Raw genomic sequence first — 144,179 nt, forward strand, 5'->3', positions numbered from 1 at the left:
GAAAGGTAGGATTCGAGAGCTGTGGATAACCAATGAAATTGTGGGTCTAATCAAAAAGAAAAAAGAGGCATACATGAGGTCCAGGCAGCTAAAAACAAATGGAGCACTGGAGGATTACAGAGAAAGCAGAAAATAACTCAAACAGGGAGTTAGAAGGGCAAAAAGGGGTCACGAAATGTCCTTGGCAGACAGGATTAAGGAGAATCCTAAGGCATTTTATACATACGTTAGGAACAAGAGGGTTGTTAGGGAAAGAATCGGGCCTCTCGGGGACAAAGGAGGGGAATTATGCTTAGAACGAAAGGAAGTAGGTGAGATCCTAAACGAATACTTTGCATCAGTATTCACAAAGGAGAGGGACATGTTGACTGGTAGTGTCTCAGAGAGATGTGTTGACCCATTAGAAAAAATCTCAATTACAAGGGAGGAAGTGTCAGGTTTTTTAGGAAACATTAAGACAGACAAATCCCCAGGGCCGGATAGCATCTATCCTAAACTCCTCAGGGAGGCAAGAGATGAAATTGCTGGGCTTCTAACAGAAATCTTTGTCTCTTCACTGGACACAGGTGAGGTCCCAGAGGATTGGAGGATAGCAAATGTGGCCCCATTATTTAAGAAGGGTAGCAAGGATAACCCGGGTAATTATGGCCGGTGAACTTGACGTCCGTGGTCGGGAAATTGTTGGAGAACATTCTTAGAGATAGGATATATGCGCATTCAGAACTGAATAATCTCATTAGCGATAGACAGCATGGTTTTGTACGAGGGAGTTCATGCCTCACAATTTTGGTTGAGTTTTTTGAGGAGGTGACAAAAATGATTGACGAGGGAAGGGCCGTGGATGTCGTCTATATGGATTTTAGTAAAGCGTTTGACAAGGTCCCTCATGGCAGGCTGATGCAAAAGGTTAAATCTCACGGGATAAAAGGTGAGCTAGCTAGATGGGTGGAGAACTGGCTTAGCCATAGAAGTCATGATGTGGAGATGCCGGCGTTGGACTGGGGTAAGCACAGTAAGAAGTCTCACAACACCAGGTTAAAGTCCAACAGGTTTATTTGGTAGCAAATACCATAAGCTTTCGGAGCAATGCTCCTTCGTCAGATGGAGTGGTCTCTGTTCTCAAACAGGGCACAGACACAGAAATCAAATTACAGAATACTGATTAGAATGCAAATCTCTACAGCCAGCCAGGTCTTAAATGCACAGACAATGTGGGTGGAGGGAGCATTCAACACAGGTTAAAGAGATATGTATTGTCTCCAGACAGTACAGCTTGTGAAATTGTGCAAGTCCAGGAGTCAAGCTGTGGGGGTTACTGATAATGTGACATAAATCCAACATCCCGGTTTAGACCGTCCTCATGTGTGCGAAACTTGGCTATCAGTTTCTGCTCAGCGACTCTGCGCTGTCGTGTGTTGTGAAGGCCGCCTTGGAGAACGCTTACCTGAAGATCCAAGGCTGAATGCCCGTGACTGCTGAAGTGCTCTCCCACAGGAAGAGAACAGTCTTGCCTGGTGATTGTCGAGCGGTGTTCATTCATCCGTTGTCGTAGCGTCTGCATGGTTTCCCCAATGTACCATGCCTCGGGACATCCTTTCTTGCAGCGTATCAGGTAGACAACGTTGGCCGAGTTGCAAGAGTAGGTACCATGTACCTGGTAGATGGTGTTCTCACGTGAGATGATGGCATCCGTGTTGATGATCCGGCACGTCTTGCAGAGGTTGCTGTGGCAGGGTTGTGTGGTGTCGTGGTCACTGTTCTCCTGAAGGCTGGGTAGTTTGCTGCGGACAATGGTCTGTTTGAGGTTGCGTGGTTGTTTGAAGGCAAGAAGTGGGGGTGTGGGGATGGCCTTGGCGAGATGTTCGTCTTCATCAATGACATGTTGAAGGCTCCGGAGGAGATGCCATAGCTTCTCCGCTCCGGGGAAGTACTGGACGACGAAGGGTACTCTGTCCACCGTGTCCCGTGTTTGTCTTCTGAGGAGGTCGGTGCGGTTTTTCGCTGCCGACGTGCCACAGCGAAAAACCGCACCGACCTCCTCAGAAGACAAACACGGGACACGGTGGACAGAGTACCCTTCGTCGTCCAGTACTTCCCTGGAGCAGAGAAGCTACGGCATCTCCTCTGGAGCCTTCAACATGTCATTGATGAAGACGAACATCTCGCCAAGGCCATCCCCACACCCCCACTTCTTGCCTTCAAACAACCACGCAACCTCAAACAGACCATTGTCCGCAGCAAACTACCCAGCCTTCAGGAGAACAGTGACCATGACACCACACAACCCTGCCACAGCAACCTCTGCAAGACGTGCCGGATCATCAACACGGATGCCATCATCTCACGTGAGAACACCATCTACCAGGTACATGGTACCTACTCTTGCAACTCGGCCAACGTTGTCTACCTGATACGCTGCAAGAAAGGATGTCCCGAGGCATGGTACATTGGGGAAACCATGCAGACGCTACGACAACGGATGAATGAACACCGCTCGACAATCACCAGGCAAGACTGTTCTCTTCCTGTGGGAGAGCACTTCAGCAGTCACGGGCATTCAGCCTTGGATCTTCAGGTAAGCGTTCTCCAAGGCGGCCTTCACAACACACGACAGCGCAGAGTCGCTGAGCAGAAACTGATAGCCAAGTTTCGCACACATGAGGACGGTCTAAACCGGGATGTTGGATTTATGTCACATTATCAGTAACCCCCACAGCTTGACTCCTGGACTTGCACAATTTCACAAGCTGTACTGTCTGGAGACAATACACATCTCTTTAACCTGTGTTGAATGCTCCCTCCACCCACATTGTCTGTGCATTTAAGACCTGGCTGGCTGTAGAGATTTGCATTCTAATCAGTATTCTGTAATTTGATTTCTGTGTCTGTGCCCTGTTTGAGAACAGAGACCACTCCATCTGACGAAGGAGCATTGCTCCGAAAGCTTATGGTATTTGCTACCAAATAAACCTGTTGGACTTTAACCTGGTGTTGTGAGACTTCTTACTGTGCTTAGCCATAGAAGACAGAGGGTAGCAGTGGAGGGGTCTTTTTCTGGTTGGAGGTCTGTGACTAGTGGAGTTCCGCAGGGCTCTGTACTGGGACCTCTGCTGTTTGTGATATATATAAATGATTTGGAGGAAGATGTAGCTGGTGTGATCAGTAAGTTTGCGGACGACACAAAGATTGCTGGAGTTGCGGATAGTGATAAACATTGTCAGAGAATAGGTTCGTAGGTCTTATGAGGAAAGGTTGAGGGAACTTGGGCTTTTCTCTTTGGAGCGGAGGAGGTTGAGAGGAGACTTGATAGAGTTTTATAAGATGATGAGGGGGCTAGATAGAGTGAACGTTCAAAGACTATTTCCTCGGGTGAATGGAGCGGTAATTAGGGGACATAACTATAGGGTTCATGGTGGGAGATATAGGAAGGATGTCTGAGGTAGGTTTTTTACTCAGAGAGTGGTTGGGGTGTGGAATGGACTGCCTGCAGGGATAGTGGAGTCAGAAACTTTAGGAACATTTAAGAAGCTATTGGATAGGCACATGGAGTACTTCGGGATGATAGGGAGGAAATAACTTGATCTGGGTTTCAGACAAAGCTCGGCACAACATCGTGGGCTGAAGGGCCTGTTCTGTGCTGTACTGTTCTATGTTCTATGTTCTATTTCTAGAATACAGCAGGATATAGATAGGCTGGAACATTGGGCGGAGAAATGGCAGATGGAATTTAATCCAGATAAATGCGAAGAGATGCACTTCGGTAGATCTAATGTGAGGGGGAGCTATACAATAAATGGCAGAACCATCAGGAGTATAGACACACAGAGGGATTTGGGTGTACAAGTCCACAGGTCCTTAAAGGTGGCAGCACAGGTGGAGAGGGTGATCAAGAAGGCATATGGCATGCTTGCCTTCATTGGACGGGGCATAGAATATAAAAGTTGGCATATGATGTTGCGGCTGTATAGAACATTGGTTCGGCCACATTTGGAATACTGCGTCCAGATCTGGTCGCCACACTAACAGAAGGATGTGGAGGCTTCGGAGAGAGTGCAGAAAAGGTTTACCAGGATGTTGCCTGGTATGGAGGGTCTTAGCTATGCGGAGAGATTGGGTAAACTGGAGATGTTCTCCCTGGAAAGACGGAGGATGAGGGGCGACCTAATAGAGTTGTATAAATTTATGAAGGGCATAGATAGGGTGAACAGTGGGAAGCTTTTTCCCAGGTCGGAGATGACGAACACAAGGGGTCACAGGTTCAAGGTGAGGGAGGCAAGGTTCAACACAGATGTCAGGGGGACGTATTTTACACAGAGGGTGGTGGGGGCCCGGAATGCACTCCCAAGTAAGGTGATTGAGGCGGACACGCTGGGATCATTTAAGACTTATCTAGATAACCACATGAACAGACTGGGAATAGAGGGATACAAATGAATGGTCTAGTTGGGCACATGAGCGGTGCAGGCTTGGAGGGCCGAAGGGCCTGTTCCTGTGCTGTAATGTTCTTTGATCTTTTGAAAGCCCATGTACACTGCAGCAACAATATTACTCTCCTCAGCCCTTTCTGTTACCTCTTCAAAAAATGGCTCCTTGTATCAATCAGTGTCACATTTTGTTTTATAATACACCAGTGAAATACCTTGAAATGTTTAATTATGTAAAAGCTGCCATTCAAGTAAATGTTATTGCGACAACTGGTGTCTTGCAGGCAACAAGAATCAACTGCGTAATCGAGACTAGAAAAGTTGTGCCTTTGCCAGGAATGTGAAAGGAGTGGTTAGCATGCCCGGAATGGCAACAATAGTATAAAGGCATGCAATAGATCCAACTGTAAAAGTTGATGTACATGTTTAACACTTTAACACCCAGTAATGCTCTGAAATATCAGCCTGGATTATGTGCTCAAGTGTCTTGAGGGGACTTGAACTCCCAGTTTTATTCCCAGAGATGAATGTGCCATTAGTGAGTCAATGTTGACATCATGTTAAAAAGCGTTGAATTTACTTCTCCACCTTGGCGCCATCGAGATCCTAATATTCAAGATTTTTACCTGATCTTCCAGCAGCCCCAAAGGCCAGCAGGCTACTTCTCAGAAATGAGACCAGCACAACATTCTGGCACCCAGTTTTGGCTTCTATATTGTGTCAGCGGACAGTCCCTGGTCTCAATGGTAGCTAGCTGGTTGAATTTAAATAAAGGCTGGCTACTAAAATTAGTCAACACTCGTTTTGCTACACGTGAGCAAGAAGCCATCTCACGAGTATACCCGGAATGCTTTGTGAGTTAAAATCTACATTACGGGTTGTGTTTGTGTGGAAGAGCGCAAACTCAAAATTCAAGAAATCAGAGAAGAGAGCGCATAAAACAAAGATTTCATCTGCATTTCTATCACAAAGAAATGTTGGCATAAATATGGCACTGAAACTGTAGCACAATAGAGGTGACCAATTTCAGATTAAATGGAATAACAATTGGGTGCAACCTACAAAAGGCAATTGGACAGATTATCACCTCAGCGATGAAGACAAATATCTATCCAAATATTTCTTAGTGATACATTAATTCTCTCATGACGTTGAGCTTTAAGTCATGAGTTGCATGTCTAAGAAGGCTACTTCTCAAAGATGAGACTCAAACATATTTTTTAATGATGTTTCCTCATGATTCAGCACGGTTCCACAAAAATAGATAAGCCTCCAGCACTTCACTAAAATGACTACTCATTATGTGTGAGCTGTCCTGACATGTTGTAACATCCGGTGAAGATCAGTCAGTTTAACTGCAGTGGTGAAGAAGTTCCTAGAAATAATTATTCAGGATAGAATTATTAATCACATGAAAAAGTGTGGGTAGATTAGGGAGAGCCAGCATGGATTTCTTGAGGGGAAATTGTCTTTAACTAACCTGCTATCTATCTATCTCTGTTTTATGCATGCTCTTCTCTGATTTCTTGAATTTTGAGTTTGCGCTCTTCCACACAAACACAACCTGTATTGTAGATTTTAACTCACAAAGCATTCCGGGTATACTAGTGAGATGGCTTCTTGCTCACGTGTAGCAAAACGAGTGTTGACTAATTTTAGTAGCCAGCCTTCATTTAAATTCAACCAGCTAGCTACCAGCTAGCTTCTTGAATTTTGAGTTTGCGCTCTTCCACACAAACACAACCTGTATTGTAGATTTTAACTCACAAAGCATTCCGGGTATACTAGTGAGATGGCTTCTTGCTCACGTGTAGCAAAACGAGTGTTGACTAATTTTAGTAGCCAGCCTTCATTTAAATTCAACCAGCTAGCTACCATTGAGACCAGGGACTGTCCGCTGACACAATATAAAAGCCGAAACTGGGTGCCAGAATGTTGTGCTGGTCTCATTTTTGAGAAGTAGCCTGCTGGCCTTTGGGGCTGCTGGAAGATCAGGTAAAAATCTTGAATATTAGGATCTCGATGGCGCCAAGGTGGAGAAGTAAATTCAACGCTTTTTAACATGATGTCAACATTGACTCACTAATGGCACACTCATCTCTGGGAATAAAACTGAGGGTTCAAGTCCCCTCAGGACACTTGAACACATAATCCAGGCTGATATTTCAGAGCATTACTGGGTTTAAAGTATTAAACATGTTCATCAACTTATACAGTTATTGTATGCCTTTATACTATTGTTGCCATTCCGGGCATGCTAACCACTCCTTTCATATTCCTGGCAAAGGCACAGCTTTTCTAGTCTTGACAACACAGTTGATTCTTGTTACCTACAAGACACCAGTTGTCGCAATAACATTTACTTAAATGGCACCTTTTACATAATTAAACATCTCAAGGCGTTTTACAGGAATATTATAAAACAAAATGTGACACTGATTGATATAAGGAAACATAAAGGCTTGGTTGAGGAAATAGGTTGAAGAAGTGTCTTTATGGAGGAAAAAGAGGTGGAGAGGTTTAGGGAGCCATTTCCAAAGCTTAGGGTCCAGACACCTGAAGGTACAGTCACCAATGGTGCAGCAATTAAAATCCGGGATGCTCAGGAAGCCAGAACTAAGTAATTGCCGATATCTTGGATTGTTGTAAGACTGGAGGAAGTTACAGAGATAGGGATGGAACTTAAAAACAAGGAAGAACATTTTAAAGTGGCTGCATTGCTTGACCAGGAATCAATATAGGTCAGCACACAGATGAGTGATGGGTGAATGGCACCTGGTGCAAGCAAGCACATGGGCAGCAACATTTTGGTTGACCGAAAGGGTAGAAAATGGGAGGCCACTTGAGGATTCATAGGAATAGTCAAGTCCAAAGTCCAAAGATAACAGAGACATGAATGGAGGTTTCAGTAATAGATGAGATGAGACGGGGTGAAGTTGGGTGATGTTAATGCGCTGGAAATGGGCTTTCTTTATGATGGTGTGGATATGTGATTGGAAGCTTATCTCTAGGTTAAGAGTAGCAGCAAAGTTGTGAATGGTCTAGTGAAGTCTCATACAGTTTCCAGGGTAAAGGATGGAGTTGGTAGCAAGAGAATGAAGTTTGTTCCGGGGACCGAAAACAGTGTCTTCAGTCGTTCAGTTGGAGGAAATTTCTGATCATCCAGTACTAGATGTTGGATAAGTAGCCGGATAATTTAGCAACAGTTGAAGAGTCAAGAAGGGTGGAGGTGAAGTAGAGCTTGTTGTTGTCAACGTACATGTGAAATCTAATGCTGTGCTTTTGAGTGAAGGCACTGGGACATGAAAGGGCAATGCAGGTGGAGAGTGATATAAATAATGACCCTGTTACGGGACTGTCACGATGTTTTCTTGTTGTATTTAACACTATCATTCCCCTCAAGTAGCCAGACAAAGTTGCGAAGTGATTTCAAGATAATGTATTAACAAACGGCAGTGTTACAGCACTCCCAACTAAGTCATTCAGACCAGTCAGAGTACAGAATTCAGAAATACACAAGCAACTATAGTTTCAACTTCAATTACAAGTAATTAACATATACCAATAAAAGTACAGGAGTTATCTCTATCCAATCACAATTATTGATTAAGGTTGCATCATGCAGACATAAGGGTATATGCTGGAATTTTACTGCCTTGCCCCCGCCCAAGGCTCGTAAGATCCCGCCCGAGACCAATGGAGAATGCCGTTCTGCAAGCCTCGCCCACCCCCATTCTGGGATGGGCGTGCCGGTAATATTCCGGCAATAGTGTCCAATTAAAATCTGTGCATGTTCTATTGCCAAGCAATCATAGCTATATCTCTGACCAATGGTATGTCAACCTCTCTTTCCATTGTTCCTTGTTCTAACGGACAAATATAAGCTGCAGCTGCACATCGTTCAATTTAATGGTCCCTGCTTTCATCAAGACTTGTGGTTTTCATATATTTTCCCTGTGTGACTGAGATATAGCCTGTAGCTTATATGATTTTTAAACTTGTGTGATTTTTAACCCTTTCAGACCCTATCTACGTTTGATACAATGGATGCACTGTCCTAGGCCCAAACATCTTCAGTTGCTTCATCAATGACCTTCCCTTCATCATTAGGTCAGAAGTGGGGGTATTCACTGATGATTGCACAAAGTTCAGCACCACTGGCAATTCCTGAGATACTGAAGCAGTCCATGTCCAAATGTAGCAAACCTGAACAATGTCTCAGCTTGGGCTGACAAGTGACAAGTAACATTCGTGGCTCACAAGTGCCAGGCAATGACCATCTCCAACAAGAGAGAATCTAACCATCACAATTTGACATTCAACGGCATTACCATCACCGAATGCCCTACTACCAACATCTTGGGGGTTACCATTGACCAGAAACTGAACAGGACTAACCACACAACTACTGTGGCTACAAGAGCAGGTCAGACGCTAGTAATGCTAGTAACACACCTCCTGACACCCCAAAGTGGTAGAACATGCCTCAAAGAACAGTGGATGCCAGAGGAATAGGGTGTAAAGATAAGCTGTAATTTGTTGCTGAGTGCCATACTGCCAATCCTATTGGAAGGTCACGCGATGAAAGATACATCCAGATGGGGAGTCTTTTTGGTCGGAAATGTCATCACCTCTCACGCAGATTTTTGTCGGGGCAATGGTGTTGAAGCAAACATCCACAATAAGTTATGGATGGCAAAAGCCTTGTTCACAAACGAACAGACCTACTGGAGGGAAATGTGGAGACGTACGGTGAGAATTGATCCACTGGCAAAGTCCACAGAATCAGCAGTAGGAGGAGTGAGTCGGACGGGAAGATAATTAATAAGATGAACAATTGACTTGGGATGGGTGCCCACCGGGATGGGTGCCCACCCTATTTCACATGCCACATTCCCCCCTCCCTTGCGAGAAACACCCCCCCTCCCCCCTCCCCAACCCGGCGCCCCACCCGGGCCACATACAATTCAACCCCGTTTTTGGAACTGATTTGACATGCATGAGCTAACATATTAAAGTGGACCCCAAAATTGTATGCCCTTACAGAGTCAACTTTCCACCTTCCATTTTGAAAGGAATGCCAGCCTGATTCAGCTGACTGTGTTCTGACATGGTTAAGTGGATTTCTGTATAGAATGGGTGCGCTGCCAGCTTTCTACTTTCCCCCTCCCTTTCCAGTCAACACATTTTAAATTGATTACATATTACATCAGGACTATGATAAATTGTGAAAATAGAAGGTTGTTGTTAATACGACAATTGTTCTGTATTATATCCCATATAATGTGTCAGCGCTGGCTTTCTCGGTAGGATTTTTGCCTTTGAATTACAAGGTTGTGCGTTCAAGTCCTATTTCAAGTCAGAATGTATTGGTTCCCCCAAGTAGGGCTGTAAAATTCCGCCTGTGTCCTTTCTGCTGTCCGCTCATGATTTTAAGGTGAACGGATGAGGTCTAAGGCAGTCCATCTTTCCTCACCCTAATCAATGGCTGCTTCCTGCACAGCTGCAATTTTCAGCCTGGCTGGAGAAGGTCAGGGATGGGATGTTAGTGTGCCTCAGGCCTGGGTGGGAAAAGGGCTGCACCTCCCTCTTGGGTCCCCTTTCCCAATCTGGCCCCTTCCCGCAACAAAGTCTGCCCCCCCTTCCTTGGTTTCCCTTCCACCCCAGCCCTTTGCAATCCACTCCTCTCGACTACTTCCCCCCTGACCCCCAACCCTACCCCTTCAACGGGCCTTCACTTTGGCCCCTGTATCTTGAGTCCCTGGCTGTTACTTGTTCTGTAGGACTTGGGGTAGTCCCAGCAGTGGTCACCACACCCATTGCTGGGATTAGAAACTGCCAGCTCACCATATTGGCCAGCAGCTCTCTGCCTTCCCCAGATTTCTTTTTCATTTGTGCGCAGGATGTAGGTCTCACTGGCAAGACCAGCATTTGTTTCCCATTCCAAATTGCCCTTTGACAGCAGTTCAGAGTTGCTGGGGGTCATGAGTCACATGTAGGCCAGACTGGTTATCAATGACTGATTTCCTTCTGTCATGTCGATAAGACATGAAAAAGATCATAAACTCTTTAAATCAAACCTTTCTTTCTGATTATTTAAAAATGGACCAAAATCATGGCTGCTATAGGTCACATTTTAAAGTTGGCTACATTTCTGGAAACTTCCCATGGTAATTACAGGACAAAGCATAACACCCATCCTTCAGGAGTTTCACACCTATCTCCATGGGGAACCATGATAATTAACAAAACAAGGGAGCAGTAGGTTTTCCTTCTTTCCAGCCTGGACTTACAACGAAGAGAGAGCCAATGAAATGTGTTATACCCGTGGAGGCACTAATCGCCACCATCTTTCTCCTAAGGTGAACAATTAACCTTGACTGAGACTTAGAGACCTATTGTTCACCTGAAACTGTCTCATCAATGGACAACTCCACATGACCTAAGCTTCCTTGGCTTTTGGAAAGTTTTAATGTTACATTTCTGGACTCCCAAGTCAGTCTGCTGTTTAATATCCAGTCTCTCAACAGCAAGGCAGGATTCCAGGCAGACAACAAAGACAGCCTCCTTGAAGCCTGGTTCTCTGGATGATTCCTGTCAACGCCTGTAGACTGGAACAAGCATCTGAATGCAAACCTCACTTGTTCATCATCAACAACTTTAAAGGAATTCTGCAACTCCTGCTGTCAGCTAGCTAAACCCACCTGAACTTTAGTTCTTTTGTGAGGGGACCCTCACTGGACTCTGACATTAATATCCATATCTTGTCTTTGTATGTTAAGTTATTCCTGGTTGTAAAATTATTTTCTTTCCTGTCTCCTTCTTGTGTGCTTGAATGTGTATATGGAAACATAGAAGATAGGAGCAGGAGGAGAGCATTTGGCCCTTTGAGCCTGCTCCGCCATTCATTACGATCATGGCTGATCATCCAATTCAATAGCCTAATCCTGCTTTTTCCCATAACCTTTGATCCCATTCGCCCCAAATGCTATATCCAGACGCCTCTTGAATACATTCAGTGTTTTGGCATCAACTGCTTCCTGTGGTAATGAATTCCACAGGTTCACCACTCTTTGGGTGAAGAAATGTCTCCTCACCTCTGTCCTACATGGTCTAACCTGAATCCTCAGATTGTGACCCCTGGTTCTGGACTCCCACACCATTGGGTATATCCTCGCTGCATCTACCCTGTCCAGTCCTGTTAGAATTTTATAATCTCTATGACATCCCCCCTCATTCGTCTGAACTTCAGTATGTAATTGTGACAACAATCCCCCAGGTTTGAATTTATGAATAAATAACACTTGATTTAACTCTAAAGAGAGTTTGTTGCGAGTCACCTTTAAAATTAATGTTACAGACAGAAGATTTGTGTAAACAAGGCTCGATTTTAACAATTATAATACCTCTGCTTATGGACAGACAGTGAGAAGAGTAGAAGAATTTGGTTTGCTTCCTTCCCCTGTCTGCAATACTTCCCCCGCAGGCATTAGTGAACCCGATAGTTTTTTTTTCACAACAATCAAAGATAGTTTCATGGTCACCATTAGAGAATCACTTCAGTCTCAGGTTTATCAATTAATTTAATTCAAATTCCACCAGCTACCATGGTGGGATTTGAACACATGTCCCCAGAGGATTCAGCTCTGGATTACTAATCCAGCAACATTACTACTTCACCACTGCCTTCCCCTCCATAGTGGAAAAAGCCATGAGCCAGAGCACTATATGTCCACAGGGCAACTGCCAGGAAGGGGGTGTGTTCTCCACCAACTTTTTCAATAGTGGGAAGGAAGCCCAGCCATCCGACAAATCATTACATCAAGATATCCCACCCGCATCACAGAGTTTTGGGACTGTTTAGAAAAACGATAGATACCAGGACATGTAAGGTATGAACTCAATAGGACAGTTTCATATGCTAATTACAGTCCTATCAGTAATATAACAGGAACAAATGGCTGGATTGAGGGTGGGCTCCCTGCACCCCAGCAAAAATGCCAAGGGCGAGCATGCCTTCGGTTGGCTTCCACTTTTCAGGCTGGCGCGAGGGCGTTGGAGAGGAGGGGTGGATGTCGTGTTGGTCAGGGATAGGTGGGAATGGGGGATGTAGGGAGGGAAAACTGTGTGTGGAGGGGGACTTCCAATTAGTTGTAGGGGTCCTCAAAAAGTAGGAATTCCCCTTTCTCCCTTTGACAGGCTGTCATCCTGCAGGGTCAAATCTACTGGGCTATATATTAGGCCCGGGCCTCTCCAATATAACAAGTGGCTCCATTTTAATAGGTGGCAGTATGAAGTTGTTAAGTAAGCATTAATTGATCCTTTAATGACCTCAAGTGGCCCAAGGTGGGTGGCCCTCCCACACCTCTCCTGCCGCTCTTGAAATTACGGTGGGGTGGGCTGAATGAGTAAGCGGCGGGTACGTTGCTGTTGGCAAGATGCCCAATTTCACAGGGCCCAACCATCCGTTTCCCTGCCCATAGGTTACTTACAAACCCCAGCTCAAACAGCACAATCCTCGAAACTGAGCCGGGGGTGCAGTTTGAATAGATTGGTGCCTTAGGATGTAAGTTGTTCTGCAAAATAAGCATGGCTTCACCACAATGAGTCCAAAGTTTATTTCTCCTTATACAACTTGCAACCATTGGATGATGGCCTGAGATCTGTAAACTTCTGTCTTATGAGGGAAATAGACAGATTTAATTTGACAATGCCGATCATTGTTGGGAAACAGAGAGGTGTAAAACGGATTATTTGGCATATCAACGTTTGTTTATGTTGTGCCCTCCTTTCTCTGATGACTGTCCTGCTCCCCATCCTCTTCCTGTGCGGCTTTCTCATGTGCCGGTAATGATGGCCTTTCACCCTAACCCATCCCATCTTCATTATCATCCCCTACGGCTTCCAGTAATAGCAAGCTTTTCTTTATTGCAATATAACACATGACAAAGATTCTGGAAACTTGAACTCCACACCCAAAACAGATCAGAATGCCAAAGTCTGTTCTTTGACGAGCCCTATGTGTCTGTTATCTTCCTGTTAATGGAATCAAAAACTTTGGGTGATAGCTGTGATCACCAAACAACCATCTGAGCTGCAGAGCTGGTTTGGTAGGTTGTTGCACGATGGACGTATTACCATTCTGGACAAATGGCATTCACATTCACAGCAAGGAGATTAGCATTGCACCCATTCGCTATACAGCAGTTGAATAAAGTCTCTCCTGTTCATGAAATGGAGTGATTTGTCCCATGTGCTTTGAGTGTCGCAGATGTTCAGTCAATTGCTCCTTCTTGTGTGGGAATCTTGCCAATCCCTAGGACTGAATAGGTGTTCCTCGCTGTTTTGTTTCTGTGATTCCGTTGGGAAGAAAATGAAATCCACAGCTCATCAAAGAGTATCAGTGAACTTCTTCAACAGATGCTAACTGACTGATGTGGCAATTCACTGTTCTGACTCCCAAAGGATAGGATTTGGCTGTATTGTTGGCGGAGGACGCAATATGCCTCCATTTTACACAACTAGCTGCCATAGGGTACGTTTACGAACATGTGAATTCGGAGCAGGAGTCGGCTACTTGGTCCTTCGAGCCTGCCCCGCTGTTCAATAAGATCATGGCTGATCTGATTGTAGCTTCAACTCCACATTCCCACCTATCCCTTGCTTATCAAGAATCTATCTACTTCTGGCTTAAAGATATGCTAAGACCTCACCTCAAATATCATTTGAGGAGAAGAGTTCCAAAGACTCACGACACTCTGATAGAGAATAATTCTCCTCATTTCTGACTTAAACAGGCAACTCCTTTATTTATACAATGACCCTTAGTTCTAGATTCTCCCACAAGAGAATCATCATTTCCATATCCACTCTGTCCAGTCCCCTCAAGATCTTATGTTTCAGTCAAGTCGGCTCTTACTCTTCCCAGCTCCAGTGGGTACAAGACTAGCCTGTCCAAACTTTCCTCATTGGAGGGGGGAGGTTTAACACAGATATCAGAAGGACATATTTTACACAGAGGGTCGTGGGGGCCTGGAATGTGTTGCCGGGCAAGGTGGTGGAGGCGGACACACTGGGAACGTTTAAGACTTATCTAGACAGCTATATGAACGGAGTGGGAATGGAGGGATACAAAAGAGTGGTCTAGTTTGGACCAGGGAGCGGCGCGGGCTAATTGTTCTTTGTTTCTCGTTTCAAGGCTTCATTCTATGATCATCTTGCTGGTGCCAGTACAGAGCGAGACTGCGGATAGTTGGGAACCTGTCTCGGGGGCAGGGAATTCAGATGGTGTTCGTAAAGCAGAAGTGGAAATGAATAGGGTTGGGAAGCATTTTCTGATCAGGGCCAGTGTGATCTCCTGGACTCGTTTCGATCGCCTCAGGGGGTCGGAGAGGAATTTCCCAGAGTTTTTTTTCCCCATATTGGCCCTGGGGTTTTCACTCTGGGTTTTCGCCTCTCCCTGGAGATCACATGGTCTGGAATGGGGGGGGTGGGGGTGAGTTAATAGGTTGTGATGAACAAAGCATCGTAGCTGTGAGGGACAGCTCGGTGGATAGGATATTAGGATGTAGATAGGCTGGAAAATTGGGCGGGGATCCTGGATTCAGGATTCAATCCTGGACCGGGGAGCGGCGCGGGCTTGGAGGGCCGAAGGGCCTGTTCCTGTGCTGTATTGTTCTTTGTTCTTTTGTTCTTTGAGGTATTAGTCTGGCAAACCTTCTCTTAGTTTAACGGTCAAGTGTGAATATTGGTGAATGAAGGAATGAGAATGGTAATAGGTGGGTGATGTGGGTACATAGATAGGGTGGTAGAAAGAGTGGCCAATAGGTGAGTGGTAGATAGATAGGATGGCAAGTGGGTGAGCTGGTGGGTGAGTGAGATTGTAGCTGGTCGGGTGGTAGGTAGGTGGTTGCTCATCAGGTCAATTAAGTGGTGGGGGAATAGTCACGTCTGATCAGTGGGGTAGCTGAGTTGTTGAGGTAGTGTGGTTGAAATGGGTAGTTGGATCGGGTTGGGCCGCACAATGGCACAGCGGTTAGCACAACTGCCTCACAGCTCCAGGAACCTGGGTTCGCCTCCCAGCTTGGGTCACTGTCTGTGTGGAGTTTGCACGTTCTCCCCGTGTCTGCGTGGGTTTCCTCCGGGTGCTCCAGCTTCCTCCCACAGTCCAAAGATGTGGGGATTAGGTGCATCGGCCATGCTAAAGTGCCCCTTAGTGTCCCAGGATGCATAGGTTAGAGGGATTAGCAGAGTAAACATGTGGGGTTATGGGGATCGAGCCAAGGTGGGATTGTTGTCGGTACAGACTCGATGGGACAAATGACCATCTTCTCCACTGTAGTGATTCTATAATCAGGTTGAATTGGGGGAGGTCGTCGAAGGGGGAGGGGGGGACGGTGAGAGAGGGCAGTTGGATGTTTGGTAGGGTAGTTAGGGTGTCAGGGAAGTAGTTATATATTTAAAAAGGTTGCAGGTTGCTTTAAGAGCTGATCACATGATTTGATGGTGATGTCATTAGAGTGTTAGTTTGACTCTACATGTGCAAACCACATCTTTTCTTTTTGTGTAAAACCCACAACCTCTAATGTAGTTCAAACATTACTCTGTGTTAGCTTAGGTTTTAATCTGTCTACCATTTCTGGGTTAGTATGCAAGTCATTCCCATGGAATTGTCTGAAGTTTCTGATTCTAGCTTGGAGTCAGAGACATTCATGGAGTGTTTATATGTGTGTAAGTCAACCTTATTCAGTTTTTGCTTCCGACAATCAGCATTCCTTCCTGAAACATGCAGAAGTCTCATTAAAATATTAAATTGAGATCTTATAGCATTTTTAGGACCCCATTGCAATATTTGGAGTATGAATGGACAGAGGGCAAGCTCCCTCTCATTGAGATGTGTGTTCAGTAGCCAGAAGAATGGCGATTAACAGAAATAAGCAAAATACCACAGCTGCTGGAGATCTGAAATAAAAATGCAGCATCTGGCAGCGTCTGTGGAGAAAAAAACTAAGTTAACATTTCGAATCCAAGACCATTGACCAAAATCTGAACTGGACTAGGCATATAAATACTGTGGTCACAAGAACAGGTCAAAAGCTAGGATTTCTGTGGCGAATAACTCACCTCCTGATTCCCCAAAACTTGTTCACAATCTACAATGCACAAGTCAGGATTGTAATGGCATACTCTCACTTGCCTGGATAAGTGTAGCTCCAACAATATTCAAGAAGCTGAACACCATCCAGGACAAAGCAGCTTGATGACTGGTACCCCTTCCTGACTGATAGCCCTTCATCAAATACTCCCTCCCTCCATTACCAATGAACAGTGACAGCAATGTGTACCATCTCCAAGATACACTAAGGCTCCTTCGGCAGCACCTTCCAAACCCACAACCACTACCATTTAGAAGGACAAGGGCAATAGATACCTGGAAACACCATCACTCGGAGATTCCCCTCCAAGTCACTCACCATCCTGACTTGGAAATATATCACCGTTCCTTCAATATAGCTGGGTCAAAATTCTGGAACTCCCTCCTTATAGGTGTGCCTAAACCACATGGACTGCAGTGGTTTATGAAGGCAACTCACCACCACCTTCTCAAGGCAACTAGGGATTGCAATAAATGCTGACCTAGCCAGTGACGCACCCATCCTGAAAGTGAACTTTTAAAAATGACTCTTCATTGGAACTAGGTGATTAACAGATGCTCGTCCTTTGTATTTTAATTTCCCATCGGTTCCTCCGTGGACCCCTCCCTGCGGAATATTTTATCCAGCTCTTTAACAACCTACTTACACCTTGTCTACATGGAAGAGATTTGAGATATGCTAATTCCCTAGTCAGCGAGCTCCCTTTTGGTACTGATCCAATAGTAGAACTCAGAGATATAGGCCTGAATTCTCTGATCTCACTTGCCGCTGGAAGTCTTCAGTCCCGCTGCTCTGAATGGAGATTTGGCTGAGTGCCAAGTGCTCCGTTCTTGCTGGCAGCAGCAGCAGGACGTACGGGACTGGAGAATTCTGGCCATAATCTCAATGAGGCCCAACCAAGAAAATGTATCAGGTATTTGGTGAGTTTCATTAGGCAGATGTTACAATTGAATACTGAATGCCGAGAACGAAAATCATCTCTTATCTGTAAGTTTGCTGGAAACGTGTAAGTATGCCATTGTAGTACTTTGAAGAGTATGGGAGTTCTCTCCATTGCCTGGTCACTATTCGTCCTTCAGTATATGGCTCCTGCTCTGACCAAGACCGCAATAAACTACAAAGGGTTGTGAATGTAGCCCAATCCATCAGTCCAGCCAGCCTCCCACCTATTGACTCCATCTACACTTCCCACTGCCTCGGAAAAGTCGCCAGCATAATCAAGGACTTCACGCGCTCTGGGCATACTCTTTTCCACCTTCTTCCGTTGGAAAAAATATACAAAAGTCTGAAATCACGTACCAACCAACTCAAGAATAGCTCCTTCCCTGCTGCCATCAGACTTTTGAATGGACCTACCTCGCACTAAGTTGATCTTTCTCTACACCCTAGCTACGACTGTAACATTCTGCACTCTCTCCTTTCCTTCTCTATGTACTTTGTATGCTTTATCTGTATAGGGCACAAGAAACTATATATTAAGTTGGTGTTTCTCTACACCCTTGCCATGACTGTAACATTACATTGTACACCCTCTCCTTTCCTTCTCCCCTATGTACACTTTCAACAGTATGCTTTGTCTGTAAAGCGCAACAGAAACAATATTTTTCACAGTATATCAATACAAGTGAGAATAACAAATCAAATCAAAAATCAAAATCAACACGATAAAAACAGATTACATGTTTATTCATTTCACTGCTGTTTGTGAGTCCTGTTTAATGCAAACTGGTATTTGTCTACACAGCAATAGTAAATGCACTTCAAAGATTATTCACTGATTTGAAGGAATGAAAGGCACTACAGAAATGTTTTTTCTTTATTTCTTTGACAATTTATTCGGACCCAATCTACATGTATAGTAAACACACCATATAGAGAATACATAAATCTTTCCTAAATACTGGGAGAATCCTTGCTACAATCAGATTCTGAAATAAAAATTAATCAAATATCAAACTTCATTCGGTTATGTAGTTCAAAATAAACCTGTTGTGAAGTTCTCTAAACTCAATTAATGCACAGTGCACACAATGTAATTACATTTTCAGCCAATGTGAACCCTATATCAATGCAATGATGATGCACAACACTTTTCAGTGTTTTGGACAATGAGCTGCATGATGGCATGTGGCATCCTTGGGGATTAAAGAGTTAGTTAACATTCAACAAAGTTTGAGGTCGATCATATGTCCAATCCTTCCCAGCATATTTCAGGTTGACGGTGAGTGATTCAGTGACCTCTGGTTTTGAAATGGGTTTTGCCACTTCCTCAAAAAAATGATCACATTCAACAGGAATCACTTCCTCATATTTGATCACGACAGATACAGCATCCTCTTCCATCTTCATGTCCACATATGGGTTTATAGCCTTAACAATAAGCATCTGGGAAATAGAAGTTGTAATTTTAATTCATATTTAAAGCATGACTAAACTCCATGCCAATATACAAATCAATTAAGATCCATTAAATTAATAATCGTTAATGCTGCTGAGGTTTACCCTCAATTGTTTAATGACTACACGTATACATTTTAATTGTTACGCTGGGAATTCCAATGTTTTGGGAGTTGGAAATTGGTTAAATCACCCATGGTAGTAACCTCACAATTTGGGATGGAATCCCGATTTGAAATTCTACAAGTTCTGTTGTTAGCTCAGTGGAAAGAATGCCAGTTTAGCAGGACTGAGTTCCATTGTCAGCCCAGTAAAGGCCCCAAAAATCAGCATAAAGCTGGTAGCGTGAATGGCGCCAGTTTTTGCGACCGACGCGATTTTAGGACACCTGGATTTCCGGCACGGTCAGCCTCTTGCAGGAAATGGGTCAGAGGCTGATTAATTTATTTAAATTCATGGAAATAGTCATCTACATGTGTTCAGCGAGCTCAGCACTCAATCATCTGGCCTCGCTTGCCTTTATGGCCTTGCTGGGAGATGTTCTCTCCGCTGAGTAAAGCACCTGCTCCCCATGAATGGGGTACAGCCATGTTGGCCTTGCTGGTGGAACCGGAGGCCATTGAGGCCCCCCACAGCGGGGCCGAGTGCAAGGCGGTGTGCCCCTTGGGCAATGCCAGACTGGCAATGTCACCCTGGCATTGCCAGTGCCAGGGGTGGTGCCAATGGAGGCAGGACTTGTGGGGTGGGGCCAATGGGGCGGCCAGTGGGGAGGGGCCAATGGGGCGGAGCCTGTGGGTCTCTGAGCTTCCGACACAGGTCCAAACCCCTGGCCCTATATGTCATCTTTTAAGACTACATTAGAATGGCGGTTGAAAAATAGGTGACTTAAGGGCCATGGGAATAAGCTTTCGGGGAATTAGCAGCGTAAATATGTGAGGTTACGGGGATAAGACCTGGGTATGATACTCTATCGGAGAGTCGTTGCAGACTCGATGGGCTAAATGGCCTCCTTGTGCACTGTAGTGATTCTACGATTAAGACTGCTGCACATATGGACATTATCATCCAACATGGACTCGTTAAACTGAATGGCCAGATTCCATATTGTAATTTTAATGAAATACTGCAGGTACTACATAGATCTTGTGCCGTTTTCAATTTCTATCTTCTGTAGAGATACATGCAAGATGGATATTTTTGAAACATTTGCCACATGCTGAAGAAATCCTCTTCTGAGATTTTAGGATAAGACCACAGCGTTGAAATCTTACATGAGCCATTGTGCAAAATACTGCAAATGTGTAGTAAAAGTAATATTTTTCTAATATTGCGTTTATAAGACTGAGGAAGGGGAACATGTCTGGAGAATGGGACGTTGGGCACCCAGTTTTTGTGTCAAGCACCTAGAAGTTATGTAACACAATCAGATGTGATGTCGTTACCTAATAGCCGTGAACACAAGGGAGCATCCCTCCAAATCATACCTTTCTTAATACTGTTGGTTAAATTATCAATCAATTTCCCCCTATCATCAACTAGGATTTGGATTGGAACTACTCAGGCTCATTTTCCTGAGGATTTCCAGAGCTAACAGAAATCGGAAATATTCATTCATTCAGTGTGCGTTTGGCTAATTCCTTTGTAACCTCTACTTGTATGATACATAATAACTCACCAAGGATTTTGGCAAGACTAATTCCTTCTTTAGAAGTTTCCAGATCATGCTGGCAACAACGAGCCCCAAAGAAAATGTGATCACAACTAGAAGAATAATTAGAGTTTCTAGAAGACAAAAGAAGAAACAAAATTAAAACATTAACTCAGGCATAATAAACCCCTGAAAGGTGAGATTGGAATTGTACTATTGTTGTGCACAAAATGTGACGCAAAATGCTGCAGCACTCCTGAGAACAATGATATTACTTCAACCTATACCACAGGGCAGAATGCAGTATATCTTCCCTTATGAGCATGGTCAAGAAATTCAGAAATGAACTCCTGAACCTCTACCTAATCTTAGGGTCAAGGGCTTTCTACATATAAAACATTAATTTAATATAAAATATAAAAAGCATCATAAATTGGTACAATTCAAGCATACCAAATCATGTGAAATAAATAACAAAGTGCATTGAGGAGCCGATACAAACGGCAATGTTAGTGGATTCATGCACCTTTATAGCATCAGTAAAATCATTGTTACAGTGGGGTGGCTACAAACTCGCACAAATAAAATTCTGTCCATTGTCTGTGGCATCCAACACAAAGTTCATTGAATTTATTCTGACTCACTTTGGCCATGGCATCGTCTTCAGAGTCTCACTCTAGATCAGATGAGGTGCTTGTAGGTTAGGTGGATTGGCCATAGTAAATGTGTGGGGTTACAACAACTTGCTGTTACTCTGAAATCTTTGCTGGACTCGGGGTTTGATTTGACCCACTTAAGTGTGTATGTATATATTATATTTATATACACACAGATCGCATTTCTGGTGACGATTGCATGATACATGCTTCTCAAAATCAGGTCAGTGGCTGGTCCCTGCTCTCATGGCGTACTTGGTCTTGAGCAACATCTGCAGGAAGGATTCTTCCTTCTTCTATTTTCACACCAGTTTTTTTTCAATACTGATGGCGGGGTTTTCTGGCTGCACTCACCCCGGAACTGGAAAATCCCACCCAAAGTTAATGGACCTTTCCATGGTCCGCCCCTCATCCATTCCGATTCCCATGGCGGGTGGAATGGGAAAATTCACCCCTGAATTCCTCTCTGCAGCTCAGTTATTTGATGGATGAGCAAATGTTACAAATTTTAATTTGAAAGCAGCTTTGTACTTCATTCTTTTTGCTGGAGGACCCATTTCTGTTGGTGACTCGCCATGCCATGTTCTGTTCTGTGTGGGTCTGCCTCACAACCTCTTCACAATGCAGCCCGTGTGACTAAGATACTAAGGTGAGTATAGCATTTCATAGCTGAAAAGGAGATTGAATTATACAGCAAGTATTTGTAAATGCATGATTTTGGTGACAAAGCATTCTTTCTGGTTGTACCACAACTTGGTGTGGCTCCTGCTCTGCCCAAGACTGCAAGGAACTACAAAAGGTCGTGAATGTAGCCCAATCCATCACGTCCCATCCATTGACTCTAAGTCTACATTTCCCGCTGCCTCGGCAAAGCAGCCAACATAATCAAGGACCCCACACAGCCCGGACGTTCTCTCTTCCACCTTCTTCCTTCAGGAAAAAGATACAAAGGTCTGAGGTCACATACCAACCGACTCAAGAACAACTTCTTCCCTGCTGCAGTCAGACTTTTGAATGGACTTACCTTGCATTAAGTTGATCTTTCTCTACACCCTAGCTATGACTGTAGCACTACATTCTGCACTTTCTCATTTCCTTCTCTATGAACGGTATGTTTTGTCTGTATAGCGCGCAAGAAACAATACTTTTCACTGTATGTTAATATATGTGACAATAATGACTCAAATCAAATCAAATCAAATAAATGGGGTATCTTATACACTGGGTTCACTTATACCCTGTGATCTATGATATGTCATCAATTTTATTTTCAGGTCATAATAAAAGTCAGGAGCGTGCATGTGAGATGCAAAAGCTCAAAAACTCAATCGGCGGAATTCTACCGCCTTGTCTACCACGGGAGATGGAGTGGACGAGGTGTGGACAATAGGAAGGTCCGTTGATCTCGGGCGGGATTTTACGGTTTTGGGATGAATGACGCCGTAAAATCCCACCCAATAAGGTGAAGCCTTAAATGAGAGTAGTCACTTTTATCATGAACACTGAGATTCGAGATTAACATGGAAATGGGGCTAGATTTTCCCACAGGCTTTGGGATTCTGACTTTGGGACCAAGTGGGTTTCCTGAGCCTGCATTTACCAGCAGTATGCTGATGTCCCAATCTTCCCAGAGCCAGCCTCCTAATTGGTCACTTTTGTGCTCACAATGCTATTAAGGACGGTGGGTGGCCTCTCAATAGTTCTGATCCAATCAGAGGGCAGGAGCCCCAGCAGCTCAATGTTGAGCGACTGTAGAATCATACAGTCCCTACAGTGCAGAAGGAGGTCATTCGGCCCATCAAGCCTGCACCAACAACAGTCTCACCCAGACCCTATACTCATAACCTCACGTATTTGCCCTACTAACCCCCTTGACACTAAGAGGCAATTTAACATGGCCAATCAACCTAACCTGCACATCTTTGGAGTGTGGGAGGAAAGCGGAACAGCCGGAGGAAACCCACACTTACATGGGGAGAACATGCAGGCTCCACATAGACCCAAGGCTGGAATTGAACCCGGCTCCCTGGCGCTGTGAGGCAGCAGTGCTAACCACTGTGCCAATGTGCCACCCATTAATGGGTGATGCTGAGACAAGTTGGCATTTTTGACATGGAGGTGCCTGTGGAAGTATGTTTTAACACTCGAATCATTAGGGGCGAAGCCATTAGGCCCCTCAACCTACCAAGGTGCATTGTTTATGCCATAGGTATAATCTTCCCTACCTGTGGCTCCATCTTTAGGGTGTGGAGTATCTGGCTCCACCAGCCCCTCCAGCATGTAACAGGGAGACTGCCTCTATAGTGATGGTAGCATGCAGCTACCCTGTCAACAGCAACATGCCAGTGCACCCAACAAATTGTACTTCATTGAGTATGAGATCAGCTTACATGACTACATGCCTCCGTGATGTGTTCAGCCATTCCAGATCTCTGCCTGCCCACTGGAAACTTCCAGAGTGGCGTAATTCATCCTGACACAGCTCTCCCATACTTTCCCAGGAGCCTCTTTCCCCAGCTCCAAGCCCGCTATCAGGGGGCAGGAAAACAATTCAACCTTAAGTCTTTGTCTGATGTCTTTAGCCATTTATACAGACATTTGAATAGCAGCAATTTACTATGCAAGTCTGGATATAATTCCAGTTGTGTTTTATATATCACTGCATTACCTTGCAAATTTAAGGACTGAACCTGGAAACATTTTGTTGTTGACCATTCTGCTTCCATCTTCCATTTCTTTGAACTCACTTGAGCAGTCACACATAAAGTAATTCTTGACTGTGTTATATTAAGCTTCAAGTTTGATTTCCTATTTGAACAAATTTTCTTTGGCTGGAAAATAGTTTAATAAAAGAGTAAGATTACAAAGTATCTTATTTTTATTGATATATATAATTTATAATATGTCTGGGATTAGTTTGACCTTTAGTAGTTGCCACCAAAGGTCAGAATGATCTGCTTCCTTGAGGTATCAGTGTATAGTGGAGAATAATGGCCTCATCCGCTTTGCTCAGTGGTAGAGGTTGTGGGATGAAGATCATGGCCTCATTGAGAGAGTGGCCACTGTGGGGGAGAGAAAAACAAGATAAGGAAGAAGGACAGATAAAGTGTAGGAAAGATAGATGAGAGAAAAAAAAGGCAAACAATAGATCAGAAGGAGAATGGATTAAAATGGGGAAGAATAAACAGGAACAGGTTGTGAATAAAATGTGTGAGCTAAAGGCACAATTTCAACAGGACATAATGGGCAGAAATTATATATGATTAGCAAGGACATGACTTGTGTTAGGCAGGTTGATCAGAAAAGCAAGGAGGCAGTCTTTGTGATGGATAGGATACTGTGTCAAAATGTTCATTTATGGTCGTACAGTAAGGTTGCAAATGGTCTGGTTTCAGCTTCAGACAGTGGTCAGGGAGAGAAATGGACCTTGCTGGTCAACCAGTGACTTCGGTTTTCCCAATATTTATGGTGAAGAAATTAATTTCTGCTCATTCAATACTTGATGTTGAACAAACAGCATGTGCAATTAGAGGCAGTGGAAGAGATAGGAGAGATGGTGGTGAGGTAGAGCTGGATATCATCAGTGAGCATGTAGAAACTAATTATGTACTTCTGGGTGATGTTACTGAGGGGCAACATGTAGATGACAAATGGGTGGCTGTGGAAAGGGTAAATCCTTAGGGAACATTAGACCTACAAATAATTTGTTAAGTCACAATTAGAGTGCTAAGTCCAGTTTTACATGTATTATTTTAGGAATAATACCAAAATTATGAAAAGGGTGCAAGAGAGATTCACCAAGGTGGCAACATTGGCATTAATTATGAAGAGTGACCAGAGAAACTGTCTCCTTACTCATTCAATCTTCTCATAGTCGAAACATTTCATTTGTGCTATGATTCTAATAAATATCTTCTGCACAATTTCTGTGGAATTGACATAATTCTTAAAGAAAACTAAAAATATTTAAGATATTCCAAATTCTGAAATAAACTGGAGAGATATTTCCACTGTTTCATGAGCCTGTAACCAACAGGACATAAATTTCGGTTAATCAACAATAAGGTTAAGTGCAAGGTTGAGAGTTTTAAAAAATGCAATTTAAGAACATGGAATACTCAAGAGCACTGGCAGCAGAATAAGGTTTTTAAAAGGATGAGGATAAGTATTTGAATAACATTTTTGAAAGAAGATTGGGAAAGGGTGGGAGTAAGGGACTTAATGAATAGCTTCAGAACAACCCATTCTAAACTGTAAAGTTTTATAATTCCTTGGAACAAAATAAGAAGCACAACTAAATAAGGATGAATTGTTTGTACATGATCAGTGAAGTTACGTCAGCAAGTATTAATAGCAGTTAATTGTTCGAGTGTACATACCAATTCATGAGGTCCTTTCTGCTCAACACAAATATTACATCTAAAGTCACGGTCTACTTTCCGGCCAGTCACTGTAATCAGGTTCGGAACAACAGGGTATATACATCTCAAAAATATTTGTTGTCCACGGACCTTAATGTCGACAGTGGGAGCACCTAATGTGGCTGTGAAAACATAGAAACAATACGCAATTAAATTACATTAAATTCATATAGGAAAGAAGTTATTTTTCACAATAATTAGCAGATCAATGCTTCATGTGTTTGTGTGACGCATTTTGTATCTTATCTAAAGTTGGCATTGACTTTCTAAAAATAATGGGATTAATGCCTCAGTTAAATTAGTGAGTTCACCAGGGTGCCATGCTGCCCAATGTGTCACAGTAAGAGTTTTAACAACACCAGGTTAAAGTCCAACAGGTTTATTTGGTAGCAAATACCATTAGCTTTCGGAGCGCTGATCCTTCGTCAGATGGAGTGGAAATCTGCTCTCAAACAGGGCACAGAGACACAAAATCAAGTTACAGAATACTGATTAGAATGCGAATATCGACAGCCAACCAGGTCTTAAAGATACAGACAATGTGGGGAGGCCTTCCTTGTCGAGCCTGAGGGAGATGCACCACTCACTGACCCATAAGGAACTCAACCTGAAGCAAATTGTCTGTATCCACTGTCTGGATCTTTAAGATCTGGTTGGCTGTCGATATTCGCATTCTAATCAGTATTCTGTAACTTGATTTTGTGTCTCTGTGCCCTGTTTGAGAGCAGATTTCCACTCCATCTGACGAAGGATCAGCGCTCCGAAAGCTAATGGTATTTGCCACCAAATAAACCTGTTGGACTTTAACCTGGTGTTGTTAAAACTCTTACTGTGTTTACCCCAGTCCAACGCCGGCATCTCCACATCATGCCCAATGTGTCAGGCAGATTTTTCTACAACTTAGATATTTGCAGTTGAGCAACAAATTCTTAAAACTATATTCCATAGAATCCCTGCAGTGCAGAAAGAGGCCATTCAGCCTATTGAGTCTGCACCAACTCTCTGAAAGAGCATCCAACCCAAGCATATCCCCTCCTCCCTATCCCCGTGACCCCCTGCATTTACCATGGCTAATCCTAACCTACACATTCCTGGACATTAAGGGACAATTTACCATGGCCAATCCACCTAACCTGCACATCTTTGGAGTGCGGGAGGAAATGAGAGCACCCGGAGGAAACCCATGCAGACATGAGGAGAATGTGCAAACTCCACACAGTCACCTGAGGCCGGAATTGAACCCGGGTCCCTGGCGCTGTGAGACAGCAGCGCTAACCACTGTCCCACTGTGCCAATCCAATATTGATCTTAATGATGCAGTCTCACTTAAATAAATGTTCTTGACTAGACACTCAGCCACAACAGACCAGTGAATGAGTTTGAGAACTTGGCTGGGAAAGACACTGTTGTGGATTTGTGGGAGTAGGCCCCAGCAGTCAAATCCTGGAACTCATTCGCTAACTTCACTGTGGATGTCCAAGAGCTCAAGAAGGCAGCTCACCACCACTCAATCAATGGTAATAAAGGGATGGTTAATAAATCCTGGCCTTGCTGGTGATGCCCACGTTCTGTGAATGGATGAAAAAAGTCAGAAGTGGATGCAATCAGGGCAAATCTGGGTTGGGAGGCCTTCCATGTCGAGCCTGAGGGAGATGCACCATTCACTGAACCGTAAGGAACTCAACCTGAAGCAAATCTTTTAAACTTATTTTACTTCAGTTAGCAATCAGGCTAGTCAGCTGCTCACCTTGTGCTTCTGCTTCTGAGCTGCAGGCTGTGTGGTTCTCTCCCCAAGGGAAGTTAACGCTGTTGTTCTGATGATGTCATTTGACCTTGACCTCTGTGTATTGACTAGGCCTCAATCTGTCTTTAGTGGAAGCCTTACCAATGGTTTGACTTGCTGTCATAAAAATGACGCCGGCTGGGAATGAGATGGGTTAGAGCCGGGAGATAGAGTTTTTGGGTGGGTTGGGGAGTGTATAAAGTGTGATGCCATGGTATCACAATTCTATGACATAGATTGAATGGGCCAGAGAGTCTTTTGTTGTCTGTCATTGTAGAATGGAATGACAAGAGCAATTCAGCTAGTCCCACACCTCTGCCTTTTTGTATGTTTGTAGATTTATTTGAAAGTAGCTTTATCTTAGAATCATAGAATCCCTACAGTGCAGAAGGAGGCCATTTGGCCCATCGAGTCTGCACCACCAACAACCCCACCCAGCTCCTAACCCTGTAACCCCACGTATTTACCCTGCTAATCCCCCTGACACTAGTGTCAATTTAGCATGGCCAATGCACCTAACCAGCTCATCTTTGGACTGTGGGAGGAAACCGGAGAACCCGGAGGAAACCCACGCAGACACGGGGAGAACGTGCAAACTCCACACAGACAGTGACCTGAGGCTAGAATTGAACCCGGGTCCCTGGCGCTGTGAGGCAGCAGTGCTAACCACTGTGTCACCGTGCCGCCCTTGTTACAATTCATAGCAATGCCATCCATATTTTCTTACACATATTTATAAATCTCAATCTCCGACAGACAAAATCAACTTACCATTCTGTTTAAAACTGAATCTCTCTGTGAAAGTGAATTGCGACTGATGAAGCTGTGTAATTGCTTTGATTTTTGTATAATAGGAATTTGATGCAGTAAGGTTCACGCTGAAAGCTTTGGTAACATCACAATGATGCAAAGCAATGTTTGAACATGGTGGGAACAGCTGCCAATGCCCAGTTCTATCAATTAAAAAACAGGAATAGAAATCCAGTTCAGCTTATGGTGTTCCAAATTATTTGAAATGATTTTAATCAGTTAAAAATCAAAATATATACACACAGGTAATCCTTGAAATAGACAGTAAAGTTTGCTTTTTCAGGTGTCTCATTTACATAAGCCCATGTTAAGATAGTCTTAAAGTTGTGAGATATCAAAGAGAGGTTCACCGGACAAGGAAGTTGATAACCTGCAAAATAAATAATATTTAAATGTAAGAACAATGGAGGAATCCAGATTCACAAGAAACACTGCAAGCTTTCCTTTAGTGTTACAGATTCATTACCGTCTACCAGGACGTGTTGACATTCTGTTGATTCATTCAAAGGAAGAAATATGTGACTTGGTTTAAGCAAATTTGAGACCAATATGTCTGAATAATTTCCCAGTCATGGTGCTTTTTATTTCACAAACAGTTAAATTGCTCTCAAGTCCAAACAAGAACATTGGCGGAATTGTCCCCAAAAAACACTGTCGTAGCAGCGGTAATACCAGAGCAATCCGCACTGGTCCATCAGGCGTGCTCTGGACTGCAATCGTCCCACAACTTTTTGAAGAGTGGTGAGTTGCATACTGGTACATGGGACGGGGGCTAAACAGGCCAGTGAGACCGGCTGTAGGGCACCCGGGTGCCGTTTCACAAGGGCGCCCCAATCTCACAGTGCACTGGGAGATCCCGTCCCTCCCCCCATGGACACTGGGACCCACCACCATTAGCTGCATTTTATCCCACTCCCTCCCCAACATGGGCCGCTGGCATTGGAGCCCTCCCAATGTGTGTCCCCCACCTGACTCCTGACATGCCCCCATCATGACCCCTGACATGCCCTCATCATGACCCCCAACATGCCCACGTCATGATCCCTGACATGCCCCCATCATGACCCCTGAAATTCCCTCCCATCATGGCCCCCGACATGCCCTCATCATGACCCCCAACATGCCCCCATCATGACCCCTGAAATTCCCTCCCATCATGACCCCCAACATGCCCCCATCATGACCCCTGACATTCCTTCCCATCATGACCATCACATGGCACCATGAGGAAGCACGAGAATAAATTTTATAAAAGGGATATGTAGCACCTGGTGAAAAATTGTGTTATTTAAAAGAAGCTTGGTATAAAGAACATAATATAAAATCATGTCTAAATAAAACAATGGAAATGCCTTCATCAGTTGTGATGTAAGGTCATCAACCTGAAATGTTAACTCTGTTCTCTCTCCACAGATCCTGCTTGAACCACTGAGTATTTCCAGCATTTTCTGTTTTTATTTCAAATTTCTAGCATCCACAGTAGTTTGCTTTGGAATGAAATTTAATTTCCTTTTTCTCTTTTTCTCGTAATGTGTGCACTGAAGCACTTTATTACTAATTATGATAACGCCAAAACTCTATAATTACATATTGCTAACATTTTCACTCAGTGCTTGACATGGTCAAGTTGGCGTTAATATGTCTGCAATTTATTGTTTAAAATTCTACTTGAGAATTGCCTCAGGAATTTTTCCAATTAGCAACCATGATTTCAGAGGAACCTTGACAGAATATCTCTTCACACATCGACCTAGAGGTCCCCCCAATCCTGTCATTATTCCATGGTAGTAAATCAGACAAATTCCTGAATAAGTTCCCAGTGACTCTCTTTGATAAGTTGTGATACTCCTCTCACTATAAAACAAGGTATGTCACCATCAGCAATGCAACTGGAGCTCCATTAGAGTCATAGAGTAATATAGCATGGAAACAGGCCCTTCAGCCAAACCAATCCATGCTGCCCTCCCAGCTAGTCCCAATTGCCCATGTTTGGCCCATATCCCTCTAATTGTTTCCCATCCACGTACTTATCCAAATGCTTTTTAAATGTCGCTATTGCATCTGCCTCAATCACTTTCTCTGGCAGCTCATTCCATATACAACCACCCTCTGCATGAAGAAGTTGCCCCTCAGGTCCCTTTTAATTCTTTCCATTCTCACCTTAAACCTATGCTCTCTAGTTTTCAATTCCCCTTCCCTGGCAAAAAGAATATGGTAAGAAGTTTAACAACACCAGGTTAAAGTCCAACAGGTTTATTTGGTAGCAAAAGCCACACAAGCTTTCGAGGCTCTGAGCCCCTTCTTCAGGTGAGTGGGAATTCTGTTCACAAACAGAACTTATAAAGACACAGACTCAATTTACATGAATAATGGTTGGAATGCGAATACTTACAACTAATCTGATATTCGGGTAAGCGTTCTCCAAGGCGGCCTTCGCGACACACGACAGCGCAGAGTCGCTGAGCAGAAACTGATAGCCAAGTTCCGCACACACAAGGACGGCCTCAACCGGGATATTGGGTTTATGTCACACTATTTGTAACTCCCACAGTTGCGTGGACCTGCAGAGTTTCACTGGCTGTCTTGTCTGGAGAGAATACACATCTTTTTAGCCTGTCTTGATGCTCTCTCCACTCCCATTGTTTTGTTTCTTAAAGACTGGATTAGTTGTAAGTATTCGCATTCCAACCATTATTCATGTAAATTGAGTCTGTGTCTTTATAAGTTCTGTTTGTGAACAGAATTCCCACTCACCTGAAGAAGGGGCTCAGAGCCTCGAAAGCTTGTGTGGCTTTTGCTACCAAATAAACCTGTTGGACTTTAACCTGGTGTTGTTAAACTTCTTACTGTGTTTACCCCAGTCCAACGCCGGCATCTCCACAAAAAGAATATGGGCAGGTTTTTACGGCCTCGCTTGTCCCAAGACCGTAAAGTCCCCACTCCCCCCCCCCCCCCCCCCCCGAGGTCAATGGACCTTTCCATGCTCCGCCCCTCACCGGCTTCAATTCCCGTGGTGGGCGGGACAGTAAAATTCCAGCCTATGTGCGTTCATCCTATCTATGCCCCTCATAATTTTATTCACCTCAACAAGGTCACCCCTCATTCTCCCATATTCCAAGGAATAAAGTCCTAGCCTGGCCAATTCCTCCCTATAACTCAGGCCCACTAGTCCTGGCAACATCCTCGTAAATCTTCTTTGCACTCTCTCCAGTATATCAATGTCGTTCGTATAACAGGGTGACCAAAACTGTACACAATACTCCAAGTGCGGCCTCGCCAACGACTAATACAACTGTAACATAAGTAATGTAAAAACACACAGCAAAAACAAAACAGCCTGGGTCTGTGGCGGGAGGAACTTAAAAACAATTACAATCATCAGGGAAGGGGTACTGAGAAAACTATTAAAGACTAGAAGTTGACAAGTCCCCAGGACCTGGTGCCTTGCATACTGGGGTCTTAAAAGAAGTGGCTGAAAGATGGTGGAGGTGTAGGTTATAATCTTCCATAATAGATGATCTGGAGGAGGGGACTGAATCTAGGGTATTCAAGTTTGCTGATGACATGAAGGTGAGTGGGAAAGCGAATTGCGTGGAGGACGCGGAAAGTCTGCAGAGAGATTTGGATAGGCTGAGCGAGTGGGCGAGGTTCTGGCAGATGGAATATAACGTTAGCAAATGTGAGGTTATCCACTTTGGAAGAAATAATAGTAAATTGGAATATTATTTAAATGGAGAAAAATTACATCGTGCGACTGTGCAGAGGGACCTGGGGGTCCTTGTGCACGAATCGCAAAAACTCAGTCTGCAGGTGCAGCAGGTGATCAAGAAGGCGAATGGAATGTTGGCCTTTATCGCGAGGGGGATAGAATATAAAAGCAGGGAGGTCTTGCTGCAACTGTACAAGGCACTGGTGAGGCCGCAACTGGAGTAGTGTGTGCAGTTTTGGTCCCCTTATCTGCGAAAGGATATATTGGCCTTGGAGGGAGTGCAGAGAAGGTTCACCAGGTTGATACCGGAGATGAGGGGTGTAGTTTATGAGGAGAGATTAAACAGATTGGGTCTGTACTCGTTGGAGTTTAGAAGGATGAGGGGTGATCTTATAGAGACATATAAGATAATGAAGGGGCTGGATAGGGTAGAGGTGGAGAGATTCTTTCCACTTAGAAGGGAAACCAGAACTAGAGGGCACAGCCTCAAAATAAGTGGGGGCCGGTTCAGAACAGAGTTGAGGGGGATCTTCTTCTCTCAGAGGGTGGTGAATCTCTGGAATTCTCTGCCCATTGAAGTGGTGAAGGCTTCCTCGTTGAATATGTTTAAATCACGGGTAGATAGTTTTCTGATCGATAAGGGAATTAGGGGTTATGGGGAGCAGGCGGGTAAGTGGAACAGATTCGCTTCAGATCAGCCATGATCTTGTTGAATGGCGGGGCAGGCTCGAAGGGCCAGATGGCCTACTCCTGCTCCTATTTCTTATGTTCTTATGTTCTTATAATTGCTTAGATTTTGGAAAGCTCCCAGCAGATTGGAAAATAGCAAATGTAACAGCTTTATTCAAAACAGTAGGGAGACAGAAAGCAGGAGGCTATAGGTCTGTTAACTTCACATCCGTTATAGGAAAATTGTTATAATTAAGGAGATTACAGTGGGATACTTAGAAAATCCTAAGGGATCAGACAGCATCAATATGGTTTTGTGAAAGGGAAATCATGTTTAACACTAATTTATCAGAGATTTTAGGACGTAACAAGCAAAGTGGATGAAGGGGAACCTTTAGATGTGGTGTACTTGGATTTCCAAAAGGCACTTGATAAGGTGCTGCATCAAAGATTACTTCATACAATATGTAGGGGATGAAGGATTGGTTAGCTAACAGAAAATAGTGGGATAAATGGATAATTTTCGGGTTGGCAAGCTGTACCCACTGGAGCACCACAGGGATCAGTGCTGGGGCTTCAGCTATTTATAATCTATATCAATCATTTGAATGAGGGGCCAAATGTCTGATAGCAAAATTTGCTGATGAAACAAAGATGGCTAGTGGGTTATGAAGAGGACAGAAATCTGAAATGGGATTTTAAAAAATTTGTTTATGGGATAGGGGTGTCACTGGCTACGCCAGCATTTTTTGCCCATCCCTAATTGCCCTTGAGAAGGTTGTGGTAAGCTGCAGTCACTGTGGTGTTCTGGGTGTACAGTTCATGAATCTCAAAAAGACGGTATGCAGGAACAGCATGTGATTAGGCAAATGGACTTGGTGTATATTGCAAGGAGAATCCAGTTTTTAAGTAGGGATGTTTTGTTACAGTCGTACAGGGTTTGGTTAAGCCACATCTGGAGTACTGTGTACAGTTTTGGCCTCTTTACTTAAGAAAGGATATACTTGCAACTGAGTCCTGGGATGAAAGAGTGAACTTATGAGAAAAGTTTGAACAGGCCGGGCCTGTATCCATCAGAGCTTAGAAGAATGAGAGGTGATCCTATTGAAACATATAAAATACTGAGGGGACTTGACAGGGTGGATGTCGAGAAGATGATTCCCATTGTGGGAGAGACTGGAACTAGGGGGACAAAGTTTAAAAATTGTGAGGGTCTCCCATTTAAGATGGAGATGAGAAGAATTCTTTACTCTCAGTGGCTTGTTAGTATGTGGGATTCTCTTCCCTAGGGAATACTGGAGGCTGGGACACTGAATTAAGGCTGAGTTGGATAGATCCTTGACTGACAAGGACGTCCAAGGTTAGACAGGTGGACAGGAAAGTAGAGTCAAGCCAACAATCGGATCATTCATGATCTTATCAAATGGCAGAACAGGCTCAAGGAAAGAACAGCCTACTCCTGCTCTTAATTCATATGATTGTATGAATGATCGTTTGAGTTCAAATAGTTAGGTTTGCAAGGAAGGCGCCGTATATTCAGGAGAAACATTCGTATTAATCATTTTATCCTTCTTTGCACTGCACAGTACAGCACCCTTATCTGTAAGAAATTTTCCAGAATCAGATTTGGAACCAAAACAAAAGAAAGATATTTTGCTTTTGTGTTTGTTTTGTTTGATAACATATTGACTTAAGAATTTGGATTTCACAAAGAGCTAATTGAGCAACAGTGCTCCTAATCTCTGCCAAATACTAGTTAAGACAGATCTTATGGTTGGAAATTCCCACTCTTTTGAGTTTAAACAAGTAAACTAAATTAAATAAACAGAGGGACAAAGCAAGAAGGGCAGCCCCTTAAAGGGAAACTGCCCAAAATAGAAACAGATTACAAATGTAACTTCAAACATTAAGCCAAAAGGTGATTAAAGGGGTTGTTAAGGCACCCTGCCCTTGTAGTGCCCAACAAGTACGGAAGGCCTTGATGGTGCCCATGGACACTGCATGCTCCCTCTCCAGGAACATCCAGCCATGAATATAGCCGCAGTAGAGGGGCAGACAGTCAGGTTGGATGACCCCCTCTATCACCCATTGCTTGGACCTGTTGATAGCAAGTTTGGCCAGGCCCAGAAGCAGGTTCACGAAGAGGTCCTCCTCCTTCCCCGCCCTTCTCCACACCGGGTGCCCGGTTGGAAATTCCAAATTTCCAAAATATCTGACTGGTTACTGTCCAGGTAATTAGCATGAAAATATTCACCCTGGCTCTTCATCAATACAGATGTATGTATGTTGGCTGCCAAGATGGAATTTCTGCCTATTTTTGTTAGGTCCATCATAGGGGAAGATGCAGGATATAAAGCTGCCACAGAGATGCATCCTTAACTCCATCCGATCTTCCTGCCTTGGCCTCATTTCAGCATTGGTAATGAACAGAGTTTCTGCTAAGCTGCACCCATGTGTGACCTCGCAGCAGCCCGGTGGCACTGACCTTGTTCCATGTGAATACAGTGTGCTCACAACCACAGAAAAAGGCATCTTGGCTGCTTCCAGGATACCAGCTCTGAGCATGGTCACACACCAACTGGATGTTGAGGGAGTGGAACCTGTTCCTTTTGTAGCACAGCTCTGAATGTAGAGATATGTGTGCAGTCAACTGCACCCTGCACCATGGGGAAGCCCACAATTCTGGTGAAGCCATGTGCTCACTCTATCTGCTTCTCCTGGGGGCGGTGGGGGTGGGGTGGGGGTGGGGAGAAGAGGATGAAATGCAATGTAATGAAAATGTAAATGTCCCTTTGCAAACAGAGCCTCAGTGACCTCAGTTATGCAACTGCGGACAGCAAATTTGGAGATGAAAGAAATATTGGCTGGAGATTTCCCCGTCCCACCCACCGTGGGATTCATAGTGAGCGGGACAGATAATTCAGTGGAACATTTAAAGGTCCATTGAGCCAGAATGGGAATTTCCCATCTGGAAAATCCTGCCCATTCTCTCTGCAGCCAGAATGGAGGCTGATGCAAAAGATTCAGTGCCCCGGCCATCTTTACACCCATTGGCAACATTGTCCTCACCACACTTTGAGGCTGCTGTTCAGACTCCAATGACTTAACACTTTTCAGTGAGCACTTGCTGAGAATGGCAACTGTGGGAATCGCTCTTGTGCAAAGATGTGCGAGACATTTGTTTAAATGCTAAAAATGATTGAATTAAACAAAGCTGCAGTCTGATCAAAATCCTATGCATTATTTAGGATGTCACCAGCCATCCTATTGTTGATGGGTGTTAAAAGCTAATCTTTCTAGCCTCTCTGGTTGTGTGATTGGAGCTGTTCTGCTCACTTAGTCATCATTGCAATTCCATTAATTGTTATCCCATTCAATTTTGTTGCTTGCAATTGCGAATCTGTGTGGCATACAGAAGGCAAGCAGGACCCGGACAGTCTGCTACTGCTGTTGTTGTTTTCAGTCTCTTCCAGTAATGAAGCACCCTACAGCAGGAGCTGGACAGCGTACCGGCTAGAGCTAACAGATGGCAGCTCACATCGCACCACATCTTAGACCACCTTCAAAAAGAAAATTCACAAGCAATTTTTCTGACTTGTGATGGCATCAACATATCTGAATCTCCCATCATCAACATTACAGGTTAGTGTTTGATTGGGCCAGGCAGTTTAGCATGGTAGCACAGTGGTTAGCACTGCTGCCTCACAGCGCCAGAGACCAGGGTTCAATTCCAGCCTCGGGTGACTGGCTGTATGGAGTTTGCACATTCTCCCCATGTCTGTGTAGGTTTCCTCCGGGTGCTCCGGTTTCCTCTCACAGTCCAAAGATATGTGGGTTAGGTTGATTGGCCTTGCTAAATTGCCCTTCAATGTCAGGGAGATTAGCGGAGTAAATATACGGGGTTACGGAGATAGGACCAGGGTGGGATTGTTGTTGGTGCAGGCTCTTTCTGCACTGGTAGGTATTCTATGAGTTAACATTCACTTCCTCCTGCACCACAGTGGCTGCACATTTTACAGGATATGCTACAGCAACCCTGTGAGCAGGATTTTCCCGCGTGCTTTGGGATTAATTGTCCACCTCTGTGCTCATTGTTCTATTAAGGAGGCGGGCAGGTTCCTGGTGCTGCCAAGGCTGGCTGTTCTGGAGTCTCAGCAGGAGACTCCAGAACTGCCACTAGGAGAGGTCGGCACTGCTGAAACTTGTGGAAAGGCACTAGGGCTCCTCTATTCCCAGTCACTGGCCACAAATATGGGGTGTTAAAGGGACCAAAAGAGTAAGGACAAGCAGACAGGTAGGAGAAAGCTCCCCATAGTAAGGAGCACTGTTTTTCCTGTTGAATGGAGCCTCAGGCTCTGATAGTTCCTCCGAACTGCCGTGTGGAGGCTGCCTCCATTGAGTTGGTGGCCTCATCATGTAGTGAGGGGCTCCTGAGACACCTCTGTGGAACAGACAACTGCTTTAGGTTCTTGCCCATAACTTTCCCTCATAGTGGGAATGTTTTGGGGAGTTGTCTTGATGTAGCATCTCACCTATATTCCTGGTCCAGCTGTATCCAAGCCTGTCAGCACTGAACCAGGAAAATTCAGCCCTCTAAGTTTTCTTTGTCACCGGTACGAAGTTCCTTACTCTGCACCACTGATAAAGACATGTTTCCCAGTGCTTGGCATTGGACCAGAGTCCGATTTGGAAGGGGATGATTCACTGAGTCCTGTACTCGCCTTTGAGAGACACCCTATAATGTGTCTTTCATGTAATTAATGTTTACTCAGCGGGAAGCCAGCCAACAGCAGTGAAAAATGGCCGGCAGCACACTCAATCATGGATGGAAAGTGGGATTTCACTTTACACATGCACGGGGTGGCAGCAGTCCCGATCTCAAAACGTAAAATTCAGCTTTTGGGAACAATCATATCATCGAATGCTCTTGTCTCCAAGTATCACACCATGGGAGTTGGGGCACACATCGCCATTCTATCATGGCCACTGATATCTTGGAATTTGCTACCTCTCACCATATTTGAGTAGAAGGACTGCAAAGCTTCAAGGAGAAGGGCCTCCAATTTCTCGGGGCAGGTAGGAACTTGCAATAGAATGTGTTTTGACAGCACTGGCCACATCCCTAAGAACAAATTTTTTAAAATCGTGGTTCTCACATCCTCTTGTGGAAAATGGGTAAGGTTTATTATAAAAATGATCCGTGCTTCCATGGAACTGAAACGGAGAACTCTACGTCATGGGTTAAGGAAGTGAGATTAAACCAGGACAAACCTGTTCCACTGAGGGCATTGTACACAATTGCCAATGCAAACCATATTAAAGTGAAGAAGTACTGAACATAAACAATTTTCAGTTTTTATGCTTTAATTATCTTAAAAGTACATATAGCTATTACCACCATAATGGTTAATAAAAGCAAAATACTGCAGAAGCTGGAAATCGGAAATGAAACTGAAAATGCTGGATAAACTCAGCTGTTCTGACAACATCTGTGAAGAAAGAACAAGAATTAACTTTTCAAATCCATATGGACCTTCAACATAATATAAAAGCAAAATACTATGGATGTTGGAATCTGAAACAAAAACAGAAAATGCTGGAAAATCTCAGCAGGTCTGACAGCATCTGTGGGGAGAGAATGGAGCCAACGTTTCGAGTCTGGATGACCCTTTGACAGAGCTAAGAACAAAGAGAATCAGCAGAGATTTATACTATGAGGGTGGGGAGGGGGGTGGAATGGGGCAAAGGGAATGTAATTGAGGATACAGAAGGCTGAGAAGGTGCTAAAAGCGTCCATTAAGTGATCAGAATGCGAGAATGGCAGAACAGAGGTACAGATTGTTAAAGGACTGCCTGAGGAATGTCGCAATTGCCCTGATAGGTCGGGAGAGAGGGGGCAAGAAGGAGACCTGGAATGGAGAAGTGGAAAAATGGAAGTGATAGAGAAGGATGATAAATGGATGAATAGGATGAAACAAAATGAAATAAAATAAATGGCCATCTGGTGAAGGTGGAGGGGAGAGTTCATGCTCTGAAGTTGTTGAACTTAATGTTCAGTCCAGAAGGCTGTAAAGTGCCCCAATCGGAAGATGAGGTGCTATTCCTCCAGTTTGTGTTGGGGTTCGCTAGAACATTGCAGAAGGCCAAGAACGGATATGTGGACAGGAGCGCAGGGTGGTGTGTTGAAGCACCTGCCCCATCAGAGCTCGCCCCATCAGCCCTCGCAGAGCTGTTGTTGATTTATTTAGTGAATGCCAAGTTCCGAGGTAATAGCTATATGTACCTTTAAGATAATTAAAGCATTATGCTTTGAAGAACTGAAAATTGTTTATGTTCAGTACTTCTTCACTTTAATATGGTTTGCATTGGCAATAGAGTACAGTGTCCTCAGTGGAACAGGTTTGTCCTGGTTTAATTTCACTTCCTTAACCCATGATGTAGAGTTCTCCGTTTGTTGAAGCAGCAAGTGACAGGAAGGTCTGGGTCCTGCTTGCGGACGGACCGAAGGTGTTTTTCGAAACAGGTCACCCAGTCTGTGTTTGGTCTCTCCAATGTAGAGTAGATCGCATTGGGAGCAGTAAATGCAATAGATCAGATTGAAGGAGATGCATGGGGAGCGGTGCTTCATCTGAAAGGGGTGTTTCGGACCTGGGACGATGAGCAGGGAGGAGGCAAAGGAGCAGGTGTTGCACCTTCTATGATTGCATGGGAAGGTCCCGTGGGCAGGGGGTGAGGTGTTGGGTGTGATGGAGGAGTGGACCAGGGTGTCCCAGAGAGAACGGTCGCTGCGGAATGCTGACGGGAGTGAAGGGAAGATGTGTTGAGTAGCGGCATCATGCTGGAGTTGGCGGAAATGGCGGAGGATGATCCTTTGAATGCAGTTGGCCTTAACCAGGATCTTGGGTTCATGTCACTATTTGATCTGGGCTTGCAAAATCCTACTAACTGTCCTGGCTTGAGACAATCCACACCTCTTTAACCTGTGATTAAACCTCTCTCCAGTCGCATTGTCTGTACCTGTAGAGACTTGATTACCTGTAAGGACTTGCATTCCAACCATTATCTTGCCATTGAATCTTTGTCTATATATGCCCTGTTTGTGAACCCAACTCTCCACTCACCTGATGAAGGAGCAGCGTTCCCAAAGCTCGTGCTACCAAATAAACCTGATGGACTTTAACCTGGTGTTGTGAGACTTCTTATTATTTCAACCCTGGCTACAGTAAAATCTTACAAACCTGAAAATCACTTCAGATGTTTTTCTGGCATCTCAGCCTTCCTCTCAACTCTGTCTATCTTTACTGAACAGGTCTCTGTTCTAGTACCTTAAACCTCAGACTTCTTGGAGACTTCTCTTTGTTTCTCTCGTTCTCTTAACTAGCTGTTCTTTAGATAACCATTATTCTATGATATGGCTTTTCTTACAGCAACGCTGAGGGAGATGTCCCCTTCCAAGCCTTCTAAACCGAATACTTCTAGCAGAGCTGTTTTTGATTTATTTAGTGAATGCCAAGTTCCGAGGTCAAGCAGTTTCTTCTGGTCCTGCTGTGTTGGGTGCAGATAGTCCTCTGCTGGGCATTCTTCTATAATGGGCTGCATAGTTTGCTCTCTGCCACAGGCACATAGGAGGCTGGCACTAATGCCTCATCTCACAATGTTTGCCTCACAAACCTTACTGAGTTCTTTGAGAAGGTGACCAAAGAGGTGGATGAGGGTAAAGTGGTTGATGTGGTGTATATGGATTTCAGCAAAGCATTTGATAAGGTTCCCCATGGTAAGCTTTTGCAGAAAATACGGACACATGGGATTGAGGGTGATTTAGTGGTTTGGATCAGGAATTGGCTAGCTGTAAGAAAACAAAGGGTGGTGGTTGATGGGAAATATTCATCCTGGAGTTCAGTTACTAGTGGTGTACCGCAAGGATCTGTTTTGGGGCCACTGCTGTTTGTCATTTTTATTAATGACTTGGATGAGGGCGTGGAAGGATGGATTAGTAAATTTGCGAATGACACTAAAGTCGGTGGAGTTGTAGACAGTGCGGAGGGAAGTGGCAGGTTACAGAGGGACATAGATAAGCTGCAGAGCTGGGCTGAGAGGTGGCAAATGGAGTTTAATGCGGAAAAGTGTGAGGTGATTCACTTTGGAAGGAGTAAGAGGAATACAGAGTACTGGGCTAATGGTAAGATACTTAGTCGTGTGGATGAACAGAGGGATCTGGGTGTCCATGTGCATAGATCCCTGAAAGTTGGCACCCAGGTTGATAGGGTTGTTAAGAAGGCGTACGGTGTGTTAGCTTTTATTGGTAGAGGGATTGAGTTTTGGAGCCAGGAGGTCATGCTGCAACTGTACAAAACTCTGGTGCGGCCGCATTTGGAGTATTGCGTACAGTTCTGGTCGCCGTATTATAGGAAAGATGTGGAAGTGTTGGAAAAGGTGCAGAGGAGATTTACCAGGATGTTGCCTGGTATGGTGGGAAAATCGTATGAGGAAAGGCTGAGGGGCTTGAGGTTGTTTTCGTTAGAGAGAAGAAGGTTAAGAGTTGACTTAATAGAGGCATACAAGATGATCAGAGGATTAGATAGGGTGGATAGTGAGAGCCTTTTTCCTCAGATGGTGTTGGCTAGCACGAGGGGACATAGCTTTAAATTGAGGGGTGATAGATATAGGACAGATGTTAGAGGTACGTTCTTTACTCAGAGAGTAGTAAGGGCGTGGAATGCCCTGCCTGCAGCAGTGGTGGACTTGTCAACGTTGAGAGCGTTCAAGTGGTTATTGGATAAACTTATGGATGATATTGGAATCGTGTAGATTAGAGGGGCTTTAGATTGGTACCACTGGTCGGTGCAACATCGAGGGCCGAAGGGCCTGTACTGCACTGTAATGTTCTATGTTCTATCTGTGAAGGTTGACCAAGCAGGGGCTGTGGCTGGTCCTGAACCTGTTGTGATTGGACCAGTCTTTCCTTGGAAGGTTGAAAGCAAACAGCTGTTGGGTTGAGTTTGAGACCAGGTACTTGTTTGTCATGTCCAATGATTCCCATTCATTTGTCCAGGTGGAATTTGCGTTGAGGTTCTGTGTGGCAGGGTTTTTCTCGATTGGCTTTCTTGATGGGAGTCATATTTTGGGTGGGCTGAATAGATCAGCATGAAGTGTCAGGTGGGAGTCATTGTGAACTTTTTCTATCATTTTGTGGGTTGTTGCAAGTCAGCGGGTATGTGGAGGAGCGATGTTTGCCAGGACAGGGAGGCAAGGGAGTGGTGTTGAACATAGTGTTCCAGTGATGATACACATGGTAGCATTCAGCTTCCAAAGAGAAAATGCTGGAAAATCTCGGCAGGTCTGGCAGCATCTGTAAGGAGAGAAAAGAGCTGACGTTTCGAGTCCAGATAATCATTTGTCAAAGCTCTGCCAGAGATGCTGAGATTTTCCAGCATTTTCTCTTTTGGTTTCAGATACCAGCACCTGCAGTAATTTGCTTTTTATGTAACATTCAGCTTGGTGTCAGCGCGTGAGAGTGTGCGTGTGTGTGAGTGTGTGTGTGTGTGAGCATGTGTGTGTGAGCGTGAGTGTGTGTGTGTGAGTGTCTGTGTGCGTGTGTGTGAGCGTGTGTGTGGAGCATGTGCGTGAGCGCGTGTGTGTGCGTGTGTGTGAGCGTGCGTGTGTGAGTGCGTGTGTGAGTGTGCCATGTGAGTGTGCATGTGTGAGCGTGTGTGTGTGCATGTGAGTGTGTGTGTGAGAGCGTGTGCAGTGTGTGTGTGAGCTGCAGTTTTTTGATCTCCCTGGAAGGTCAGTGTTCTACCGAGGGTCACTCTGAGGTATGTTGAAGTTGAGTGGTGCTTTAGCATGTAACCATTCATTCGGATGTTGAGCTCTTTATTGGCTTTTGCATTGTGAAGATGGAACAAACTGGATATTGTGTTTGCAGGGCTTGGTGTGAGTCGCCATGTGTTGCAGAGCTGCCTTTTCTCTCAGCTCATCTCTCCAACTGTTCTAGCTTCCAGTTCGAACTAAGAACAAAGGAAGATGGTCTCCTGTTGCTAAGCAGCACCGCTGCTACTACTATTTACTCTTCGCGCTGTGGCCCTCTCTAAGCACAATGGAAACACAGTTGAAACTTAACCAACCCCCACACATACAAACATCTTTGTCTAGCATGAATCTTACGATAAGATTTTACACTTCCAGGCACAGAAACATTAAATTAAATCCATTTAAAACGACACCTTACTTCTAATGTTTACCAATACAAATATAATTCCCTTAAAACTACCTTGATTTTCCTGACTTTAACAGTGTAACATCTAGCTAGATTCAGGCAACCCTGACTCCAGTGTTGTATAACACCTATGAAGGCCCAAAAAATCATATTGGGTTTGAGAATTAAAGTGTAAATGGATCAGCAATAAACAGCTTGTTGTATGACAAACCAGTTTAGGCTGAAACAAGGAAGGGCAAAACCATGGGGAGTAGAGATAAGCAGTAAAGTTGGAAAAAGCTTTGTCCATACAAATGGCACCTTTGATTACTGTTGATTGGCATGGGAAGAGTCTAGATGTTTTGTTTTCCCCCAGTCCCAAGATATTTTTCTCTATTGCTGCCATGTTCTTAAGCTTAAAACTTCAGGAAGATACAGCTTCTATTAAATTTTGGAGTATTAGTTTGTGGGACGGGGCAGAGGTTATACGGCAGAGATTAAACACCACATGCTGAAATGGTTGCTTATCAGTCACCCAGATTGTGGTGAAAAGCTACCAGACATCTCTCAATTGGCAGAACCAGACTGATATGACAAGAGGCTGTTTGAGTTTTCCTCTTTTAAAATGAAGCACAGGACATTGATGTGAAGGAAAATGGTAGGAGATCAATGAATCACGTGGCTGTATTAAATGGTGAAAGCTCAATTCAACTTTTATCACTGACTTATGCTTCAGTAGTATCAGAATGAAGGAAACACAGTCAGCTCTGCTACCTCCAACTCCAGAGGTCCCAGCAGGAAGAGTGATTGCAACTCTCCATTTGCATTACTAACCAAGTGCTAGTAACACTATCACTAATTATATTATGATAATTGCTTACAGGTTACTTAGCTAAACCTTAGGGCAGAAATTAACTGTACCTCAGACTGGAGGGCTACAATTTTGGGGCATACTTCAGATCCATTTCTTGTTAAACCCAAATTTCAGGAAGGTTCAACACCCATCCTCCCTTACTTACTGCTTTGGAATGCATGTCTGCGGGGGCGGGAGAGTTCCTGAGGGCCAGAATTTTAAACTATATTTATTGTCACAAGTAGGTTTACATTAACACTGCAATGAAGGTACTGTGAAAATCTCCTAGCCGCCACACTCTGGCGCCTGTTCGGGTACACTGAGGGAGGATTTTAGCATGGCCAATCCACCTAACCTGCACATCTTTGGACTGTGGGAGGAAACTGGAGCACCCGGAGGAAACCCACGCAAACATGGGGAGAATGTGCAAACTCTACACAGACAGTGACCCAAGCGAGGAATCGAACCCAGGTCCCTGGCGCTGTGAGACAGCAGTGCTAACCACTGTGCCACCGTGCCGCCCCATCATTCAACCCAAAAGAACTCAATGCTCCTGGATACATCAGCAGCAGCAGTGCTGCTTAGAAAAAGCAAAGGACTTACACCTTTGCCAGTTTGTTGTTTCATTTGACTTCAGTTGCATAAATTTGGTTGTGTAGGGTAGGTATTCCTGCTTATAAAGCTATTGCTGCTGTTTAAATTGCTCGATCAATGTTATCTTAATAGAACATGTCAGTTCAGACACCAGGGCTGGGACTTCCGACCAGAAGATCCCGTCGGCAGGAAGGGCTGGAAAATCTGTAGGAGTTTCCCTGAACATGCCAACATTCAAAGTGTTAAGAAGCATTTCTGGCCAGTATGTATTTAAATGTAGCTGAGTAGATCTGAAAATAGTTGTTGTATTTCCTTCCCAACGTCCTCTGAGCAACAGATGTGAGTGATCTGTTCAAAATGTTACAACAGACACTCAAATGACTGTTGTAAATTATGTCAGAGTAAAACCCAATTGATAAAGAGTGGTGGGCACAAGGTGTTCCTCAGATCGCAAGTGACTCTGAGGTGAGCCTTTCTGTCATAGTGCTGCACTGTTCCTGATGCACTGTGTGGGACAGATCGGTCCCTGCCCTCCATCTCCATGCCGAACTGGTCTTAATGGACAGCGCTGCATGCTTCTTGCACTCCCTCTTCCAGCCATTGCAGTGCTGTTGCTGCAGAGGCTGGGGAGCTGCCAACTCTTTTGTTGAAAAACAATTAAACTAAATTAGAAAAACTGAGGGACAAAGTTGCCTCTTAAAGGGATACTGCCCTAAACAAAAACAAATCACAAATGTAGCTTAAAATATCAAAGCAATCTAGGAGGGATCTTGACATAAAGGTATCGCTGTAGGGTTTGAAGATGGATGGTCGCCACCTGGATACGAAGGCACACCAACACCTGACTGCCCTCCCTAAGTGGGTGACTCAGAGCTTCAGCGGTGACCCAGTGCGGTCTTTTGCCCCAGAAGAACTATACAAGCCTTCTCTGGATGTTTGTGACAAAATCGGGGGAGGGGTCAAAGTGACACAGCATGGAGGCAACCAACTGGTTTATGACCAAAACATGACCGCTGTAAGACAGCCGTCAACTTTCCAAAGTGGGATTTCTTCCAGAGTGAGTGGCTGAAGTCCCACCTAATGCCAATCAACGCTTGTTAGAGTGTAAATTGGCAGCGGAGCAATCAGATGGTGGGGCGGGGAGGTGGGGGGGGGGGGGGGTGCAGCCTAATAATTCAGTGTTACGTGTAAAGCCCTTGAGTTCTGCAGCGCCTTTCACAGCCTCAGTATTTCCCACAGCCACTAGAGTACAAATGTTGCCACTGGTAATGTATTGCATTCCAGCTGATGAGTTGTTGTCAGGCCAGTGAGCTATCCAACACAAAATGCAGCTGGTGTTTGAAGAAATTTCTAATGTGCTTAATCTTTTATCCCTTAGCACTGATGACTATCTGAGGAATGCTGGTAGCTGAGCCTACTTGAGAAGTAATGAGAAACACATCCAAACAGTTGTCTGAGATTCTGCCATCAACAAATATCCATGACACCATACAGGGAAGGCGAATGAAAATTGTAAACCTTTCTATTGTTCCTGCCAGTTCCCAAAATTAATCTTTGTTCTATTATTATTATTTTTAGTTACACCGTGTACCGTCACAGAGCTCCAGTTCAAAAATGACGCACAATGAATGCTGAATGGCAAGTGCCCAACGTTCCCTCAATCACAATACTCAATGCCAATCAATTTTCTTACAGCATTATATTCCATTCCAGAGGGGGTTCTTCACCAAATTAATCCAACACTCAAGTTGGCTCGGCAGCTCTGTGGTGAGTTGCAGTCTGATTTTCCAGACTGGTGATAATGTTGTGACATTTCCTTTCATCTTCAGGCAAACAGATAGAAATTAAAGAGCATGGGATTTGGGGTAGTGTAGTGAGATGGATAGAAAACTGGTTGGCTGACATTAAAAGAGAGTATGAATAAAGAAGTTTTTTTCCGAATGGCGGAGAGTGACTACTGGGGTACTGCAGGGATCGGTGCTGGGACCCCGGCATTTCATAATATATATTCATGATTTAGGTGAGGGAACTAAATGTAATATCCCCAGACATGTAGATAGCATAAAGCTGAGTGGGAGGGTGAGTTGTGAGGAGGATGCAGAGATGCTTCAGTGTGATTTGGACAAACAGAGGGAAAATGCATGGCAGATGCTGTATAATGTGGATAAATGTGAGGTTATCCACTTTGGTAGCAAAAATAGGAAGGCAAATCATTATCTGAATGGCTATAGAGTAAGAGAGGGCAATATGCAACGAGGGGTGACTGTGTGGGTTTCCCCCAGGTGCTCCGGTTTCCTCCCACAGTCCAAAGATGTGCAGGTTAGGTTGATTGGCCATGTTAAATTGACCCTGGTGTCTGGGGATTAGTAGGGTAAATATGTGGGGTTACGGGAATAGGGTCTGGGCAGGATCGAGGTCGGTACAGACTCAATGGGCCGAATGGCTCCTTCTGTACTGTAGGGATTCTATAATTCTATGAGACCTGGGTGTCCTTGTACAACTAGTCCCTGAAGGTAAGCATGCAGGTGCAATAGGCGGTAAAGAAGGCAAATGGTATGTTGGCCTTCATAGAGAGGGTACAGGAACAGGGATGTCTTGCTAGAATTATACATATGTGGTGAGACCACACCTGGAATACTGTGCACAGTTTTGATCTCCTTATCTGAGGATGGATGTTCTTGCTATAGAGGAAGTGTAGAGAAGGTTTACCAGACTGATTTCTGGGATGGCAAGACTGATGTATGAGGAAAGATTGAGTCGATTCGGATTATATTTGTTGGAGTTTAGAAGAATGAGGGGGGAATCTCATAAAAATCTATAAAATCCTAACAAAACTAGAATGGGTGGTTATAGTCTAAGGATATAGGGTAAACCTTTTAGGACTGAGATTAGGAGAAATTTCAGCACCCAGAGAGTGGTAAGCCTGTGGAATCTTTCACCACAGAAAGCATTTGAGGCCAAAATATTGTATGTTTTCAAGAAAAAGTTAGATATAGCTCTTGGGGCAGAGGGGATCAAGGGATTTAAGGGAAAGATAGGATCAGGCTATTGAATTGGATGTTAAGTCATGATCACAATGAATGGTGGAGCAGGCTCAAAGGGCCGAATGGCCTACTCAAAGAACAAAGAACAAAGAACAATACAACACAGGAACAGGCCCTTCGGCCCTCCAAGCCCGCGCCGCTCCCTGGTCCAAACTAGACCATTCTTTTGTATTCCTCCATTCCCACTCCGTTCATGTGGCTATCTAGATAAGTCTTAAACGTTCCCAGCCTCCACCACCTTGCCCGACAGCACATTCCAGGCCCCCACCACCCTCTGTGTAAAATACGTCCTTCTGATATCCGTGTTAAAACTCCCCCCCCCGTCACCTTGAACATATGACCCCTCGTGAACGTCACCACCGACCTGGGAAAAAGCTTCCCACCGTTCACCCTATCTATGCCTTTCATAATTTTATACACCTCTATTAGGTCACCCCTCATCCTCCGGCTTTCCAGTGAGAACAACCCCAGTTTACCCAATCTCTCCTCATAACTAAGCCCTTCCATACCAGGCAACATCCTGGTAAACCTCCTCTGCACTCTCTCTAAAGCCTCCATGTCCTTCTGGTAGTGTGGCAACCAGAACTGGGCGCAGTATTCCAAATGCGGCCGAACCAACGTTCTATACAACTGCAACATCAGACCCCAACTTTTATACTCTATGCCCCGTCCTATAAAGGCAAGCATGCCATATGCCTTCTTCACTACCTTCTCCACCTGTGTCGTCACCTTCAAGGATCTGTGGACTTGCACACCCAGGTCCCTCTGCGTATCTACACCCTTTATGGTTCTGCCATTTATCGTATAGCTCCCCCCTACGTTAGTTCTACCAAAATGCATCACTTCGCATTTATCTGAATTGAACTCCATCTGCCATTTCTTTGCCCAAATTTCCAGCCTATCTATATCTTCTGTAGCCTCTGACAGTGTTCCTCACTATCTGCAAGTCCAGCCATTTTCGTGTCGTCCGCAAACTTACTGATCACCCCAGTTACACCTTCTTCCAGATCGTTTATATAAATCACAAACAGCAGAGGTCCCAATACAGAGCCCTGCGGAACACCACTAGTAACAGGCATCCAGCCGGAAAAAGACCCTTCCACTACCACCCTCTGTCTTCTGTGACCAAGATGTGGAGATGCCGGCGTTGGACTGTGGTGAACACAGTAAGAGTTTTAACAACACCAGGTTAAATTCCAACAGGTTTATTTGGTAGCAAATACCATTAGCTTTCGGAGCAGCGCTCCGAAAGCTAATGGTATTTGCTACCAAATAAACCTGTTGGACTTTAACCTGGTGTTGTTAAAACTCATTCTGTGACCAAGCCAGTTCTCCACCCATCTAGCCACCTCCCCCTTTATCCCATGAGATCCAACCTTTTGCACCAACCTACCATGAGGGACTTTGTCAAACGCTTTACTAAAGTCCATATAGACGACATCCACGGCCCTTCCCTCGTCAACCATTCTAGTCACTTCTTCAGAAAACTCCACCAGGTTAGTGAGGCATGACCTCCCTCTCACAAACCCATGCTGACTATCGTTAATGAGTTTATTCCTTTCTAAATGCGCATACATCCTATCTCTAAGAATCCTCTCCAACAACTTCCCTACCACGGATGTCAAGCTCACCTGCCTATAATTTCCTGGGTTATCCTTCCTACCCTTCTTAAATAACGGGACCACATTAGCTATCCTCCAATCCTCTGGGACCTCACCTGTGTCCAGTGACGAGACAAAGATTTTCGTCAGAGGCCCAGCGATTTCATCTCTCGTCTCCCTGAGCAGCCTTGGATAGATTCCATCAGGCCCTGGGGATTTGTCAGTCTTTATATTCCCTAAAAAACCTAACACTTCCTCCCTTGTAATGGAGATTTTCTCTAACTGGTCAACACTCCCCTCCGAGACATTCCCAGTCAACACATCCCTCTCCTTTGTGAATACCGATGCAAAGTATTCATTTAGGATCTCCCCTACTTCTTTGGGCTCTAAGCTTAATTCCCCACTTTTGTCACTGAGAGGTCCGATTTTTTCCCTGACAACCCTTTTGTTCCTAACGTATGAATAAAATGCCTTGGGATTCTCCTTAATCCTGTCTGCCAAGGACATTTCATGACCCCTTTTTGTCCTTCTAATTCCTCGTTTGAGTTCTTTCCTACTTTCTTTGTATTCCTCCAGAGCTCCCTCCGTTTTTACCTGCCTGGACCTAACGTATACCTCTCTTTTCTTTTTGACCAATCCCTCAATTTCCCTGGTTATCCACGGTTCTCGAATCCTATCCTTCCTATCCTTTTTTACAGGCACATGCCTATCCTGCAGCCCTAACAATTGTTCCTTAAAAGACTCCCACATGCCAGATGTGGATTTACCCTCAAACAGCCTCTCCCAATCAAAAGCTGCCAATTTCTGCCTAATCCCACTAAAGTTAGCCTTCCCCCAATCCAACACCTTACCCTTGGGACACCACTCATCCTTTTCCATCACTATCCTAAAGCTAACAGAATTGTGGTCACTATTTGCCACATGTTCCCCTACCGAAACTTTGAAGACCTGACTGGGCTCATTCCCCAGTACTAGGTCCAGTATAGCCCCCTCTCTAGTCGGGCTATCTACATATCACTCCTGCTCCTATTTTCTATGTTTCTATGTAATAAAGGGAAACAAAGGAAATAGATACTTTGAACATTATGTGATCACTAAATGGTAATTTAAAAGATGTCCAAAACAATTAGGGTTGTAGAAGGGAATCATTTAGTGATGGTTGTGGTGGTTTAAGGAGAGTATAGTACAGTGAATGTTATGGCAATGTTATGGAAGGATAGAGCAATGAAGTTACAATGATGTTGTTATGACCTGCCTAGAGACCTATAACCTTTAAAGAGAAATTTGATCTTCCACTTATTAATTGAAAGGGTGACATGTCAAGATTCCATGTTTTAAAAAATTTACTGTAACAATTGACTAAAAAAACTATACACAAGGCACCATTTTCTTGTGTAGGCCATTTATACTTTAAACTATAGAAATAAATTGTTACTTATTACTTATCACACTCCCCAGAATTACAAGTCTCATAGCAGTTCCTAGCTTCCAGTGGGCTGCTTCCTTCTTATTTTTGCACCTGGATAATCTCTAATCCCAGAACTGCCTCTCAATGTAAAGGTTACACTGTAGATTTCTTCCTCCAGCTCCACGTATTCCAGCCTCCATTAACTCCTCACAAACTCGGTCTCCAAACTGAGTGCAAACTCCCACCTGCCTGGCCATGTCCCCCTCCCCCAGAGGCTATACTTATCTTTACGCCCTCAAGAAGACCCCACTGATAGGTACACGCCAAGATGAACCTGCTGTAAACCGCCCCGACTTGACATCACGGGGGCATGGTTTGAAGATATGGTGAGGGGTCAAGATACGACAGAAAGGGGGAGTTTAATTATATTAAAATACATGTAAAGCAGGTTCATGCCCATTATGGGTGTGAACCTGATGACATCGCTGGCGAGGGACAGGACAGATCCATAGTCACGTTCTTGCCGGCAAGAACTGCAACTTCCGGACCTTGAGCCGTCAGCAACCTTGTGGATGGTGAGTGTGGACTCAAATTCCACCCATTAGATTTGTGTCTAAGCAGAAATGCTTATTAGTTATCTTAGATACCAACTGTCCCTTTATCTTAAAAGTGAATGGATAGTTTATATCACCATTGTTTTCACCTTTCTGGAGCTTCAGGAGGCTTGGAGCCTATTCATTAAAAAAAGTTTATTTATTAGTCACAAGTAAGGCTTACATTAACACTGCAATGAAGTTACTATGAAATTCCCCTAGTCGCCACATTCCGGCACCTGTTCGGGTCAATGGACCTAACCAGCATGTCTTTAGACTGTGGGAGGAAACCGGAGCTCCCGGAGGAAACCCATACAGACACAGGGAGAACATACAGACTCCACACAGACGGTGACCCAAGCTGAATCGAACCCGGGTCCCTGGCGCTGTGACGCAGCAGTGCTAACCACTGTGCCACCCCTGATATATTCAGTACCTGTTGGCCATGGTGGCATGTATAATTCAGTCAAAAGTGTCAAATAACGGGCAGGCGATGGCCTAGTGGTATTATTGCTAGACTATTAATCCAGAACTGGAACTGTTCTGGGGACCTGGGTTCAAATCTCGCCGTGGCAGGTGGTGGAATTTGAATTCAATAAAAATATCAGGAATTAAGAATCTACCGATGACCATGAAACCATTGTTGATTGTCGAAAAAACCCATCTGGTTCACTAATGTACTTTAGGGAAGGAAATCAGCCGTCCTTACTTGGTCTGGCCTACATGTGACTCCAGAGCCACAGCAATGTGGTTAACTCTCAGCTGCCCTCAGGCAACAAAGGATAGGCAATAAATGCTGGCCAGCCAGTGACTCCCATGACGCACGAATTAATTAAAAAAAATTGAGTGATGGCCTTCTAATTTGAAACATCTGATACCAGTCACTTTGAAGTTACTTTCATTTGCAACCTAGTACCCCTCAACATTCAGTTAATATGTGACTAAACACATTGACGAAGGGAAAGCGGTAGATGTGGTTTATATGGATTTTAGCAAGGCGTTCGATAAGGTCCCCCATGCAAGGCTTCTCGAAAAAGTGAGAGGGCATGGGATCCAAGGTGCTGCTGCCCTGTGGATCCAGAACTGGCTTGCCCAAAGGAGGCAGAGAGTGTGTATAGATGGATATTTTTCTAAATGGAGGTCGGTCACCAGTGGTGTGCCCCAGGGATCTGTCTTGGGACCCTTGCTGTATGTCATTTTCATAAATGACCTGGATGAGGAAGTGGAGGGATGGGTTGGTAAGTTTGCCGATGACATGAAGGTTGGTGGGGTTGTGGATAGTCTGGAGGGATGTCAGAAGTTACAGAGGGACATAGATAGGAAGCAAGACTGGACGGAGAAGTGGCAGATGGACTTCAACCCAGATAAATGCGTAGTGGTCCATTTTGGCAGGTCAAATGGGATGAAAGAGTACAATATTAGGGGAAAGACTCTTAGTACTGTAGAGGATCAGAAGGACCTTGGGTCCGGGTCCATAGGACTCTAAAATCGGCCCCGCAGGTGGAGGAGGTGGTTAAGAAGGCGTATGGTGGTTTGGCCTTTATCAATCGAGGGATTGAGTTTAGGAGTCCGGGGATAATGATGCAGCTATATAAGACCCTCGTCAGACCCCACTTGGAGTACTGTGCTCAGTTCTGGTGGCCTCATTACAGGAAGGATGTGGAAATGATTGAAAGGGTGCAGAGGAGATTTACAAGGATGTTGCCTGGATTGAGTGGCATGCCTTATGAGAATAGGCTGAGGGAGCTCGGTCTTTTCTCCTTGGAGAGATGTAGGATGAGAGGAGATCAAATAGAGGTATATAAGATGTTGAGAGGCATAGATCGGGTGGACTCTCAGCGGCGTTTTCCCAAGGTGGAAATGGCTGCTACGAGAGGACACAGGTTTAAGGTGCTGGGGGGTAGGTACAGGGGAAATGTTCGGGGGAAGTTTTTCACACAGAGGGTGGTGGGCGAGTGGAATTGGCTGCCATCAGTGGTGGTGGAGGCAAACTCAATAGGGACTTTTAAGAGACTCCTGGATGAGTACATGGGACTTAATAGGATGGAGGGTTATAGGTAGACCTAGATGGTAGGGATATGTTCGGCACAACTTGTGGGGCCGAAGGGCCTGTTTGTGCTGTAGTTTTTCTATGTTTCTATGGCTGAGTATTTCCAAAAGTATTAATCATCCTAAAATGGTGACAATCAGTTTTACAAGATTATGACATATTTCTGTCCTCATGTGGTAATATACATGCACAAAATGGAAGGTGCTTCCTGTGTGAATAATGGATACGGTAAAAAATGAGCCAAGAGTGGGTTGGGTAACAGGTCTCTATCTGAGTTTCCAAACAAGTTCATACTGATTTACATTTAAGTTTGAGAAAATTTGATCAGTCATTAATGAACTGTAGCTCTGAATATAATCAGTTAAGAAATGTTTGCGCTGAAGTTGTTTCTGCCAGGCAATTCCACAGAACTTGATAAATGTTCTTGATGTAAAGATAAAGCTGAAGGCCCATGCTAGTGGTTTTGGGGGAGGAGTTGAGAGGAGGATCTCAGTCTCTTTCACTTATATTACATCAAAGCTAATTCTTTTTAAATGAGCTTTTTGAGGTAAGGAATTTCCCCTCTGTGCAATGGAACATGTTCAGTTTTAGTTGTGAAATATCATGAGACATCATTCACATAACAAGGAGCACTGCTCAAAACAAAGAACAAAGAACAAAACAAAGAACAATACAGCACAGCAGGCCCTTCGGCCCTCCAAGCCCGTGCCGCTCCCTGGTCCAAACTAGACCATTCTTTTGTATCCCTCCATTCCCACTCTGTTCATATGGCTATCTAGATAAGTCTTAAACATTCCCAGTGTGTCCGCCTCCACCACCTTGCCCGGCAGCGCATTCCAGGCCCCCACCACCCTCTGTGTAAAATACGTCCTTCTGATATCTGTTAAACCTCCCCTCCCCTCACCTTGAACATATGACCCCTCGTGAACGTCACCACCGACCTGGGAAAAAGCTTCCCACCGTTCACCCTATCTATGCCTTTCATAATTTTATACACCTCTATTAGGTCACCCCTCATCCTCCGGCTTTCCAGTGAGAACAACCCCAATTTACCCAATCTCTCCTCATAACTAAGCCCTTCCATACCAGGCAACATCCTGGTAAACCTCCTCTGCACTCTCTCTAAAGCCTCCACGTCCTTCTGGTAGTGTGGCGACCAGAACTGGGCGCAGTATTCCAAATGCGGCCAAACCAACGTTCTATACAACTGCAACATCAGACCCCAACTTTTAAACTCAATGCCCCATCCTATAAAGACAAGCATGCCATATGCCATATTCACTACCTTCTCCACCTGTGACGTCACCTTCAAGGATCTGTGGACTTGCACACCCAGGTCCCTCTGCGTATCTACACCCTGTATGGTTCTGCCATTTATCGTATAGCTCCCCCCTACGTTAGTTCTACCAAAATGCATCACTTCGTACTTATCTGGATTGAACTCCATCTGCCATTTCTTTGCCCAAATTTCCAGCCTATCTATATCCTTCTGTAGCCTCTGACAATGTTCCTCACTACCTGCAAGTCTAGCCAGTTTTGTGTCGTCCGCAAACTTACTGATCACCCTAGTTACACCTTCCTCCAGATCGTTAATATAAATCACAAACAGCAGTGGTCCCAATACAGAGCCCTGCGGAACACCACAAGTCACAGGCATCCAGCTGGAAAAAGACCCTTCCACTACCACCCTCTGTCTTCTGTGACCAAGCCAGTTCTCCACCCATCGAGCCACCTCCCCCTTTATCCCATGAGATCCAACCTTTTGCACCAACCTACCATGAGGGACTTTGTCAAACGCTTTACTAAAGTCCATATAGACGACATCCACAGCCCTTCCCTCGTCAACCATTCCAGTCACTTCTTCAAAAAACTCCACCAGGTTAGTGAGGCATGACTTCCCTCTCACAAAACCATGCTGACTATTGTTAATGAGTTTATTCCTTTCTAAATGCGCATACATCCAATCCCTAAGAATCCTCTCCAACAACTTCCCTACCACGGACGTCAAGCTCACCGGCCTATAATTTCCTGGGTTATCCTTCCTGCCCTTCTTAAATAACGGGACCACATTAGCTATCCTCCAATCCTCTGGGACTTCACCTGTGTCCAGTGATGAGACAAAGATTTGCGTCAGAGGCCCAGCGATTTCATCTCTCGTCTCCCTGAGCAGCCTTGGATAGATTCCATCAGGCCCTGGGGATTTGTCAGTCTTTATATTCCCTAAAAAACCTAACACTTCCTCCCTTGTAATGGAGATTTTCTCTAACTGGTCAACACTCCCCTCCGAGACATTCCCAGTCAACACATCCCTCTCCTTTTTGAATACCGACGCAAAGTATTCATTTAGGATCTCCCCTACTTCTTTGGGCTCTCAGCATAATTCCCCACTTTTGTCCCTGAGGGGTCCGATTTTTTCCCTGACAACCCTTTTGTTCCTAACGTATGAATAAAATGCCTTGGGATTCTCCTTAATCCTGTCTGCCAAGGACATTTCGCCCTTTTTGCCCTTCTAATTCCTCGTTTGAGTTCTTTCCTACTTTCTTTGTATTCCTCCAGAGCTCCCTCCGTTTTTAGCTACCTGGACCTAACGTATGCCTCTCTTTTCTTTTTGACTAATCCCTCAATTTCCCTGGTTATCCACGGTTCTCGAATCCTACCCTTCCTATCCTTCTTTTTCAGTCTGTCTCAGCAAAATAACACAGTAACTTTTCACAGTAATTTCATTGTAGTCTTAATGAAAGCCTACTTGTGACTAATAAATAAACATTTTTTACTTTACTTTACAACAGTCCATTTAAACTCGGCTTCACAAAAGAGATGGGCGGCATGGTAGCACAGTGGTTAGCACTGCTGCTTCACAGCTCCAGGGTCCCGGGTTCGATTCCCAGCTCGGGTCACTGTCTGTGTGGAGTTTGCACATTCTCCTCGTGTCTGCGTTGGTTTGCTCTGGTTTCCTCCCACAGTCCAAAGATGTGCGGGTTAGGTTGATTGGCCAGGTTAAAAATTGCTCCTTAGAGTCCTGAGATGCGTAGATTAGCGGGTAAATATGTGGGGGTTGGGCCTGGGTGGGATTGTGGTCGGTGCAGACTCGATGGGCTGAATGGCCTCCTTCTGCACTGTAGGATTTCTATGAATGTCTATTGCACCAGGCTGATTAAAAAACATTTTCTATACCCACCATTCCTTGGAAAGCCATTTTCAATGTTATTGATTCTGGACTACTACCATATACGTTATCTTTAGTGGCAAGTCATGGACATTTATCAGTGAAATTGTGATTAAATGCTGAATTGCGCACTGCACTGAGTCCAAATGTCTTAATAATGAGGCAGAGAAAGAAGAAAACAAAGCAAATTCTGCACTCCAGATCCCACTAACTCATGAGACGTACTAACTCAAGCGCCCAAAGAGCTGCACTTTGCGAATCAGCCTGTTCAGTCACGCAAAGACGTGGCAGAAACCCGTGGTCCCTGAGTATGCGTCACCCTCCAACGAAGGGACAGCTGTGTACCTGCAGCAAAGGCCACCATCTTACCTGGACCTGCCAATGTGTGGAATGCAGATTGGTGTGGAAAGAATACAAAGTAAGGCCAAGAGGAGTTAAAGTGACAGAACACTTAGAGTCATAGAGATTTACAGTACGGAAACAGGCCCTTCAGCTCAACTTGTCCATGGCGCCCTGTTTTTACCACTAAACCAGTCCCAATTGCTCGCATTTGGTCCCTCTATACTCATCTTACCCATGTAACTGTTGAAATGCTTTTTAAAAGACAAAATTGTACCCGCCTCTACTACAGCCTCTGGCAGCGTGTTCCAGACACTCACCACCCTCTGAGTGAAAAGATTGCCCCTCTGGACCCTTTTGTATCTCTCTCCTCTCATCTTAAACCTATGTGCTCTAGTTTTAGACTCCTCTATCTTTGGGAAAAGATGTTGACTATCTAGCTTATCTATGCCCTTCATTATTTTATAGACCTCTATGAGATCACCCCCAAGCCTCTTGAGCTTCAGGAAAAAAGTCTCAGTCTATCCAGCCTCTCCTTAGAACTCAAACCATCAAGTCCCGGTAGCATCCTCGTAAATCTTTTCTGCATTCTTTCTAGTTTAATAATATCTTTTCTATAATAGGGTGATCAGAACAGTACACAATATTCCAAGTGTGGCCTTACTAATGTCTTGTACAACTTCAACAAGACGTCCCAACTCCTGTATTCAATGTTCTGCATGCTGAATGTCCTCTTCACCACCCTGTCCAGCTGTGATTCCACTTTCAAGGAGCTATGAACATGTACCCCTAGATCTCTTTGTTCGGTAACTCTCCCCAACACCCTACTATTAACTGAGTAAGTCGTGCCCTAATTTGATCTACCAAAATGCATCACTTCACATTTGTCTAAATTAAACTCCATCTGCCATTCATCGGCCCACTGGCCCAATTGATCCAAATCCTGTTACAATCCTAGATAACCTTCTTCACTGTCCACTATGCCACCAATCTTGGTGTCATCTGCAAACTTACTAACCATGCCTCCTAAATTCTCATCCAAATCATTAATATAAATAACAAATAACAGTGGATAACAAATAACACTGAGCCCTGAGGCACACCGCTGGTCACAGGCCTCCAGTTTGAAAAACAACCTGAATTCTGAATTCTCTGAATTCTGTCATCAAGCCAATTTTGTAACAGTTCAGTTGTTGCATGTTCCTGACTTCTTTGACACTGACTGTTGTACAAGTGCACATGGAATGCAATTTTAATCCAAAAACAACTAGAATCTAGCAGATTAATGTTAATTCAAAGCCCAAGCCGAAGGCACTGATCCACAGTGTAGCCTGGGGTAGCTGCATCTACTCTGTTCGATTGCTGGCTGGGGTAACTTGTTCTGGGAATGGCAATTCTCCTTTGTCTCAAATACTCCTCAGAGCACCCTGTCAGCAGGATCCTGTTGCATATCTCACAAGCAACAACGTCCACTGAAGCCAAACTGTGTGGTGGAATGTCTACTGCATTGTTCACTTCTGATGCGGAGATGCCGGCGTTGGACTGGGGTAAACACAGTAAGCAGTTTAACAACACCTGGTAAAGTCCAACAGGTTTATTTGGTAGCAAAAGCCACACCTTTTGTGGTGTGGCTTTTGCTACCAAATAAACCTGTTGGACTTTAACCTGGTGTTGTTAAACTTCTTACTTTGTTCACTTCTGCCAGCTCTCTGCAAAAAACTTCCCATTCCTATTGAGCCTGTTCCACTGTTCGGTCTGATCATAGCCGATATCTTAATCTTAATTCCATTTACCTGACTTGGCACCATTCATTCTCCCTGATTTTTGGACGTGGGGGCCACAATCCACAGGCTGCATGGGCACATTGGGAATGAAATGTTCAAGACACAAAGTTTGTCAGCCCATCTCAGTTCCATGGCTGTAGTGTGGCTACAAGCAATTTGATCACAGCTCTGGATTCTGGGGCATCCTCTGTTCATTCCAGGGGAACGAGCAGCACTGTGAAAAAAAACACATTCTCCGGCAGCCTTCCTTTTTGAGAGGCATTGGAAATTGCAGCAATGCTGGATGATAGTATTTTACCACTGAGGGACAAGGTGTATGGCACACCCAGGGTAAGGAGCCACTGAGGGACAAGGTGTATGGCACACCCAGGGTAAGGAGCCACCGAGGGACAAGGTGTATGGCACACCCAGGATAAGGAGCCACTGAGGGACAAGGTGTATGGCACACCCAGGGTAAGGAGCCACCGAGGGACAAGGTGTATGGCACACCCAGGATAAGGAGCCACTGAGGGACAAGGTGTATGGCACACCCAGGGTAAGGAGTGGGCTAGAGTAAAAAATGGGAAATGTTGGAAATACTCAGCAGATCAGGAAGTGTGCCGAGAGAGAGAAATTTTACCGCCCGCCCACCACGGGAATTGGGGGGGGGGCGGTGGTTGGTAGGCAGACCATGGAAAGGTCCGTTGACTTCGAGCGGGATTTCATGGTTTTGGAACAAGCAAGGCCGTATGTTTCTGATTGATATCCTTCAGTTCTGGTTGCTGCCTCAAGCTGTTGCCATCGAGTCTGTGTCTGCTGTTATCCTGTCTGTGTCTGCAGCCATCCTGTCTGTGTCTGCTGCCATCCTGTCTGTGTCTGCAGCCGTCCTGTCTGTGTCTGCTGTTATCCTGTCTGTGTCTGCAACCGTCCTGTCTGTGTCTGCTGTTATCCTGTCTGTGTCTGCTGCCATCCTGTCTGTGTCTGCTGCCATTCTGTCTGTGTCTGCTGCCATTCTGTCTGTGTCTGCTGCTGTCCTGTCTGTGTCTGCTATTATCCTGTCTGTGTCTGCTGCTGTCCTGCCTGTGTCTGCTATTATCCTGTCTGTGTCTGCTGCTGTCCTGCCTGTGTCTGCTGCCATCCTGTCTGTGTCTGCTGTTATCCTGTCTGTGTCTGCTGTTATCCTGTCTGCGTCTGCTGCCATTCTGTCTGTGTCTGCTGTTATCCTGTCTGTGTCTGCTGTTATTCTGTCTGTGTCTGCTGCCATCCTGTCTGTGTCTGCTGCCATCCTGTCTGTGTTTGCTGCTGTCCTGTCTGTGTCTGCTGCTGTCCTGCCTGTGTCTGCTGCCATTCTGTCTGTGTCTGCTGCTGTCCTGTCTGTGTCTGCTATTATCCTATCTGTGTCTGCTGCCATCCTGTCTGTGTCTGCTGCTGTCCTGCCTGTGTCTGCTGCCATCCTGTCTGTGTCTGCTGCCATTCTGTCTGTGTTGCTGCTGCCCTGTCTGTGTCTGCTGCCATCCTGTCTGTGTCTGCTGTTACCCTGTCTGTGTCTGCTGTTATCCTGTCTGTGTCTGCTGCCATCCTGTCTGTGTCTGCTGTTACCCTGTCTGTGTCTGCTGTTATTCTGTCTGTGTCTGCTGCCATCCTGTCTGTGTCTGCTGTTATCCTGTCTGTGTTGCTGTTATCCTGTCTGTGTCTGCTGCCATTCTGTCTGTGTTGCTGCTGTCCTGTCTGTGTCTGCTGCCATCCTGTCTGTGTCTGCTGTTATCCTGTCTGTGTCTGCTGTTATCCTGTCTGTGTCTGCTGTTATTCTGTCTGTGTCTGCTGTTATCCTGTCTGTGTCTGCTGTTATTCTGTCTGTGTCTGCTGTTATTCTGTCTGTGTCTGCTGCCATCCTGTCTGTGTCTGCTGTTATCCTGTCTGTGTTGCTGTTATCCTGTCTGTGTCTGCTGCCATCCTGTCTGTCTCTGCTGTTATCCTGTCTGTGTCTGCTGTTATCCTGTCTGTGTCTGCTGCCACCCTGTCTGTGTCTGCTGTTATCTTGTCTGTCTCTGCTGTTATCCTGTCTGTGTTGCTGCTATCTTGTCTGTGTCTGCTGCCGTCCTGTCTGTCTCTGCTGTTATCCTGTCTGTGTCTGCTGTTATTCTGTCTGTGTCTGCTGCCATCCTGTCTGTGTCTGCTGCCAACACATCTGCGCCTGCTGCTGTCCTGTCTGCATCTGCTGTATTTCCGTCTGTGTCTGTTATCCTGTGTCTGCTCTTATCCTGTCTGTGTCTTTTATTCTGTCTGGGTCTGCTGCTATCCTGTCTATGTCTGCTGTTATCCTGTTTGGAGGAGGAAGAGGAGGCAGGAAGGGGACAACTTTCACCATGAGCCACTGGATGGAGTGAGGGGGTCCACATAGTGTGACATTGCTTTGCTTAAAAAGAATTCCCACCATCTACACGGATCCACCATTCTCTAACAATACATCCATTTCAGGCTGCCCCCCCCATTATAAAATCCCTTTGGCCAACATCACTCAATAAAGGCCAGCTGTAAAAACCTTCAACAACAAATTTATTCATCAATATGTCATCAATATTATAAAGCAATAACAGAACCCTTGTACAACCCCTTGTCATGTGGGCACTCTTACCGAAACAAGCTCTCCCGTGATGCTAGTCCCAAGCCACAGCATCGCCAGTAGGAGACTGCAAAGAGCCTTGGAGAATGACCTCTGAGAGAGGACAGTAGAACTCTGCCACTCCCACGGGACAGTATCCCAGCACTCCGCCATATCTAAATCTAAAGCTGGAGCTCAGAATACTTTTTTTTATTCATTCGTGGGACATGGGCATCGCTGGCTGGCCAGCATTTATTGCCCATCCCTAGTTGCCCTTGAGAAGGTGGTGGTGAGCTGCCTTCATGAATCGCTGCAGTCCACATGCTGCGGGTTGACCCACAATGCCGCTGAGGAGGGAATTCAGGATTTTGATACAGTGACTGCGAAAGAGAGGCAATATATTTCCAAGTCAGGATGGTGAATGGCTTTGAAGGGAACTTGCAGGTGATGGTGTACCCATGTATATGCTGCCCTTGTCCTTCTAGATGGAAGGGGTCGTGGGTTTGGAAGGTGCTGCCATGGTGAATTGCTCAGTGCATCTTGTAGATATTACACACTGCTGCTACTGAGTGACAGTGGTGGAGGGAGTGGTTGTTTGTGGATATGGTGCCAATCAAGCAGGTCCATAATAAGACCATAAGACCATAAAACATAGGAGCAGAATTAGGCCACTCGGCCCATTGAGTCTGCTCCGCCATTCAATTATGGCTGATACTTTTCTGATTCCCCATTCTCCTGCCTTTTCCCCATACCCCTGATCCCCTTATTAATCAAGAACCTATCTATCTCTGTCTTAAAGACACTCAATGACCTGGCCGCCACAGCCTTCTGCGGCAAAGAGTTCCACGGATTCACCACTCTCTGGCTGAAGAAATTGTTTCTCATCTCTGTTCTAAAGGATCGTCCCTTTAGCCTGAGGTTGTGCCCTCTGGTAGTAGTTTTTCCTACTAGTGGAAACATCCTCTCCACGTCCACTCTATCCAGGCCTCGCAGTATCCTGCAAGTTTCAATAAGATCCCCCCTCATCCTTCTAAACTCCAATGAGTAAGCTTCTTGAGCATTGTTGGAGCTGCACCCATCCAGGCAAGTGTGGAGTATTCTGTCACACTCCTGACTTGTGCTTGTCGATGATGCATAGGCTTTGAGGAGTCAAGAGGTGAGTTACTCACTGCAGTATTCCTATCCTCTGACCTATCCTTGTAGCTATTGTGTTTATGTGGCAAGTCCAGTTGAGTTTCTGGTCAATGGTAACCCCAAGGTTGTTGACAGTGGGGGATTCAGTGATGTTAAAAACATTAAATGTCAAGGGGCGGTGCTTAGAGTGTCTCTTGGTGAGGGTCATTGCCTGGCATTTGTGTGGCGTGAATGTTACTTGCCACTTGTCAGTCCAAGCCTGGATATTGTCCAGATCTTGTTGCATTTGAACATGGACTGCTTCAGTATCTGAGGAGTCGTGAATGGTGCTGAACATTCTGCAATCATCCGTGAAAATTCCCACTTCTGACTTTATGACAAAGGGAAGGTCATTGATGAAGCAGCTGAAGATTGTTGGGCCTAGGACACTACCCTGAGGGACTCCTGCAGAGATGTCCTGGAGCTGAGATGACTGACCCTTCATGACCACAATCATTTTCCTATATGTCAGCTCTGATTTTAAGATCATACACAACCAACCAGTGGAAAATGCTACTCTCCATCAACCCTATCAATTCCTTTCAGAGTCCTAAAAACCTTCATCAAATCACCTCTTAACATTCTATGCTCCAGGTTCTGTAATCTCTCCTCAGAATAAAACTGCTGGGGCCACTTGATAACGTGGATTTGCACTGCTCTTCATCCCAGGCTGGTGGAATGACTTCAGCAAGGTCCGTGAGTTGGATCGGCTGCAGTATAAGCTCCCTAATTGAGACCTGGTAAGGCTGCCCAATAAGGGAGCTCTACAGAGACATATAATGTGGAGTGTCTGGGTCACTGACATGCAGGGTGAATACTCTGCACTGGGAAGCAACTTCATAGAATCCCACAGTGCAGGAGAAGGCCATTCGGCCTATCGAGTCTGCACCAACCACAATCCCACAGAGGCCCTATCCCCACAACCCCATGCACTCACCCTAGTTGGTCCCCCTGCATTGAGGGGCAATTTAGCATGGCCAATCCACCTAACCCACACATCTTTGGACTGTGGGAGGAAACCAGAGCACCCGGAGGAAACCCACGCAGACATGGGGAGAACTGCAAACTCCACACAGACAGTCACCCAAGCCGGGAATCAAACCCAGTCCCTGGTGCTGTGAGGCAGCAGTGCTAACCACCGTGCCACGCCATAGCATCCATAACTTGCTGCTCTTAAGGAGATGCGATCCAGGCTCGATTACCAGCACTACCTCAGTCTGGGACCTACCAATTCCCAGTCCCTTCCAGTGCCAGTTTTGCAGCAGTGTCTGGTGCTCACCCCCTTTCACAGCCAACGGCAGTTTTACTTCCCTGTTTTGCTCTTTGGAGAGTTTGCAGCTCCACATGCAGACACACGATTTGCTTATTCCAACCACACTCGTTTAGCAGAGCAGCATCGACCACAGGCTTCCGGCAGCAGTGCCTTCCAACCTTCCTGTTGTCTATTTCTTCATGTAGCTGACTGAAGGAAGTGCGTTTACCCTCATGAGCAACATTAATTTCATCAATCAGACACTCAGCTACTCGGGCGAGCACCGCTGCTACCGCAAAGAAAGTGTGAATTAAAATATGGTTGGAAACTTCTCAGAGAAGTGAAGAAACACGTGGTTTCCCACTGACCTCAACAGTCACTGAGACTCACTGTCACAAATTCAATTTAAAACATCTGCTGATATGTCATTAGTTGGGACATAATAATTAAAATGATTGTATAATTCATTAATAACAGACATTTTTGCTCTGAGCTCTGACGAAGGGTCATCTAGATTCGAAATGTTGGCCCTAATCTCTCCCCACAGATGCTGTCAGGCCTGCTGAGATTTTCCAGCATTTTCTGTCTTTGAATAAAAAACTGAGTGCAATATTTATGGCAATGGTACCTCAAAGAATCTAACCAATCTCCCATTCTGTTCAGAATAAAATGAAAGTGAATTTTGTGAAAATGCAAGCATTTTTCAAATGGAAACTAGAATCAGGAGTAGGCCATTCAGCCCATCAAGCCTGCTCCAACATTCATCTCGATCATGGCAGATCATCAAATTCAATATCCTGATCCTGCCTTCCCCAAATATCATGTAACAGCAATTTGATTCAGACACAGGAACAAGTGGAATCACAGAATCCCTACAGTGCAGAAGGAGGCCATTCGGCCCATCGAGTCTGCACTGCCTCTCTGACAGGGTATCATACCCAGGACCTTTCCTCCGTCCTATCCCCTTAAACCCACAATTTTTTTTAACATGGCTAATTCATCTAATCTACACATCCAGGGACACTAAGGGGCAACTTAGCATGGCCAATTCATCTAACCTGCACATCTTCAGAGTGTGGGAGGAAACCGGAGCACTCGGAGGAAACCAATACAGACACGGGGAGAATGTGCAAACTCCACACAGACACTGACCCAAAGCTGGAATTGTACCCGGGTCCCTGGCGCTGTGAGGCAGCAGTGCTGACCACTCTGCCACTGTGCTGCCCATGATCCCTATAGCCCCAAGAGTTATATCTGCCAAATGAAAAATTCTGTGAATGTTAATAAGAATTGAATACATTTTTCAGGAAGGTCATATTTGGGAGCACTTCTTTCTCACTTCCATGTGAGAATGTGATCTTCATCGAACCCAAGATTCAAATCACTTTGATTTTGGCTTCTCATTCAAACTGAAAAATTAGATTGACAGTCCAAAGAGTAAGAGGGAAAACAAGATGAACAAGGTGAAGAAATAGGGTCAGAACTTGTGAGGAGTGACAATCACAGAGTGATTGGCATTCTGCTGCTTTTAACTTGCACCAACCTTCCGACTTTGCCGGGATGAGAATAGTGCAGTGTGGCGAGGTCCTTCAGTCAGCTGCAGCGGTGTTGGGGGAAGTGAGGCCACGCTCTCCTTTTACAGGCCTAGTCGCTGTAAAGCAGGGATGTTTAATGGGAGAAACCACTTTGAGAAGGCAGGAGAAGGTAATTGGGTATCTAGTGGGGGTCAGTTGGTTGGTCGGAGGAGGAGGCAAGGCAGTCGGGATGTGGTTAGGTGGTTAGTTGGGGTTGCAGAGAAAGGGTGCTGATTCGGGGTGTCCGTGGGGGTCAGCTGGTCAGTCAAGGGACAGTCAGGTGATCAGTAGGAAAGGTCAGGTGGCCATAGAATCATAGAATCCCTACAGTGCAGAAGGAGGCCATTCAGCCCATTGAGTCTGCACCGACCACAATCCCACCCAAGCCCTATCCCCACAACCCCAGTTATTTACCCTACTAATCCCCCTGACACTATGGGACAATTAAACTAACTCGCAAACCTTAGGAAACCGGAGCACCCGAAGGAAACCCACTCAGACACGGGGAGAACATGCAAACTCCACACAGACAGTGACCCGAGGCCAGAATTGAACCCAGGTCCCTGGTGCTGTGAGGCAGCAGTGCTAACCACTGAGCCACCGTGCTAACCACTGAGCCACCGTGCTGCCCATATCAAGAGGGTTTGGGATAGTCGGGGGGGGGGGGGGGGGGGGGTGGAGTCTGGTGGTCATTGAGGGTCAAATATGCCAGGTGGTCAGTTGGGGAGTCAGGTGGTCAGTGGTGGTGGTCAGTTAGATGGATAGTCATGGGATCAGGAGTGTAGGGCGGGTGTGGATGTAGTCAGGACATCGGGAGGGTAGTCTGCGGGAGGGATCGCATGGTCAGCCAGGACAGGTCATGTGATCGGTGGGCAGAGGAGGGTATGTGGAAGGTTAGGGAGGGTGTATTGGGCTCTGTCGTGGGAGTTGGGGTGGGGGGGGGAGGGGGATCGTGGCCTATCAGTGGGGTAATTGAGAGGTCTGGGGCAGAAGGGGTCGGAATCTGGGAGGGTCAGGAAGGTATATGGTGATGTGCCGCACAGTTGAGTGTGGGAATTTAGTCGCTCGCTGATAGGGCAGTGGAGGAGATGTGGGGGTTTGGGGATAGTTGTCTGGGGGTCAGAGGGGTAGTTGGGGATGTGGATGTAGTCGAGGTCAGGAGAGTAGTCAGGGGGTTGGGAGGGTGGAGTCGGTGGGTCCAATAGGGAGTTTTTGTTGGGGGTGGAGGTGGGGGGGGGATCAGTACTATAGTTACCCCGGAGTTAAAAGTGGTTTTAATTCTTCTAACTTTTCCTGGGTGACTATTACTATAAGACAGTGGGAATCATTGGAGTTTCCAATTTGAACCTGAAATTTGAATTTCCTGGGCAAACGCTGTGCTGTCCTTATGTGGGGACTTCCTGGGGGGCAGGAGGCAGTGCCTCTTCTGGGGTCCTCCTGGGTACAACTATCTGGGGATCCGAAATTATGAACCATTGTGTCTTGACAACAACAAATTCAGGTTTAAAGGTCAACTCTGGGAGAAATGGGGGCCAAGTGTATATTCTCGGAGTACACCAAATGTTATGCTGCATTAAACGGTTACAACATTTTGACAGATTTTTTAATCTTAAAAATGGGCTAGGGTCAGAAGAAAGTATTTCACCTGTGACAGTTCATGTCTCCCATATCAACTCTCCCAACATAACAACTAACTATATTTAAACAAACCTGAGTATTTCCCACTTTAGCCTTGCCTGCTAGACTATTCTGAACATTTTATACTGAGTACTTTTTCCTAATATTTGTTCGAAATATATAGGTTTCACTAAGTACCATTCCTCTGGTCCTAGTCTTTTGGTAAATTTTGATCAATATTCAGAGAATAGTTTAGCTGGATCATTTAATAATGTATATAATTCGATCAGATTCAATCTTTGGCTATAAACTGTTATTGGCAATGTTGGACAAAAGCTTATTAATCGGGCATCAATTCTTCTTCGTTCTCTCAAGAAAAGCATTGACTTGTTTAAACCAAACTGAGTGGTGCCCCCATTAAAATAGCAGAGGCAAATTTAATATTTAATTTTAATAGGAGAGTATTCCCGGAATACTATTCAGTGTGTTGTAATGCTGCCATCCCCTGGTCATATTGGTCTTTGCACCCTTCTGAAAACAGGCCAGGATTAAGTGGAAATCTTGGTAACTGAATTTCCTGCCAAGCGCACATACAAGTATACATGGGGAGGTGATTGCCTCGTGGTATTAGCGTTCAACTACTAATCCAGAAACTCAGCTAATGTTCTGGGGACCCCGGTTCGAATCCCACCACAGCAGATGGTGGCATTTGAATTCAATAAAAAAATATCTGGAATAAAGAATCTGCTGATGACCTTGAAACCATTGTTGATTATCGGAGAAACCCATCTGGGTCACTAATGACCTTTAGGGAAGGAAAACTGCTGTCCTTACCTGGTCTGGCCTACATGTGACTCCAGAGCCATAGAAATGTGGTTGACTTTCAACTGCCCTCCAAGGGCAATAGGGATGGGCAATAAATGCTGGCCAGCCAACGATGCCCATGTCTCATGAATGAATGAATAATGAGGGAACAAGTCAAGAATGCAAGTTAATTGCAGTCGATTTTGTGTTTTCTACAAATTTTCTTTTGAGAGCTTGACATGTACTGGTATCAATTCTGGTCACCACACAGAAAGTACAGAAAAGGTCTAGCAGGATGTTGCCTGGTATGGTGGGTATTAGCTATGAAGAGAGATTGAATAAACTGGGATTGTTCTCCCTGGAAAGACAGAGATTGAGGGGTGACCTGAAAGAAGTTTATAAAATTATGAGGGATTGATGCGCGTTATCACACACGAGGCTTGAGATGCTCAAGGAAATAAAGGCTTTTATTTACTATTACAACGAAGCTACCATGTATAGTACACGATCCCAGACTGAGGGGTCCCAGACAGAGCAGTGACCTTTATACCTCTCCCAGGAAGCAGAGCCCGACTGGGATGTACCATAATAACTATAATACAGGTGTAACAGCCCAACCCTAACCCCAACAGCAACAAGTAGAACAACCCATCCCTAACCCCAACAGCAACATATATACATACTAGTAGTACTGGCCAGACCCTGGCTCAGTACTACCTAGTGGGAACCAACGATGGTTCACCACAGGGATGTAGATTGGGTGAACAGTTGGAGGCTTCTCCCAGGGCAGAAAGGACAATTACAAGGGCGCACAAGTTCAAGGTAAGGGGGGAAAGGTTCAGTGGAGATGAACGGGGGAGATTTTTTACACAGAGGGTGGTGGTGGCCTGGAATGCATTGCCAAGTGAGGTGGTTGTTACTGACATTTAAGACTTATCTAGATAGACACATGAACAGGTGGGGAATAGAGGGGTACAAGTGGTTAGTCTCGATAAGACAACGTGATCGGCACAGGCTTGGAAGGCCGAAGGGTCTGTTCCTGTGCTGTACTGTTCTTTGTTCTTTGTACTGTTAAAGGAGTAGAGGATTTATATTGAATGTGCAGAATTAAATAGCAGGCATGTAATTAATTTAACCTTTAATTTTTTTAACAATCATCCTCACAGGTCTAACATCTGCAGCCCCTTCTGGAAGGAACATGTATAAAAAGATTTGCAATGCCCATGCACACGGCAGAAAAACTGTGCAATTATGTTGTACAGCTTATGTGAAACTGAAAAGCAAAAGTGCTATAAAATGTGTTACACACAAGATGAGTATGCAGGAGGAGAGGGTGGTAATTGAACAGAAGTCTTGCAGACAGGGCTAGTGACTAGAATTTTTCCATCATTCATGAGTATTTTTTCAACGTTCACCTACTCTAAACCATTAGTGATCGGCACATGCAGAACTCTGCATCTAGCTACACCAGCAAGAAGGGTTTGGCAGCATGGTGGCACAGTGGTTAGCACTGCTGCCTCACAGCGCTAGGGACCCGGGTTCAATTCCAACTTCGGGTGACTGTCTGTACGGAGTTGCGCATTCTCCCCGTTTCTGCGTGGGTTTCCACCGGGTGCTCCGGTTTCCTCCCACAATCCAAAGATGTGCGGGTTAGGTTGATTGGGCCAGGAGGGTAAATATGTGGGATTATGGGGATAGGACCTGGGTGGGATCGTTGTCGGTGCAGACTCGATGGGCCAAATGACCTTCTTCTGCACTGTAGATTCTATGATTCTATGATTCAAAAGCTCACATGCCATCCCAATTTTAAGTTTGAGCTGTATCCTCTGTATCACCCAGTTATTGGGAAATTGCTTGCTGATTCACTTGCAAAATACATTGAATCCAATCCTTACACCACTGATTTATCATATTCATTCCAATTGACACCCAGAAGATCGGTACTATCACCCACAAGATAGGAAATGTTCCAAAAGGCTTTATTACCAAATTATAATGCAACAGGTACCAGTCTCAAATTGTTTTTCCGATGGCTGTACCTTGCTTTAGATGATGCAAAGCTTAGTGGCAAACACCTAGCCCTGATGCCCCCTAGCCCTAGAATTTTTAAACAGCAGAAATAGTCTCTCTTGATCTATCCTAAATTATATTACCTGTAATATCTTGAAAATTTCAATCAAATCACTTCTTGACCGTCTAAATTCCAGGGTGTACAAGCCTAATTTGTATAATCCCTCATAATTTAACCCTTGAAGTCCAGGTATTATTCTGAAAAACTAGCCTTGCCAGAGGGGCCTTCAAGGACCGATTTACATCTTTCCTAAGATGTGGAGCTCAGACACAGTTCTCCACATGCTCCATAACCAGCACTTTGTATGGCTAAAGCAGGACATAAGAAACCTGCACAGTGGCACTGCTGCCTCCCAGCGCTAGGGACCTGGGTTCAATTCCAGTCTTGGGTGACTGTGGAGTTTGCACATTCTCCCCGTGTCTGCATGAGTTTCCTCCCACAGTCCAACGATGTGCAGGTTTGGTGGATTGGCCATGCTAAATTCTCCCTTAGTGTCCCAAGATATGTAGGTTAGATGGGATTAGCCATGGTAAATGTGTAGGATTACAGGGATAGGGCCAGTGTAGGATGCTCTGTCAGGGAGACGTGATGGACCAAATGGCCTCTTTGGCACTGTAGGGATTTTATGATTCTATGACATCTAACCCCTTGTTTTCTCATTCTTGAGGTATAAAGGCCAGCATTCCTTTGCCTATTTTCAGTATCTGTCATCATGTTTTAATGATCTGTGAACCTTGACTACCACGTCTCTTTGGAACTCCACCTTTTCCAACTTTTCATCACTTAGAAATTATTCTTTCCTTTCATTTTTAGCTCCTCATATTTTCCTGCATTTAAATTCATTTGCCACAGTTTTGCCCATTCATTTAATCTATTAATATTTTTCTAATTTTATGCAACCAACTACACTAACATCTACAAATGTGATTGGGTGACTTTCTATCCTCTAAACTAAATTGTTGATAAATATGGTGAATAGTTGAGGCCCCAGCACTGATCCCTGCACTCACCACTGGTCACATTCTGCCAATTAGAGTATCTGCCCATCATCCCAGCTTACTGTCCCCCGTCACTCAGCCAGTTCCCGGGACAAGTCATGAGCTTCAACTTGAACTAATAGTCTTTGTCAAAAGATTCTAACAAATGCCTTCCAGAAGTCCATATGAAATCCAAAGACATTTCCCTGTCCACTAAATTCATCAACTCTTCACAAAATTCAATCCTGTTCTTCAGGTATAACTTGCCCTTTACAAGTCCATACTCCCTCTGAGCAGTGGAAACTTTTGTTTAGTCACCCTTGTGTTCACTGTAGACTCTGGAGATTTCCCAACAACTGATGTTAGGCTTGATTGTCTGTAATTCCTTGATTTTCTTTAAATATTAGACATGCACAATTTTCCAATCCAAAGGAATAGTACTCAAATCAAAAGCACTTTGGAAGCTTTTAATTAGGGTATGAGCAATTTTACCACCACTTCCTTGAAATCCAGGGATGGAACCTTGGCTTTACCTTTGGCAAATAGAGGTATCACATCTTAGGTGTGTAAACTGGTTCTGTGTCACGTTAAATTCTCCTGCACTTTCCGTGTGAACATCTGCCTAGCTCTCCAGTATCTGCAATATTTTGCTTTTATTCTGCACACTATCAGTCACACTTAATCCTATTCTGATAATCCGTCATTTTACCCAATGATAGACTTACCCAATTTACTGCAGACAATCTCTGTCTCATTACATTGAAGTGGAAATGCCAGCGTTGGACTGGGGTAAACACAGTAAGGAGTCTAACAACATCAAGTTAAAGTCCAACAGGTTTATTTGGTAGCAAACGCCACTAGCTTTCGGAGCGCTGCTCCTTCATCAGATGGAAATAAACCCGTTGGACTTTAACCTGGTGTTGTTAGACTTCTTACTGTCATTACATTGAAGTCAGCCTTATCTAAATCTAGAACTTTAATAGCTGTCTTGTGCTTCTGTCTTTCAAACTCTACATTGAACTAACCATATAATGGTCACTATTAGATAAATGTTCAAACTGTTTGGCTATAAATTAAATCTGGCTCGTTTCTATATCGAATACATCTTGCTTGTTTATTCTTTTGTAGAAAACTATCCTGAACTACATCAAGAAATTTATCACCAAATGTCTGCTTTTCCGAATCCGCTCTGCCTTTGCTGGATGCTTGTCTATTCTCTGCATTTGTACAATCTGCTATTTCCCAGCTATTACCATGGAGCCTATACACAACTCCCAGGATAGTCTTAAATCCTTTTCCTTAGTTCTAAACAAAGTCTCTACTTCTGGCTTACATCTCAGTATATCCTCTCTTGTCATTGAAATTTTTATCCTTTATCAGTAAGCCTACCTCTTCCTTGCTGCCATTTCCCTATCTTTCCTGTAGATCTTACAGCTTGATACATTTACTTCACAATCCTAAATGTCTTGCAGTCAGTTAATGTTACTCTGTCGTACCTTCCAAAATGAATCTGCGCCTGAACTTTGTTCAGTTTGTTCATTATACTCTGTGCATTTGTATAGAGAACATTTATTTGGAGCCACACAGCCTAATCTGTGCCTCTGCTCTAATATTTTACTCATGCTATTACTTCTTTCTCCTGGTTTAATAACATCACATCTTTTAGTTTTCTATTTCCCCGTGTTGTGTAAAGTGCGATTTCTGATGGTTATTCTACTCTCTTCCGTTCTACGTGTTTTTGAACTATCATTAACACAACATTTCCATCTCCGTCCTCCCACGTGGACCCTGCCCTCATTTACTAGCTTAATTCTTGTGTCCACCGTATTAATTCCCTATATTGACTGGGACTCACTTAGTGCTAACCAATGAGGTTAGCTCATTGCATGAGGTTGGCATGCTTGCCTTCATCGGCCGGGCCATTGAGTTTAAAAATTTGCAAGTCATGTTGCAGCTTTATAGAACCTTAGTTAGGCCACACTTGGAATATAGTGTTCAATTCTGGTCGCCACACTACCAGAAGGATGTGGAGACTTTGGAGAGGATACAGAAAAGATTTACCAGGATGTTGCCTGGTATCGAGGGCATTAGCTATGAGGAGAGTTTGGAGAAACTTGTTTTGTTCTCACTGGAACGACGGAGGTTGAGGGGCGACCTGATGGAAGTCTACAAGATTATGAGGGGCATGGACAGAGTGGATAATCAGAAGCTTTTTCCCAGGGCGCAAGAGTCAATTACTAGGGAGCATAGGTTTAAGGTGCGAGGAGCAAGTTTTTTTACACAGGGGGTGGTGGGTGCCAGGAACTCGCTGCCGGGAAGGTAGTGAAAGCAGCTACAATAGTGACTTTTAAGGGGCGTCTTGACAAATACATGAATAGGATGGGAATAGAGATATACGGTCCCCAGAAGGGCAGGGGGTTTTAGTTCAGTCGGGCAGCATGGTTGGTGCAGGCTTGGAGGGCTGAAGGGCCTGTTCCTGTGCTGTAATTTTCTTTGTTCTTTGTTCTTTATCCTTTCCCACTCAGGCCCTGGTCCCAGCCTGCTTCAGGTAGAACATAGAACATAGAACATTACAGTGCAGTACAGGCCATTCGGCCCTCGATGTTGCGCCGACCAGTGGAATCAATCTAAAGCCCCTCTAATCTACACTATTCCAATATCATCCATATGTTTATCCAATAACCATTTGAATGCTCTTAATGTTGACGAGTCCACTACTGCTACAGGCAGGGCATTCCACGCCCTTACTACTCTCTGAGTAAAGAACCTACCTCTAACATCTGTCCTATATCTCTCACCCCTCAATTTAAAGCTATGTCCCCTCGTGCTAGCCAACACCATCCGAGGAAAAAGGCTCTCACTATCCACCCTATCTAATCCTCTGATCATCTTGTATGCCTCTATTAAGTCACCTCTTAACCTTCTTCTCTCTAACGAAAACAACCTCAAGCCCCTCAGCCTTTCCTCATACGATTTTCCCACCATACCAGGCAACATCCTGGTAAATCTCCTCTGCACCCTTTCCAACACTTCCACATCTTTCCTATAATACGGCGACCAGAACTGTACGCAATACTCCAAATGTGGCCGCACCAGAGTTTTGTACAGTTGCAGCATGACCCCCTGGCTCCGAAACTCAATCCCTCTACCAATAAAAGCTAACACACCGTACGCCTTCTTAACAACCCAGGTAGAGTCCATCCCAACAGCAAAGTTTCTTCTTGTGCCAGTACTGCTGTCAGAGTCTTGTGAAACTTAACCACTCTCTTTTTTTGTATACCTTTTGGTACTTTTATTCCAACCAAAAATTTCAATTCAAATTAAATCCAATTCATGGCCCCCACGTGAGGGAAGAACAAGATACAAGCTGACAGGATGAGGCATTGCTCCCCCTCCCATGCTTGATGTGACACTTCATCTTAGCCAAAAGGCCGAGATAGCTTTGAACAATTGCATCAGGTAAAGCCTCGGTTCAACCTCATTGACTACCCTGATCCTTTACTCTATCCTAACCTGGGCAAACCCAGAACCCCCCAATTGCAATGGGCTAGCCTCATTACCAGCCTGATTGTAGTTTCAGCCCTACCAGGTAAGGCTACAGCCACATGTTCACCTCCCTAATCTGTTTAACCCCTACACAAATGTACATGTGGTTTGGGTAGTAATCCAGAGATTATCGTCCTTCAGATCCTATTCTATAACTTAGCTTCTAGTTCATGGTACTCGTGCCTACCCTTCCCAGTCTTGGAGGTCCCAGCATGGAACACAACAACAGAATCCTCCGCCTCCTTCTTCAATAAAGAAATTCAAAATAGAGAACAGAGTTCATAGTCTGAAGTTGTTGAACTCAATGATGAGTCTGAAGTTCTGTAACGTGCCTAATTGGAAGATGAGATGGTACTCTGGCTCCTCCAACTTGTGGTGGGCTTCACTGGAATATTATAGCAGGCCAAGGATAGAAATGTAAGCATGAGAACAAGATAGTGAATTGAAATGACAGGCGACCAGACTGAGTGAGGGTGTTCGCCAAAGCAGTCACCAAGTCTGCAGCTCACTGAGTTGATCACTCAAGTCACTTTGCTTTTTCAACAACATAAAACCCATCATGCTCCTATCTATCTTAATTTGATTTGATTTATTATTGTCACATGTATTAGTATACAGTGAAAAGTATTGTTACTTGTGAACTATACAGACAAAGCATAGAGAAGGAAACGTGAGAGTGCGGAATGTAGTATTACAGACATAGCTAGGGTGTAGCGAAAGATCAACTTAATGCAAGGTAGGTCCATTCAAAAGTCTGATAGCAGCAGGGAAGAAGCTGTTCTTGAGTCAGTTGGTATGTGACCTCAGACTTTTGTATCTTTTTCCGACAGAAGAAGGTGGAAGAGACAACGTCCGGGGTGCGTGGGGTCCTTAATTATGCTGGCTGCTTTTCCGAGGCAGCAGGAAGTGTAGACAGAGTCAATGGATGGGAGGCTGGTTTGCGTGATGGATTGGGCTACATTCACAACCTTTTGTAGTTTCTTGCGGTCTTGGGCAGAGCAGGAGCCATACCAAGCTGTGATATAACCAGAAAGAATGCTGTCTATGGTGTATCTGTAAAAGTTGGTGAGAGTAAGAGCTGACATGCCAAATTTCCTTAGTCTTCTGAGAAAGTAGAGGCATTGGTGGGCTTTCTTAACTATAGCATTGGCATGGGGGGACCAGGACAGGTTGTTGGTGATCTGGACATCTAAAAACTTGAAGCTTTCCACTCTTTCTACTTCATCCCCCATTGATGTAGACAGGAGCATGTTCTCCATTGTGCTTCCATTGTCTATGACAATCTCCCTCGTTTTATTGACATTGAGGGAGAGATTATTGTTGTCACACCAGTTCACCAGATTCTCCATCTCATTCCTGTACTCTGTCTCATCATTGTTTGAGATCCGACCCACTACGGTGGTGTCGTCAGCAAACTTGAAAATCGAACTGGAGGGGAATTTGGCCACACAGTCATAGGTGTATAAGGAGTATAGTAGGGGGCTGTGAACACAGCCTTGTGGGGCACTGGTGTTGCGGATGATCGTGGTGTTGTTGCCTATCCTTACTGATTGTGGTCTGTGAGTTAGGAAGTTCAGGATCCAATCACAGAGGGAGGAGCCGAGGCCCAGGCCACAGAGTTTGGAGATGAGTTTCGTAGGAATAATGATCTGGAAGCTGAGCTGTAGTCAATAAATGGAAGTCTGACATTCGTGTTTTTGCTATCTAGGTGATCCAGGGTTCAGTGCAGGGCCAGGGAGATGGCATCTGCTGTGGACCTGTTGCGGCCATAAGTGAACTGTAGTGGATCTAGGTAGTCCAGGAGGCTGGAATTGATTCGTGCCATGACTAACCTTTCGAAGCACTTCATAATGATGGATGTTAGAGCCACCAAACGATAGTCATTGAGGCATGTTGCTTGGCTTTTCTTTGGTACTGGGATGATGGTCGTCTTCTTGAAGCAGATAGGGACCTCAGATTGTTGTAAAGAGAGGTTGAAGACGTCTGTGAATACTCCCGCCAGTTGATCCACGCAGGATCTGAGTGCATGTCCGGGTACCCCATCCCGCCAGTCGCTTTCCATGGGTTGACTTTCGACAAGGCTGCTCTGACATTTGCAATGGTGACCTCAGATATATGTTCATCCGAGGCTTACAGGGTGGAGGGTATGCTCTCGCTGACCTCTTGCTCAAAACGGGTGTATAATGCATTGAGCTCATCAGGGGGGGTGCGGTGGAGCTGGCGATTTTACATGCGTTCATCTTGTAGCCTGTTACGTTTCATAGACATTGCCATAGTCGGTGGAGATCCGTGTGGCTAGCCTAGGACTCTAGCTTGGTCCGGTATTGTCTTTTGGCATCTTTGATGGATCTCCTTAGATCGTATCTGGCTTTCTTGAATAGGTCAGGGTCACCTGACTTGAATGCCTCAGACCTAGACTTCAGAAAGCAGTGGATATCCCTGTTCATCCATGGTTTCCAGTTGGGAAACACGCGGATTTGCTTCTTTGGCACACAGTCTTCGACACACTTATACACTTACTCTCTACACTTCCGAAAAAGAGTTGTATTGGACTCAAAACATTGGGGCAATTTTCTGGCCCTGTTCGCCATGGACGTGAGTGAGCCATAACAGGGAGATCTCAGAATGAGATCATCCCACCCTGCCGGCGACATATTCGGATTCATGGCCAGAAAGTATGCTCAGCGCCCAGCGTATCGTCACGCTGGCACATTCACTGCTGGTTTCCAAAAATGGAAACTTGGAAGTGAGTATAACCCCCAGGTGGTGAGGGACATGGCTGGGCAGAGCACTGCCACTGCCCCCTGGCACCCTGAGACTGCCTTTCGGGGCCTTCAGGAAACACCATTGAGGGCTTCCCATTATGTAGGGGAAGGGTTTGTGCCTGCGTTGTGACGGTGGGGGAGTGCGGAGAAGTCAGCATTGCCGATGGAGGGGCATGGGGGACGCCTGCTGGGGGAGGGACTCTGATGCCAAAATGCCGGTGATGATGGGGGAGGGGGGGGTTTAACTTTAATTTGAGATCAGGTGCCCTATTTAAAGGACCTCCCATGTCTGTTGAGCCGGTCTTGCCAGTGTCTTTAAGCCCTGCCCCTCAGGAATGATGATGCAAAACATGCCCAACCCCTGCTTTTTTTTAAATGTCAGACGACCTAAGGAGAAACATGTCGGTTTTCAGTCAGAACCTGATACTTTGCTATTTTTTTGGGAAATTCCACCCATTAACTGTGTTTTTCTCTCTCCCGTACTTTCTATGTGTGAACCCATCTGGTTCTCCAGTATCTATAGCATTTTGCTTTTATCCTGCACACTATCAGTCACATTAACCCCATTCTGAATCGACTCCTTTCTGCAAGATTTAGCTGAAGTCTGGGACAAACTGTCCAGATACTGCTCTTCCACCTTTATGTGTTAAACTGTCTCCAACTTGCACTCCAGCTCAATGAGTCTGAGCTGGAGAGATTTGAGGGACAGAGGCATCAACTATGCAAGGTTTTAATTTATTTATTTGTGTCACAAGTAGGCTTACATTAACACTGCAATGAAGTTACTGCGAAAATCCCCTAGTCGCCACACTCCGGCACCTGTTCAGGTACACTGAGGAAGAATTTAGCATGGCCAATGCACCTAACCAGCTCATCTTTGGACTGTGGGAGGAAACCGGAGCACCCGGAGGAAACCCACGCAGACACGGGGAGAACGTGCGAACTCCTCACAGACAGTGACCCAAGCCAGGAATCGAACCCGGGTCCGTGGTGCTGTGGGGCAGCAGTGCTGGTTTCCACTGTGCCGCCATGGGTTTGCTTTTGGACAGTCTGATTGTCCACAAACTCCCACATGCTGCTGAGAATGTTCTGCCATACATATCTGGGTCTAGATGATTTATATTATTTATCCCTGCTCTTTAAAATTGTAGTTTTTTCCCTTCTGCACTAACTCGTACTAATCACGAGACAAAAAAATTAAAAGTTTATTGCCTCAAAAGCTTACTCCAACAAATACAAGTAGTGGTGGCAAAAGCAACACCTCTTTCCCTCCCCTCTGGGCTCTACATCAAATTTTCCTTCTGTGCTCTATTAATGATGTTTCTCTTCACTGCATACAGACCACAGTGTCAGCAAACACATTCTGCCCAAGCTGACTGATCCCTGTTCACAGTGAGAAGCAGCTATTCAACTTACAACTCCCATTGACCTGTTCCTGTTAACCAGTTTACAGTGTTTGATTCAAACGTTAAACTCGAGTTTCAGTTTGAGATGTATTCACCAATACCCACCAGAGAATTCCCACTCTCCCCAATTCCCAACTCAATGGGTTGATGATAAGCCACCGACTGTCAGTCACACACTGACTTGGAAAATGAAACAGATACCTCTTGACCTGTCCTGTTTTTCAGTGTTTCCCAGAAGATGAATTAACCGGAGCACAGCAACACGAATCGCCCAATGCTTCCGACACACTGAACGGCATGAAACCCAAAAGCCAAACAAGAAGGTGTTTCACTAACTTGCATCGAGGATGTTCTCGCTGGAGTTGCTCTCCTGAAGAAGGGCGGAGACCCGCACACTGTCCTGGGACACACGGCACAGCCACAGGGTGAGAGTCAGGGCCACAAACCCACTCCGAAACATCCCGTCCAACCGACTTCATTCACAAAGAGACACTAAATAGACCAGCCAGAGGAGCGGCAGTGCGAGGGGGACAGTTTCACTTTCTGTCTTCTTCATTTCCACACATTGGCTTCCCGGTACTGATGATGAGGGTTTACCCGGGGCTTTCTCTGCTCCACACCATAAAGAGAAGTAGGATTTCAGTCACAAGCCCGCTGCTCGGTAGTTTCAAACTTTATCGTTAACTAAAAATGGGCATTTCCCTACCTAGGGGTGCCCAACCTTTTGGGTGAGGTGTAGAACTAAGCTGTTTTTATGTTGCCCTGCTAGGTACCTTCAGAGGGGCAGTCACACCGCAGCTGAGGAGGCAGAGAGGGAATGGGTGACCACCAGGCTGTCCAAGAGGTAGATTAGGAGTCCCCTGGGGTCCTGCTCACTGATTGGTTTTCTGTTTTGGAAGCTGGTGAGGATGCTGGAGTGCCGCCAGAGCCAGGTTTGTGGCACCAGGGGTGGTTTGACTGTACAGGAGAGGAGGAAGAAGAAAGGTAGAGCAATAGTGATCGGGGATTCGTTAGTTAGAGGAACAGACAGGTGTTTCTGTGGCCATAAACGTGACTTTAAGATGGTCTGTTGCCTCCCTGGTGACAGGACCAAGAATGCCACAGACCAGCTGCAAGGCATGAGTGCAGAAAAGATTTCCCTAGGATGCTACCGGAACTTGATGGTTTGAGTTATAAGGAGAGGGTGGATAGACTCGGACTTTTTTCTCTGGAGCGTAGGAGGCTGAGGGGTGATTTTATAGAGGTCTATAAAATAATGAGGGGCACAGATCAGCTAGATCAACATCTTTTCCCAAATGTAGGGGAGTCTAAACCTAGAGGGCATAGGTTTAAGGTGAGAGGGGAGAGATACAAAAGGGTGCAGAGGGTCAATTTTTTCACACAGAGAGTGGTGAGTGTCTGGAACGAGCTGCCAGAGGTAGTAGTAGAAGCAGGTACAATTTTGTCTTTTAAAAAGCATTGAGACAGTTACATGAGTAAGATGGGCATCGAGGGATATGGGCCAAATGTGGGCAGTTGTGACTTGCTTAGTGGTTAAAAAAAGGGCGGCATGGACAATTTGAGCCAAAAGGCCTGTTTCCATGCTGTAAACCTCTATGACTCTATGGCAATCTTCTGAGGGAGGGTCCAAATAGCCAGAGGTCTTGATCCATATTGACTTAGGTGGGTAGGAGGATGTGATCCTGCAGTCAGGCTTTAGGGAACTAGGTAAAAAAGTAGCAAGCAGCACCTCAAATGTCATAACCTTTGGATTATTCCCAGTGCCATGTGTAAGCAAGTACAGAAATAGAAGGATAAGGTGGATGAATGCATGGCTGCTAAAAAAAATGGTGCAGGAAGGAGGGCTTTAGATTCCTGGGATTCTGGGACTGGCTCTGGGGTGGGTGGCACCTGCTCAAGCCAGATGGTTTGCACCTGAACAGAGCTGGGACTGAGTTTCTTGTGGACTGTTTCGTTAGTTTTGTTGGGATGGCTTTAAACAAATTCAGCAGGGTTGTGGGAACCAGAAGAAAATATTACACAGGAATATGAGGATGCATAAAATACCGGGAGAGTGAGATAGAGCTAATATTCTAATAGGATTAGACAGGGTAGATTCAGGAAAAATGTTCCCGATGGTGGGGGGAGTCCAGAATTAGGGGTCATAGTTTGAGGAAAAGGGATAAATCTTTTAGGACTGAGGTGAGGAGAAATTTCTTTACCCAGAGAGTGGTGAATGTGTGGAATTCACTACCACAGAAAGTAGTCGAGGCCAAAACATTGTGTGATTTCAAGAAGATATAGATATAGCTCTTGGGGCTAAAGGGATCAAGGGATATGGGGGGAAGGCAGGATCAGGATATTAATTTTGATGATCAGCCAGGGGAGGGCCGAATGTCTTCTATCTTCTATGTTTCTATATAGAGAATAGTAAGTTAATAGGTTAAGTCAGGGTTACTGTGCATGTATGTAAAGGCATCGAGGATACTAAATAAGATTGGGGGGGTTACAGGTGCAGAATGCCATGTGGAAATATGATGTTGTAATGATAACAGAGATCTGGCTCAGGAAGAGCAGGACTGGGTGCTAAACATTCCTGGGGAAAAGACGTTCAGAAAAGACACTCTGGCAATCACCCATTCCCTCTCTGCTGGCATACTCCTAAATTGAGTCTGTGTCTATGTACGCCCTGTTTGTGAACACAACTCTTCACTCACCTGAAGAAGGAGCAGCGCTCCGAGAGCTTGTGCTACCAAATAAACCTGTTGGACTTTAACCCCTGGTGTTGTGAGACTTCTTACTGGGCATACTCCTAACCTGCACAGTACCTGTCTCCTTAAACATGCTATCCATGTCATTTTTGCCTCATGGATGCCACGGTGATTCAAGCCATCTCTCGCATTCTGAAACCCAGAGTTTACGTTTCAGCAGCTGGTGGCATTTTCTATACAGGTGTTCGTCTAGGCCACATGAAGCATCCACGACTCACCACATGCCATAGGATGTACATTCCATAAAGCTGAGCTGCCCAGCATACCGTCAGCTTATTTTTGGACTATTTACTATAAACTGGAGACCAGAAAGTAGAATTATTCACCCTTACTCATCAATCAGTTCCTTCTCCTATGCCTATAAGGTAGATACTTCGCTCCAGGTTAATCTCCAATAGAGGCAGATAATGATGGAGGCAATTAAGGATGCCCTTATTTTCTGGCATGAATGGTCAGTTGGCTGCCAAAGAGAGTTGTGCACCAGAGTGCAGTGGGGCTGCTTCCCCTGGCTTCGGCAGGCATGGTGACTGGTTGCAGACAATTATTATTAGCAGCTTCGCTACTCTAATTAACAACAGTTAGCTGCTTTCCCACCAAACAGTGCTCATGCAGAAACAGTGCCCAGTACTATTGGCATGGCAGAATGCTCTTACATTATGCTGCCAACTCTCAGGATACTGGCACATGTGTCCCCTCCTATCAACCTCCCCAATGTCAATAAATGTGACGGATGATACAGGATCAGGCTGTCCTTGTAGCGGTATAAAAGACGAAGCCTGAAATAATTTTCTCTCAGGATCTAGTTGTTGTAAAATGAGGGCAAACCCGATATCTCGAGGCTTGTGCAGGAAAGCAATAGCCAGTCAGCTTGTGAATGCCTGATATTTATATAGCATGAGGCTTGGTTTAACAGGTCATACACTTGCACAGGGGAGACACAATGGATTGAAACAGTAGCCACATGCACCTCTTGGGATTTATGGTTGTAATTCGCACCTAATAACATTGGACACCCATTTTTTTCAATTAATTTTATAGGATGTGGGCGTCACTGGCTGGGCCAGTGTTTATTGCCCATCCCTAACTGCTCTCCATTTCAGAGGGGCATTTGAGAGTCAACCATGTTGCTGTGAATCTGGAGTCACGTGTAGGCCCTACTGGGTAAGGACAGCAGGTTTCCTTCCCTAAAGGACATTAGTGAACCAGATAGGCTTTTACAACAATCGACCATGAGGTCATCATTAGACGTTTAATTAAAGAATTTTTAAAAATTAATTCAGATTTCACCATCTACCATGGTGAGATTCAAACCCAGGTCCCCAGATCATTACCCTGGGTCTCTGGATTACTAGTCCAGTGACAGCAGCTGTGACTAATGTCCAGTGGGATTTGAGATGTAGGATATTGTCACATCATCACTGCCTCATTGAAGTGTGTTTGTCCTATTTGGCTGGGTGATTCTGGCACTCAGTGGCAGTGCCACCAGAAAATTCTTGGCATGCAAAAGTGAGCAGGGATCCCACTCTGTTTTGGGCTCCCATCCTCCTCAGTTTCATAGAGTCATGCCCTGTTTGTGAACACAACTCTTCACTCAAAAACCATAGAAAAGTTGTTTTCCAGCCACTTAAAGTTAAGCTATCGTGGGTGTGAAACCAAAGAGACACTTCCTGGAGATATTTTCGCACTGTCAAACCTCAGGGAACCCTCAGACCAGTGAGGTGAAACCACAGTTATGCCATAGTGTTTGCTTAAATGCAGCGCACCGACACAGAAACTGAATTATCATAAAAATCTCCAGGGCGGGACAATCCCCCAAAATATATGACATTCCCTCCCTCCCTAATTACTGAACTGATTACTGAGCTTCAGGGACCCATCATTAGACCATACAATGTAGGAGTAGAAGTGGGCCATTTGGTCCAATGTGTCTGCTCCATCATTCTATGAGATCGTGACTGACCTGTTGAGATAATCCTCAACTTTACTTTCCTACCTTATTCCCATAACCCTTGATTCCCTTACTGATTTGAAATCTGTCCATCATAGTACTGTCTATCTCGCTGCATGGGTATTAGTTCTAACTGTATAAACTGCAAATGGAGCATGCTTCACTTAAGGACTTACTTTCCAGCTTGCAGTTTTGGGGAAATTGGGATGATGGTACAAGACAAAGGGAGATGATATTGGGACAAGAAAAGAGAAAATGGCGGGTGAGGTCAGCCTGGGGTAGATAATTAAAATAACAGGCGGCAGGTAGCTTGGGGGTCACACAAAATGCAAGTGTTCCATGAAGTGGTTACCCAATCTGCATTTGGTCTCTGCAACATTGAGGAGATTGCAAGCTCCCGGTTTAGTATATTGGACCGGCTGCTCACAGTGCAGTCTCCTCTACACTATGGGGACGAAATGCAGGCTGGGTAACCACTTTGCAGAACACCTACTTTCAGTCTGAAAGTGTGAGCCTGAGCTTTTCTCCTGGAGAACCAGCACCAGGATGAATTAAAGTTGCTTTGTCTCCACAGAGTCCGGGATCGGAATGATGACACCCTTTATAAAGAACAGCTTTATGAGTTTGTACGCATCTTGCTTGGAATAATTACCCCCTTTCCAAATTTAGGGGATAGCCTGGCTCTATTGTTTCAGTTAAAATATAAATTATACAGAATTATGTAAAAATCTTAACTTAGAAATATGCCATTCATGTGCAGGATAGTGTTTATCCTGCACATGAGCATTCGTCTTAATACACATGTGTCCCTTCTTCCCTCATATTTCATTATTTCCTTTCAATCAACAACTCAAAATATTCTTAAATGTTGGCTGGTCTCTCCTGCAATCATTAGCTCTGGTGATGCACACCTCACAACTCTCTGTACTTAAAAGAAGAAGCCCTCCTGCCTTCTGTATTAAATCTCTTACATTTCATCTTGCATCTTGGTGCCTTTGTTCTGGATTCCTTCCCATTGCAAACTATCTGTTTTTGCATACACCATGTCCTGTGATTTTAAAAGCTTCTATTAAATTACCATTGAATCTTCCCTGGGCTAACAAGACCACACTCCAATTTTTAAGTCAGTTTTGTGTTTCCTAATACCAGGCAGCATCTTAGTCAATCCACATGAATACCAAACCTGCAAACAGAATCTTACTAGGTCGTTGTAATAACTCAGGAGTCAGCTGTAAAGATACGGTGTTTTAGTTCACAAAGTAAAGGTAAAACCACAAGCCTGTGGTGAACATATACAAGTCGCATATGGGACGATAGAATAATGGACCCGCTCAGGTAGCTGCTTTATAAAGGGCTCAGGATACAAGTTCCATCTGTTAAAGTAATTACAAATTACCAGGGAACTCATATTCTACGTGTTCCACTGGGAGGTCATAGAAACATAGAAACTAGAAGCAGGAGTAGGTCACTCAGCAATTCGAACCTTCTCTGCCATTCATCTTATCATGGTTAATCATTGAATTCAATATCCTGATCCTCCCCTTCCTCTCTTGATCCCTTTAGCCCAATCAGGGATTCCCCATGTAGGGCTGGAGGTTATCAGTCTTACAGAAATTCATTGTGTGGAAATTAGTGTTGGCGACGGGGAGCCCCATTTGTTTTTATCTGTAAGGCCCAATGCAATTACCATGTAATCAGGCACTTACCTGCTCTCCTATTGGATTAAGTCTCCAAGAGGTCAAAATCCCTCCCCAAGCATTGCTGACCAATCAGAGGCATTGATGGCCGCTGCTAGTCCCACACTTGGGGCTTCATCAAGGATCATTGCTGGATCCCTGGAAAGAGGTGAATGTACGGTGGGATGTGAGCCATGGGAAGGGAGGTGTAATGACAACAGGGGTTTGTGAGAAGGGCGAGGTCATTGGCAGGGGGAGTGGTGTCTGAAGGGCAGAAAGGTTGTTCTCAGAGAGTCACTCTCCCTCTCCCGGGTATCTTGATCGGCACTGAGTACCTGCAGAAGATTAAAACCTGTGGAAGGTTACATCATCATTACAGATACAATGGAGACGGGAAAAGTAGGAGAATGGATTGCAACCAACTCCCACCTTGACTACACTTTGTCACCCCTGCCTCCTGTAAGTATCCATTCTCCCAGCATGATGTCACCACTAAACACATTTCCCCCTCTCCCTGTCTCCCCCTCCCCTCCCAGCATTCCGAAGGGACCGTTCACTCCATGACACCCTGGTCTTTTCTCAATTGTCCTTCAAACAACACTTTCCCATAGAAGGAGATGTAACACTTGCCCCTTTATTGCCTCACTGCTTCACCACCCAACGCCCCACAAACTCCTTCCAGGTGAAGTGATTTACTTGTACCCCATTCAGTTTTGTACACTGTATTTTCTGCTCACAATGCAATCTCTTTGACATTATATTGGGAAACAAATGGTGGCCTAGTCAGTGACACCCACACCTCATGAAAGAATGAGAATAAAAGTACATCGAGGAGAGGAAATGTAGATTGGGTGACTGCTTTGCAGAACACCTCTCTCTGCTCAGTATGCAAGCAGGAAACTGAGATTTTGGTCACTTGCCATTTTAATTTGTTACCTTGCTCATATTTCTGTCCTCAGCCTGCTGCAATGTTTCAGCGGAGCTCACCGCAAGCTCGAGGAAGAGCACTTCATCCTCTGATTAGGTGCTTTATAGCCTTCTGGACTCAACATTGAATTCAACAATTTCAGACCATTGACCCATTCCCCCCATTTTGATGTATTATTTTATGCCATGTTTAAGTTTATTTATTAGTGTCATAAGTAGGCTTACATTAACAAAGCAATGAAGTTACTGTGAAAATTCCCTAGTTGTCACACTCCGGCGCCTGAGGTACACTGAGGGAGAATTTAGCATGGCCAATGCACCTAACCAGCGCGTCTTTCGGACTGTGGGAGGAAACCGGAGCACCCAGAAGAAACAGACATGGGGAGAATGTGCAGACTCAGAACAGACGGTGACCCAAGCTGAGAATCGAACCCAGGTCCCTGGCACTGTGAGGCAGCAGTGCTAACCACTGTGCCACCATGTCTTGTTTTTCCATGATTTTGCTTTTGGACAAATCTGTTCCTTTCACTTACACTCAGAACAAATTATTTCTTTCTTTATAACAACCATTAGGACTCCCTTTGCCTTTTGTAGTGACATTTTTGTCACTCAACCTCTTCTGCCCTCTATCCCTCCCAAACCTTTCCTTTTGTTGTTCCTCCCCTCCCGCCATTCAACAGCATAAAACCTGTCACATTTCTGAAGTAGAGTTGCATTTGGCTTGAAACATTAATTCTGTTTCTTTCTCCACAGGTGTCGCCAGATCTGATGAGTATTTCCAGCAATTTCTGTTGTTATTTAAACTATTTTGATCAAAGGCAGCTAAATAGTGGTAGTGACCAGTCATGTTCTGATTGAATATTGGAACAGGCTTGAGGGAATGAATGGTCTCAACCTATTCTATATTGCTGGGCACAAGCATACAGGAATTTATAACCCCAAATTGTGGCCTAGTTATGTTCTATCAATGAGCCTTAAATGATCACACGTTATACCATGAAAAGCCACTTGATGTCACTATAATATTGTTAGCTGGAAATTTATCCTTATCCTTCATGAAGATTAACTCTATGGAAAATCCAATGTAGCAGTGGCATTATGCAACCAGAGGCAAAAAAAATTAAAGAATCACAAATATATTAAAAAGTATAAACACTTGTTCATTTAATTCCTTAAGGATTTTGTTTTTGATTTGATTTGATTTATTACTGTCGCATGAATTGGGATACAGTGAAAAGTATTGTTTCTTGCACTCTATACAGATAAAGCATACTTTTCATAGAGTACATAGGGGAGAATAAAAGGAGAGAGTGCAGAATCTAGTGTTACTGTCATAGCTACGGTGTAGAGAAAGATCAGCTTAATATAAGGTAGGTCCATTCAAAAGTCTGATAGCAGCAGGGAAGAAGCTGTTCTTGAGTCGGTTGATACGTGATCTCAGACTCATTGTATCTTTTTTAGTTTCTTGCAGTCTTGGGCAGAGCAGGAGCCATACCAAGCTGAGATACAACCAGAAAGAATGCTTCCTATGGTGCATCTGTAAAAGTTGGTGAAAGTTGTAGAGGATATGCCAAATTTCCTTATCTTCCTGAGAAAGTAGAGGCATTGGTGGGCTTTCTAAACTATAGCATCAGCATGGAGGGACCAGGACAGGTTGTTGGTGATCTGGGCATCTAGAAACTTGAAGCTCTTGACCATTTCTACTTTGTCCCCATTGATGTAGACAGAGGCATTTCCTCCACTACGCTTCCTGAAGTTGATGACTATCTCTTTTATTTTACTGACATTGAGGGAGAGATGATTGTCATTGTATCATTTCACCAGATTATTTATCTGTTTCTGTACTCTGTCTCATCATTGTTTGGGGTCAGGCGCACTACGGTGGTGTCATCAGCAAACTTAAAAATGGGATTGGAGTGGAATTTGGCCACACAGTCAGAAGTGTATAAGGAGTATAGTAAGGGGCTGAGGACACAGCCTTGCGGGGCACCGGTCTTGAGGATAATATTAGAGGAGGTGTTGTTGCCTACCCTTATGATTGTGGTCTGTGGGTTAGGAAATCTAGGATCCAGTCATAGAGGGAGGAGCCGAGTCATAGGCCACGGAGTTTGGAGATGAGTTTCGTGGGAATAATGGTGTTGAAGACCGAGCTGTAGTCAATAAATATGAGGCTGACAAAAGTGTACTTGATATCCAGGTGTTCCCGGGTTGAGTGCAGGGCCAGGGAGATGGCATCTGCTGTGGACCTGTTGCGGCGATAGGCAAACTGTAGAAGACCCAGGCAGTCTGGGAGACCAGAGTTGATCCGTGCCATGACTAACCTTTTGAAGCACATCATAATGATGGATATCAGAGCCACCAGGTGGTAGTCATTAAGGCACGCTGCCTGGCTTATCTTTGGTGCAGGGCTTATCTTTGGTGCAGTTTCAGTCCTGATCTGCCTTTCACACTTCAGCCATTGACTATCCCTCATTTTACTGGCATTGAGGGATCCTCTCTTTTTGGAGGTGGTCATTGCCTGGCACTTGTGTGGCGCGAATATGACCTGCCACTTGTCAATCCAAGCCTAGATATTTTCCAAATCTTTCTACATATGGACATGGACTGCTTTGGTATCCGAGGACTCATGAATGGTGCTGAACATTGTGCAATCATCAGCAAACATCCCCACTTCTGACCTTATGATGGAAGGGAGGTCATTTATGAAGCAGCTGAAGATGGTTGGCTCTGGAATTTTCCTGACGAACTCCTGCAATGACTTCCTGGAGTTGGGATGATTGACCTCCAACAACCACAACCACCCTCCTAAGTATGACTCAAACCAGCGGAGGGGTTCCCCCTGATTCCCACTGACTCCAGTTTAGCTAGGGGTCCTTGATGCCATACATCTTGATGTGAAGGGCAGTCACTCTCACCTCACCTCTGGCATTCAGCTCTTTTGTCCATGTTTGAACCAAAGCTTTAATGAGGTCAAGAGCTGAGTGACCCTGGCAGAACCCAAGCTGAGCCTCAGTGAGCTGGTTATTGCTGAGTAAGTGCTATTTGATAGCACTGTTGATGACCCCTTCCATTACCTTAGCGATGATTGAGAGTAGATTGATGGGGTGGTAATTTTCTACGTTGGATTTATCTGCATTTTGTGTACAGGGCTTTGCTAGTCAATTTTCCACATTGACAGTGTTGTAGCTGGACTGGAACAATTTGGCGAGGGACACAACAACTTCTGGAGTATAGGCCTTCAGTATTATTGACGGAAGATTAGCAGAACCCATAATATCCAGTGCCTTTAGTTATTTCTTCATATCACTTGGAGTGAATCAAATTGGCTGACGTCTGGCATTTGTGATGCTGAATGTAAGATTTTGATAATTCTCCTAATTTTTATAGTTTGTAATATACTTGGATTTCATTAATTAATCACTTCTAAAAGAATCAGTTTGAATTTCTGTCGGCCGCTAAATAGTCAAGGGAGTTGGGGAACAGGAAAGTAGTTGTTTTTGAAGAAACAGAATTGTTTTATGGTTTTACGATAGAGCTACTTTGAGTCTTGAGCTACAGCAGTTGTAAGTTGTCTTAATGGCCACAATACAATTAAGTGTCTTTTTAACATCAGTTTAAAGGAATGGTTAAAAGTAGCCTGAACTTAAGATGACACTATGTTAAACAAACTATGCATTGCTTTAATAGATCCATCCCAGAGAGGAAACCTTTATTCTCCGATGTTATGATAGGAAGTGATCTAACTGTTCATTTTAATAGATTTAGTGTGGGGCTTGGGTAGAAATATGTTGACAAGAGAATGTGACTTTATTTATTGCTTCTCTGTATCTGGGAGGAGATGTACATTTGTTTGTGATGGAATGTAAACTACTAGAGTCTGAGGAAGTAACCCACGCATTTACCATGACTAATCCACCTAAGCTACACATCTTTGGACATTAAAGGGTAATTTACCATGGCCAATCCACCTAACCCCCACACAAATAGTCACCCAAGGCCAGAATTGAACCTGGGTCCCTGGCACTGTGAGGCAGCAGTGCTAACCACTATGCCACTGTGTCTCCCATTTTTAAGTATGCCTGGTTTTGCTCCTGGCATGCCCTTCTCCATTCTTCATTTGAACCAAGATTGATCCCCTGGCTTGGTGATAATGCTGAGCCATGAGGTTACAGATTGTCATTGAGTACAATTCTGCTGCTGCTGATGGCCACAATGCCTAATTGTTGCCCAGTCTTAAATTGCTAAATGTGTTCAAACTCTATCCCATTTAACATGGTGGTAATGGCACACAACACAACTGATATCCTCAATGTGAAGATGAGACTTTGTCTAGTGATGAAGTATTATATTTTTGAATATTTTTCTAATATCACTGTCGTATATAGAAACATAGAAGCTAGAAGCAGGAGTAGGCCATTTGGCCCTTCGAGTCTGCTCTGCCATTCATTTTAATCATGGCTGATCATCAAATTCAATATCCTGATCCCCCTTCCCCCCATATCACTTGATTCCTTTAGCTCCAAGATCTAATTTCCATATCTAATTTCTTCTTGAAATCAGACAACGTTTTGGCCTCAACTACATTCTGTGGTAGTGAATTCCACACATTCACCACCCTCGGGGTGAAGAAATTTCTCCTCACCTCAGCCCTAAATGGTTTACCCCTTATCCTCAAACTATGACTTCTAGTTCTGGACATCCCCACCACATGAGTGAGTATGGGTGTGAACAACTTAATTAAACTGAAAAGAGTAGACTGTGAGGTTTAGAACATCAATGGGCAAGCGGGGGAAGGAAGGGTGTGAAGGCAAATAGTTTGAAGTGGATGTGAGCAGAGCTGGAATGGAATACTAGAGGGCGGTATGAATGGAAATTTACATTAGGAAGGTAAAGGAAGTGACTTGAAGTTAACTACTGTGTTTCAAAATGAACAAATACAATAGACATGGATTGTAAATGGATGGAGCAGAGTGATAAGTTAACTTTAGCATAAAAAGTAATCTCCTATTCACTGTTAAAAATATTCTCCTATGCCCTTGCCATCTAAGATACTTTCTCCAAATGGGGATTAAAATGGGGGAGTACTGATTCATCAGCTGAGGGGGAACAGTACATAGTAGTCAGCAGGAGGATTCCTTCCCATGTTTGACCTGATGCCATACCCTCCCGACCATATACCACTGTGCTGCCACCTCTGCTGTCCCACTGGTAGGGTGTCTGGGACATTATCTGCAAGGTTCGATTATGTCAGGCTGTTGCTGAACGAGTCTGCGAAACAGTCCTCCCAATTTTGGCACAAGTTGAGAAGGACTTTTCGGGGTTGACAGGGCTGAGTTTATTATTGTTGTTTCGAGTTCCAAGTGGTCTGTCTGGTTTCATTCCTTCAGCGGGCATTTAATAGTCAACCACATTGCTGGAGTCATATGTAAGGAGTACAACCAGGTAAGGATGGCAGATTTCCTTCCCTAAAGGAACCTAACAATTTATTTTAATCCAGATATTGATTGAATAGCTCCGTGGTTAGATTTGAACCTGGGTCCCTAGAGCATTACACAGGGTCTCTGGATTACGAGTACCCCTCAACCGAAAATTGACCCCTCCCTCTAATCATCGGCCCCTTCTCTATAGGTGAACCTGTTGTCAAGGGGAGGGGGCAGGTTAATTATATATAAATCTATTCAAATGCATGTAAAGCAGGTTTATGTTCGTTATGAGCATTAACCTGATGATGTCACCAGTGAGGGGCAGGGAAGATCTGAAATCGCAAACTCGCCGATCAAGAGCTACGACTTCCGGATTTTGCACCCCCCACTGGCCTTCACATGGACAGCGAGCGTGGGCTCAAGATCACCCATATAATGTTTGTTCCAATATTAATATCTCATTTATTTAACAGAATATATTCTGAGAAGAAGTTAGGAGCGTGGGTGTTGTGAAAAAGAGACCAAAGCAGTCTCCTAATGTCCTGGGAATGACAGGAATAACGTTCATGGTCAGAAAATGTGAGGTACATTGTCTTTTAAACACAGAGCACTGTGCTTATTTTAAGAACGCAGTAAGAAGTCCCACAACACCAGGTTAAAGTCCAACAGGTTTATTTGGTATCACGAGTTTTCGGAGTGCTGCTCCTTCATCAGGCGAGTGTTACCGTGCCCACCCCAGTCCAACGCCTGCATCTCCACATCATGGCTACCACTTTAAGAACACAAGAACGAGTAGCAGGAGCAAACAATGGCTGATCTCATCTTGGCTTCATCTCCACTTTCCTCCCTGCTCCCCATAACCCTTCATCCCGCTACTCATAAAAAAATCTATCTCCTCCTTATTTTTGAGACACTGCACTTTGTTCGGGACATGCATCAAAATTGTTTACATGTTTAAGCTGAAATGAGTAATTCTGACGTCAAATGAATCAGATAGGACTGATAGAAGAACTCTCAAAAGTGAAGTGAGAGAACAAAAGCAAAACGGTCTGGTGAAAAATGGTTCATTTTAGAACCAAGGTGACCCTGTCCTCTGCTCTTGCTCAATATGAAATAGTTCCTACTAAATTAGGCTGCCTGCTGTTACGAGTTGGATATCTGGAAGCGTTTGGCATTATTAAAAGGCTGACGCATGTACAAGTGGATGCTGACCATGAAAACTCCTTGTGGAAAGACAACACCCGGCTGTACCCAGGTTTCATTGTTTACACGCTGACGTTGCCAGGGAGTTTCGGCACTTTGGGTTTTTTTCATATTCTCCACCACATGTGACCATTTCTGGAAACTTCAAATGTCAGCTGATCTCTCAGAGTACATGCAACCACAACTCAAAGTTGTTTTCAGCGTTTGCTGTTGCTATGGTGTTTAAGCTGTGTTTCCAAGTGGCTTTGTCAGCTGTTAAATCACACCAGTTACAGGTTTTACCAGGTTCATTGTACAACGAAAACTAATGAAGTTTTAACAACTCAATCAATGAGGTGATTTAGCGTTAGATTAAACTCCAAAGGCGTGAATCTATATTACGTATAAGCACCTGCTTTGATTGCAGGCCATAAATGTTCCAATAGGAAATGAGTTAGTTTGAAAACCTTTGTTCTAAAAACCTGAAGCAGCCCAAATCTTTTCCTACAGCTTATTTCAAGATGTTCTTGCCACTGGAGCTCTCTGAACTTTTCAATTGAGTGTTAATAATGTTTTTTTTGTGTACAGCAGTATAAATCACAGCCACATTGGAGTGCTGCCACTCAAAGATCCAATTTTTTGAGGACTGGAAAGAATTCTCAATGTATTACTGACACGTCCCAGTCTCCCACTCAATCTTCTGCAAGTGTTAGGATCTCTGGATGGGGATCTTGGAACTATGGTGCGTGACCTTCAGATATTAATTTCCAGATATCTTTTTGATTTCTGCAGTAGGTTTTCCTATCCAACAGCCAACCAATTTGACAAACTTGCATTTACCCAGTGCCATTGATAACCTCAACAAGTCCAGAAGCACTTTACACCCAGTGAAGTACATTTGAAGTGTAGCCATTGTTGTAGTGGAAGGAAAGCAAGCGGGGAGCAGATAGCAGACAAATGGGACAGGGTGGGGAATGGGGGGATTTGGAGATCAGCCTATCACAGACAAGGGAGAGGTGGTTTAGAGTGAATCGGGGGTTGGGTGGTGGGGAGTCGGCAGGCCAGTGGGATGGAATCAGTGATCCCAAGAGTTTGGAACTCATGGAGGGGAGTCAGACATTGGTTGGAGATTGAAGGAGTTGAGGATGGAGGGGTGGGGGACTCAGTAGCGAACATCGAAGATAGTGCGGGCAAGGGAGGTGGGGATTAGTTGGATAGCTAGTTGTGCCTTGAAGAAACTCTTCTGCTCTTTCTAGTGCACCAGAAGCACTTTAGTTTGATTTGTCTCATGAAAGGACCTTCCTCGCCTCCATTCATCCTGAACCCTAGTTTAAAGTTTAAGTTTATTTATTCATGCCACAAGTAGGCTTACATTAACACTGCAATGAAGTTACTGTGAAAATCCCCTAGTCGCCACACTCTGGTGACACTGAGATTTTGGTCACTTGCCATTTTAATTTGTTATCTTGTTCATGTTTCTGTCCTCAGCCTTCTGCAATGTTCCAGCGAAGCTCAACGCAAGCTCGAGGAAGAGCACTTCATCCTCTGATTAGGTGCTTTTAGCCTTCTGCACTCAACATTGAATTCAACAATTTCAGACCATTGACCCATTCCCCCCCACCATTTTGACATATTATTTTATGCCATTTATTCGTGCCACAAATAGGCTTACAATAACATTGCAATGAAGTTACTGTGGAAAATCCCCTAGTCGCCACACTCCAGCGTCTGTTCGGGTACACTGAGGAAGAATTTAGCATGGCCAATGCACCTAGCCGGAACATCTTTCGGACTGTGGGAGGAAACCGGTGCACCCGGAGGAAACCCTGGGAAACCTGACCTCCATGGGTTAAAATGCCATCAAAGTGAAAGTACAAGATCTCCTGAGGATGGATTGGTTGTTCCCCACGCCAACCTACCTCCATTAAAACCGAAAGCGTGCTGATTGGAAATGGGTTTGAAATTTTAAGAAAGAAAGCGCAAGTACCCCATTGGCTGTAAATCACTTTGGGACGTCCTGAGGTCATGAAAGGTACTTGATAAATACAAATCTTACATCTTTCTTCAGTCCTTCAATGTAGGGGAAATGGGTGAAAGAGTTTGAGCGTGCCTTGACAGCTTTTGATTTCCCACAGTGCGAAACAGAGCTTTGCTTTCGCATAATGGGATAGAATATTTGCAAGATATATTTGACAAGCTGTCTAATACTGTAAATAACACAGACTCTATAAAGGCTAAGAATGCCCTAGCTGATCATTTCACTCCTAAACAAAAAAAACAACAGATAAGTCAATCATATTTTGATAGTCTGTGCTGTAAAGTAAACCAGTAGCTGCCGATGGCACTTGTTCATGTCAACAAGCGGTAAATGAAATTACACTGTCACAGGTCATGAAACCAAAGCAAAGATTAGTGAAGGAGATTCTGCTGTCCCCGTTCTGAAAAAAGATTGTACTTGGATGTGTTGTTAGAACTAAGAGCTGAAATCCTCCAGACTTACAGAATGAATGGGCATTGGAACCAATGCTGGGTCCTGACTCTGTCCTAGTTATCTGCCCACCTGCCTGTGGTCTGCCAACCTGCATGATTTTATGACAAACTCAGGGGCAAAATTCAAATTTGACCATTGACTGTGGTAGGATTTGAACCTGGATCCCCAGCACATTGCCCTAGATTTGTGGGTTACCAGTTCAGTAATCTACCATTAAACCACAGGGGGTTTCATTTGTGGCAAAACAAAGGACCAATTAAAAGAAATGAAACAGACCGAGGGACAAATTAAAGGGGCAGGCCCTTAAAGGGGTACTACCTGAACCAAAAAGCAAATCACAAGTGAAACGTCCAACATTGGGGGCAATTTTCAGCCCTCGTTCGCTGTCAGAGAGAATGGGGACGCTGACTGAACATCCGGAGAGAATCGTGTTTCCCAATTCTCTCCGGAGAGATCGTGCTCCGCGATTTTCCCGCACCTCTCCAGTGAGGTTCACACCCACAGAGGGCAACAAAATAATTTTAATGTATTTACATAAATTTTAATATAATTATCAGCGCCTCCCCCCACCCCCCTTCCATATATTCCACCCTGGCCGTATTTTCAAAGTTTACAACAGGTTTATTCAGATGTGAACCTGTCATGGGGATCTCTGTGGGGACGCAAAGGTGAGCATAGCTCCCACGGGAGAGGGACATGTTCAGGCACTGCCAACCTGCACTGGGGGCAGTGTCCGGGGTGGATCCTAGTGGGAGTCTCATGGGCGGAGTCAGGTGTGTGTAGTTTTGGGAGGGGTGTGCAGTTGCGGGTGGGAGAGAGCATGTTCTGAATGGGGGAAGAAATGCTGATGATGATCAGGGCACGACCCCAACACAGAGGTTTTAGGGACTCCCCCCTCCCACTAAGTTGTCACTCCCTCTCTCCGGCTGGGATCAGCTAACTCAGAATAGATCAGAGACTGGAGCTGCCTATTGTGTCTGCACTGTGTCTCCGCTTGAACATTTCACCTAGTGTCAACCTCCTGCTTTCTTCCCGTAACCCTGCACATACTTCCTTATCAGATAACTGTCTAGTTCCCCTTTGAATGTTCTGATTGAACCTTCCCCCACCATCCTTTCAGGCAGTGAATTCCAGATCTTAACCACTCACTGTGCGAAAAAGTTTTTTTTTCTGACTTGCTGTTTGCTTTAAGCAAGCAAATTCTACAAAGTTTGGGAACACAACATCCACGGGCTTTCCATCTGTTAAGCAAAGCATTTCTGTTTTATTTTTGGCTTGGTGCAGGTTGCTGATTAATTGATCTGTCCCTTCTGGGCCTGCTATCTGGAAATCTAAGAAGACCTTTCATCCTTCTCTTTACAGTTCGATGTACTTAGTGGAAAAGAACCCTGGAAAATTCAGTTGTGCACACAGGATATAATGCAATCAGTTCAGTGTTACAGGCAGCCACGTTTCAATTCTAAAAAGCAGAAGTGTTCAATAACGGGATTGGGTTTTTACGCTGCCTAATGATAGTAGATTTTCCACTAAAGATGACCGTAAACATATGTAAAAGTAGACCCTGGATTTTTTAATGCCTTTTCCACAAGTGATGGGTGGTCTAGATGCCAAAACAACTCCATGGTCCAATGGTCCAACATCCTACCATAAATATTAGAATGGTTGTGCCCCTGATATCTGGCACTGACTTTGTTAACCTCCTGGAGTCAGTGAAGGTCACTTAATTTGAATAAAGCAGATGGGTGCCCTAGAGGTGAATCTCAGATGCCCATTCTGCATGAGAATACCCCCAAATTATGACAGAATATGCTCATCTTAGAGGGGCTGCAAGCTTCCCAAAATGATCCACACTTTGCCTCAGTGGCCTCCTTTATAAGGAAGAAAAACAAGTTCTTTAAGTTTCTTACCTCTTTGGCAACCCAAGATGTTTGGTTTGGTCTGAACATTGCTACAGTCTTAAATTCATTCAAAAACTTTACCAGGGAATTGGTAGGGGGCTTTGTGCCATGGAGGACAAAGTTATGTTCCAGTTTGCAGTAAAAATAGCATTCCCTCTAGCATGGACTCTAACTATGGCTTTGAATTTCTTTGCATAGGCACTATTCCAGGGTGGCACAGGTGACATCTTAAAACAACTGCTAGGTTTGTAGTTGCCTATAGCCGGTGAGCAATGCCCTGTTTGTGTGAATACCAACATCAGAACTTAGAATTCAGGAATTTGGCAACCGCCACAGCACCTAAACTGGTGCACAGAGGACACAATTTCAAGGTGAGGGGCAGGAGGTTCACAGGGGGATGTGAGGAAAATCTTTTTTACCCGGAGGGTGGTCTGAAATGCGCTGCCTGGGAGGGTGGTGGAGGCGGGTTGTCTCACAACCTTTAAAAAGTACCTCGATGAACACTTGGCACGTCATAACATTCAAGGCTATGGGCCAAATGCTGGTAAATAAGATTAGGTGGGAGGTCAGGTGTTTCTCATGTGCTGGTGCAGACTCGATGGGCTGAAGGGCCTCTTCTGTAATACATGATTATATGATAGGTAGGTCCGGGAGAAGGACTGTGATTAAATGAATTAACATAGACAGAGCGGACATTCTGAGTGGCCTGGCAGACTTAAAAGTGGATAAATCTCCAGGGTTGGATGAAATGTATCCCAGATTATTGAGTGAAGCAAGAGATGAAATAGCAGGTGCGTTGGCAATGATTCCTCTCTGGCCACATGAGAGGTGATGGAAGACTGGAGGACAGCCAAGGTGGTACCGTTATTCCAGAATGGAGGAAGGGATAAACCAGGAAACTACAGGCCAGCCAGTCTAACCTCAGTGTCAGGGAAACTATTGGAAGCAATTCTGAGAAACAGAATTAATCTGCATTTGGAGCTGCAAGGATTAATTAAGAATGGTCAGCCTGGCTTTGTTAAAGGGAGGTCATGCCTGACCAACTTGATTGAATTCTTCAACGAGGTGACCAGGTGTGTAGATGAGGGCAATGCATTTGACATAATCCACTTGAGCTTCAGCAAGGCTTTTGATAAGGTCCCAGATGTGAGACTGATTGCAAAGATAAGAATGGGATCCAAGGAAATTTGGCAAATTGGATGCAGAATTGGCTGAGTGGCAGGATGCAGAGGCCAAGGGGAGTTTCCTGACTGGAAGCCAATGTCCTGTGGGATCCCACAGGAATCAGTGTTGTGACCCTTGCTGTCTGTGGTTTATATAACTGATTTAGACTTGAATGTAGGATTGATCAGTAAGTAGGCGGATGAAACAAAAATTGATAGGGTGGTAAATAGTGAGGAGGATAGTCTAAGATTACAGGAAGATATAGATGGGCTGGTCAGATGGGCAGATCAGTGGAAAATGGACCTCAATTCAGATAAGTTTAAGGTGATGCACTTGGGCAGGACAAACAAAGCAAGGGAATACACGATGAACGGCAGGATCCTGGGAAGCATCAAGGATCAGAGGAACCTTGGTGTACATGACACCTGTCCCTTAAGGTAGCAGGACAGGTGGATAAAGTAATTAAGAAAACAAATTGTATTCTTGTCTTTATTAGGCGATGATGTGGATTTGGCATTTGCTACCAAATAAACCAGGTTGGACTTTAACCTGGTGTTGTTAAAACTCTTACTTTATTAGGCGAGGCATAGCGTTTTAGAGCAGGGAGGTTATGCTGGAAATATATAGAGCATTTGTTAGGCCACAGCTAGAATATTGTGCGGAGTTCTGGAATCCACATTATAGAAGGATGTGATAACATTGGAAAGGGTGCAGAGGAGATTTACCAGGATGTTGTCTGGGATGGAGAGTTTTAGTGATGAAGAGAGATTGGATAGACTGGGATTGTTTTCCTCGGAGACTGAGGGAGACATGATTGAGATGTATAGAATTATGAGCAGCATAGATAAAGTAAACAGGAAGAAACTTTTTCCTTGGATGGAGGGATCAATGACTAGGGGCGTAGATTTAAGGTAAAGGGTGGGAGGTTTAGAGGGGATGTGAGGAAAGACCTTTTCACCCAGACGGTGGTGGGAATCTGGAACTCACTGCCTGAAGGGTGGTGGAGACAGAGATCCTTATAACATTTAAGAAGTATTTAGATGTGCACTTGCGATGCCAAGTTATGCAGGGCTATGGGCCAAATTCTGGAAAATGGGATCAGAATGGTTAGGTGATTTGTCTTTAATTGGCAATGACGCAATGGGCAGAAAGGCCTTTTTCTGTGCTGTATACCTCTATGACACTGTGACCCTGCCAGTAGCCCCTGAGTCACAGGATTTGTGATCTGTACAGGAGAAGCAACAATAATGGTCCCTGTTTGTCACACTTACATTCAACTGACCTGATTTGATCATTTATTGGAGGAGGAGGTCTGCTTCCCAAAGTCTTAATAATATCAGTTGCTGCATTCGAGAGGGATAGTAGGATGATTACAATGTCCTACACCATCAGAGGCTGTGCTGCAGATCTGTCCTTGAACTGTCCATGCTTGCAGGTGGATTGAATATAAGAACATAAGAACTAGAAACAGGAGTAGGCCATCTGGTCCTACGAGCCTGCTCCGCCATTCAATAAGATCAATGCTGATCTCTTCGTGGACTCAGCTCCACTTACCCACCCACTCACCATAACCCTTAATTCCTTTACTGTTCAAAAATCAATCTATCCTTGCTTTAAAAACATTCAACGAGGTAGCTTCAACTGCTTCACTGGGCAGGGAATTCCACAGATTCACAACCCTTTGCAAGAGGTGAAGAAGTTCCTCCTCAACTCAGTCCTAAATCTGCTCCTCCTTATTTTGAGGTTATGCCCCCAGTTCTAGTTTGACATGCCAGTGGAAACAACCTCCCTGCTTCTATCTTATAAACCAGGTTGGACTTTAACCTGGTGTTGTTAAAACTCTTACTTTATTAGGCGAGGCATAGCGTTTTAGAGCAGGGAGGTTATGCTGGAAATATATAGAGCATTTGTTAGGCCACAGCTAGAATATTGTGCGGAGTTCTGGAATCCACATTATAGAAGGATGTGATAACATTGGAAAGGGTGCAGAGGAGATTTACCAGGATGTTGTCTGGGATGGAGAGTTTTAGTGATGAAGAGAGATTGGATAGACTGGGATTGTTTTCCTCGGAGACTGAGGGAGACATGATTGAGATGTATAGAATTATGAGCAGCATAGATAAAGTAAACAGGAAGAAACTTTTTCCTTGGATGGAGGGATCAATGACTAGGGGCGTAGATTTAAGGTAAAGGGTGGGAGGTTTAGAGGGGATGTGAGGAAAGACCTTTTCACCCAGACGGTGGTGGGAATCTGGAACTCACTGCCTGAAGGGTGGTGGAGACAGAGATCCTTATAACATTTAAGAAGTATTTAGATGTGCACTTGCGATGCCAAGTTATGCAGGGCTATGGGCCAAATTCTGGAAAATGGGATCAGAATGGTTAGGTTCCCTTCATAATGTTATATGTTTTTATAAGATCCCCCCTCATTCTTCTAAATTCCAATGAGTGTAGTCCCAGTCTACTCAGTTTCTCCTCATAAGCCAACTTTCTCAACTTCTTAATCAACCTAATGAATCTCCTCTGCACACTCTTCAATGCTAATACATCCTTTGCCAAGTTAAGAGATCACAACTGTACACAGCACTCCAGATGTGGCCTCACCAGCACCTTATTCAGCTGCACCATAACCTACCTGTTTTTAAACTCCATCGCTCCAGCAATGAAGGAGAACATTCCATTTGCCTTCTTAATCACCTGCTGCACCTGCAAACCAACTTTTTGTGATTCATGCACAAGGTCCCTCTGCACAGCAGTACACTGCAATTGTTTACCATTTAAATAATATTCTGGAACCCTTGCAATTGTACCTTACACACGTGTGAGCTGGACTCTATTCTATCCGTCAGGTGTTAGAAACTGGAAGGAGCATCCACCAATGACTCAGACAATGTTCATACTTCTTCTTTCAAAAGTAAGCATTCTTCTTTTAAACACCAGGTCCTGGAGATCAAGATTCTTGATCTCCTCAGCTATAGTCACAGTGACTTTATCATCTTGTCCCTCTTTTACCCCGGAGCTCACCTGTGCTCAGTGCAACACTTAGTGAGCTTTGTTCAAACTGATCATGCAGAACCCTTGTGGTTGTTGTCTCCAAGTTGGTGCTTGTACATATAAGACACATATAATATCAGATGCAGAATATCAGAAACATCTAATAGGGATCCAGTGCTGTGATCAGCCCCTATCATGTCCAGCTGCCTGCTTTCCTTACTATCTAAAATCAGACATAACCAGTGAGGAGGTGTCAAGTACATTAAGGATTGGAGGTATTGGGATTCACAGCTTTATCATTAAGAGGTAACTAAGAATGAGGTTTATTTATAAACTCATCTCAAATTTCATACTATTAAATCCATTACATGAAAGTGAAAATAGAAAAGAATAATTCAGGAGTGTAAAATAGATTTTTTGATGTTATTTGATTTGATTTATTATTGTCACATGTATTAGTATACAGTGAAAAGCATTATGTATATAGAGAAGGAAAGAAGAGAGTGCAGAATGTAATGTTACAGTCATAGCTAGGGTGGAGAGAAAGATCAACTTAATAAGAGATAGGTCTATTCAAAAGTCTGATGGCAGCAGGGAAGAAGCTGTTCTTGAGTCGGTTCGTACATGACCGTAGACTTTTGTATCTTTTCCCTGACGGAAGAAGGTGGAAGAGAGTATGTCTGGGGCGCGTGGGTCCTTAATTATACTGGCTGCTTTTTTGAGGCAGGGGAAAGTATAGACAGAGTCAATGGATGGGAGGCTGGTTTGTGTGATGGATTGGGCTTCATTCACGACCCTTTGTAGTTTCTTGTGGTCTTGGACAGAGCAGGAACCATACCAAGCTGTGATACAATCAGAAAGAATGCTTTCTATGGTGCATCTGTAAAAATTGGTGAGAGTCGGAGGGGACATGCCAAATTTCCTTAGTCTCCTGAGAAAGTAGAGGCATTGGTGGACTTTCTTAACTATAACGATGGCTTGGAGGTACCAGGACATGGTGATTTGGACACCTAGAAGCTTGAAGCTCTCGACGATTTCCACTTCATCCCCATTGATGTAGATAGGGGCATGTCCTCCACTACGCTCCCTGAAGTTGATGACTATCTCCTTTGTTTTGCTGACATTGCAGGATTTCCTGTACTCGTTGTTTGAGATCTGACCTACCATGGTGGTGTCATCATCAAACTTGAAAATCGAATTGGACGGGAGTTTGGCCGCAGAGTCATAGGTGTTGAGGATGATCGTTGAGGAGGTATTGTGCCATCTGCTGACAATAACTGGAATAGCAAATTCAAAGGGAAAGAGGAAGTTGGTTTTATATAACATCTTTATTTATTTAGATTTTATTTAGATTTCCAGGAGGCCGTTAATGAGGTGCCGCAGTTAAGAGCCCATGTTGTTAAGGATAAGATCCTGGCATGGAAAGAGGAATGGCTGACTGGCAGAAGGCAGAGAGTGGGGATAAAGTGATCTTTCTCAGGATTGCAGCCGGTAACTAGTGGTGTGCCTCAGGGATCAGTGCTGGGACCACAACTTTTCACAATATACATTAATGATTTGGAAGAAGGGGCTGAAGGCACTGTTGCTAAATTTGCGGATGATACAAAGATATGTGGAGGGACAGGTAGTATCGAGAAAGCAGAGGCTGCAGAAGGACTTGGACAGGTTAGGAGAGTGGGCAAAGAAGTGGCAGATGGAATACAATGTGGAAAAGTGTGAGGTTACGCACTTTGGAAGGAGGGATGGAGGCATAGACTATTTTCTAAATGGGAAAATGGTTAGGAATCAGAAACACAAAGGGACTTGGGAGTCCTTGTTCAAGATTCTCTTAAGGTTAACATGCAGGTTCAGTCGGCAGTTAAGAAGGCAAATGCAATGTTAGCATTCATGTCAAGAGGGCTAGAATACAAGAGCAGGGATGTACTTCTGAGGCTGTATAAGCTCTGGTCAGACCCCATTTGGAGTATTGTGAGCAGTTTTGAGCCCCCTATCTAAGGAAGGGTGTGCTGCCCTTAGAAAGGGTCCAGAGAAGGTTCACAAGAATGATCCCTGGAATGAAGAGCTTGTCGTATGAGGAACAGTTGAGGACTCTGAGTCTGTACTCGTTGGAGTTTAGAAGGATGAGGGGGGATCTTATTGAAACTTACAGGATACTGCAAGGCCTGGATAGAGTGGATGTGGAGAGAATGTTTCCACTAGTAGGAAAAACTAGAACCAGAGGGCACAACCTCAGGCTAAAGGGACGATCCTTTGAAACAGAGATGAGGAGGAATTTCTTCAGCCAGAGAATGGTGAATCTGTGGAACTCTTTGGCACAGAAGACTGTGGAGGCCAGGTCATTGAGTGCCTTTAAGACAGAGATAGATAGGTTCTTGATTAATAAGGGGGTCAGGGGTTACGGGGAAAAGACAGGAGAATGGGGATGAGAAAAATATCAGCCACGATTGAATGGCAGAGCAGACTCGATGGGCCGAGTGGCCTAATTCAGCTCCTATGTCTTATGGTCTTGTGGTCTTATCTCATCAGGTTGTGAAAATGTCTCAAAGCACTTTACACAAAACGTGTGATCAGCTCTGAAAGCAATCATGCAACTACTTAAATATATAAAATCTATCCCCCTTTTCTTCTGTGGTTATGACATAGGATCAATAATACTCTAGACACAGTACTGTGCAACATTTATCATTATACATAGTCAATAAGAAAGTCTATTCCTCTTTGGTGGTATACGATGTTCCGGAATTTCGCTGTCCTTGAACCTAGAAGTATGATTTGGAACGTCAATAAACACTTCTTCTCTTGGAACTAATTCTGCATCATTCTCACATTGTATCATAGTAAAGACACAATCATCAGGCAACTCAGATTCAACTAAGTCTTCCGTAGTATTATCCGTAGCGACTAAAGAAGTTGGTATTTCTGGAGATGATTTGGTAAAACAGTTGGTCAGCATGACGTCACCAAACTAGTTCATCTTCAGTTTGAACATGTAAGAAATTAGACCTGTTTTTGCTGAAGCAATGGCTGGTACCCATTTCTCACTCTTGGCATAATTACACATTAGCTCGCTATCTCCTTGTTGAAATGAGTGTTGTTTTGCCATCGCTTCTTGTCTAGCAACTTGAGAATGTTGTTGATGCTCTATTATCTCTGATGTTTCTGGAGGTAATAACAAATCAAACATTGTTCTCAACTTTCTCTTTAAGAGTAGTAATGCAGATAAACTTCGGGTAATTTCATGAGTATTATTTCTATAAGATGTCAAAAAGCTATTCACATGATGTGATGAATTTAAATTCAGTTAATAAATCTGGAATTAGAAAGCTAATCTCAGTAATAGTAACCATGAAGCCATTGTCGATTGTCATAAAAACCTCCTTATTCACTAATGCCCTTTAAGGAAGAAAATCTGCCATCCTTGTCTGGCCCGTCCTACATTTGACTTCATACCCACAGCAATATGATTGATTTGAAATGGCCTAGCAAGCCATTTGGTTGGATCAAAACCGCTATGAGGCTTACAAAAAGGAATTAAACCAGACGGGGTAGCTGGCATTAACCTCGGCACCAGAAATGACAATGGCAAACTCAGCCATGTTGACCCAGAAAATTCTCTTTATTAACATTTGTTCCAGTACCGTTATGATACTGGCATCTTCCCGGCAATTTGGAAAACTGCCCAGAAATGTCATAGAATCATAGAACCCCATAGTGCGGAAGGAGGCCATTCAGCCCATCGAGTCTGCACCGACAATAATCCCACCCTATCCCCGTAACCCCATGTATATACCATACCAATCCCCCTGACACTAGGGGACAATTTAGCATAGCCAATCAACCAAAAGAGAAAATGCTGGAAAATCTCAGCAGGTCTGCCAGCATCTGTAAGGAGAGAAAAGAGCTGACGTTTCGAGTCCAGATGACTCTTTGTCAAAGTTTTTACAGGTTAGGTCTCCTTACAGATGCTGCCAGACCTGCTAAGATTTTCCAGCATTTTCTCTTTTGGTTTCAGATTCTAGCAGCCACAGTAATTTGCTTTTAACCTGGATATTGTCTGGGTCTTATTACATTTTAACATGGACTGCTTCGGTATCTAAGGAGTACAAGTCTACCCTTGATCATCAGCAAATTGATGGAAGGGGTCATCAACAGTGTTATCAAGCAGGACTTGCTCAGCTTGGGTTCTGCCAGAGCTACTTAGCTCCGGACATCATTATAACTTTAATCCAATCATGAACAAAAGAGCTGAATTCAAGAGGTCCTAAAGAGTGAGTACAAAGTGAGTACAAAGAGCTTGGAAGGAAGTTAAAAAGCAGGACCCCGAGGGTAGTAATCTCAGGATTGCTACCTGAGCCACATGCCAGTGAGGGCAGGAGTAGGATGCTTGGGCGGATGAACACGTGGCTGAGGAACTGGTGCACAGGGCAGGGTTTCCAATTCTTGGATCATTGGGACCACTCTGGGGCAGGTGGGACCTGTACAAGAGAGACGGGTAACACGTAAACTACAAGGGGACCAATATACTTGCAGGGAGATTTGCTAGTGTTATTGGGGAGCGTTTAAACTAGATTTGCAGGGGGATGGGAACCAGAGTGCCAGAGCAGATAGTGGAGCAGGGGTAAAAAGACAGGTTAGTTCAAGCAAAATCACAAATGGAAGGGTTGAGTGTGGTGGAAATAATCTTTTGAGGTGTGTCTATTTCAATGCCAGGATTATTGTGGGGAAGGCAGATGAGCTGAAGGCGTGGATAGACACATGCAAATATGACATTATAGCCATTAGTGAAACTTGGCTACAGGAGGGGCAGGACTGGCAGCTCAATGTTCCAGGGTTCCAATGTTTCAGGCGGGATAGAGGCAGAGGGATAAAAGGTGGGGGGGTGGCATTGTTGGTCAGGGAAAATGTTACAGCGGTACTCAGGCAGGATAGATTAGGGAGCTTGTCTACAGAGGCCCTATGGGTGGAGGTGAGAAACAGGAAAGGTATGACCACATTAATGGGGTTGTATTATAGACCACCCAATAGTCAGCGAGAATTGGAGGAGCAAATCAGCGGAGAGATAGCTGACAACTGCAAGAAACACAAATTTGTGATAGTAGGGGATTTTAATTTTCCACATATAGATTGGGACTCGCATACTGTTAAAGGTTTAGACGGGGTAGAGTTTGTAAAATGTGTTCAGGAGAATTTTCTACATCAGCATATAGAGATGCCAACTAGAAAGGATGCGATATTGGATCTCCTATTGGGAAATGAGTTAGGGCAGGTGATGGATGTGAGTGTGAGGGAACACTTTGGATCCAGTGATCATAATGCCATTAGTTTCAACCTGATCATGGATAAGGATAGATCTGGTCCTCGGGTTGAAGTTCTGAACTGGAAAAAGGCCAAATTTGATGAAATGAGAAGGGATCTAGGAAGTGTGGATTGGCACAGGCTGTTCTCTGGTAAGGATGTAAATGGAAAGTGGGAGGCCTTCAAAGGAGAAATTTTGAGAGTGCAGAGTTTGTATGTTCCTGTCAGGATTAAAGGCAAAGTAAATAGGAATAAGGAACTTTGGTTCTCGAGGGAGATTGTAACACTGATTAAGAGGAAGAGAGAGTTGTATGAAATGTACAGGCAGCAAGGAACAGATCAGATGCTCGAGGAGTATAAAAAGTGCAAGAAGCTACTTAGGAGGGAAATCAGGAGGGCTAAAAGAAGACATGAGGTTGCTTTGGCAGACAGAGTGAAGGAAAATCCAAAGAGCTTCTATAGGTATGTTAGGAGCAAAATGATAGTGAGGGATAAAATTGGTCCTCTTGAAGACCAGAGTGGTAGACTGTGTATGGAACCAAAAGAGATGGGGGAGATACTAAATGGTTTTTTTGCATGCGTATTTACTGAGGAAACGGGCATGGAGTCTACGGAAATAGGGCAAACAGGTAGGGAGGTCATGGAACCTTTACAGATTAAAGGGGAGGAGGTGCTCGCTGTCTTGAGGCAAATCAGAGTGGATAAATCCCCAGGACCAGACAGGGTATTCCCACGGACCTTGAGGGAAGCTAGTGTTGAACTTGCAGGGGCCCTGGCAGACATATTTAAAATGTCAGCATTCACGGGGAGGTGCCGGATGATTGGAGGGTGGCTCATGTTGTTCCATAGTTTATAAAAGGTTCCAAAAGAAATCCGGGAAGTTATAGGCCAGTAATTTTGACGTTGGTGGTGGGCAAGTTATTGGAAGGTGTGATAAAGGGATAGGATCTACAAATATTTGGATAGACAGGGACTTATTAGGGAGAGTCAACATGGCTTTGTGTGTGGTAGGTCATGTTTGACCAATCTATTAGAGTTTTTCGAGGAGGTTACCAGGAAAGTGGATAAAGGGAAGGCGGTGGATGTTGTCTACCTGGATTTCATCAAGGCCTTTGACAAGGTCCCTCATGGGCGGTTAGTTAGGAAGGTTCAGTCGCTAGGTATACATGGGGAGGTAGTAAATTGGATTAGACACTGGCTTCATGACCCACTATTTGTAACCCCACAGAGTTTCACTGGCTGTCTTGTCTGGAGACAATACATATCTTTTTAGTCTGTCTTGATGCTCTCTCCACTCATGCTGTTTTGTTTCTTAAAGACTTGATTAGTTGTAAGTATTCGCATTCCAACCATTATTCATGTAAATTGAGTTTGTGTCTTTATATGCTCTGTTTGTGAACAGAATTCCCACTCACCTGAAGAAGGGGCTTGCAGCTCCGAAAGCTTGTGTGGCTTTTGCTACCAAATAAACCTGTTGGACTTTAACCTGGTGTTGTTAAACTTCTTTCAATGGAAGAAGCCAGAGAGTGGTTGTGGAGGATTGCTTCTCTGAGTGGAGGCCTGTGACTAGTGGTGTGCCACAAGGATCGGTGTTGGGTCCATTGTTGTTTGTCATCTATATCAATGATCTGGATGATAATGTGGTAAATTGGATCAGCAAGTTTGCTGATGATACAAAGATTGGAGGTGTAGTGGACAGTGAGGAAGGTTTTCAAAGCTTGCAGAGGGATTTGGACCAACTAGAAAAATGGGCTGAAAAATGACAAATGGAATTTAACGCAGACAAGTGTGAGATATTGCACATTGGAAGGACAAACCAAAGTAGAACGTACAGGGTAAATGGTAGGACTCTGAAGAGTGCAGTTGAACAGAGGGATCTGGGAATACAGGTACAGAATTCCCTAAAAGTGACGTCACAGGTGGATAGGATCGTAAAGAGTGCCTTTGGTACATTGGCCTTTATAAATCGGAGTATCGAGTATAAAAGTTGGAGTGTTATGGTAAGGTTATATAAGGCATTGGTGAGGCCGAATTTGGAGTATTGTGTACAGTTTTGGTCACCTAGTTACAGGAAGGATGTAAATAAGGTTGAAAGAGTGCAGAGAAGGTTCACAAGGATGTTGCCGGGACTTGAGAAGCTGAGTTACAGAGAGAGATTGAATAGGTTGGGACTTTATTCCCGGGAGCGTAGAAGATTGAGGGGAGATTTGATAGAGGTGTATAAGATTTTGATGGGTATAGATAGAGTGAATGCAAGCAGGCTTTTTCCGTTGAGGCTAGGGGAGAAAAAAACCTGAGGGCATGGGTTAAGGGTGAAAGGAGAAAAGTTTAAAGGGAATATTAGGGGGGGCTTCTTCACGCAGAGAGTGGTGGGAGTGTGGAATGAGCTGCCGGATAAAGTGGTAAATGCGGGGTCACTTTTAACATTTAAGAAAAACTTGGACGGGTTCATGGATAGGTGTGGAGGGATATGGTCCAAGTGCAGGTCAGTGGGACTAGGCAAAAATGGTTCGGCACAGACAAGAAGGGCCAAAAGGCCTGTTTCTGAGCTGTAATTTTCTATGGTTCTATGGTTCTAGATGAAATGAGAGTGACTGCCCTTGAAATCAAGCCACCTATAGGGACATCTAGGAACCTTAGCAAAACTGGAGTCAATGGGAGTCGGGGGGAAGCACACTGAAGCACCAAGGAAGATGGTTGTGGTTGCTGGAGGTTGATCATCTCAGTCCCAGCTCATCGCTGCAGGAGTTCCTCAGCGTAGTGTCCTAGGTCTAATCATCTGCAGCTGCTTCATCAATGATCATCCCTCCAGCAAAAGGGGACATTTGTTGACGATGGCGCAATGTTCAGCATCATTTGTGACTCCTCAGGTGTTTAAGCCGCTCCAACAACACTCAAGAAGCACAACACTTGGCAGCATTAAGCAACCCACTTGATAGGCACCCCATCCACCACCTTCAACATCTACTCCCTCCACCTCTGATGCACATTTGCAGCAGTGTGTATCATTTACAAGATGCACTGCAGCAACTCACCAAGGCTACTTCGACAGCACCTTCCAAGCAGTTACCTCTACCACCTAGAAAGACAGGGGCAGCAGGTGCTTGTGAACACCACCACCTGCAAGATCCCCTCCAAGCCACACACCATCTTGACTTGGAAATATTTTGTCATTCCTTCACTATCGCTGGGTCAAAATCCTGGAATTCTCTCCCTAACAGCACTGTGGGTGTACCACATAGACTGCAACAGTTGAAGACAGCTCACCACCACCTTCTCAAGGTGATGGGAAATAAGTGTTGGGCTAACCAGTTAGCCACATTCCATGAAAGAATTAAAGAAAGATTCTCCTGTCTCTGTTACCCGACCACAGGAGTGAAATTCTGGGCTGTTATATGCAAAGTAATTATTCAACTTGCCCACCATTTCCTTATTTTCTTTAATGATATCATCATGATTGGTTTTCAAGGGGCCCACAATGCTCCTCTCACCCTCCTTCTCCTAATATAATTCAAATCTTTTTAGTGTTGATTTGTATTTCGCTTGTAAGTTTCTTGATTCATTCCCCTTTGGTGGCTGTTGCTATCTGTTTTGTCAACCTTTGCTATTCTTTGCATTGCTTCTGTTCATCAGAATCTGTACTTTATTTTGTATTTCTATGCTTTTTGTGCTGTCTCTTTTAGTTAGCTGTTCTTCCGACAAGTAAAGCTGTTTTCCCCCTTTGAGGTACAAAGTTGTTCTGTGTGTATGCCTCCCAATGATATTCTGTCATATTACCCATTCACAGATTTGCCCTATTTACTGTGGGCAGACAACTCTGTCTTATTGCATCGAAGTCATCCTTACCTAGAATCTTTTCATGGGGTGGATTACCCAAATAAAGGCCCCTTAATGGCCTGAGGACAGGCAGGCTACCTGATGTTTTCCTACCCACTAAAATATGGGAGACAGGTCGGTGGTAGGTGGGAAAGCAGTAAACAGACCACCCACTTTATTTTATGAATCCCACCTTTAGTTACGCTGGCAGGGGTTGTAAAATTTACCCCTTTTCTTTCTTTCAGACATTGCATTGAATATGATTATGATTGCTAGTAGATATATATTTCCATACTGTTAGATTGTTAACTAACTCTGGCTTATTATCCATTATTAAATCTAATATGTTTCTAGGACATAGGGTTGGGGAAACCTCTCCTGTATGCACTCAGGAAATTCATCACCTGACTACCTGTCTGCTCAGCTCTATCGGAAAGTTAAAATTCCTTAGTTAAATAATTTCCCTTTGCCAAGTGTCTATCTGTTCACATTCCACTATTTTACAACTACTTCCAGAGGGCCTATACATAACTGCCACTACAGTTTGAAATCCTTTTGCATTTCTTGGCTGCGATTCTCCAAAAAGCGCTGAATTGGTGGGAAAACTGTTCTCGATCCTGACTGTTTTCGGAGTTCAGCTTCTCACCTGAATCTCCGCACTCTGTGCACTGCAGAGGTCCCAGTTGTGAATCTCATTGAAAACCCAGGGGGGCGGGGCCTATTCGCGCCGGAGTTTGACAGTCCTGGAACTCTGCGCATGCGCAGTGGCCTCGATCTGTCAGTCTCCCTGTTTGCTGGCCAGATCGATCACTGGCCAGCCTGGGACCCCCACAGTGCTGCCTTTCCAGCCCCCCCGACAACTTGATCGCGGCCCCCACGACAATTCCCGAGCCAGCCCTGAACCCCCACCCCTGCCCCGGAGCACCCCGATATCCAGCCCACCCCTCCCAGCAGTGGTGATCCCCCCACCCCCTCATGTCGGCAGAACCCCCCCTCCGTTGCCCCCCCCCCCCCCCCCCCCCCCCCCCACCGTGGTCAGACCTTCCCCAGAGACAGTGCCCCCCCCCCTCCCCCGGCAAACCACCCTCCCCCAGCCCACCTCAATCACTGCCCTCCCTCCATCCCAGACCAATCCTGTCTGCAGAGTGGCAGCAGGACTCCCCAACCCCACCAATCGCCCCTAGGCCCCACCCATAATAGGCCCCACCCCCTTGGGACTCTCCGATGGCCAATGGGTAGTGCCAAGGTGTCCCCTGGGCATGGGTGCTTTGCCCCTTGGGCAGTGCTGGGGGCACAGGCTGGCAGTGCCAGAGTGCCCATGCCCAGGGGGCACCACCCCCACCGCCCGACCCCCTGGGAGGCCCTGAATGCCCCCCCCCCATTCATTCCGGCGGGATCTCCTGTTAGTTCCCCGAACGTAGGGAGCTACTCTAAATCTCGCTGGAATGAAGTACTACTGGCGGGGTGGGAGATTCAATCGGGACCTGAAAGTTCCCAATAATTAGATTTAAAACATATTTTAAATACATTTTTAAAAGATTTGAATGACTTACCTGCCTTCCCGTCGGTTTCCAGCGTGGTCTATTGTTCTCCGGCTCTGGGAGATGCGCATGCGTTCCCGGCGCTTGCGCAAATCCTGGAACAAGGCCGGCGACGCGCATCTCCCACCACGACCTGTCAGAAAAGTTTCAGGTCGCGATGGGAGAATCATGGCCCTTATTTCTACCCACATATTCTCTGCTGTCTGCTTACCCCACATTATTTCCTCTCTTATCATTGAAGTGACTTCATATTTAATCACAAAGGCCCTTCTAAAACTCACCCTACCTTTTTTGTGAATTACAACCTGATATATTTATCTCACAATCCTGACCATCTTGCAGTCATATCTCAGTAACAGGCCCTGTGTCACACCCTCCAACCTGAATTGCGTTGCGCCTGCAATACATTCAATTTGTTCCTTTATGTGTCTGTGAATTTGTATAAGGAATGCTCATTGGCACTCTGCACCTTAACCTGCCTTTTGCTTTACCCTCACCCCACCGCTCCCAAAATGCTTTATCTTCAAGTTCAGAAAGCACAGCTTAAAGTTTAAAGTTTTAAAGTTTAAGGTTTATTTATTAATGTCACAAGTAGGCTTACATTAACACTGCAGTGAAGTTACTGTGAAAATCCCCTCGTCGCCACACTCCGGCATCTGTTCGGGTACACTGAGGGAGAGTTTAACATGGCCAATACACCTAACCAGCATGTTTTTCGGACTGTGGGAGGAAATCGAGCACCCGGAGGAAGTTCACACAGACACGGGGGAGAACGCTTACAGCAGTCCCCTAACACTTCTGTCTTCTACACCAGCTGCTCTGTGTAAGGTTTTCTGATATGGGTCTATTCATGGAAAGTAAATGTTGGCATTGTGCATATTCACACCTACAGGCACTAGGGAATAGGTTGAAACTGGCCAAATTAATTTAGCTAACGAGCTTTACAACTGGCAGCAGGATCACACTTACATTTTTTCTGTGAATTGCTCTTGAGCCCAGTGAGCTCTTGCTCCCAGATTTAGCAAAGTCCAAAGCCGCACACACACACATACACACTAATCAGAGTTCATCCTCAGTGCCAGAGTTCACCCTCCACGTCAAATGGGTCTGGCCAAACAGTTACTCCTCTACAGGATTAAGACTATGGAAACACCAAAAAATGTTACGGTGCTTAGCTCAAACTTCCATGACAGTACCTTGAAGAGAAGGGATACACCCTAGTGTTCTGCATCGATTGAAAATATTGGCTCAAGATTAACAACAATGAGGTCTCACACTGCTTTTCCTTGTTGTCAAGCTTGGCTACTGTTGCTACATGGAACTCTAATCTTTGTAAGCTCCACAATTCAATCAGATCATCATCGATCAGCACCTCAAGGCCATTTCCCAGCCTTTGCTTCATTTTCCTTAGGAACATAAGAACATAAGAATGAGGAGCAGGAGTAGGCAATTCATCCCCACGAGCCTGCTCCGCCATTCAATACGATTATGGCTGATCTCATCTCGGGCTCGACTCCAGCTTCCTGCCCGCTCCCCATAACCCTTCATCCCGCTACTAATTAAAAACCTACCTATCTCCTTAAATTTGTTTAGTGTTCAGACATCCATTGTATTCTGGGGTAGAGAACTCCACAGATTCACAATCCTTTGAGTGAAATAATTCCTCCTCATTTCTATTTTAAATCTGTCATCCCTTAACCTAAAACTATGGCCTTACATTCTCGAATAATAATAATAAGCATACTCGTTTAACAAAAGTGCCTGGAAAATCTGCTTGCTCATTGATACTCCTGACAATTTCTCCAAGGTTCAGTGTTAAATTTGAGACATAACTGTCTTCAGTACTCTTTAAAGTTTATTTATTAGTCATAAGTTGGCTTACATTCACACTGCAATGAAGTTACTGTGAAAACCCCCTAGCTGCCACACTCCGGTGCCTGTTCAGGTACACTGAGGGAGAATTTAGCATGGCCAATGAACCTAACCTGCGCATCTTTGGACTGTGGGAGGAAACCGGAGCAGCAGAGGAAACCCATGCAGACACGGGGAGAATGTGCAAACTCCACACAGACAGTGACCTAAGCCGCGAATCGAACCCAGGTTCCTGGTGCTGTGAGGCAGCAGTACTACCACTGTGCCACTGTGCCGCCTTGGTTGTATTGTCATGTAGTATAAGAAAAAAAAAGTTAAAATCCAATCTGCAATGTTAGCAAACTTTCAAATTGTCAGTACTGACTTTGTTTATAAATAACTACTTTTTTTGCTCTAATGTGATACTTTAGGTTAAGGTCCTGTGCTAGATCTGTCCTTCAGCAACGATCTAAAAAAAGATTGAGTAAGAGGGTTGTTAAAGAGTGACTGTTCCTGTACAAAGGCAAATGTAGTTATCCACTTGTGGGAGAATGAATCATTGTTTCAGTGCTATGCACCATGTGGATATAACATGAAAATGAGATAATTAGGTTTTTGCTACACAAACAATTTTTCACAGTTTTGCCACATTAATTTGGCTTTGTGTTACTGATAATATTGTTCCTCAGATTTACAAACCTGGTTCAAAAGCTCCGCCCGACAACAATGGGTTAAAGGATGACAATGCCTCTTTATAACTCCCCATGTGCCAGCTGGCCTCTTGATTGAGACTGCCACCGTCACTGGATTTCCAAAGTTTTTTTTCTCTGATATTGATATTTCTTCACGTATTCTTGGCACACACCACTCACTGCTACTCCACTCATAGCAACCAGCAGCGGTAGTCCCTGAGAGCCAGAGCTAGTCGCATCCTGTTTCATTGCCGAGCCTTGGACACAGGGCAAGCTGACAATGCAGATTGGTAGGTCTGCCACTGCATGGTAGTGTCTCCTTATTTTAAAAAAAATCTCACTTATAAATGACACTTTTAATTAGTTGTGTGTGGGTATTTTCAGATGAATGCATATAGATAAGTCGGTGTTACAAGGCTTTAGTTACATCCCATTTTCCAATTTCACGGATGGGTTTCACAGAAAGATCTCTCATTATTGATGCAGTGGCAGTCACACTGTATTTAAGTTAAACAAGGCAATGAACAACAGAAGAGATGTTTAAATATCCAGTGACTGTGCCAATGTACCTCCAGGACTATAGAACCACATCCTCCTCCCACCAGCAGGCATGAGATTGACATTGGGAATACAGTGTTTATTGATAGAGCACTGTGCAGTGTTCTTTCTGGGGAATGTTGAAAGGTGATTTTCTTTCAATTGCATAGACACTTGTTTAATTCCCTGCTGTTCCATTGAATCTTATAGTAGAGCCTTTCTCTGCTAAACTATGCAATTTTTAAAATTAATTGTTTCCATTCAAATGTAACACCCATAATATGTTAATCTGGTTCATTTGCTAGCATGCCTGGGGTTTCGAAATGTAGCAGTTTGGCAAACTGTCTTTACCTAAGGTCTAGGTATGGTATTAATTAAAAATTCTGTTTAAACGCTTGCTAAGTGTGACAGAATAAAAATCCAGTCACATTAAAGCTGAATAGATATCAGAATGAAAAGAAATATTTTCAATCGGAAGTGCAGATCTAGTGAAAGAACAAGAGCCCTTTGCTTCTGCACTGATGATTCAGGATGTGGATTTTAAGGCTCTTAGTGTCTGTTAGTATCAATACACCCCCATAACTTAGCATTTGTGAGTGGCTTATTGCTGTAACCATAAAATAACTCAACCAATTAGTTACAAGCTGAATCTGTTTAAAATGAAATCAGCTTAACAAATGGGAATAAGCCGCTTGACCTCTATCAATGACTCCAGCATTGCTTGCACTTCTGGTCATGGAGCGAAAATGGCAGACAAAATGTACAATTCAGTAGCATGAGTGTGACCTTTGCATCAAAGAATCTCTCCATTAGAATAGGGCAATGATCTTTAAAGCCATGGGTGCAAAAACCTATGAAGAGAAATGTTGGTAACATTAATGAGACATTCCAAAGATGTGTGGGTTAGGTTGATTGGCTAGGTTAAAAATGACCCCTTAGAGTCCTGAGATGCGTAGGTTAGAGGGATTAGCGGGTGAATATGTGGGGGTAGGATTTGTGGTCGGTGCAGACTCGATGGGCCGAATGGCCTCCTTCTGCACTGTAGGGATTCTATGAATTCTATGAATTCCAAACTGTGAAGGATATCATGGATTGCTAGAAGCATGGGTAAAGACTTGGAGTGATCAGTCAGGAATAAAGGAAAACCAGCAATGAAACTCCAAGGTGAAAGGTGCAGTGGGAACAATGGGATCCACTGTCCATCATTGATGGAAAGTAAGGTGACCATCACTTGTATGGGAGGGAGAAAGGGATCATATTCTACCAGACCTCGGCAACCTTTTTTTTTGAAAGAAGGGACATTTTTGCAAATTAATCATTGTGGGCCTTAACGGGTGTTTCAAGTTGAGAGTGCATGGATGCTGACGATCTTTTATGACATAGTCACTAGTGGGTCCATCCCATGTTCTTAAGCAGGGGAAGGAACACCTGGTACTCCATTTCATAGGAACAGCACTTGTGACAAATTTTAAAGTATTTCAAGGCAGCCTGTGGGTCCACTCCCACTAATCAGATGGACAGCAAAGGACCTCCCTCTGACTCCACGAGCTTTATTAAGTGCTGGATGTTGTTGCCAGGTGACTTCCAGCTCTTCAGCTGGGATAAGTACCAAGTGCCATTGAGCCCTTTGCAAGCAGTGAAAGCGTTCATACCTCTACTGAATACTTTACATAGCTATCTTATCATGTTCACACATTATAGTCGCATGGATTCATCGAGTGCAATTCTGCAGGCCCTTTTGCCGTGAGCAAAAATCCCAATATGGCCACTAAATGTCGTGAGAGGACGATAATGGGATTAACAGTTTGAGATTTTCCCTGCCTCCTCCTCCCACTATCGACGTAATCTAGTTCACACCCAGATAGGGAATGAACCTGATTCCTATAAATTTGAATTAATTTTAATATCATTATATAGCTTAACGCCATTGCTTCTGGCCAGGTTAAATATTCACCCCCTCAGGCATGGTGTCAAAAACGATGACAATGCTTGGGGCACAGACGTGAGTATAGTCTCTGGGTGATGAGGGACATCACAGTAAGAAGTCTCACAACACCAGGTTAAAGTCCAACAGGTTTATTTGGTAGCAAAAGCCACTAGCTTTCAGAGCGCTACTCCTTCGTTAGGTAAGTGGGAGTTCTGTTCACAAACAGGGCATATAAAGTCACAAACTCAATTTACAAAATAATGGTTGGAATGCGAGTCTTTACAGGTAATCAAGTCTTAAAGGTGCAGACAATGTGAGTGGAGAGAGCGTTAAGCACAGGTTAAAGAGATGTGTATTGTCTCCAGTCTGGAGACAATACACATCTTTGCCCTGTTTGTGAACAGGACTCCCACTTACCTGACGAAGGAGCAGCGCTCCGAAAGCTAGTGGCTTTTGCTACCAAATAAACCTGTTGGACTTTAACCTGGTGTTGTGAGACTTCTTACTGTGTTTACCCCAGTCCAACGCCGGCATTTCCACATCATGATGAGGGACATGCCAGGTTGGCGCTGCCAGAGGGGGGCCCTCTGGGTAGCCCCATTGAGGGAGGGGGGGTTCTTCTTATGAGACGGTTGATGGAGAAGGGGCTGTTCATGCATTGGGGTGGGGGTGGAAACTGTGAATGTGGGGTAGGTATAGAGACTGTGGGGAGGGGGGGGGTGGGGGGGTGGAGGGAGGGGTGATGGTGCTCCGATGCCGGCAGAGGGTATGGGGGGGATCTGGTCATCCTGATGCCTGCATGTTGTTAGGTGGTTACCCCTATGATTGAATGGTGGGGAGAGTTTCCCTTCTGCATTCAAGGGTTGGGGATGTTCCCCTTGTCCACTGAGGATCCTGATATTTGTGGAAGGGGAGGGAGGACTTTGACTTTATTTGAGATCTGGATACCCTTTAAAGAGGGCACCTGATCTCAGTGAAGCCAGTGCTGGGAGCTCTATCAGGCTCTGCACTATCAGAATGATGGCACAAAACATGTTCCCAATCTTTGAGAAAACATCTGAAGATCTGGTGAGAAAATTCGGCTGTGTTTCTAGACAGAAACTCTCAGGTTTTTAGTCAGAACCTGACACTTTGCCATTTTTTTGGAAAATGCCACACATGGAGTGTAACTTGGGGAATGGACACTTCTTTTAAAACAAATTGGAGAACAGACACTCTGACCAGAACTTTATAGCTGTTCTTGCTGGTGGGATAGTCCAATCCCATCCTCTTTTGTAATCATCATTGTTTCTTGTGTGTGTGTGTATGCATCTGTGGAAGTATGTGAGTAGGTGCTTTGCAAATACATGTCAAGTGTTGAGTCTTAAACATTTTATCATTCTTTTTTAAAAATCCTACAAGAAAAGCTGCCATTTGTTTATTCTTATTAGTCACCCCGCTCGGTTTAAAAGCAAACTTATTTTTAATAAACACGTTTGACTTTGGTCAGTCAAAAGATGGAAAAAAGGGGGAACCATCCTACCATCTCTCCCCTGTCCATAACAATCTTAGCGGATGACCATTTTGTTTGCTTCTCAAGATGGGACAGAGAAATGTCTCATCTACAAAAGCTTCAAACAGCTGAATGAAAAATTATTAATCCACCACACTGACCAAAGTATGCCAATGCTACACCTGACCTGCCAGTACTTAATGTTGACATTGGAGGCAAGAAACATAGAAAATCTTCATAAGAAAATCTCTTATTGTGATGAGCACAGAGTTAAAAATATTCTGAAAACCATCTGCCATCCAGGAAAGAGTTATTTAGTGAACCACTTTATTATCTTGCTGATTGAGAAGGCTTCACTATTAAATAAGAAATGTCAAGCTCACAACCTAGTCTATGTGACCTCCTCCCACTTCCCAATTGATAATGGTTTGTGCCCAGGCTTTGCCTCCTGTTGTGACTTCATGCATTTAACAGCTTGAATATCTCTGACATCTGTGTTGATGATTGCCCCTTGTGGGCACCCATATCACATTTAACATCATTTAGTTTGACTGAGATGTATAATTTCAAATTTTACTTTTTAAAAAAATGTTCCCACATGACATGAGAACACTGTAATGTAGTGTTGTATTCTTATCTTCAATACACCTCTGACCAAACAGTTGATTAAAACGTTCAGCCACAATTCCAAAAGAGAATCCACTGGAGCCATTAGTGGCTACAGTACTGCCGATAATACTTTCAACTTCAAATAAGGTTTTAGAATGCAAAATCCAATTGGGAGTTAGAATCAATCAAGGTCAGTTAATACGTAAGAATCTAAAATAATTTTCCTAAATTTAATGCATTATCATACATCTAAGATGTAGCTAATTCCAGAAAATTGGCAGTGAAGGTGGTGGGGTAGTGGTGTTGTTGATGAACTGGTAATTTGGAGACCCAGGGTACTGCTCTGGGGACCTGGGTTTGATTCCCAACATGGTAGATGGTGAAACTTGAATTCAATAAAAAATCTAATGCTGGTTATGAAACCGTTGTCGATTGTCATAAAAACCTTTCTGGTTCACTCATATCTTTTAGGGAAGGAAATCTATCTGGCCTACATGCGGCTCCAGATCCATAGCAGTGGGGTTGACTCTGAAATGGCCTAGCAAGCCACTTAGTTCAAGGGCAATGCAGGATGAGCAATAAATGCTGGCCCAGCATGCAATGCCAAATTAATAAAGAAAAGCCTATCCAGAGCTGCTGGGTATAGGAAGTTTTTAAAAAACATGGTTTCACACTGATTTATATTCATCAGGGTGATATGGTGGCACAGTAGATGGCAATGCTACCTCACAGTGCCAGGGACCTGAGTTCAATTCCAGCCTTGGGTGACTGTGTGGAGTTTGCACTTATGTTTGCATGGGTTTCCTCCGGGTGCTCCTGTTTCCTTTCACAGTCCAAAGATGTGCGAATAAGATGGATTGGCCATGCTAAATTACCCCTTAGTCAGGGGGATTAGCAGGGTAAATATGTGGGGTTATGGGGATAGGCCTGGCTGGGATTGTTGTCAGTGCAGGCTCAATGGGTCGAATGACCTCCTTCTGCACAGTAGGAATTCTATGATTTGAAGCCTCAGATTAAATCTGCAGTTATGCCGTAAATCGTGACCTTTGAGCTTGCAGTGGCTACATAAACCAGAATTATGATCTAATTTAATTTCTTTATTTTTTTCCATGATTACAAAACTAATTCCAGGTTCCAGGACACATGCAATCAATGGATATAACTGTGTTACTGCAAATGTGTATGAACGCAAAATACTAAAAGCAAAAAATGAAAGAGAAAACTCAAGGAAAAGACTTTTGTTGATCACACGGGGTTATACAGACAAATACCATTCTGACAGCCTCGAGTCCGAACATCACTAGTCCTGGTGTTGTGATGGAATGTGTTCAGTCCACATCCCTTCATGCTCGCCAGACCTGGTTACCAGGATTATACCACTGCCTGCAAACATCAAAATGGATCAGGAAGAAAAATCTCCTTCCAGCACTGAAAAGTTAGGCTGCAGAAATGGAACTGGAAAGGGAAACAAGAAGACTTCTTAAAAATAGATAATTATCATTTTCAAATTTTGTATTCTTTCTCAGCTAATTACAATAGTAATTGCCCAATAAACATTGCAATGGGTTGTTACTCTACAAACTAGAGTAACATTTTAAATCAGGGTTTTAAATTAAAATTTAAAAAAACCCATTGAAGTTATTTCTAAAAACTCACAGGGTGTGCTGTTGTTTCCCATTATGAGTTTTTAAAATTTTGAAATCCAGTGAATGTTATTTTTTGATATGTTATGGCAACATAATTTTGGAGTAACCAAATTAGTGCTGCATTGCGCTGCTCAATCATCCAACATTAATGGATATTATCATTAAAATGTTGTTTTTGAAATTTAAAAATAATTAAATTGTTACTTTCTTATATCAGAATTGCTTATTCGGGAAAATCAGTTGTGACCAACAGTGACTAATCAGAAAACAATGATAATTTTGATGAAATGTCGCACCTAAAATGTTAATCTACCTTTCCTCTTTCAGATATTAACCTGGCCCGTTGTGCTCTTCCAATATTTTCTATACTTACTCAGACGTTTGTGATTTCCCTTTCTACCGCACCGTACTAATATAGCACTGCCAACAGCGGTGTAAAGTACCAATACTTTGTGTCTTCTTTACCAGAGAAACCAGTGTTGAAATATTTATTCGCAACCAAACCCCGCTGTGACTGCACACCACAGCCCCAGGGTATTATTTTTTTTAAACTGATAAGAAAAATCAAAGACAGTCATTAAAAGGAAAGTCGGAACGTGTTTTTTCTGCATTACTGAAATGATATGTTCGAGTTATCTATTTATCCTGTCTGAGCTATTTATTCAATGAGGCTTTAACAGAATTTTAAATAAAAGAATCTTTCATTCTGTAGACCAAGAAATCTTGTTTTTTAAATGCGATTTCATACATTTTTGTTGCACGGTAGGCTGAGCAGCATTCTTCTGTTGTTGCCACGGATGGGAATTGTTAGATATCATGTCACACATAACGTTGTATTGAATCCCCATGCTGGGCTGTGAACTGATCCCATGGTCACTCTTGTGACATTTCTGTGGAAACAAGAGGGAGTGTAAAGCAGGGGCACGCAGATTCATTCTCTGTCTCCTGTTTCTGCCTGTGTCTGTCTCCAACTCAAGTCTTTTCACTATTCAATTTCTCAGGGTTATTCATGGGTGGATCACAGGGAAAAGTCATTCGAAAACCAAGCCACCTCAGTGCCATAAATTACTTCTAAGTACTTTTTAAAAAAATATATAACTTCATGTAAGACCTTCCCTCTCTTAATTTTAAATGTTGGTTTATTAATCACAGAGACATTGAAAAGTCTGTGCCCCAAGAGAAATTATGATGAGGAAAAATATTTTAAAAAGCTGTCACTGGAATGTTAGGAAACTGAATATTACTTTAACCCTGACTGTTTAAAGGGGCAGTGTGTCACTGTGTCACTGTGTCTTGCTAACACACAGAAGGTTTAGATCAAAGACAGAGTGCAGTGACTTAACGATTCATGTTTGTTGGTGCATTTTTATTACCTCTCTGTTAATTTTAGTATCATTAAGATTTGCATTTCATTCGGTTTTGAGAGTTTTTTTTCTGTTTTGTCCAAGTTGGCAGCCATTTGACTATCATTTAAAAGCAGATTATTTCAAGCCATTGAGGATCTAAAAGCCTTTTGTAACTTCCCAACGCAGGCTTTAAAGTTTAAAAGTTGTATTTATTAGTGTTACAGTAGGCTTACCTTCACACTGCAATGAAGTTACTGTGAAAATCCCCCAGTCGCCAGACTCCAGCGCCTGTTCGGGTACACTGAGGGAGAACTTAGCATTGCCAATGCACCTAACCAGCACATCTTTCGGACTATGGGAGGAAACCGGAGCACCCGGAGGAAACCCACACAGACAATGACTCAAGTCAGGAATTGAACCCGGGTCCCTGGTGCTGTGAGGCAGCAGTGCTAACCACTGTGCTACCGTGCCGAGGGACACATCCTCTGTAAGAACATTTTTATAATATCTACTTTCCCTTTGAGTGTTAAACTGTGGGCAATGCAGCAGGTACAGGGGCTTGCGATGTGCATCATAAAACAGTGTGATGAAAGTTGAGTTCATAACACTTCCCAAGACGAAAATCCAAAGTCTTGTTGCAAGCTCCCTCAGGTAAGTTGGCAAGTGGAGTTTTTTTTTCATGGGATATGGGTATCGCTGGTAAGTGGAGTCTTGAAACTTCTTTCATGGGATGTGGGTATTGCTGGCTGGGTCAGCATTTATTGCCCATCCCTAATTATCCATAAATGGCAGCATTTTTTTTACGTGGTCACCTTTCAGTTCCAGATTTTTATCAAATTCAAATTTCACCATCTGCCATGATGGGATTCAAATCCTGACCCTCAGATCATTACACTGGGTCTCTAGATTCAGTGTCAATACCACTACCCCACTTACTAACTCACCTGACGGGGGCTTGTACCAAGGCTTAATTTTGACCTTGGGAAGTATTCTTTCATCACACTGTTTTATGGTGCACATCGCAAGCCCCTGAATCTGCTGCACTGCCCACAGTTTAACACTCAAAGGGAAAGTAGATATTTTAACAATGTGCTCACAGGGGAGGTGTCACCACATTGGGAAGTTTTAAAAAGTTATTTTCTTTATTAATTTGTGGGACATGGGTATCACTGGTTGACCAGCATTTATTACCCATCCTTAGTTGCCCTTGTACTGAGTGGCTTGCTGGGCCATTTCAGGGGGCAGTTGAGAGTCAACCACATTGCTATGGCTCAGGAGTCACGTGTAAGCCAGACCAGGTAAGAATGGCAAATTTCCTTCCCTAAAGGACATTAGTGAATCAGATAGATTTTTCGGACAATCGTTTCAAGTATATTCTTAATTCCACATATTTTTTTATATTGAATTCAAATTCCACCATCTGCCGTGGTGGGATTCGAACCTTGGTCCCCAGAACATTACTGAATTTCTGGATTAATAGTCTAGCGATAATACCACTACGCCATCACCTCTCCGGATCTTTCAACAGTTTTAAATAATTTGGTGCAAAAGGATAGCCTCACCATAGCTTCCATTGAGGACTGGAGGGAGGAGGAAATAGGTGAGATATGTTGGCCCTATTCTCACTCCACAGATGCTGTCAGACCTGCTGAGACTTTCCAGCATTTTCTTTTTTTGTTGGTGAGATACTTTGGTCAACTGATGTTGACTTTTCTACCAGTACCTAACTACAGAATGCATGACCAGGGAGCTAGTAAAGGTGCATAATATAGTTGGGGGAGGGGTGGGGGGGGGGGGTGCATAAATGTAGAGAAAATGGGAGTAAAGTTTACAGTTAGTAAATTAGTTACTAAATGGTATTTCCAACATCCCAATACCTACAATAAGGAACGTTTCTCCTGAGGAATTTGGATTGAGGTTAACACATTGTGGCCCTAATTCCCTGATCCTCAGTCCCTGCAAACTCCCTCCTTTCTGGGAGTTCAGGATCATGGAATAACCTTGCATAAAAACAAAACTACACAAGTTCCGTTTAGCAGCCAAATTTCACAAGGATTGTGATTCTTCATGGGCATTTGCCCTTTCAGTTTCTCTGCAAAATATACTTCTAAAGGAGTTCCAGCTTTGATGTGCTGGAAATTTGAATTATTTCCCAGGTATGTTGAAAGTGTTACATGATATGGGCCAGATTTTCGCCATGGAGTTGGGATGCTTGAGTCGGGAAATCTCCTGACTCAGTCTCAAATAACTCCCCATATGCACAATTTTCACTCTGGGGTTGTGGGTGGGTGAGGGGGGGGGGGTGTGATTGAGTTGGGCCTGTGCCTTTGGAGGCAACTTGAAGGTGACCAGGAAGGTGCACGAATTCCGAGGCGGATTAATTAGAAAGCAGGCCTCAGTTCTCTAAGCCTTCTCGTTCTCACCCCTCATTTCCCCAACCATGGCCTCTCATACTCCCATGCCATCTCACACACCAGTTAAGGCCCCCTGAACAGCTAAAATTGCATCTGTTTGACATTAGCATTAATTCCAAATGACCCTGTTGAGTTCAGGTGTCTTGCCTATGTGATTCACACCCACCCACTTCCCCAGTTATCAAAAATAGGATCTGCTGAAAATGGGGGTAGGATTTCCACATCCAAGTTTTACCCACTGTTTTTAAAGGCTTGGGATAAAAGCAAATTACTGCGGATGCTGGAATCTGAAACCAAAAGAGAAAATGCTGGAAAATCTCAGCAGGTCTGGCAGCATCTGTAAGGGGAGAAAAGAGCTGATGTTTCGAGTCCAGATGACCCTTTGTCAAAGCTCAAAGCTTTGGTTTTTAAAGGCTCCTTGGGTTGGCCCAACTCTTCTGAAAATATTGCCCAGTGTCTTCCACAGAAACTCAAGAGGTGTCTTACTGTAAATCTTTCATATCTCAAATTCTATGTGCTCTTCATCATAATACTTGCTTTTTCCTCTGCAACTCAAACTTCGATTAAAAACAGGAGCCCTGTCTGTTCTGCCTTTCTAGTCACCCCGTAATGGTTAGAGAAATGCTGTCAAACAAGATTTCAGGATGTGTATGTACCAGTTGCTCCTTAGAAGGCTGTGTGAGAAGAGGAGCTGCAATCATCCTGAGGTCAACACCCATTTAGTGAGCCAATCAATAGCACAGGTTGAAAACTGCTCAAGAATTGTGTGATAAAGTCTAGCATGGCAACAAACCCCAACCATTGGCCTCACATGTTAATGCATCCATATTCTTTCAAAAGCCAATGGATAACACATCCATCATATTCTGCCCCTCGCTATGCAATTCCAGAGTTAGATAACGGTCATGATCAAATGAACAGCTCATTATTTTACATATAATAAAAGCAAAATGGGACGGACACTGGAAATCTGAAATAAAAATAGAAAATGCTCGAAAAACTCAGCAGGTCTTGCAGCATCTGTGGAGAGAAAAACAGTTGAGTCGAATATGACTCTTCTTTGGCACTGGAGAAAGGTAGAAATGCAATGAGTTTTATGTTGTTGAAACAAGGGGGAGGGTGGAAAAAAATCAATGGTCAGAGACAGGTTGGAGGGCAGGAGATATTAAATGACAACGGTGTCATGGAGCACATGACAAAAGGATTGGGAATGATCGTACTAAAGATGAAAATATTGATCTTGAGTAGATGTTAACAGAACAATAAAGGTCAGCACTGTCTAAACATAAAATGGCAGAATGTGTTGATGTTAGAGAAAAGGTGAGCACTGTCTGAAAGCAAAGCCATGAGAACAAGATACAGACTGGCACTGGGGGGGAAATAAATCAAAATGGGGGAATGGAATTCATGGTCTGAAGTTGTTGAACTCAATGTTAAATCCAGAAGGCTGCGAAATACCTGCAAAGATGAGGTGGTGTTCCTCCAGCTGGAGTTGGGTTTCACTGAAACATTGCAGCAGGCCGAGGATCAAGAGCAAGAACTATTAACTCATTATATTAGCTTCTAATGAACTGACTGTAATGGAAGATCAAACAGGCATCTAACATTTGTGCTTCAAAAGTGGAATCAGTAGACTGAACTTACGCTTGTGTCATAGTGGCTCCTAAAACTGAAACAAGTTAATTGGGAAAGCTTACCATAAAATGTTAAGCTGCTGCTGAAACTGTTTCTGGTCTTGTGACAGAAATTGCCCTTGATGATTTTGCAGCCAGTATAGATCTTGTTCCTGCTGTTGATCAGTCCCTATGTTTTAACTGAGAAATTGTGTTCTAATGATCAGAGCAAAGACAGATATAGAGGCTGATGGAGAGGCAGAAAGGAAATAAAAATGGGTGGGATTTTATGGCCTCGCTCATCCCAAAACTGTAAAATCCCGCCGGAGGTTGATGGACCTTCCCAAACTCCACCCCTCGCCCACTCTGATTCTTTTATTTTTACTTTTTAACTATGTTCTTCCCACTCTTGTGTTGGAGATCTAGGTGGCAGTGGCTACCTGCTCAGCAGCAGAAAGTAACCAATTACTTCACTTTTGGCTTCAATTAGTGAAAATTAGTGGAAATAAATGCAGCCGCCACCGACATCTTCCTGACTTCGAAAGGACCCCTCACTGTGGCCAAAGTCTGACTGGTGTTTGGAGGTGGCCTCGCATTGGCAGCTCACCTTAGTGTCTCCTCTAAGTTCCCCCATCCCAGAGCCGGTGGTGGGGGGGGAAATCTGGGGGCCACAGCAGCGACCTAAACATTGGCATGGCAGCTGTGTCCCTCCCTCATTTTTAGATTTGAATAAGACTTCAGAGAACACCTCTGTTTTGAAATGCCCTCACAGTCCATCACATGCTCCAGCAGTTGTCCACCTGCCCACTCAGCTTCCAGACCTCTGATTGGCTACTTACCTTCCAACACTCGCTCACCATTCCTCACTGATTTATGAATGTGGAACCAGCCTGTGGGATAATTACACAGGTGGACAGCCCCCAGAAACTAGTCCGATCCGGATCCTGAAATGTTCCTGACATCTGAAACTTTTTAAAGAGCAGGATATTCCAGCTAAGAAATCAAAGGATAGAATGAATCGTACAAGGAGGCTTTTCAGCCTATTGAGCCTGCACTGACAACAATTCCACCCAGGCCCTATCCCCTTAACCCCACCTATTTGCCCTACAAATCCTCCTGACACTAAGGGGAAATTTAGCATTGTCAATCCCCCTAACCTGCACATCTTTGGAGTGTGGGAGGAAACTGGAGCACCCGGAGGAAACCAACGCAGACATGGGGAGAACTTGCAAATTCCACACAGACAGTGACCCAAGGCTGGAATTAAATCCGGGTCCCTGGCACCCCAAATTTTAACACCAAATTGCTTTGGCATCAAGGGTTGGCCATGGGGTAAGAATTACTACGGTCACAAACAGTCCCAAGACAACTATCAGTCCTTGTGCATGCAATAAGAACACTGATTAAGAGACATGATGCCTCTATAACAAGCCCTCCATCAATTAGAGAGGGCAATCTAACCCCACATGGAGGTACATTCTTGGAGCTTGATCATGATTCTGATAAATCCAAGCAATAGAATATAGATAGCAAGCTGTTCTGTGACGTAATGGTCAACTATTTATCTGCTTAGATATTAGGCCTTCCACTGTGTGTCCTGTCAGTTTTGTTATAATAGAAAGTATAGTGACAATGTTGCTTTATCTGCAGATACTGGAAACCTGAAATAAAACCGGAAATACCAAAAACAGTCAGCAGGCTAAGGCACATTTGTAGAGAGGGAAACAAAGTCAATCAGCCATAATGTCCGAGAAAGGGGCAATTGAGTTGCCATTCCACTCGAAAGTTCTTCCCTTGAAATCGAGCTAATCTTAACTTGCCTCACCTTCTGACTGAAGTCCGGTGAAGTCTGTGTAGTGTAGTGCATCCCAGGGGCCTACTGTCGAGGGCTGTAGAGTCGCTGGTAATGAAACCGCACTCCCTTTTTTACAGCACTAGATGCCGTAAACCAGGTATGTTTAGAGGTCTAGCCAGGGTTAAAGGTCCTTGGCAAACCAGGGAGAAGATAAGTGTGCAAGGGTAGTGTATAAATTAAGTGGGTAGGATTTAGGAGGTGTGGTTTTGGGTCTGGTCAGGTCGGGCCGGGCCTTGTTGGGGGAGCGTTGCATTGAGTTGGGTCAGGCTCTGTTAAGCCAGATCAGGCCTTGGAGGGTGGTGTCTATTTGGGGTGGTGGGGGAGGGGTTCTTGGGTCGAGTGAGTGTTGGGTCAGGTCGGGCCTTGGTGGGGGTCTTGGGTGGGAAGGTGTGTCACGATGGGGTGTGGGTTTCAGGTCGGATGGGTATCATGGAATCGCCCAGCCTTGGGGGAAGGTGTCGGGTCAGGTCTGAACTTGGGGAATGAGGGGGGTTAGGTTTCAGGTTGGGACAGACCTGAGCACGGTGTCAGGTCGAGTTAGGTCAGGCCTGGGGAAGTTTATTGGCTTCTGCCTTGGAGGACTATGTGGGTGGGAGTGAGAGTGGGCTTGGCACTGGCGTTGAGGGAAGTTGGGCCTCTCAGGTTGGGGAGTTCCCGTCGGAAAGGTGGGTATAATCCTGTGAGGTGGGAAGTCCCATGGGGGATGTGGCCAGCAGTCTTGGAGTGGAGGGATGGGGAAGAACTCTGGGGATTTGTGGGGAGACTTGTAAGGGGGTGAGGGGGGTGCTTATGGACTGTACTGGTTACCCTGAAACTACACTGTTGCTAGAACCCAGTTGAAACCATTGCCATTTTTGAATATTTCCAATTGCCCCGGGAAATTTGCACTTCCCAGGCAGTTGTCATGCAATCCTTACCTGGGAAACTTTGGTGGGGGTTCCACGCCTTACCTTTGTGCTACCCCCACCCACCCCCCAATCTGACAATTTGGAGCTACAGCCCAACTTCTCCTGCCTATAATCTTGTTTTTAAGAATGTTCTGGCAATACTACATTCTATCTACTCATTGTAAAAGTAATCTAGATGATTTATTTAAATATATATCAGAAGGCAACAGATTATAAAAGGAATGGAGTAAAATAGACTTCTCACCCCCTCACCCGCAAGTGACCATGTAAATTTTATTCATGCCTCTGTACAAACGAGTTACACCAGATCATTACAAATCACCCTCGGTTTCAAAATTGATAGCTAGGAATCACAAAAAAGAATTCCGTATACTTGCTTATTGCAAAAAAAAGAACTAACTTCGATTCTAGAAATGAGCCCCACAGATTATTCTAGAATCATTTCTACAAATAATCTGGCAGATTTTTTTTCAATTTAAGGAGCTCTGACACAGTAGAAGTGTTCGGTATGGTAACAGGAGGGGTGCAAGTTGCTTTGAGCTTAACCTGCTGGATGCAGGAATAACAATGTATGTGCTGTGATTCTACTAATGTCAGAAACGACCAGGAAGCTTCCCAGGAAGTGGCCACAAGGGAGAACACGGCAGCTTAAACATAGCATTTTTATTTTTTTTGTTTTTAAAAAGATTTGAAACAGGTCAGAGATTTCCATGGCTCAGACTCAGTTTCCTGATGATGAAACAGAGCATACAGAAAAGATGTTGCAGTCCTATTTACTTCAAAGCCACGTTCAATCCAGCAGCCTTGAGTTGGTTTAAAATATGAGTTTTTTTGAATATAAAATTACTCTTTGCAGTCAACACCCCAGAGCTGACAGGAGGTCCAGCCCTATAGAACTCCATGAGAAGCGCCACTTGCTCTGCAGGGAGAATGAGCTGGGCTAAGCCCTGATTCACATCTCCTTTGTCAATGGCATCCAGCCTCTGGCCTTGGGAACTGACTGGCGGCAGTTTGCAAGTGTATGCGCTTGGCTGGGAGCCTGCAGTTCATATTGTTATGTGAAAGCAGGGGACCTAATAGGGAAGCCGGAGCGTGTCATCTCCGACTGCCAGGGTTTCCAAGCAGCAACATGATGGGCAACTTTTCAGACAATATCAAACATGAACATTCAAGGCTTTCCCTATTATTCTGCTAGACATCAGTGCTGATTCCACATGCTGTTTTCCAGACCTTATTGCTGTGGCAACAAGGAACACAGAATATGGATTTCACTGGACCTGAACCAGGGAAGCTGCTTAAAGTACATCTAAAGCTTTCATGGCTACGAGTACATAGGGTAGCTATTGAATGGCTGTTTTGCAAGCTTTATGGACATTAACCCTTTGAGAGCAAATGTTTCCTTGGGCGTATGCTGCAAAATAGCATAGTCATTTAAAAAGTTTTAAACCTTAAATTGCAATGTTATTTAAAGGAATAGAATTAAATTGTAATCAGAAGATATGAGGCCAGGAACAACTGTTGGCAGCTTTATTGTACATATTTCTCTGTTTAATAGAGCCATTAACCTATTTAAGGCTTGCACTTTCATCAAAATAGCAGAGAGGGGCTCCTCATTCAAACCAAAACATCACTGATTATTTCCAGCCTATTGTTATGTAATAAGATGAAAAAAAATCACCCAGATTCAATTTTTATATTTAACTCAATTGGAAAATAATTAGACTGTTTCAAAATTATATTTCATCCTTGTATTAAACCTACAGCTGTGCAATTAACAAAAAAGCCTTTAGTACAAATGTTTCAAGCAAGTTTTCCATTCTTCGAGCTGTCTTCTCTCCCTCCTGTTCTTCAAAGGTCACAGAGGGGTAGAACTGCAAGGACTTGCTGTTAAAGGAAACACCACAAATCTGGAAGCAAAGCAGAAAATGGAAACATACCACTCGTCAATCAGTATATGAAAGAAATATAGGTTTGCGTTTTGGTGTGGTCTATTGTCCAACCACACAGCATTCTTCCATCGCATGTTCGACTCAAACACTTGGGCAGGTTTTTGGAATAGAACACACACTTGCACATTAAGTCCGAATGCAATTTTGCTCAATAGTATAAAAATTCTCCGTAACAAAAGCGGTAATGTTTTATGACTTGTTACTCCTATGCTAATTATGTAATTTAAATTAGCAAGTACACAGACTTCTCGGTGTAAGATAAAGATCCCAAAACTCAAGGAAACTTTTACTTGGGATTGAATGAACCAATGACTTCATCATTTTATTCAGAATTATACCTGCAATAATAATTTACATTCTTATGGATAAATGGTTTCAGGAAGGAGATGGATATATTTCTGATTTTAAAAAGGGGTTAAAGGGATATCGGGAACAGGTGGGGAGATGGATTTGAGACCAGGAAGAGATCAGCCATGATCTGATTGAATGGCAGAGCAGGTTCAAAGGGCTGAATTGCCTGCTTCTGCTCCTAATTCCTATGTTCCAATGTTCAAAGGCATCTCAGGAAATCTTACAGGGGGCGGGGGAGATGTGCAATGGAAAGGGGAAAAACTTACCTGAATTGTCGTGCTCCAGGTATTGTAAGGTGGTACGGTGGCACAGCGGTTAGCAATGCTGCCTCACAGCACCAGGAACCTGGGTTCGATTCCTGGCTTGGGTCATTGTCTGTGTGGAGTATGCACGTTCTCCCCGTTTCTGCGTGGATTTCCCCTGAGTGCTCCACTCCTGCCCACAGTCTGAAAGATGTGCTGGTTAGGTGCATTGGCCATGCTAATTTCTCTCTCTGTGTACCCGAACAGGCACCGGCATGTGGCAACTAGGGGATTTTCACAGATTTTGCAGTGTTAATGTAAGCCTACTTGTGGCACTAATACATAGACTTATTGTAGTCTTATCACATGTTTATTAGTACTGGGGGAAATAAGCAATTAATTTGAGTCACTGATAATATCTACAACAATTTTTCTTCAACTTGCAGTTTTCTTCTCCGGCCAGAGTAAAATCCAGACATTGGCCACACTTTAGAATGTTACTATTCTTCCTGCATGTGCTTCAACAATAAATATTGGAAATACTGTTTGACTTTGGAGGACAAACACAAATCTGCCATTGTCCAACATCGATAGAAATGCGCAATCCAGCACCACCCACACATAGCATTCAGGCACAGCAACATTTTTATATCCCAGTCCCAAAATGATTGAGATCCATTCTGGATCTCGACTACTACTCATCTCAGCATTAACTGGGACTTTGACCTACATTAGGCAGTACAAACTGAACCATTGGGACAAGAAGTCTTTTCACCTCATAAAAAAATATTTAAAAATACTTGTGATTACTTCTGAACATGCTCAGACAGGACAAATACTCCTGAAAATTTGTTTGGGCCCAAAATCATCAAAGTGCTCGGAGCAGAAGCTGGATTCACGAGGGTTGACTAATATTGAGTCTTGGACCTCATAATTCTGTCAAGATATAAATGCTTGCCATGCCTCCAGTTCTGACCTCCAACATGGGCCAGCTGCCTCACCAATGCTGGTGCCTAGGTGAGCTTCAGGAAGGGATGGGAGTGTGCAGAACAAGAAGAGGGGCATCATGGGCCAGCAGTGCCCCTCAAGTGTACTGGGGAGCCAGGAGGGGTATTCTTCCTCCAACTGGCTCCCAAAGATCCTACGTTTCATAATAAGGGTTACCTTTTATTGTTGACAGCCAGTGGTTAGAATCACAGAATCCCAGTGCAGAAGGAGGCCTTTAGGCCTATCGAGTCTGCACCCACCACAATCCCACCTAGGCCCTATCCCATAACCTCTGCTAGTCCTTCTGACACTAAACCACACACTTACCCACATTGAACCTCACCTGCCACCTATCTGTCCCCTCCCCCAACTTATCTATGTCCTTTTGAAGTTCTACACTAACCTCACAGTTTACAATGCTTCCAAGTTTCATGTCATCCGGAAACTTTGAAATTGTCCCTTGCACACCAAGATCTAGGAGCAATTTACCATGGCCAATCAACCTAACCTGCACATCTTTGGAATGTGGGAGGAAACCGGAGCACCTGGAGGAAACCTATGCAGACAGGGGGAGAACGCACCCGTGTTCGATTCCCGGCTTGGGTCACTGCCTGTGCGGAGTTTGCACGTTCTCCCCATGTCTGCATGGGTTTCCTCCAGGTGCTCCAGTTTCCTCCCACACACCAAAGATGTTCAGGTTAGGTGGATTGGCCATACTAAATTGCCCCTTTGTGTCTCAGGATGTGTAGGTTAGGGGGATTAGCGAAGTAAATACTTGGGGTTACGGGGAACAGATCTGGGTGGGATTGCCCCTTAGTGTCAGGGGGATTATGTGGGGTTACAAGGATAGGGCCTGGGTGGATTGTTGTCAGTGCAGACCAGATGGTCCGAAATGGTCTCCTTCTGCACTGTAGGGATTCTATGATTCTATGAAAAATTGTGAAGTAAATATTTCCGATATATTCCTTTCAATTGGTGCCGACATTAATAACGCAAATATATCAAAATAAAAGTTGAAATTTCAATTACACATTTAATGGAATGGTAGAAAAAAATGGAATATGGGAAATGAAAATAAAATCCAACAGTATTTCAAGCCTTCAATAATAAAGGAGCGAGTGAATGCTGGTTACAATTGTCCACACCAAAGATTTTAATGAATTAGCAAGTGCGAGGCAACATTTGATACAATAGTTTATACTCAATCGATGACTGCATGCTCTGTAAGCTCTTTGCAGCTTGGCAGAGGAGATCAAGTTTGATTTGATTTTAGTCAATTATTTACATGATTAAAAAACTGCTCTGCACATTCATCAAAGTAAACATATTCAAACAGATTCGTGAAGGCACGACTGCTACTGTTAAAGAAAAACAAAACCAGAAATTGAATCAGTTGAACCATAAAGGCTAGGGCTGCAGGAAGCCCCATCCGTCTCTCCACACTTCTGCTGTCATTCCTTTTGTAAGTAAAACATTATTCAAACCATAGGATCTAGGCTCCCAGGTAACTGGAAACAGTAGGAGTTCTGGTTTGATACTGAGCATGTTGTTTAAGTGTTGGCGCACTTATAAGTAAAAAGCAATATTTCATTACAATGTGATATTCGCTGGCTAGTTTCTAAAAACAAACATTCTGGAATTTTTTGCAGCTAGGTGACTGAAAGCAGAAAAATAGATTGGTTGGTAGACTGCAATCTAAGCAAATTGCCTCAGTCTTCCTTAAGTTCTCTATCCCACTGAAGGATTTTGTTCGAATATAGAAATCACACCTTACTCCTTGCTGAGCAGATTGACTAGTCCATCAGCTTTATTTAGGATTAGAGACTCCAGCCAGGCCACTAAAGAAAAGAGTGGGCTTTTCAAAAGGCAAGCGACCCTTGACCCACAGTCATCATTTTAGCCATCAGGTCAACAGTTGGTTGACTGCACATTGCCAATTGTCTTTATCTGTGTGTCATGATGCTCTTGAAACATTATACAAGGATAATTAAGGGCTCAATATGGGTCATTGTGGACAAATAAATCAAACTGATAGCTTGAACACTGAGTGTGAATACCTTGATTTAACAAAAACAACAAATACTCCACCATGCTTGTTACTGGAGCCCTTAATGTTAACTTGCTTTCTTAACATCACATCTAATGACATCAAGCGTGAAAGCTTGTGAAGAATAAAAAGCTGAGCAAAGAAACATGAGGTTTAATTGTCGATCTTTATCTCAGAATAAAGACATGCAGTGCATCAGTGCAGCTTGTTTATGTGGTGTACCATGTTCAGCCTCCTCTTTGGGATGACAATTTCATTCAGGGGGCAAAAATTACTGGAGCACCTTAGCTGGCGGGATGCAGTCCTGTAAGAGTGATTGAGTTGCTCCAACAGATTTGACCAACTAACTTTCTGGCACCCTTTTGGGAACTGGGTAGGGGAGAAATACGAAAGTGACATTATTAAATTCCTGATTGTAATTCAGATTTAAAACCTGTGTGAGGTTGTTTCAAATCCATTATAATGATGCCCACAGAAGGAGGAAAATCAATTCAATCCAAGATGCGGAATGTCTAGAATGTCTACTTTTGAGTAGCGAATGCCACTTCCCTTCTTGCAAAATACACTTGTTACTGTCCATGTGATAATATTATCCTCCTATTCTACCCCTTCATGTTAAATATGAAAAATGAAATTTGAGAAATTAGAGGATTTTTAACTCAATTTTGTCAATGTGCAATGAATAAAGATATTTTGAATCCATTGTTTTTTTTAAATAAATATAAGTTTACAGTTTTGTCACCGGACCGGGTGTCAGGGAGGGAGGGAAAATTTTCCTTCCCTCCCTGACACCCACTCTGAATAAACACAAAAAGTACCAGGCCCAGACATTTTCAGTTAACCCTATCAAAAGTTTTTTAAACTAAAATGAAAAATTGTAACAATGTTAAAAACTGAACTTTATTCGAAGATTATTGTAAGGTTAACCAGCTGATTTTTGCCTGAAAAAATGGTATCTGGCCCTTAAAAAGCGAGGGGCCAATTCTTGAACAGCCAAGGCCTGCCTGATTTCCAAGCAGGCCGATAAATAGGAGACTGTATGATAATGCTGCTTTTTTATCAACCTGGAAGATAGGGGTCTAAGTCCATATACCTCCCATTTGTACCAGGCACTGAGTGGTCAAACCACTAGTCCTAAAAGAATCCTTGGCTACCGCAATCTTTTTTTTGAGAAAAAAATATTTTTCTCGGTCCACTCTGGGCTTCTGGCTCCATAAATCTACCTCAAAATTTTATCCAAATGAAATAACAGTTACAGGGAGCTATTGATGCAATTTCCTAATTACAAATGGTAATTACAGTCATCAAAAATCTAGAATCAGTCACAAACACTTTGTGTCCCTCTGACACTACCTTTTCCCAAAAGCTGATTATTGGTTAGATTTTGTTATTTTATAAATTTTATTTTAGTTTTATTTCACTGTGTAGTCAATTGCTTTCAGCAACCCGTAGCCTCCCAAAGCAACATTTTTGCTGTTGTGAAGCTACCTTCTCCAATAATATTTTGTGTCATGATTGTTTAGTTAGAGACCTCTTGAAATTTCACTGGGCATTTTGTGTCAATTATTCCATGCAAATATTCCACAACTAACAGAATATTGGGCGGGATGTTCCGGCTCCACCGCGGCATGTTCCCCCACCGCTACTGCAACAAGCCAGCCAAAGATCCATTGACTTTGACGGCACCGATGAATCCCACTGGCGGCCAATACCGCAAAATCCCACTGATCGAGTTGGGAGAATCAGGCCACAAGCTGAACATTTTGGGTATTTCGAAGTTTCTCAGGGGATTTCATTACATAGTAGGCGGAATTTTCCCGCTTTGGAAGGAAAATTTGGAGGAACATTTAATGGTCCATTGACCTTGAGCAGGAATTTCTGGTCTTTGAGCACGTGCAGCTGGAAAATCCCACCCAAAGTTTCTTAGAAGTTTTATGATTTGACTTTGTTTGGTAAGAGGATCCTTGAGTAAGGCTTTCAAAAAAAATGCACATACATATTGTTGCAATAATAATATGGGGTTTTTGTGATGTGATCAGATTTGCTGTAACTTGCATGAAACTGATGAAGCGTGATAACTGGGAGAAACTATGAACAGGTTGGCTCCTGGGAGATACTTGGGGGGATGTGTCTACGTTGTGTGAAAATTTAAAATGGTCGAGAATGAGTCAGCAGTTTTACATCTCTCCCGCTGTAGGCTCCATCGACAGCACTATCCAACACATGGCCTCTATCGTCTATAAGGACAGGAGCAGCAGATACCTGGGAACACTATCACCTGCAAGTTCCCTTCCAAGCCACACACCATTCTGACTTGGAAATATATCGTTCCTTACTCTCGCCAGGTCAAGATCCTGGAACCCCCTCACTAACAGTACTCTGGGTACACCTGCACCAAATGGACTACAGCAGATTAAGAATGTGGCTCACCAACATCTTTTCAAGGGCAATTAGGGATAAACAACAAATGCTGGCCTTCCAGTAACCCTCGCATCCCAAGAACATTTTTTTAAAAATCATTGAAAATAAGGAGGGCGATAAATGCTGGCCTAGCCAGCAATGCCCACACCCAGTGAATAAACAAGTAAATAAAGAAATTAAGAAAAACAAATAAATAATTATTTTCAGGGGTGCAAACCCAGAAGTAATCAGCTATATGAAAAATACATAAGCAAAAAGAAAGTATTCAGCAATTTACGCTGCTGCAAATACTATGAAATATTTTAACTGTACTTCATGTTGTCCAGAAAACAGCGTTATTCAAGTTCATTTGCTATTCACTTGTATTAATTTCAATTTAGGATTAACTCTTCTTCCTTTCCCATGAAGTTTAGGCGGTCTCAACTTCAGTCTGACTCAGAAGGTCCTAAGAGAAAGCAATGGTGATTTGCAATAAGGGGTTGGGTTTTTGTGGTTGGGGTCAGCGGGGTCATGGGAGAATGGTGGGCAAGGAGAAGTGCTTAAATCTTCAGGGAAATAGCATCTCAAGAATATGAAAGAAATCGATGCCTTGTATCTTGGATTCAGTCCCGCGAGATAAAAATAAACAGTCCATTAGCTGTAGAACCATCAAAAAGGAAACAGCGCAGAAAGAGGCCATTAAGCCTATCGTGTCTGGGCCAGAGAAAAAAAGAGAAGAATAAAATAATCTAGCTGCTCATTTTAATCCAATTTTCCAGCACCTGGTCCATAGCCTTGCAGGTTACAGCAGTTCAGATGAAAATCCAGGTACCTTTTAAATGAGTTGAGCACTTCAGCCTCAAACGCCAATTCGAACAGTGCATTCCAGATGCATTCCACCCTCTGGGTGTAAAAGTTTTTCCTCATGTCCTCTCTAGTCCTTATACCAATCACCTTAAATCTATGCCCCTTGATAATTGAGTTCTCGGCTGAGGGAAACAAGTTGTTTCTGTCTCCCCCATCTAGGCCCCTCATAATTTTGTGCACCTCAAATGGATCACCCCTTTGCCTCTGTTCTAAGAACAGCCCTGGCGTGTCCAATCTTTCTTCCAGCAGCAATTTTCAAGCCCTGGCAACATTCTTGTGAGTCTCCTCTCTACCCTCACCTCACTCTCTCTGTCACCTTTTTGATTACTTTTCTACGGTATTTAACAAGTTGTGTGCATGAACTCCTAAATCCCCTTGCTTCTCCACATTCCAAGTCTTGCACCATTAAGAAAATGCTCCAATTTTTCTTTGTTGGATCAAATATCAGATTATCAAATATGTCATAATGGATTGACTGAACTGCAAACTTCTATCATTAAGTGCGACAGCTTGGGGGCATCGTGGTTCCAGACATACCCTGTTTGCTTCCACCCCAAGGAAGATAGTCATTACAGTCTGAATCTTTTTGGATGGTGGGATACCTCTTCCTGCCATCTGAAGGGTTGGGGTGGTGGGGGAAGGGGGGGGTGGGGGGTTGTTCTGAGTGTGCTGCAGCCATGTCACACCTGAACGAGAGTAAGCTGGCTGCAGGCCAAAGTTTTGCCCCTTGAGTCCCATCCTAGAGAGCCGCTGACCACTCTGATTGGCCAGCAGCTCTCCAATCTCTGCAGCAACAAGTGGATGGAAGAGGAACTTCAGGAAGATGCCAAAGCCTAAGTCCTGGGACCAGAGAACAAGGGTAACTTTAAAGGATCCCAGGGTGGGGAAAGTAGGGAAGACCTGAAGAGGTCCGGAGGGGACAATCGAGGTTTTGAGTTGAAGGCCGGGTTGGAGGGGGGTGTTGGGGGGGAATTCCATTGGGGGTGGGGTGCCTACAGTCAGAAGTGGGCTTCTGATGGAGGCACCCACCCTCCAAACCTCCCGAATGGTTCTAACTCCTGACTCCCCAAAGCCTATCTATCATCCACAAGGTACAAGTCCATTCTTTTTCACGTTTCTCCAAGGTCCGATAAATCCTTCCGGCAGCCTAAATATTGAGGCTCGGCAGGAACCGACCCTTAAGTGGCCTCTTAGAGACTTCAGCTGGGGCAATGGCAGGCATTGTGTCCCAGGTTTTGCCCATCCCAGCATTAGATCGCTGTGAATCGGCCCAGAGAGCTGTTTGAGGTCCCCACCATCCTTCCCCCGGCCTAAAATCCAGGAATGTGTGAAATGCAGACTTAGATTTCTATTAAACAACTGACGAGCATTCATTAGCAAAGCACAGGGGCCAGAAATTCTGCATGAGCTGCATCATAAGTATCATAGAATCATAGAAACCCTACAATGCAGAAGGAGGCCATCAAATCTGCACTGACAACAATCCCACCTAGGCCCTATCCCCATAACCCCACATACTTACCCCGCTAATCCCTCTAACCTACGCATCCCGGGACTCTAAGGGGCAAATTAGCATGGCCAATGCACCACTCATCAAGGTCATGCACCACAAGTAGCATCACTCTTCATAAAAATACATGACTACATTATCACCATCCTCCTGACCACTGAATAATTATTCTTCCAGTTAGAAGTTCAGAGTTTCAGATGCAACTGATCGCTTCTCTGCAACCCAGTCACAATAGAAAATAGACATTCAGTAAATTATTTACTAGAATCCTTTGGTGTTCTAGATAACTAAGTTGAATGCCAGGTGCCAGGCTTACCTCTTACCAATTGCTTGACTTAGGTCCTTATATGGAAGGCTGTCCCTGTTATGTCTTTGACTTCAACAGGTTGCAGTCCCATTTTTATTTTTCTCATAAGTCCACCTTACACCTTGATTCTGGATCTCTCGAATGAATCAGAATAAGCTTTCTATAACATACCTAAGAGTCCTGAACTTCGGAGAACTCGACGCAGGTCTCATAAATCACAAGTGGGGTTGTTGTGTAAAGCAGTGGCTAATATTTTAGCAAAAAGGAGCACTGATGTGATAAGTAAAACGGCCTCCTTCTATGCCGTAAACCTTTATGTTTCTATAACATGCACGTTATATCTTGCATCACCCTTTTCAGTGTTCTCTGAACCCAACTCTATTGCCTCAATGACCTTTAGAAAACAAAGTAACAAAAACTGATGAACCTAGCCTGGAAATAAATTGTACTAATGCTTAAAATATTTGTTATATATCCCTCTGCTATTTTAATGGAAAATGTTAACCCGCTCTTCACTGGAACTGGATACAAAGAAATTTGGTATGAACCCATTAGGGGCTGGATTTTGCTAAATGAGAGGATATCCTGGCATGCGCTGAGATCAATAAGTCAGGTGCCCACACGGGCGGGAGGCGAGACTTCCTCAGTGTTCTTCCCATCTACATCCTAAGAATGTCCGACAGTCAGGGGAACTGGTCAATAACTGGTGGCATGTAAGAGGAAGTTCTGATTGGTCAAAGAAAATTGCCCACATTTAAAGGCCAATCTGCAACCTTTACGCAGGTTGCCCACACAGAGGGTGTTGAAATGGGCACAGAGCTGGGGAGGCTGTGCAGGGTAGCTCCATGGTTCAGTGACACCTCCCTGGTGATGTTCCTGCAGGCAGCGAGGGAATGGAAAAAGGCGCTACTCCTGGTAGCAACCCTCATCAAGGAGGTCAGCAGCCGTGAGCTGTTCACACAGTCTTTCCATGGCTGGTGCAGTCTGACAAGGAGAGAGGCAAGTTCATATCCTTGCATGTGAAACAATGTGGCTGACCCACATATCAGGCATGATCCACATTGACCAGCATCCACACTGAGATGCAGAGTGCCTCACACTTTAAGACTCGATTGCTGCACTGACAAGACTGAATGGCCATTTTGCGGCAGGCCTTCCAGTGATGTTAGACATTTTAAGTGGTACAGGTTGATAAGCACAGTTGGGCTGAGAGAAGAGTGACACTGTGCATACATATGGCTGTTCACAATGCTAGGGAGCCAGAAAAACAGGAGCTGATGCACCATTCATAGCTGCAATGACTCTGATGGAGAATGGATTGCAGCAAGACAGGCTGTTGGTGAGGGTGAGGTGGGTGCAGGGCTCATATCATCACGGAATTATATGATGGATTTAGCTATTAAACCTTCTGATGAATATTAGATATGGTTTATCCAAGGGCCCAGTTTAACACAGGAACATCTAGATCAAGGGAAGGCAGCAGAAGTTGCTTGAAAGCACAACATTCTAATGTCACTTTTGTCTCTCCCACAAGTCCAGGACTGGATGAGAGACTGGTGACGGTTCTGGAACCACATGAGACCTCAGGGATGATCGGCTCGCTATCTGAAGAGACAGCATCATTTTATTTGATTTGCTTTGATTTGATTTGATTTGATTTATTATTGTCACATGTATTGGGATACAGTGAAAAGTATTGTTTTTTGAGCACTAAACAGTCAAAACATACCGTTCATAAAGCACATAGGGGAGAAGGAAAGGAGAGGGTGCAGAATGTAGTGTTATAGTCATAGCTAGGGTATAGAGAAAGATCAACTCAATATAAGGTAGATCCATTCAAAAGTCTGATGGCAGCAGGGGAAAAGCTGTTTTTGAGTTGGTTGGTACATGACTTCAGACTTTTGTATCTTTTTCCCAACAGAAGAAGATGGAAGAGAGAATGTCCGGGGTGCGTCGGGTCCTTGATTATGCTGGCTGCTTTTCCGAGGCAGCGGGAAGTGTGGACAGTGTCAATGGATGGGAGGCTGCTTTGCATGATGGACTGGGCTATGTTCGCAATCCTTAGTAGTTTGCTACGGTCTTGGACAGAGCAGGAGCCATACCAAGCTGTGATACATCTGGAAAGGATGTTTTCTATGCTGCACCTGTAAAAATCGGTGAGAGTCGTGGTGGACTTGCTGAATTTCCTTAGCCTCCTGAGAAAGTAGAGGTGTTGGTGGGCTTTCTTAACTATTGCTAGGAGTGGAGGGACCAGGGCAGGTTGTTGGTGATGTGGACACCTAGAAACTTGAAGCTCTTGACTATTTCCACTTCATCACCGTTGATTTAGATAGGCGCATGTCCTCCATTATGCTTCCTGAAGTCGATGACTATCTCTTTTGTTTTAGAGGCAGGGATTATTATTGTTGCACCATTTCACCAGATTCTCTATCTCTTTCCTGTATCCTATCTCATCATTGTTTAGGATCTGACCCACTATGGTGGTGTCATTAGCAAACTTGAAGACGGAGTTGCAGTGAAATTTGGCCACACGTTCATCAGTGCAGTGCACCCTTTCACCAGCACAGATACACTCACCATGTTTCAGCATTGTCACGTGTGTAGAAAAGGTGGCACCAACTGGTGAACATGGCACAGATATGCTCGAGTAGGTAACAGAGGCAGCCCCTGCCTTGTCAGACAATTGATGAAAGGCCAAATGATGCTCAGATTCCTGCTGATGGTGAGCCTTGAGTGTCATCAGCAAAGTGGCGGATGATGGAGCAGCTGCTTAAAGTCTGTGGACAAATGTCAGAGTTCCCAGAGGCTGTTGGCTGATGTGCAGACCATGGAGGGGTCCATCCGTGCAATGAGTGGTGTCTTGTGCCTGATGTGTAGGTGGCATGGCCTCCTCCAGAGAGATCATCTTGCAGCAGATCAGTGAATGGATGCAGAAGGTGTGCACTGATCGTCACTGTATGGCCTCATCCATGAGCAGTGTTGAGTGCTGGGTGGATGGGATGGTCCAGACATACATGGACACATTGCCATATGTCTAACCAGCCCAGGTGAGCTGGGAAGAGCAGGTAGGCATTGAAAGGGTTGAGGAATGATTGACTGAAGCTAATGAGTGTTTTGAAGGTGCTTCATAACTTCATGGAGGAAACTGGGCCGAATTGACCGTGAAACGATTGCTGCATGCAGCACCGAGACAGAAGCTTCCCCTGCACATGTGCAGGTGGCCCTGGGTGTGCCAGGTCCCTCTCGTGCTCAAGCAGCCACAGGCTGTCTGCCTCATGCACCTTGTGCACTGGAACAGAAAAGGCAGCAGCCTTCTTCCACATGTACTGCGCAATGTAGGAGCATCTGGGAGTTTTAGCCTGAATCCACCTAGTTGCATTTGAGGTCTCACAGGGTGATTTTTTTCTTGTTGAATGTCAAAGCGTCAGATGTTTGTGCAAATTTGAAGGTTTTGTAATGCATGTTTTAACAGATCATCTGTTCATTTCCGCACTAGTGGGCTGTCACCAGATATTGAGCACATGAGACACAGGAGATGAAAATGTGTGCTCAGAATCAGGGCAATGGTGAATATAAGCCTTGGAATGATGTAATGACGGGGCCAGTATGACAGTAATGGTGTTTAATGATATGCCACCAAGGCTCAGGGGGAAGACTGAATATTTGCCAAGGTGTTTAACAATATCCCGGGAGAAACATATGGTTATAATTGAGTCCCATGTCTCCCTGCACATCAGTGCCCATTGACATCAGACTCATGGATACATTTGAATTGGCTGCTGCAACTCATTGTCCTGCTGAGGCACCTGGGACTGCTACAGAACTTATGAATTGTAGCAGGTTCCTGAGAACCATGCACATCTGGAAGATGCTTATTTTATTTATTAGTGTTACAAATAGGCTTACATTAACACTGCAATGAAGTTACTGTGAAAATCCCCTAGTCGCTACACTGTGGAGCCTGTTCAAGTACACTGAGGGAGAATTTAGCATGGCCAATGCACCGAACCAGCACGTCTTTCGGACTGTGGGAGGAAACTGGAGTCCCTGGAGGAAACCCACACAGACATGGGGAGAACATGCAGACTGCACACAGAGAGTGACCCAAGCTGGGAATTGAACCCGGGTGCTTGGCGCTATGGGAGCAGTGCTAACCACTGTGCCACCGTGCTGCCCCCTAGTGCAGTGGTTGCTGACTACTAACACATTAACCGAGTGGAACCCCTTCCTGTTAATGCTGCTGTGCAGTAGTTTTGATGGTCACAAGTGGGCGGGTGACTACCACCTGTCCAGTGATGGCCTTTAATCCAATCACCCTCTCAGCCGGCCTAGTCTGATTGATATGAAACCTGTATTGCCCTGTCCTCTGGTATATGACATTCATCACCTGCTTGATGAAGTGAGAAGGCCACTGACTGAGAGATCCCTCTTTTGTCTCCAGATGATGCCTGAAATGGGCCTGAGGAGCAGAGGCTGTGATCCATGGTCACATTCACTGCAACAGGCTATAGGTAGCCACCACATCACAGTGGCTCCTCTTATCCTCCAGCATTTCTGTCTGCCTGGACTGTGCAGTGTTTGGAGACAGTGGAGCCCCAACACTTCCTAAATCTGTGTCTGTATAAACCCTTTAAACTGTAAAATGCCTTTCGCAACCACTAGCCTTCAGTATTGCCCTCTGCACCCTCCTCATTTGTATCCCATCACACTCTCATCAACCTGCTGCCCCTTTGGCTACTCAATAGGCTGGACAGCTGGTTTGTGACGCAGAGCGACTCCAACAGCATGGGTTCAATTCTTGTCCCAGCCGAGGTTATTCATGAAGACCCCGCCTTCTCAAACTTTCCCCTCACCTGAGGTGTGGTGATCCCCAGGTTAAATCACCATCAGTCAGCTCCACCACCGCCCCCCCCCCCCCCCCCCACCTCCCCCCCTCAAAGGGGAGAGCAGCCTATGGTCACCTGGGACTGTTGTGACTTTACCCTTACAAAATCTTTCTCTCTCTCTCTCTCTTCATCACTGGAGGAGTTCATCTCAAAAGTGCAGAGCACCTATTGAAATTTGGAGCCTTCATGGCTCAATGCCTCTCAATGCCTTAGTACCCTGAGAAACTCTTCAAATAATTGCTCTCTGTTAGGCACTCACACTCTGCAATCCTTCAAAATGTCGGAATCTTTGCCTGTCTGAACTTCAGCTTGCCTAGTTGACAATGCAACTATATATCAAATGGCTGCCAGTTGCAGACAACACTCAGCTGCTGCTGTGTCCTCACTTACATTGAGCAGGGGAGCTCCCTGGAACCTATGCATCTTCAGGAAAGCTTTAAAATCCTGTTCAAAGCTGCTCTCAATTGACTGCTTCACAGGTTCAATTGCCCACCTGCTGGGATTCTGCACGTCCCGGATCCCTTTCCAACTACCGCTGGGAAATTTGGATGGGTGATGTGAAGATTCCACTTC

The 144,179-nt window shown here is 44.3% G+C and overlaps 1 protein-coding gene across 2 annotated transcripts; it reads right to left on the reverse strand.

Annotated features, from left to right (window-relative positions):
- Nucleotides 1-18,248: 18,248 nt before the first annotated feature.
- Nucleotides 18,249-78,564, reverse strand: LOC144493531 (uncharacterized). 2 transcript variants are annotated; one of them, XM_078212584.1, is made up of 7 exons: nt 78,402-78,559; nt 28,538-28,664; nt 28,256-28,437; nt 25,660-25,823; nt 23,949-24,111; nt 20,652-20,758; nt 18,249-18,964 (listed from the first exon to the last, which is right to left on the reverse strand). In XM_078212584.1, the coding sequence occupies exons 1-7, from the start codon at nt 78,523-78,525 to the stop codon at nt 18,731-18,733; spliced, it is 1,101 nt and encodes a 366-aa protein (XP_078068710.1). In that variant the 5' UTR covers nt 78,526-78,559; the 3' UTR covers nt 18,249-18,730. The 2 variants fall into 2 exon arrangements, with proteins under 2 accessions (XP_078068710.1, XP_078068711.1); XM_078212585.1 differs by lacking the exon at nt 28,538-28,664 and having other exon boundaries at nt 78,402-78,564.
- Nucleotides 78,565-144,179: the final 65,615 nt, after the last annotated feature.

This window comes from Mustelus asterias, chromosome 5, assembly GCF_964213995.1.
Source record: "Mustelus asterias chromosome 5, sMusAst1.hap1.1, whole genome shotgun sequence".
Lineage (NCBI taxonomy): Eukaryota > Metazoa > Chordata > Chondrichthyes > Carcharhiniformes > Triakidae > Mustelus > Mustelus asterias.

Bases quoted from the DNA above. Each gene is read 5' to 3' on its own strand.
- LOC144493531 (XM_078212584.1), bottom strand. From the start codon at position 78,525: ATGTTTCGGAGTGGGTTTGTGGCCCTGACTCTCACCCTGTGGCTGTGC. The intron at 25,824-28,255 runs GTAAGTTGATTT...ATGTTTTCACAG, and splicing joins ATTCAGTTTTAAACAGAATG to CCACATTAGGTGCTCCCACT. The intron at 18,965-20,651 runs GTGAGTTATTAT...TCTATTTCCCAG, and splicing joins TAGTCTTGCCAAAATCCTTG to ATGCTTATTGTTAAGGCTAT.